General features: G+C 41.6%; 1 protein-coding gene across 3 annotated transcripts; it reads left to right on the top strand.

The window, feature by feature from the left end:
• The first annotated feature begins 28,605 nt into the window (after positions 1–28,605).
• On the top strand, positions 28,606–126,165 carry KLF7 (KLF transcription factor 7). Of its 3 annotated transcripts, XM_068968819.1 has the most exons (5): positions 28,606–28,691; positions 28,905–29,144; positions 70,343–70,973; positions 117,749–117,872; positions 125,907–126,165. In XM_068968819.1, exons 2-5 carry the CDS (start codon positions 29,043–29,045, stop codon positions 125,956–125,958), a joined length of 909 nt encoding a protein of 302 aa, XP_068824920.1. In that variant the 5' UTR covers positions 28,606–28,691; positions 28,905–29,042; the 3' UTR covers positions 125,959–126,165. The 3 variants fall into 3 exon arrangements, with proteins under 3 accessions (XP_068824920.1, XP_068824922.1, XP_068824921.1); XM_068968821.1 differs by lacking the exon at positions 117,749–117,872; XM_068968820.1 differs by lacking the exons at positions 28,606–28,691; positions 28,905–29,144 and adding an exon at positions 60,725–60,748.
• Positions 126,166–144,179: the final 18,014 nt, after the last annotated feature.

Genomic DNA, 144,179 nt, shown 5'->3' with positions numbered 1-144,179 from the left:
TTGTTGCTGGAGAAGACTCTTGAGAATCCCTTGGGCAGCAAGGAGATAAACCCAGTCAATCCTAAAGGAAATCAGCCCTGAATATTCTTTGGAAGGACTGATGCTGAAGCTGCAAAGAGCTGACTCATTGGAAAAGCCCTTGATGCTGGGGCAGACTGCAGTCAGGAGGAGAAGGGGGCAACAGAGGATGAGATGATTGGATGCCATCATCAACTCAACGGACATGAGTTTGAGCAAATTCTCGGATATAGTGAAGGACAGGGAAGCCTGGCATGCTGCAGTCCATGGGGTTGCAAAGTGTTGGACATGACTGAGCAACTGAGCAAATTGATAACCAGAGAACCAACCCCAAACTGTGATCCTGACAGATTTCTTACAAACTTTGATATCCCATGATGTCACAGACCAGAGATGTGGTCTGGAGATTTTAGAAACCTTAAAAATCACAGAGAACATAAGTAAATGATTGCTGCCTCGAGAGACAGGAGAATAGGAGCAGTTGATAACCAAGTCTGGTGTTTCAGATAATGATGAGTATTCTTTTAATATCCAGGAAAGAATTTGAGAAAATATATGGACAGAATGTAGAGAAAGAAAATATCAACCAACTCCACCAAAGATGAAACGAAATTATTCTTTGTTTTGTGCTGGCAAAGAAAATTAGACATTAAACAAAACTGTAAGGCATCGGCTTCCAAAAACCTTTGAAATATTTCCTTCCTTATCAGTCTCTTAGCAAAACCTGATATCATTACAACTGTCAATTGGGATCACAGAATTCTAGAGTTCAGTGGGAAGTTAGAAATTATACTTTCTTGAAAGTTCCTTGGCTTTGATGGAATTGGTCTGTCTCAGCTTTTCTTCCACCTTTTTAGTTGATTTTTTCTCAGTCTACGGTGCAGCCTCTTCATTCTCTGCCTGTCCGCAGGGATCAGTGTTTCTGTCCTTCCTGCTCTTCTCACTCACTCCAGGGGATCTTATTCACTCCCATGCCTTCTGCCGTCATCACCTTGCTGATTGATGACTCACCGTGCACATCCCTCTCCTGATTCACAGTCCAGAAGTCCAGCCCTCTACTGCTCATTCCCACTTCAATACTGCTTGATAAGTATTTCCTGTTCAAAACTGAACATTCCAGACTGAAGTTTTCAGTAGTAGTGCAGCCACAGGATGACACCCCCCATGACCCCACCTGTTTTTATATGCCCTCATACCCCTTCCCCATACTGGATAGGGCTGACCAATGTAACCAGAAGAACATGCAGAGATAGTGAAGAGTGCCTTCTGAGGCTTAGACATAAAAGACATTGCGGCTTCTTCCTTGCTCACCCTTGATCATGTGCCCTAGAGAGAGCTTGCTGCTATGTCAATGAGGACACTCAAGGTCACTATGGAGAGGCCTGTGCAGCATGGAAGATGCTCCCTACCCACAACGAATACTAATTTGCCAGACATGTGAGGGAGCCAACCTGGAAGCAGAGCCCGAGCCCTAGTCGAGCCTTCAGATGGCTGCAGCCCCAACCAACATTATGACTGTAACCTCTTACCCTGAATCAGAACCATCTGGCTAAGCCACTCTCAAGACTTGTGTCACAGAAACTGTGTGAAATAATACATGTTTATTGTTGTCTGGGGACACCAAGTTTGGGGCCATGCAGCAAATATATAATCAATATTTCAACAAAATTTAAAACTCTTCCTGTGTCCCCTTCCTCAGGCATGTACACCACAATGTACATGTCTAATTTCAACAATTCATGTAAGAAATAATGAAGACTCTGTTTAAAATAGTGGCAACAGATGTGCCAGATGAATGGACTAAATAGACATTAAGGAAGTATTTGATAGAGTTGGTGATGGGAGGAAGGAAGAGTTGAAGAGTGACAGGATGTAGAGTTAGAGACTTGAGCAGTTTGTGCTATACTGTACTCAGTTCCAAAAGGAGTAGAAGAAAAATCCAGCCAAATAACTTTTAATGAGCTAGATATTCATATATCAGTTTGCACAATTTCTTCACAGGAATCATGCTTTAAATATCAGGATTGAAGAAGGAAAATAGGAAGTGGGGGTTACTTTTTAGGGCAGATCAAGAATAATGTTTCATGCTTCCATAATTCTGCTTATACTCTTGAAATACCCCTTCTATGCATTACCTAATTTTTTACATCTTATAATGTTTACAACAGTATTGTGTATTAGTTCAATCAGTTTTTCAGCAAAATGATATTCTGACAGAAGACCCAGTTCAAACTGTCTAAAGCTAAAAAGGAATTTTATTACTAAGAGTGGAGGAATACATAGAGCTTTGGGTCAGCATGATTCAGTCCACAACAAATCTGCCATGAGGACCCATTTCTTGGCTCTGTGTCATAGATTCCTCTGGGCTAGCTCATTGTTAGCCACCATGTGATGTGGCTCAATGATTTTAGGTTCCTAGCATGACAACACCCAGCACACAGATTGATCAAGTTAGAGCAATCCTCTACAGGCAGCTTCTAGAGAATTCATGAGATTTATTCCACATAATCCAGGGAAATATGAAATTCTGATGGGCCAGGATTAATTTGCATGCTATAGCCCTGGATGTACAGCCTTTTGGCTACAGGTAAAGATGGAGAAGTTCTATATGGTCAGCAAAAGCAAGACCAGGAGCTGACTGTGGCTCAGATCATGAACTCCTGATGGCAAAATTCAGACTTAAATTGAAGAAAGTAGGGAAAACCGCTAGACCATTCAGGTGTGACCTAAATCAAATCCCTTACAATTATACAGTAGAAGTAACAAATAGATTGAAGGGTTAGATCTGACAGACAGAGTGCCTGAAGAACTATGGACGGAGGTTCGTGACATTGTACAAGAGGCAGTGATCAAGACCATCCCCAAGAAAAAGAAATGCAAAAAGGCAAAATGGTTGTCTGAGGAGGCCTTACAAACATCTATGAAAAGAAGAGACACGAAAGGCAAAGAAGAAAAGGAAAAATATACCCGTTTGAATGCAGAGTTCCAAAGAATAGCAAGGAGAGATAAGAAAGCCTTCTTCAGTGATCAGTGCAAAGAAACAGAGGAAAACAATAGAATGGGAAAGACTAGAGATCTCTTTAAGAAAATTAGAGACACCAAGGGAACATTTCATGCAAAGCTGGGCTCAATAAAGGACAGAGATGGTATGGACCTAACAGAAGCAGAAGATATTAAGAAGAGGTGGCAAGAATACACAGAAGAACTACACAAATAAGATCTTCATGACCCAGATAATCATGATGGTGTGATCACTCACCTAGAGCCAGACATCCTGGAATGTGAAGTCGAGTGGGCCGTAGGAAGCATCACTACGAACAAAGCTAGTGGAAGTGATGGAATTCCAGTTGAGCTATTTCAAATCCTAAAGGATGATGCTGTTAAAGTGCTGCACTCAATATGCCAACAAATTTGGAAAACTCAGCAGTGGCCACAGGACTGGAAAAGGTCAGTTTTCATTCCAATCCCAAAGAAAGGCAATGCCAAAGAATGCTCAAACTACCCCACAATTGCACTCATCTCACATGCTAGCAAAATGATGCTCAAAATTCTATAAGCCAGGCTTCAATAAATAGTATGTGAACTGTGAACTTCCAGATGTCCAAGTTGGATTTAGAAAAGGCAGAGGAACCAGAGATCAAATTGCCAATATCTGTTGGATCATTGAAAAAGCAACAGAATTCCAGAAAAACATCTACTTCTGCTTTATTGAATATGCCAAAGCCTTTGACTGCACGGATCATAACAAACTGTGGAAAATTCTGAAAGAGGTGGGAATACCAGGCCACCTGACTTGCCTCTTGAGAAATCTGTATGCAGGTCAGGAAGCAACAGTTAGAACTGGACATGGAACAACAGACTGGTTCCAAACAGTGAAAGGAATATGTCAAGGCTATATATTATTACCCTGCTTATTTAACTTATACCCAGAGTACATCATGAGAAACGCTGGGCTGGAAGAAGCATAAGCTGGAATCAAGATTGCTGGGAGAAATATCAATAACCTCAGATATGCAGGTGACACCACCCTTATGGCAGAAAGCAAAGAAAAACTAAAGAGCCTCTTGATGAAAGTGAAAGAGGAGAGTGAAAAAGTTGGCTTGAAGCTCAAGATACAGAAAACTAAGATCATGGCATCTGGTCCCATCACTTCATGGCAAATAGATGGGGAAACAGTGGAAACAGTGAGATACTTTTTTTTTTGGCTCCAAAATCACTGCAGATGGTGACTGCAGCCATGAAATTAAAAGACACTTGCCCCTTGGAAGAAAAATTATGACCAACCTAGATAGCATATTAAAAAGGAGAGACAATACTGTGCCAACAAAGATCCATCTAGTCAGAGCTCTGTTTTTTCCAGAAGTCATGTATGGATGTGAGAGTTGGAATATAAAGAAAGCTGAGCACCGAAGAATTGATGCTTTTGAACTGTGGTGTTGGAGAAGACTTTTGAGAGTCCCTTGTACAGCAAGGAGATCCAACCAGTCCATCCTAAAGGAAATCAGTCCTGAATATTCATTGAAAGGACTGATGTTGAAACTGAAACTCCAATACTTTGGCCACCATGTGAAGAACTGACTCATTGGAAAAGACCCTGATGCTGGGAAAGATTGAAGGTGGGAGAAGAAGGGGATGTCAGAAGATGAGATGGTTGGATGGCATCACCAACTCAATGGACATGAGTCTGAGTAAACTCCAGGAGTTGGTGATGGACGGGGAGGCCTGGCGTACTGCAGTCCATGGGGCCACAAAGAGTTGGACAGGACTGAGTCACTGAACTGAACAGACTGACAGCCCTGGAACTGAGAGTGAGAAATTTATCGTGAAGCTCATGGGCTGAGAGGGGAAAAGAGGTAATTCTCAGAGGAAAATCAGAGTAGGGTTATCAATGGGGATCATTCAAGATACTAGAGGACCAAAAATCAATAGCTATCCTCTAGAACTATTATATATAAAAGCATTGAACATATACTCAAGGCCCAGTTGTTTTCAAGAAAAGATGTTGTTAGGTCTAAATGTAAAAACGGCAGCAAAGGAAACACCTAAGCTAGAGTTAAAATGCAGAGAGCCTGCATGTTAGATTGATTCGTGCAGTTTCTACCCTGCCCTTGCTAAGGTGGGAGGTTAACAATCTCACCGGTTGCAGAGTGTGGATGGTTGCCCTCCCATCTCCACTCTCATCCACCTTCTTGTTTCATGGCTGGGCTGAATCATCCTGCGTGCTAAATGCTGACAGTGGAGGTCATGGCCATGCCCATATACTGTTGTCTGTCTGAGCCTCCTGTGACTGCAAAGATCCATGAGACTTGCAGAATAGAAATGAAGTTGAAGGTGGGGAGTTGGCTCCAATGAATCAGGGAGCAACCTGGAGAGAAGAGATACCCCTACCCAAACGAATGGCTAATCAACGGACATGTTGTGTATCCTTCATTAATGCTGAGATCACTTCTAGCTTCGAGTCTCATGGACAGGAAACTTCCCTCTAATCCCAGTGTCAAGCAGCAAGACTGCCCTGGAGTAAGGCAAAAACTCTAAAGTAGTGTGGGAGAGTATGTTTCCAAGGAGGGGCCAAAGTGATTCTTCATAAGCAGAGTTCTGGGAAAATATGAGTAAGAGGTGGATGAAGCAGGAAAGGCATGATCACTTAGTCATAGCATCACAAGAATTCTTACTCAGAGTCCTTTCAAGGTTGTCCAGGAAATGCCCTGGCTCAGGTGGGTCAGCTTCGGAACCATCCAAAATCCCCAGTTTTCTGTGCTATGTTTAAAGGAATTTGGAAAGGAAGATCCCCAACTTGAAAATGTGTTCTAAGGCTGAAGCACTCTTTCAATGGAAAATTCTTCCTTACATATTACTCTACTCCATTTTCTGTCTTTAAAAAGAGCTGATTAATTTGAATATAGGAAGTGTATTGAAGGACCAACTTTTCACGACAGTTTGACCTCACATTTCATTACCTAGATTCTCAGTAACTGACTTTTACACCTATGAATCAAAAATGATGTCACCTCCTTTACAGGGAAATAATAATGAAAAGACAATACTATAAAAATACATTAAGCCAGACAGAAAGGCAAAAAGTACTGTTTAAACAAATGTACTATTATAATCTGCCTTATTACCAATAATCACAGTGGTAGTAATATGCCTATAGGCCAGATGAAGAGAATAATTCCCAGTTTGGGTAAAAATGTACATACACACTAATTAAAAATAGATGAGCAGTAACTTAGCTGTCACTTGATTTTGCATTTGTTGTAAGGAAACACTTGAAAATTTCTGTCTTTTGGAATGTGTATTTGTATGTGTGTGTGTGTAAAACTGTACAAAGAATTTGAAAAAGGATACATGTATATGTATAACTGAATCACTTTGCTGTACACCTAAAACTATCACAACCTTCTTAACCAACTATTTGTTGTTGTTGTTATTTAGTCGCTAAATAGTACCCGGCTCTTTATGACCTCATGGACCATAGTCCACCAGGCTCCTCTGTCCATTGGATTTCTCAGGCAAGAATACTTGAGTGGGTTGCCATTCCCTACTCCAGGGGGTCTTCCTGACCCACGGATGGAACCCGGGTCTCCTGAACTGGAAGGCAAATACTTTACTGCTGAGCCAGCAGGGAAGACCTAACCAACTATACTTCAACATAGTATAAAAAGGTTTTTTGTTTTTTTTTTTTAAGTGAAAGTGAAATTCCCTCAGTCATGTCCAACTTTTGGGACCCCATTCCAGGCCAGAATACTGGAGTGGGTAGACATTCCCTTCCCTAAGGGATCTTCCCAACCTAGGGATCAAACCCAGGTCTCCCACATTGCAGGTGGATTCTTTATTTTCTTTAAAAGAGAATAAGCAATATATTGTATTCAAGTCAAAGCTGGAAATTGGGGTGATTTCAAGTTTTTTTCATTAATTTTTATACCTTTCTAACAATAGCCCCAGGTTAATAAAGATATGTTCAAACTAATCTTTTACTGTCTAGTTTGGGAGTATTTTCTGGTGAGGATGAACATAAATCTCTCAAAAAGAGTACTGCTCACTTCTTTTAAGAATTGTTGGTGATTCCTAGGTGGGACCAGATAGTCATGCATCACACCCATGAGCATTGGGTTTTTCTCAGCAAACATGCTCAATAGAAGTCTGGCAACTTTTGTAGTTACCAGAAATTTCATGGTTACGTCTAAAGCAGAAAGGGCATATCATCAAGTTGTCCCTTCAAATGCAACCTTGTCTTCCTGGGATTTGTAATATTTTTCTAATATGGATAGGGAATTTTTTTTGAGAGTGCACAGTCATGTTAAAGTAAATACCCTGGAGAAATGCTTCCAATTAAAATTCAGAAGGTTTAAAAATCCAGCCTAGAAAGGATTTCCCTGACCTACAAAGCCTAATAAGATTTTGCCTTTCCATTTCTCCTTCCTCATCCCCTCTATGTGTGTGGAGCCGTCCTGCTTTCTTACCTAGTGGCCCCATTTAGCTCTGCCCTCTAGACATTTAAGTCAAAAAAAATGGCTTAAAGAATATTTTGAGAAAACTTGACATACTGATCTACTCTGAAACTCAATGAAAAATTTTTTTAAAGCTGGAAAACAAGAAACCACAAAAGCAAAGCAATAGTAAAATCTTTTAGTCAAGAAAGAAAAACTGATCAGGAGACAAAGAGGTAGAATTTGTGGTGATTATGGGAATTAAAGCAAGAAAAGCTTAGAAAGCAGGGATTTCGAGGCCTGACGAGAGTGTAGGAAGTGAGCGCAGCATTGTGCTGTGTCGGAGTGGCCCCGTCTTCTGTGGGGCTGTGAAGGCCGGTCATTTATTCTCTCTGGGACTCATCTGTGGGCTTTCCAGGTGGCTCAGTTGTAAAGAATCTGCCTGCCACTGCAGGAGAAGGGAGACGAGGGTTCGATCCCTGGATCGGGAAGATCCCCTGGAGGAGGAAATGGCAACCCACTCCAGTATTCTTGCCTGGGGAATCCCATGGACAGAGAGAGCCTGGCGGGCTACAGTCCATGGGATTGCATAGAGTCGGACACGACTGAATGGCTAAGCACACATGCTAAGCACAGACTCATCTACCAAGTGGGATGCGGATGCCTAGACTGCAGAAACTCTCAGTGGCTGTTATATACAATATATGTAAAACACCTATACAGTTTGGTCACATAGGTACTCACTTATTTGGAGTTATCATTGTAAAAAATTAAATGCTTGGGTAGAAAGAAAATACCTTTTTCTGTGATTGTGTCCTTATCAGGATTATGTTGAAAAGTATAACTAGTCAACAGAAATTAATAAAAACATACAGGCTAGAAGCAAAAAGCAGATGTATAGCACCTGAAATGAATTCAAGGGGATAACAGTGTCCGTTAGAGATCATTCTTACTGATAGGCAGGGCTGGGAAGAGGGTAAGGCAGGAGAAACGCCCAGGGCAAACATTAAGAGGGGCTGACCCTATGCTGCCCTATGCTGCGCACGAGCGCCTCCTTAAATTTTTCTTTCAAGGTTCCCCTCCTGCCTCAGTCTAGCGCCTGTTCCCCTTCAGAGACATCCTTCCTGCCGATAACTGAACCTTGCTCTCTCCCCAGTGTTTTCTTTTACACTTAGGAGTATCTGGAAACACGACAGGCACTGCTATCAGACTTCTTTAACTTTCCCAAGAATTCCAAAAGAGATCATTACAGGATGCCCGCCTGTGAAAGAGGACAGAGGTGCATTTAAGACTCTAAATTTTAACTGCAGAGGTGATCTCATGTTCAGTCATCAAAGAAGTACAAGGAGGGACTTGCTGAAACTTCCACTGTTGAGGGTTACAAGTCATGACCTCGTTTTCTCACACTGCAGCCTTAGTATAAACGCAAGAATAGCAAGCAGGCTGCAGTCCATGGGGTTGCTAAGAGTCAGACACGACTGAGCGACTTCACTTTAACTTTTCATTTTCACGCATTGGAGAAGGAAATGGCAACCCACTCCAGTGTTCTTGTCTGGAGAATCCCAGGGATGGGGGAGCCTGGTGGGCTGCGGTCTCTGGGGTCGCACAGAGTCAGACACAACTGAAGCGACTTAGCAGCAGCAGCAGTAGCAGCAGCAAGCAGGATCTTTTTTATTGGCTTGTCAAGAACACTGCTGAGGGCTGGAAGACCCAGTCACCTTCAAGAACTAGCAACAAAAGTGGGTTGGCTGGCAGTTGGTAGACAGCCTCCAACATACATATTTTTCTTAGACATTGTTTTCTAGAATGTCTGCGGAGGTACAGTACTTTCATTATTCAATTCGGTCCATCTCATTTTCAATCTAAATCATTTGTACATATAGCTTGATAATAACTAGCACTTTTACTCTGGATTAATTGGTATTATTTGATAAAATCATGTAAAGCTAACTCTTTGAGAATGTGATATATTAGGATGTGTTTGGCTATAAATAACAGAAAACCTGCTACAAGGACTTTTAGCATAGGGGTTAACTTGTCTCATGTTAAAAGATGAAGAGTCAGGAAGTTTCTAACGTTGGTTCAATTCCTTAGTTCTCCTGGTTTTCCCCTATTTATCCCAATAAGACTGGGCAGCTCCAGATACTGAGACTGTATACAAGGCAGAAAGATGGCACACTGTGGCTGTTCTGTTTTATGAGGAAAGCAAAGTCTACCCAGAAGCCCATGGACTCCCATGTTAGGGTTGAATTGAACACCCCTAAAAAGGGTACGTTGGAGTTGTTGTTGCTCAGTCACTAAGTCATATCTGACTCTTTGCAACCCCATGGACTGCATCATGCCAGGTTTCTCTGTCTTCCACTATCTTCCGGACTTTGCTCAAATTCATGTCCATTGATTCAGCGATGCTATCTATACATCTCATCCTCTGCCACCATCTTCTCCTCTTGCCTTCAGTCTTTCCCAGAATCAGGGTCTTAACCAACACCCCAGAATGTTTCCTAAATATCTCAGAATGTGACCTGATTTGGAGAGGGTCTTTACAGAGGTAATAAAATTAAAATGGGGTCATTAGGGTGGGCCCTAACCCAATGTGACTGATGTCTTTATGAAAAGACCACATTGGGATACCAAGATGTACATACAAGGAGAACACCATGGGAATGGGAAGGCAGCCAACTCCAAACTGAGGGGGGAAACCTGGAACAGATCCTTCCCTCATAGCCCATGGAAGGCGCCAACATTGCCAACACCTTCATTTCAGACTTAAAGCCTCCAAAGCAGTGAGATAATACACTTGTGTTGTTTAAGCACCTAGTTGGTAGTGCTTTGTTATGGCAGCCCCAGCATACTAATCCATGCCTCATGACCTCTGTTTACATCGTCTTGGCCAGAAGTGTGTCCCTGGCCACCCCTAACTTAAAGGGAGGCCGAGCAAGTATGTATACAGCTGAACACAATCCATCCGTAGCATTAGGATTCCGGGGGCAAATTTTAAAAGGAAGTTGAGCATTGGGTAGATAAGCCAGAGCACTTTTCATAGGGGAGTGTTCTCTTGGTAGGTGATGCTGGGGTGGGGAGTTATCCCTCTGACACAGCTCAGAGATTTGAGTGAATACAAGTAGTGGCAAGAATAGAAGGGGTCCGCATACTAGCAGTGAAGTTGCCACTACTTACTGTATGGTTTCACACAAGTTGCTTTAGCATCTAAGCTTCAGCTTTTTTATCTGACAAATGGGAATAGTAATTTATGCCCTGAGCATTTTAACGCTAGCTACATCATAGAACAGTTGTGAGGTCCAAATAAAATAGCTGATATGAAAGTGCCTTTGAATTAACATATAGTACATTGTAAATTGTTTGTTCAATATAAAAGGGTAATTAAGGAGGAGATATTTCAGCTTCTGTGTCTTGGAAATAAAGGAAAGTTGGAACAAAAACAGACTTCTCTTAGAAGTTAGAGGAAGTGAAAGGGGAATGGCAGTTTCTCTAAATCTAATTCTTACCGAAAAGAAGGCACCATCTGATGAAGTGACACCACAGGAAACAACCCCATTATCTCAGGGTAAATAGAAGTCAGGCAGGTGGGTACAGCCAGATAGAACTAGCTGTAGGATTCAGGCAGCCATTTTTAACAAGTGCAGAAAAAGAGAAGTCATGAGTCGATGTATAGCAGTGCTTCTCAGACTTTACATGCATAGAAGTCATCCGGGGATTTGGTTAAACCAGATTGCAAGTTTAGTAGGTCCAGGGTGCGGGTTGCCATTCTGCAAGTCTCAGGTGTTGTCAGTGCTACTGGTCCAAGGATCACACTTTGAATAGCAGTATCTACATCACTGAAAGGAAGGCTGAACCCAAAAGGGAAAAGAATTTTTCAGAACCAAAATTCTGACAACATATTGATGAATGGGCTTCCCAGGTGGCACCAGGTTCCCAGTTGGTAAGAATCTGATTGCCAGTGTAGGAGACTCAAGGGACAAATGGGTTCAATCCCTGGGTCGGGAAGATCCCTTCAAGTAGGAAATGGCAACCCACTCCTTTATTCCTGCCTAGAAAATTGCATGGACAGAGGAGCCTGGCATGCCACAGTCCATGGGGTCGCATGACTCCACCAAAGAAAAAACTGTAAGGAATCTAAAGATATTGCTTGGACTGTCCTAGGGTAGCTTCAATAAGTTCAGCTTCTAAAATAATGTGTAAAAGTTAGAAGGAGAAACGTATAATCAAGGACAATTATAAGCAAATGGTATAGACTTGTCTAGATGGCATTAGGACAAAGTGAACTATTATTTAAAAGTTATTTTAATGTTATTTTAAAATTAGTTAAATTTTGCAAAGCAATGGTAGTGTACCCAGGAGGTAGACCCGTAGCCAAGAATCCTGTTTCCCTTAACACCATGTGTGTCCTGATAACAATGTATTTGGGGGTTTACCAACTCCCCTCCTGGATCAGACTGTATTTTAAATCTTGACACTGTTTCTAAGCAAAATTCTAGAATCATTAAACCAAAAATTTGTGTGTGGACCCAAAAAGAAAAGCCACAATGCCCAGAATCCAGCATCTATGCCCCAAGATGGAGTCAGGCCAAATAGTCCAATGTCCTCATTTAAGTGATGAGCTAGCCAGAGGCAGAGGGACTGCAGACATCTATGCAAAGCAGCCAATGAAATCGTTCATGGTATCCTCATGGACAAGATGAAAGGTGTGTGTGATAACCAGTCTACTGACATTATAGGTCCCTTAAGTGAACTTCCAGATGTTCAAGTTGGTTTTAGAAAAGGCAGAGGAACCAGAGATCAAATTGCCAACATCCACTGGATCATGGAAAAAACAAGAGAATTCCAGAAAAACATCTACTTCTTTTTATTGACTATGCCAAAGCCTTTGGCTGTGTGGATCACAATAAACTGTGGAAAATTCTGAAGAGATGGAAATACCAGACCACCTGACTTGCCCCTTGAGAAACATGTATGCAGGTCAGGAAGCAACAGTTAGAACTGGACATGGAACAACAGGCTGGTTCCAAATAGGAAAAGGAGTACGTCAAGGCTGTATATTGTCACCCTACTTATTTAACTTATATGCAGAGTACATATGAGAAATGCTGGGCTGGAGGAAGCACAAGCTGGAATCAAGATTGCCGTGAGAAATATCAATAACCTCAGATATGCAGATGACACCACCCTTATGGCAGAAACTGAAGAAGAACTAAAGAGCCTCCTGATGAAAGTGAAAGAGGAGAGTGAAAAAGTTGGCTGAAAGCTCAACATTCAGAAAACGAAGATCACGGCATCCGGTCCCATCACTTCATGGCAAATAGATGGGGAAATAGTGGAAACAGTGTCAGACTTTATTTTTGGGGGCTCCAAAATCACTGCAGATGGTGATTGCAGCCATGAAATTAAAAGATGCTTACTCCTTGGAAGGAAAGTTATGACCAACCTAGATAGCACATTAAAAACCAGAGACATTACTTTGTCAACAAAGGTCCGTCTAGTCAAGGCTATGATTTTTCCAGTGTTCAAGTATGGATGTGAGAGTTGGACTGTGAAGAAAGCTGAGTGCCGAAGAATTGATGCTTTTGAAGTGTGGTGTTGGAGAAGGTTCTTGAGAGTCCCTTGGACTGCAAGGAGATCCAACCAGTCTATCCTAAAGGAGATCAGCCCTGGGTATTCATTGGAAGGACTGATGTTGAAGCTGAAACTCCAATATTTTGGCCACCTGATGTGAAGAGCTGACTCAATTGAAAAGACCCTGATGCTGGGAAAGATTGAGGGTAGGAGGAGAAGGGGACAACTGAGGATGAGATGGTTGGAAGGTATCACCGGCTCAATGGACATGGGTTTGGGTGGACTCCAGGAGTTGGTGATAGACAGGGAGGCCTGGCATGCTGTTTCATGGGCTTGTAAAGAGTCAGACACAACTGAGCGACTGAATTGAACTGAACTGGGCTTAACTTAGAGGGCATTCTTTACATTGTTCAGCATTCTAATCTTTGCTTTAATCTGCCCTGAGATTTAAAGGGGCAAACCATAGGGTAATGACTAAGCATGCAGAATTTGGGTTCAGATTTGGCCTATCAATTAGGAGCTGTGTGGCCCAGGGTTGGCTACTATAATCTCTCCAAGCCTCAGGGTTTTTTTTTTTGTTGTTGTTGTTGTTTTGTTTTGTATAATGGGTATACAATTAGTACCTAATTCAGGGTATTATTATGAGCATGAAATAATACAAGTAAAGCACCCAGAACAGTGCTGAGCATAAGGGAAGCTACATATATGTTATTATTAGGCCTAACCAATTTGCAGGTGACATGGAATTGAGAGGGACAGCAAATGTGTTAGATTATGAAATCAAGAACATTTTAGATTTAGATTTTTGGACAGAAAGGAAACTTGAGCTGAATACAACAAAATTTTCCAGTGAGTATTCCATCAGTACCATTTTGCTACACTTGTTTTGTTACACATCTATCTAAATATCATCTTTAAGTAGCTCAAGGTACATTGAAAATGTATTGTGATATTGTCTTTAACCTATAGGATGTTTACTAGTTTATTTCTTAATTTCCAAACACATGGGGTCTTTACAGTTATCTTTAGCTATTGATTTCTGGCTTAATTCCAACTATGGTAAAACAATCTATTCTGTATAATTTCACTCTTTGGAGTTTGCTGAGATTTGTGTATGGCACAACATATGGCCTATTTTGGTAAATGTCCCACATATTTATGTTTTCTATAGGCATTAAGGGCCATACTCTATATTTGACAATTAGGAAGACATTTTGTTGATAAAATTCTTTCTCTCTTTACTTTTTTTTATTTGTTTGTTCTATCAGTTACCAAACAAAATTAAACTGAAAATTTTTTAAAAAATTAAAAAATTAAACTCAGTATGATTACAAATTTTTCTACTTTTAGTCTTCTATTTTATCATTTTGAGGCTAAATTAATAGTTTTAGAAGTGTTCTCTCTTTTTGGTGGACTCATAAGCTACCCTTTTTATGCCTAATTTATTAACATAGGGTCTAATTTGTCTAATAATCTTAGATCTGATTTGTTTTGGTTACATATGTGAGATTTCATTTTTCTTTCTTTCACGCTCAACCTTTTTTATTCCTTTAAGTATCTCTTTAAGCAGCATATATTTCTGGTTGAAAAATTTCAAATGGTCAATATTATACCACTTCTGATCTGCAAAAATAGAAATTTCATTGTACTTGAGTTTTGCTTTTTGTTTGACACTGCCTTTTAATTGGGCAGTTTAGTTGTTTTCAGTTACTGAAATAAACTGATATACTTGGGTCTAAAGCTACCATCTTACTATTTGCTTTCTATTTGTACCAACTATTCTATTTTTTTTCTCTCCTTTCCTAGATTAATAATTTTACTCCTCCTCCTTTGTTAGCTTGTTATCTGATATCCTTAAATTACTCTTTTGGTGGTTACCTTAGAAATCACAATATTTCTCTTTGATTTGTTAAAGTCTGATATACATTTGAACTTTTTACATGTCCTGGGGCCATGCAAAGATATGAGAATATTTTAACCTTACTTACTTCCCTACTTTTGTGCTATTTTAATTCCACATAATTTAAAATGTCATAGACCTTATTATTATTGTTTTATAGGGTCACTTACGTACAGCCAGACATCCTGGAATGTGAAGTTAAGTGAGCCTTAGGAAGCATTACTACGAACAAAACTAGTGGAGGTGATGCAATTCCAGCTGAGCTATTTCTAATCCTAAAAGATGACGCTGTTAAAGTTGTGCACTCATATGCCAGCAAATTTGGAAAACTCAGCAGTGGCCACAAGATTGGAAAAGGTCAGTTTTCATTCCAATCCCAAAGAAAGGCAATGCCAAAGAATATGCAAATTACCATACAATTGCACTCATTTCACATGTTAGCAAGATTACACTCAAAATCCTTCAAGCTAAGCTTCAGCAGTATGTGAACCGAGAACTTCCAGATGTTCCAGCTGGATTTAGAAAAGGCAGAGGAATCAGAGATCACATTTCCAACATGCACTGGATCATAGCAAAAGCAAGGAAATTCCAGAAAAACATCTACTTCTGCTTCATTGACTAGGCCAAAGCCTTTGACTGTGTGGATCACAACAAACTGTGGAAAATTCTGAAAGAGATGGGAATACCAGACCACCTTGTTTACCTCCTGAGAAACCTGTATGCAGGGCAAGAAGTAACAGTTAGAACCAGACATGGAACAATGGACTGGTTCCAAATTGGGAAAGGAGTATGCCAAGGCTATATATTGTCACCCTGCTTGTTTAACTTATATGCAGAGTATGTCATGTGAAATGCCAGGATGGATGAATCACAAGCTGGAATCAAGATTTCTGGGAGAAATAATAACCACCTCAGATATGCAGATGATATCACTTTAATGGCAGAAAGTGAAGGGGAACTAAAGAGCCTCTTCAAGAAGGTGAAAGAGGAGAGTGAAAAAGCTGACTTAAAACTCAACATTCAAAAAACAAAGATCATGGCATCTGGTCCCATTACTTCTTGGCAAATAGGTGGGGAAAAAGTGGAAACAGTGACAGATTTTATTTTCTTGGGCTCCAAAATCACTGTGGACAGTGACTGCAGCCATGAAATTAAAAAACGCTTGCTCCTTGGAAGAAAAGCTATGACAAACCTAGACAGCATATTCAAAAGCAGAGACATCACTTTGCCGACAAAGGTCCATATAGTCAAAGCTATGGTTTTTCCAATAGTCACATATGGATGTGAGAGCTGGAACATAAAGAAGGCTGACGGCTGAAGAATTGATGCTTTCAGCCTGTGGTGTTGGAGAAGGCTTGTGAGTCCCTTGGACAGCAAGGATATAAAACCAGTCAATTGCAAAGGATTGACTAATATTCGTTGGAAAGACTGATGGTGAAGCTAAAGTGCCAATACTTTGGCCACCAGATGTGAAGAGCTGACTCACTGGAAAAGACCCTGATGCTGGGGAAATATCGAGGGCCAGAGGAGAAGGGCACGACAGAGGATGAGATGGATGGATGGTATTGCTGGACATGAGTTTGAGAAAGCTCCACAAGATGGTTAAGGACAGGAAAGCTTGGCATGCTGCAGTTTATTGCAAAGAGTCAGACACAACTGAGCAACTGAACAACAACAACAATATATGTGTGTGTGTATATATCTTGTCATTTAGTTTCTTGATTATATTAATGATAGTTATTTTAAAGTGTCAAGGGAACTATGAACAATATGAAAAGACAACCCACAGAATGGGAGAAAATACTTGCAACAAAGTGACCAAAAAGGGATTCATCTCCAAAATCTACGAACAACTCATGCCACTCTTTGTCAAAAAATAAAAATAAAAAATGAAGCCAGGATATGGAAGCAACCTAGATGTCCATCAGCAGATGAATGGAAAACAAAGCTGTGGTACATATACACAATTACTCAGCCATTAAAGAAATTTGAATCAGTTCTAATGAGGTAGATGATACTGGAGCCTATTAGAGTGAAGTAAGCTACCAATACAGAATACTAATGCATATCTATGGAATTTAGAAAGATGGTAACGATAACCCTGTATGCGAGACAGCAAAAGAGACACAGATGTATTGAACAGTCTTTTGGACTCTGTGGGAGAGGGCAAGGGCGGGATGATATGGGAGAATGGCATTGAAACATGTATATTATCATATGTGAAATGAATCACCAGTCCAGGTTCAATGCATGATACAGGGTGCTTGGGGCTGGTGCACTGGGATGACCCAGAGGGATGGGATGGGGAGGGAGTTGGGATGGGGGTTCAGGATGGGGAACACATGTACACCCATGGCAGATTCAAGTCAATGTATGGCAAAACCAATACAATATTGTAAAGCAAAATAAATAAATAAATAAATTGAAAAAATAAAATAAAATAAAAAATGAGCAGAAGATCCAAATAGATATTTTCCCAAAGAAGACAGACAGATGGCCAAGAGGCACATGAAAAGATCCTCAGTATCACTAATTATCAAAGAAATGCAAATCAAAACTACAGTGAGGCATCACCTCATATCAGTCACAATGCCCATCATCAAAAAGTCTACAAATAATAAATGCTGGAGAGGGTGTGGAGAAAAGGGAACTCTCTTACACTGTTCGTGAGAATGTAAATTGGTCAACCACTATGGAGAACAGTGTGGAGTTTCCTTAAAAAACTTCAAATAGAACTACCATATGATCCAGCAATCCCACTCCTGGGCATGTATCTGGACAAAAATATAATTAAAAAAGATACATGCATCCCAGTGTTCATTGCAGCACTATTTACAATAGCTAAGACATGGAAGAAACTTAGATGTCCATTGAGAGAGGAACAGATAAAGATGATGTGGCACATATATACAATGGGATATTACTCAGCCATAAAAAGAAAGGAATAATGCCATCTACAGCAATATGGATGGACTTGGAGATGATCATATTAAATGAAACAAGTCAGACAGAGAAAGACAAATATATGCTATTACTCATATGTGGGATCTAATGTTTAAAATGAGACAAATGAAGTTATTTACAAAATAGAAACAGACTCATGGGTTTTGAAAATAAGCCTAAGGGGAAGTATGGGGTGAAAGGGATAAATTAGGAGCTTTGAATTAACATAAACATGCAACTATATATAAAATAGATAATCAACTAGGACCTACTGTATAGCACAGGGAATGCTGCTCAATATTCTGCAATAATCTATACGGGTAAAGAATCTGAAAAAGAATGTAGATATGTATATGTATAGCTGAATCACTTTACTATACCCCTAACACAATATTGTAACACAATATTGTAACACAATATTGTAACACAATATTGTAACACAACTATACTCCAATAAAATTTAAAAAAATAAAGTGTATGTCTCAAAACGACAATGTCTGGATCTCTTATGGGTCTCTTTCTACTCTCCAATTTTTAAAATTCTGGCTTCAGGGAAATTTTGCCTTTTTATAACTCTTTGTTTTTAAACGAGTGCATGCGTGCATTCTCAGTGGCTAAGTCATGTTCAACTCTTTTGTGATCCCGTGTACTATGGCCTGCCAGGCTCCTCTGTCTGGGATTCTCCAAGCAAGAATACTAGAGTGGATTGCCATTCCTCCTTCAGGGGATCTTCCCAACCCAGGGATCGAAACTGGATGTCCTATATCTCCTACATTGGCAGGTAGATTCTTTACCACTGACCCACCTGGGAAGCTGGATATTAAATTTTTTTTTTTTTAATGTAGATTAGTTCAAGGTTTTGGATTATCTTTTTGGCAGAGATGATTTCCTCTTTTCTTCTGAAGACAGCTTGACTAGCGGCAGACTACTTTACTCCAATCAAGTATTGTGATATATCAAAGCCAGACTTTAGCCCTGGTAAAGTATTGTCTTTTTCTGCCCTCTACACCTGCCCTCCCTTAACCTCTGAGTCAACTCTGAACTGTAATATTCATACTCCCAGCCTTTTGAATTTACTGAATCCTCTGTTCACCTTCCTTTTCAGTTGTGTTTTCTGCTCAGCTTCAGAGTCTCTCAGCTTTCTCTCTGGTAATTACTTCCACTGGGATAAAACCATGCTGATTTTTTGGTCTATGGCTTTTTGTTTCCTTTCTCCCCAGGATCTAGGCATAGTGAGTTATTGCTGCATTGTTACTTCATCATGTAATTTTTATCTTTTGTCTAGATTTTCTAGTTGTTCTCGGGATAGAGAAGGGCAGGGTTTGTCCAATACCAGCTAGTTGACCTTTGCTGGAAGCACACATGACAATTTTTAAGCTCTTGCTAATATACAGCCAGTGCTGAGACTATTGAGTTTAGAAGTGCTCACTGCCAGCAGCGATGTTGAATCCCACTTTTGGTTAGATTTTAGCTCAATAATCCCTTATTATCTTGTCAGCTCATCAAGACTTATATCCTAGTACTTTGGTTGTTTTTACGTAAAAAGAGTCTGGTCCAATAATCTGGCCTGTCATATTACTCATACTACTTTTTATTTAAATCTCTTTTCACTTAACATCCTAGTTCCAGAAGGACAAGAATTGTGTTTCACTTAACCTTTTAGTCCCTTTCCCCAGCCAGTGCTTGACAAAATAGGTGCTCAATAATTGTTGAGTAAATGAAATGATGAAGCTTTAAATGAGACCCTCTGGGCACATCTTAGTGGGTCCACCGGAAGTGAAACATATGAAGTTCAGTTTTGCCAGCTTAAAAACCAAATGACTATGTTCACAGAGACAAGATTCTGTGCGTTAGTTCAGACTAGGCAAATTTACAAGGAACTAGTTTATAAATAAATCTTGATCACCGCTTAATAGGAGCTACAGCTGGATTGATAATGAAGTGAAGTGAAGTGAAAGTCGCTCAGTTGTTTCTGCCTCTTTGCGACCGCATGGACTATACAGTCCATGGAATTATCCAGGCCAGAATACTGGAGTGGGTAGCCTTTCCCTTCTCCAGGGGATCCTCCCAACCCAGGGACTGAACCCAGGTCTCCCACATTGCGGGCAGATTCTTTACCTGCTGAGCCACGAGGGAAGCCCAAGAATAATGGAGTGGATAGCCTATCCCTTCTCCAGGGGATCTTCCCAACCCAGGAATTGAAACAGGGTCTCCTACATTGCAGGTGGATTCTTTACCAACTGAGCTATCTCCTTCTTCCCTGATACTCTGGTACTTAACTTCTGTCTTTTCTTTAATGCTAATAGTTTTCTGTATTATGTTTCCTGTGTTTTAATATCTTTATTCATACTTCCCCTCTGGAAGTGGAAGAAATAATAAAAAGTAGGTAAATAAATAACATTGATACCATATGTTTACAAAGGGCAATCTTATATAAGTTAGTCCATTCAGAAGACCAAATTACAGATCACAAGGCTGCCATGGTAAAGACAAGTCAGAAAGGGGAAACTCAAGGGTGACAAATCACTTACTTTCAAGCTGCTAAAGTAGATCTCTTTCTATTCTAAGTGATCTTTAAAGGTCATTTAGCATCAAGGCATCCTCTACCCCAGGTCAGTATACAAGAAACTCAAATTTAACAAATTCCTATTCTCCAGCTTTCTTTCTGCTAATGCTGTTACTAGTTCCCAGAAAAGTCTATTATTTCAGACATAGTTCACTTTGTGAAATGTTACAATAGTCAAGATTAGAGTCTCTCTTAAAATGTAACAAATGTAACTGGCTGTTTCCTGATAGACCAGGTAGAACCTTGTTTTAAAATATACTTTATCTCTGTATACCATATTTTTTTTTCTTTCTGAGTTACTTCACTCTGTATATTAACGTGTATACATGGAATCTAGAAAAATGGTATTGATGAACCTATTTGCAGAGAAATAATGGAGACGCAGAAGTAGAGAACGGACTTCTGGACACAGTTGAGGAGGGAGAGAGTGGGACAAATGGAGAAAGTAGCATCAACATATATATAATATCATGTGCAAAGTGGATAGCTTGTAGAAGTTACTGTGTAACACAGGGAGCTCAGCCTAGTGCTCTGTGATGACCAAGCAGGGTGGGGTGGGGCGGAAGGGAGGGAGGCTCAAGAGGGAGAGGATATACATATAATTACAGATGATTGGAGTTGTTGTACAGTAGAAACCAACACAAACTGTAAAAATTAAAAAAGAAAAAAGTTAAAGGAAACTAGATACCCCTCAAAAAATACATTATCTCTGAATCACCCTGTAAAGTGGGTTCTTTGACAATATATCTCATACACTTTATGCAGATTTTGGTATTTTAATTACAGAGAATTTTGCCAGGAGCCTGAGATCTTCCTTTCTCTTTCATCCACATTTGACGTCATTTGAGATAATGCCATTTTCTCCTGCTTAGGCCAACCTAACAGAAACCAGCACAAACAATACAATGCCCTAACAATATTGGGGAAAGAGTAATATTGTTTTTAAATTTTACTAAAAATATTTTGCATGATCTTTCAAAAGTTAGCTTTTTTTTTTTTTTAAAGCTTGTGTTTAACAGATATTAGATTCTCCTTAGGGAGATCAGACAAATGTTCCTTAGGAATTTATAATCTCAAAAACGCAATGATGCCCATGAACATGGGGAAAGGACAATAACCTTTGAGAGGGGTTTAACATGGACCTCCATCAAAGATCAAGAATGGATGCTGCAGAAAAGCAAAGGACACATTAATATATGGCACAAAGAAACCAGGTTGAATCTCACATTTTAGGTAAATTGGGTGGAGGGAGGGAGTCTCTCTCAATTATACTGAATTTTGGTTTTCATCAAATGGGATTTCCCTAGCTTCCCAGCAAAAAGGAAGAGCATGTCATATATGGGACCAGCTTGAGTGAAACCAAAATGTGGTGACCCTGATGACTGCTTAGAAAAATCTTCGAGCATTGCAAAGCAGCAGGGGGAGATGATGAGAGCTGGGAGAGGGTTTGTGAAGCATTCTGAAATGGACACTGAGGTGTTTCCTACACATACCTCCCCCCTTTCTGGGCTGCATAAATGGAAGGTTAGGGTATCTGCCTTCTTGTTGTTGTTGTTCAGTCAACAACAACAGTTGTTGTTGCTAAGTCGGGTCCGACTTTGCAACCCCATGAACTGCAGCATGCCAGGCTTCTCTGTCCATCACTATCTCCTTGAGTTTGCTCAAACTCATGTCCATTGAGTCAGTGGACATGACTTGCTTACTCCTGAGAAAAGCAGTAACCAGTATTAAAAACTGTGACTCAGCTGGTTCTCCTAACCATTCAAATAAGCATGCTTCTGGTAAAGAAAATTCAGTGAAATTCAAATGAGCAACCAGTCAGCAAAAAACTGCTGCTGACATTATTAATCTTCCAAACTACTCAGATCTATCATTCACATAAAAACTCATCATTGGGCACTTGTGGAATAGGTATCCCTCACTTAAAGGAATGGGCATTGTCAGCAAAGTTTGTGGTCCAGACTTTGTATCAAATCAATCTTATTCTCCCATTGATTTCCGTTACTAAATCTGAGATGCATTCTGCTGTTAAATCCCATTAAGTGTATACCAAACCCTTTGGAAATGGCATGTTTAAAAGAAAAATGATAATATCCTGAAAAACATTGACAGTGATATTTATATATTAATAGTAATGCTGGGCTGTATTCACCATGTCACAATAGAAATTGTTCAGGATGAAACGTGACACAGTCCTATAAATTGCCTCACATACTGCAAAGGGCAATAATCCCTAAAACATGAGCAACTTAATTTTTCACTAGCTTCACAACTGCCTTGGCATTTCTATCATTACACAGCCAAAGAAATCCTTCTTTTCATTATTTAAAATCTTTTCTCATTTTCTATTGGCCTCTTTTCCAAAATCATTGTCCAGAAACCCCTGAATAGCTTGTGACTCTATTCTCAGATGGGGAAAATTAGCCAGACTCAATCGTAGTAGTTTACTCCAGTGCCTGCTGGGATTTACCCATCATTGGAGCATCTCCTGGAAGGAATGTTATTGAGGAAAGTGGTAGCTCTGTGAAAGTAGGACTAGAGACTTCAAATGCTTTTTTCTCACATCTGAGATACAGTTCAACTATCTGACATTGGTAAAGTGTATGTGCTTACCATTCTACTTTCAACCTATGCACTTTGTATAATGTTAAATGACCAAATGTTTTACATAAGATATGCTGAACGACTGAATGTTTTGCATAATATATGTTGAATGACTGATTGAATTTAGATGATGATTTTGCTTTTCATTAGAAAATATTGACAGTTCTAAGTGCTGGTAGCTCAGGCTGGAAAAGTGGCTGTAGACATTAATCTTCACAGGCATTATGTACCAAAGGTCATAATGGCATTACATGTCCAACAGTCTAAGGTCTGGACAGGACATTCCTGACAGTGATTTCTTGTTGAATTCTTGAATTCCCTACCTACATCATTATGGTAAGTCAATTTTTATTAAGCAATAAATTGACTACTTAAATCAGAGCAACATGCCCATCACTGGTGATGTACCTCAGGTGTCCCCTTTAATTCCTTTAGTATAATCCACTCCAGTGCAGACTCAACATTCAGGGCTGACTTTAACATCTGATTAGAAAAAGGAAATATTTTTATCAAACTATGACATACCCACAGAATTCTGAAAAGTCAATGGCAAGAGGCTACATGTTAATTTACCAAGAATTTTTTTTGTTTCGGTTGTTTTTTTACTCATCATATCCAGAAACCTCAACATGTTAAGAGTCTCAAAACTGGACACACCCAGGGAATCAGACCCATACTAACTAAACTCACAAGGAACACATGTACAACTAAAAGGACTGTGTGTGGACAAAAACAACCAGAACTGTCACAATGACCACCAGACTCCTGTGGTTGTAACCAGCACATTCTTTCCCTGGAGGCAGAACAAGTAGGAAGCCAAATTATGAGCTGAGAGTAAGTAAAGAATGAAAACAAGAAGAGATGTGTATTCTCAAGGAATATTTTGTCCGGAACATGAGAGGCCTGATGAAGCTGCCACTTCTTTTTTCAGTCATGAAATAACTCTCTGGCTGTATGTATGTATGTCACTGTGTGTATGACCACATACATTTTCTTTTAGATTCAAATTGCCTCTCACAGAGTCTCTGTGGCATTTCTATTTCCATCTCCTTGGCACTCTTGTTTTCTCTGATACAAGAAAAGCCTGCTTCCTAAGTTCACATTTTCTTCTGTTATAGTAAGACTGTAAAGAGAAGCAAAAGTCAATACTATATGCAAGTATTATTAATGACATGGCCACTTATAAATTAGTGCCCCCTTCAAACATCTCTTTTAAATACCACACTCCTCGCCCCTCCCCCCACGATGGTAAACATTTATGTGTGTGTGTGTTAGTTGCTCAGTCGTGTCCGACTCTTTGCGACCCCATGGACTGTAGCCCACCAGGCTCCTTTGTCCGTGGGATTCTCCAGGCAAGAATACTGGAGTGGGTTGCCATTTCTAGTACAATGCAAATACACTCAATTCTATTACAAAGTGAAGGGGCAAATCTTGCAAAAGGTATAAGATCAATAAAAGTGAGATCGGTAAAGCTGGCAGATGAGGATTTACAGAGTTAAACAAACAAATGAAGGTAAAATCAACTGGGATGACTACATGGGTGCGTCAGAAGAGAATAGTTTGAATATCAAAGGATTAACTGAGACCCTTGGGAAAACTGAAGAAGCTCTCACACATTTTTACAAATGTTTTTGATGATCCTATTTTTGATTATTCTCTAAAAGTCAAACATGAAATAAAGCATGTTGTTAGGTGCTTCATATTGTCCAGGAAAAATTAAGCCAACAATAATCATCTTGATGTACTATTTATTCATTCCACAATTTGCACATAGTTGTACTTATAAATTTTGTCCAATATAGGATAGAATGTGTTTTTAAAATGTTGAGTTTTATTTTCAAAAAAAGTCTTGGCAAACCTTTTTTCACTAATGGCTCTGAAATTTGGTCCCTGTTTCAAGTCGACTTACTTTAAGGAAGCTTTCTTAGTGCTAATCACACTAGGAAAATAAGCACTTCCTGTACTTATGGCACAAAACTTTTCTGGTAGTAACAGTCTGATGTCTTGACTATTTCTATTTACATATAAAATTTTTACTATTTTGGTCATAAATATCCTCATAATAAAATAAACTTATTATTTAATCTTAGGTGTTTCCTATATGATGATTTTCAAACGCTGATATTTTAAAAAGTATCATCAGTGTCTCCTAAGGCAACACATGCGGGGGACATAGATTTTGGAGTGAACTTGGAGTCAGACCTATATTTCAATCCCCTTTTGCCACTGAGACATGTGACAATGGGCAAATTATGTGAACCCCCCGACTTTGGTATTTTCATCTGTGAAAATGGAGCAATAATAGCTCCTTCAAAAGACTGTGGTGAAGATCATACTTGAACACGTTTAAAGTGCCAGGTATAGAGAAAGCATTCAGTATGCAATAGTTATAGCAGTGCTACTTATTTTTGCTTTGTTATTTTTTTTGACTGCCAAAGTTCCCTTGTGATCTTAATTTGTTGATTATTTTGTACCTTCAGATCCTTTGCATGTGCTTTGCAATGTGAACCAAGTGTCTCTAGGCTATTAAAGTTAGCTAAACATGACTAATTTTGAAAACGTGCCTTTAGGAGAGCCTTGTTGGAAAAATCTCTTAGAATGAATTCTAGAAACTTTGAAAAAAGTCACAATGAGTGTTTTAGGATTTACACTAAAATTTTGGTTGACTTCTATTAGTATGGCAATTTACATGAGAAAAACCTCAATGGAAGCCTCCCTTTTCCACACTGAAGAAGTTTTTTATAAACAAATCTTGACTTAAAATCAAGAAACTCAGTCTTTTACCTTGCAGAAAGCCCCATTCAGAACACAATCTTGGAAGTCAGGTGCTCCTAGTTTTGAACCCCTGTTTGGCTGCTTCCTGGTTGTGTAACCTTGAGCAACTTAGTATTTCCAAGCTTGGGTATCTTTACCCATAAAGTTAGGAATAATAAAAACACTTACCTTGGGATTGTCATGAAGATGAAAGGTGAAATTGCATATAAAATGTTTATGTGCCCATGCAGCTTGGCACATTGTGCTTAATAAATATTATGTGCAAAATCTTTGGACTCCTCTAAGTTAACAGGTATGTCATATTTTGTTCAAAATGGTAATAGCATAATACAAAAACAAAAAAAATTTCACCTGAGTTTCCAACATCAAACTTAGGTTCTTTGGTCTTCCCTTGTCTTTTGCCTCCTGGGTTTCCTATATTTAGCTTCCTTTTCTTCCCCTATTACTTTTGAACATATCTTCTGCCTCAGTATTTCTGGGTGGTCTCCTCCCTATCCCCACCCAATGAGAATAGCATGTGGGGTGAGGGTGGGGGGTAAGGGGAGACAGTATTCCAAATAGGCAAGAGGTTTCTATCTTCCTCCTTCCCTAAGACTCTGGTAATATACCCCCATGAGCCTGATTAGTTCAGATTTATGTACTCAGCTAAAGCCAGGAGATAAAAACATCTAACATTTAGTATTCACCTACTAGCACCAGATACAGTATGTCAGGTGAGTTACAAACATTATTTTAGGACATCTTGACTGTTCATAAGGATCAGGCAAGTAGATCTCACTATTCCTGTTTCTGAGAAAGGTAGTCAGAGGGTCTGAGCCAGTAATTGGCTCAAAGACACACAGCTAGAAAGTGGCACTATCAATGGTCATAAGGATCCAGTTAATGCAGTAATTGGGGTGTGATGGCTCTAAGTGGTTTTCTGCTTACAGGAAAGGCCCACATAGCCTTTGCATACCTGCACTTATATGTGTGCTATCATAATATCACCTTATTCATGTAGGACTTTGAACCTTTTTATACCATTTACCTCCTAGTACCACGAATGTGTATACATAACACTAAGCGCACCAAGATCCTTGTGCATACACTTGCAGTAAGCGCACCAATTTTATACACTATACACTGGATGCTGTTGATCTGACCAACAGAATTCAGGACATCAAAAAGTAAATAAACTTTCCTCAATTCAATAACTCCTGTTTAATTTCCCCTGGCAAATATTGAATTTCAAATTGTGTTTGTCCTATAAAGTAGAATCTTTCGAATATTGTGATGTGGAGTTCCACACTGTCAGAAGGAGAGAGTTGAGAAGGGCGATTAACATGGATGTGTTTCTTCCATTATGAGCTGAATTAGGTTTCTCATTTCTGAATAAGCACCAAATTCTGCAATCATTCCAAAAGTGGAAGTTCAGCTCACAGTGCATTTTGGGGAAGCTTCAGCCACACTAACCATTTAAGGTCAAGCAAAGAACTGGTCAACCCCAGCAACTGGCATAGCGCAGGGCTTTCAGCTAAGAGATAATAGGGTCTAGATCTATACATCTCTATACGTTAGGTGTATCGAAAACACACTCCGGGTCCTCCTCTCACCACCGCAGCTTGGCTGACACTTTATCTCCAAGTCACAAGAGGGGCCTCACGTTTTAAGACCCCAAACAAGTTGCCTGCTTCTGCCAGCACCTCACGTCTACCCGGATTCCCTCTATTGTCTTTAACACACACTTCTTCTAATACGTCCCCTTCCAATTAACTCTAACTGGCACTCCGACCCTCGCCGGGTCCGAGGGCTGGGGAGGGGGTGGGGGGCGCGGCGGCGCGCTCGGTGGCGCCGGCGGGCTGGGGGCGGGGCCTGCGCGCGGGGCGGGCCCCGGGCGGCTGTCTGCGCCCCGCTCCCCTTTGTTCTGCTCCATTGTGTGGCACTTCCTCCTCGGGCGCTTCTTCTCTGCACTCTGGTAGCCGGTGGGGAATTCGTGAAGGGGTTTTGGTGACTTTTTCTTTCCCCCCGCCTCCGGTTTATTTTTTAGGAAGTGTGGAACTCTTCTGCGCTGCCCCTCCCTCGCGGTTCCCCGCCTCCGGGCCTGGGAGGGAGGCGGAGTGGGAAGTGGCTGGCCCTCTTCCCCATGCCGGCTTCCTCGTCCTCCCACCTTGCTCTTCCTCCAGGAGGCATCCTAACCCCGCATTCTGGACTTTCACCTCCTGACCGGCCGCATCCGAGCCCGAATGGTTATACGCGACCCTCTCCCTTCTGAGGGGCGCCGGCTTCGGCCGCCCGGGGCTCCATCTGGCACCAAAGCGAAGGTCGAAGGCCGGAGTGCGGCCCGAACCCAGCCGCCTCGGCGTCCCGGGAGCCGGCGAGAGTGTCGCCGCGACCCTCCCCGTCCCTCGCGCTCACGCTACCCGGCCGCGGTGCGGCCGCCTCAACCCCCTTATATAGCCCTCTAAAAATAGCTCGCCTCGCACCGCCTTGTAAGGCAGCGGGGAGATTCGCAGCTCGCCAATCGGCGCCCGCCGCCAGGGCCGAGCCCCGCCTCAGGTCCCGCTCCGCGCTCCCCATTGGTCCTGAGTGACTTCATGAGCCCCCTGTTTACCTTACATGGTCACACGCGGCCTAATGGACGCCCTCCTCCGAGATCCCACGGCTGCGCGGAGAGCGGGGCGGAGGGAGGGAGTTTGGGGAGGGGGAAGAGCAGGAGGAGGAGAAAAGGAGGAGGAGGGGGAGAGACTACAAACTAGCAAGGATGGGGTGGGGGGTGGGGAGGGAAGGAAAGGGGGGGAGAGAAGCGATCGCGAGAAAAAAAAAAAAATGCAACCTCCCAAAATAAAGAGCAAAGATTGCATTAGGAGCGAACAGCGCTGCAGAAATAGATGGCAGCTTCGTATCAGTGAGTTTGCATCCCCCTTCCTGATCCACGAGCTGGAGTGATTAGAGCCCTGGAAGGGAATTGTTACTCCCGTGGAGAAGTCCCCTTTTCCTGGCAGCCGTCTGCACTGTACACGCTGGATGCTTCTCTCCATCCACCCCACTCAGTCTCTCCTCTCTCACCTCCTCTCTCCCTCTCTCCTGCATTGATTTTTTTTTTTTTTTTCCTTTTTAGTTGACTGAAACAAAACAAAACAAAAGGGCCACTGGATGTCTGCCTTCTTGGGGGGTGAGCCAGACAGACTGACAAACAAACAGACCCAACTGTGTTCGGGGGAGGGTTTCTCCTCCCGTTTTGCCCGGCAGCAGCAACATGGACGTGTTGGCTAGTTATAGTATATTCCAGGAGCTACAACTTGTCCACGACACCGGCTACTTCTCAGCTTTGCCATCCCTGGAGGAGACCTGGCAGCAGGTGAATGATTTAAATTACTTGTGTAAATCGTGTGGTGGCGGCGGACTCGCAGGGGCTGCGTTGGTGTGGGCTTGGGGTTGAAATTTTTTGTTTGTTTGTTTAATTTTTTACCCCCTTTTTGGCTGTTTGTTGTTGAAAATGTTTTCGGAAACAGTCATATGCTTACCTCTCCACCCACCCCCTAACCCCGTATAGTGTGCAGAGCTGAGCAGCCGGTCCGAGCTGCCTGCGTTTCAGTCACCAACACACATCCTTGTGCACATTTTGTTGGGCTCACTGTCCCCCAGCAGAGACCTGCCCAACTTCTGGGGTTCGGAGGAGCCGGGTGGGAAGGTGGTTTGGGGTTTAACGAGCCATCGCAGACAGCTGCCGCGTCCCTACATGCACTAGCTGTACCTACTTGGTACCTTAAATCAGGTTCATCTCTTTCAACTGGTGCTGACGGCCGTCAGATGCGAGGGGGTGGGGGGTGGTAAGAGCAAAGCGGGGTGTTTTCCTAGTAATTAGAGAGTGTCAATAAAGAATAGGAACTTGATTTTAAGATTAGAAGGTGGGCAGGAGGACGAAGAACCCAGTTATAAAAGGTACTCAAGGATATCTTGGAAGAGGACGGGAAGATATATCTATCTAATGCTGACCATGCATTTTTAGGTTTCCCCAGTGCAATATCCACGGAAAGAGATCACTCTCTGCGTGTGTCCTTGCTTCCCTCTTTCGTTTGGTGTCCCTCTCCACTTAGCACAACCTCCGACAAAGGGTGGTGTGTGCTTCCATGCCTCTGACTTTGTCTTAGAGGACTAGTTAAGAAACTCTTAAGATGCTGAAGGGCACCAATGCCAAGTTGGCTAGATGTCCCAGGGAGGGGGAAGTGGGGCTGGTGACAAGTTCACTGGGCTTTGTGAAGTGGAATAAAGAAAGTGCTGGTCAGTGGAAAGTGCCAGATCTGCTGCAGAAACAGTGGTTTTTCTCAGTAAGGATTGGGAGCTGCTGAGGGGACATTCTTCAGGAAAGATGGTGGAAGGGGGGAAGGTGGAGGGACACGAGTATGCTTTAGTATTCTTTCAAAATTCTACAATGTGTATCATGGAAAGTCCAAGAAGACAATTCAGATTTGCATGGTGGAACTGTGAACGTTCACAATCCGTCTTGGAGAAACGTGCTTGCCCTTGGGGAGGGCTGCGAGAGGCTTGGTGTGTGGCTGCTCATGTAACTTCTCTGCTTCCTGACAGCAGCTTGTTAAGGCTAATGAACGGCTGGATTTCCTCTGCCAGGATCCAAAGCGGGATTTGCCGGCTTGAGTCTAAGGATGTAACAGTCGCTGCTTTAGCGAGTGAGGTTTGGTTTTCGGTGTAAGGAGGTGATCCTCTGGACCATCGTTACTAATTGCTGTTATTCCCCTGATTCTTCCAGGCTGGAGTTTCTCTGGATACTGGTCTCTGGTGTCTGTGGGTCCACACATGCATTCCTGCCTGAGGATGCTGGCAGATGTGTTTGACTTTGTCTTTCTCTAAAGGCACACACAGTGCACACTTTTTCAGCATAAGGCATTTCTCCAGTGCATCTTTTCTTCCATCCTTGATGAGACTGCCTCATGAAGGGTCTCACTGGAGCTTTTTCCTCCTTTTATTTCACATGCTAATTAAACCAAAAGGTTGCCAGAATTTCATTTTCAGAAATAGTCTTCATTTCACACTGTCAGCCCACTGGTGTTGAATTGGTTGCCTATTAACAACAGTCTAGACTGGTTAGGGAAGAGAATCTGTTGATTTAGGCAGCCCTTGTTTGTGACTAACTGTTAAGTAGGCTTGGAGGAAAGAAAGTTGGCTTTATTTGTTACAACGTTCCCCCCTGATGAATCACCCAACTTTGTTTTGGTTCAAGTTTTCACAGTAGTAAAGCCTGTTTTGGGGGGAAGGCCTCTCCAGAGGAAACCTGCCTTTCTAGATCTGGTTAGACCATCCATGAGAACATCTAGATCTATAAGGAAATGTCATTGGTTTGATAATTAGAGGATGTATTAGGTCTATTGTTTCCTCAGAAGACTTCTCTTCTTTTCTCTCCACCTCCCAACCCCCCTCCTCCTCACTTCATCTCACCCCCTTCAAGGGACCTCTAGTTTAGTTTCTATCTGTGGGCAAAGGAATTTCAGCCCACTGAACCTCCTTCCCTATTTCTTGCCTTAATCCTGTCCTACTGCCTGTTACCCTCACCTTCAGATCCTTTACCACGCTCTTTCAGAAGCATGCTCATAGTCCATACTGAAATGTACTTGTGAGGACACAGTCCTAAATGAGCTGTTACTCCAAGGAGCTTTCTTTTCTGGACTCCTTAATCACAAATGCTTTCTGTAAAGGTGGCTGTGACTCCCAAGTTCGTACTGGTGACATATCCCTAACTTCTATCTCTTCCTCTCTCTCCCTACACCCTCCCCTGTGCCGCTTCAGAGTATAAAGGAGGGGAATGTGGTTACATGCAACTGTTGGTTCCAAATCAACCATCAGATGGTGAAATTTTAAGTCTCCTTTGCTCAAATCAGCTCAGGAAGGTTGCTACAAAGAACCCCAGGCCGGAGGAAGTTTCCTGATGCTCTGGGGTAATCAGATTTTAGAGGTCAAATGAGGAGCAATTATTAGATGTACTCCTGAAAGTGAACAGTGTACCTTGAGATGAGCGAAATGCAGAGATTCCAGTAATCTGATTTGGTTCCTAAGAAAGACTAGCTTGGATGATAAACCCAAGAACATCTGTGCATTTGAAAATTAAGGATGGAGGTTTTATTTTAAACTCTTGCCTGAGATAATTGTCCTGCTTAACTGTCAGTGAGCTTGTCATGGATCTCCTGTCACAGGGGTCATCATTTTGACATTGGGTTTTGGGACAATCGTGTCTTCTCCACATCCAGCACCAACTCTGAAAATCATTGCCGGTATAATTTTTAAATCCAGATGGACATCCTACATTAACAGCTCCCCATTCCTGGGCTCTGACTGCATATTTAAGCACTTGGCTCAAGTAACATCATCCCTGCCTGTCATATAACTGTAAATTACGCTGTGCTTATGTGGTCTATTATTTTATGGAATTCAGCTGACGCACAACTCCTAAGGCCACCAGCCTTAAGCCCTTCGGAAACTTGCAGGAGATTTTCCAAGAGCTGTCTGAGCAAAAGTAGAAAAAAGTCAAAGGTAGGACAGAAGCTAGCGCAGTGTATAGGGTACCACTTGATGGATAATAGGGGACCCATTCATGAGTTTTGTCGCCATCAGAAATCATGGTTTTTCTGGATGCGGTGCTGATTTGGAAGATGAAGAAGGATTTAATACAATATTGATGGTTATTTTTCTTTGGGAAGCTACAAGCATTTTAAGAATTTTGATATATTCTTCACACCTAGACTGCTGTTTCATGAGTACAGGTCAAGTAATGATGTTCTAAGTCTTATTTACACTTAGCCTTGCTTTATGCCATTGAGGAGCATGGTGTGTTTACTGGAAAACTCTTATGGAATTATGTTTGTTGTTAATGCTGATTCATAATTGGCAGATGGGGTCAGTTTCAGGCCTCCCTTGTGCTCAGAGAAAATTTTCCACTGCTACTGGAAACAAATAAATAAATCATAGAACATTCCTCCCTCCTCCCCCACTCCCCTATTGTTTTAAACTAATGGCATACTTGGCTACTGTAAGAACTGCAGCGTCCCCATAACACTGCAATTTCATCTTGGTGACAGGCACCCTGAACCACTTTTTACAAGGGCCTTTGGTATGAAGCATCTCTAGGGGACAACCTACAAAAATGGTTGCCTTCCAAGAACAGCCTCATGGTGCGAGGGATAGGATTTGGTCTGTGAGCTACATTGCTTCTCCTACACAGGGATCGTGCCTTCACACTGCCTTCTACAGGCCCAAGCAGCCAGGTGCTGTCTCAGCCAGAAAGACAAAGCAAACTGTAGGGTCCCTGCACCCGCAGGTTCGCCTCTGTCCCCAGTTTGCAGAAAACCTTGTCGTGAATTAGAATTTCTTGGCAACAGCACCACCCAGGGAAATTTGTAGACACAAAGGAGCCTTGCTAACCACACTGAAAGGATAAAATAGCTGGCTTTTAATTAATTTATTTATTTATTGTGTGTGATTTGTGCGTTCTTTAGTTACCATAAGCCTATTTTTTTAAAAATTTGAAACAGTGACTTGGCAGATGAAAAAAAAAAAAATTGGAACTGCCTCTGTTACCCAGATTTCCTTTATAAGGATGCAGTCACTAAATAAATGTAGCTTTGCAAATGAAAGCACGTGTGAATGCCATCAATCACACACTTAGCCTTTCTTTAACAGATCATTTCCATGTTCTTCTGAATAGATACATCTCTCTGTAGATTTAGGGTCTCTCAAACATGATCATTAAGTCTACCTGTTTCAGTTTGGTATTTTAAAGTGAATGAATGTTACAATGCAGATTTTTTTTTTTTTTTTACTACATCTGTCTTTAGTTGCGGGAGAGGGGGTAAAGGAAGTGGTGACTTCTTTGTTCTCCATGTAACTCCCACCCCCACTCCCTACCCTGAGGAGAATGTGATGTTGGGGTCCAATCCATTTAAAGGGCAGAGCAGAAGATGCACTGTGACACCTCACCCTGAAATGATTTATGTATGGGTATGTCAGAGACCTTCAGTGTTCAAAATGCGCTCTTCCTCTCTCTCAGCCCATTCTAAATATAAATGCTAGTGGGGGCTATTTGCCTCTCCACTTAAATGGGAATAGTTTAGAGAGGGTCCTAATGGCGCTTTTAGTTGCCATTCTCTTATAAATCTTCAGATTCTTCTCCCATCAGAGAATTCCCGCATTTTAACTTTGTGCGTTCAAGAAGGCAATGCAGAGTTCTTTAATCAGCCTATGCTTACTGGGGAGGGAAGGCAGTTTCCTCCAGCCAGCCCCAAATGACTCATGTTGATAGGGTAGCTGGCCACATGGGGTGGCAGACACCCCCTATCTCTGCAGTTTGGCAGTAGCACACCAGGAGTTTTCAGTCACCTTTGCTGGCCTCCATGATTGGCAAATGCAGAGAATGCCTCGGTGATTCCGGTACACTCAGTCTATCAGTTAGCCTGTATGTTGGGACAGAGATTTGCTGAAAGTTTAGGACAGCTCCCCAACGTAACCTGAGCAGTGCCAGAAGGGTGAGGGGTGGAGATCTATCTCTCTACAAATAAACCCCTTTGTTTTCCTAGATGAGCTGAGTGCTTTCTTTGCATGAACAGGTAGAAATATTTTAACCCAGATGGCCAGATCTTACCAAGAACAGTGATTAGGAAGCTCTACAAGCACTAAAGGTGTTAAAGTCAGTGGAACAAGATACAGCGGCTAATCATTAATGTTATGTGCAACACCTGCAGGTTAAGAAATACTCCTCTGCCCAGACACATTGTGTGCTTATTTTACAACATCACACACCCACAGGAGAAACTCTCCTCATTCAATTTTAAGTGTTCCCCAAATCAGGTCCTGCATTACTAGGACAGGTTTTTACCTAAAATTGGTCATCATCCTGTTCCTCTCCCTTCTTGTTCTTTCACTTTTGTTTTCTGCTGCTAATTTGGAGAAGCATTTCTCCTGCCTTGGTACCTTTTTGTTTTCCTCACTTGGTATTTTGTTGTGACCCTGAGAACTTGGTCCTGCTGAGTGTATTGTGTCTGCTGCACTCTCCATTAGAGCAGCTTCCAGCTGTCCCCATCCACCACGTGCGTGACATACAGAGGGACAGCTGAGGGTCAGCAGCAGCTTCGAGATCCATCTAGGATCAGCCTGCTTGACATGGGAGTGACTTATGATTTCATAGTGATTCACACTGCTGACTGAGCTGGTCGAGGCACTCAGTCACACCTTGTGGGCTTTTCTCTATTTATAAGAAAATATGGAAAATATTTCACAGTCAGTACTTCATTCCTTTGGTTATGTGCAAAATACTGTTTGGGTGATGTGAATTTGAATTGGCTATAGGCTCTGCCCTGTATGAGCTTGACTCCAGTAGGGGAGAGTGAGCATGTTCAAAATGAAGTAATGCACTGTTAGAACACCATTGTCAAAAAGAGAGATTTTAAAAGTAAGTCCTGAATTTGAGTACTGACCCATTCCTCTCTATATAGCCTCAGCTTGTTAAAATCTTGTTTATAGAACATACTTGAGATTTACTAAGTTCTGTTGTGCTTTTGTTTTAGCTAATGGGGTAATGGGGCCGGTGGCCCTTTGGCAGATGAGTAGACAGTGTAAATACACATGTCCGTAATGGCCAGGAAACAGCATCCGTGTCTGTGTCATTCGGAAATGATTATAGGTAATTAAAATAATTAATGTAGAGCCGTATGCAATATCTATTTCTGAATATGGGTTTATTGACATTTCCTAAGGGTCATATTGAAAGTCAGGCCCCAGGCCTGTTACCAAAGCTAGATGCAGATAATCTTAGAATTTGAAATCCTGAAAGACTCTTGGTTTCTTTAAAACACTAGGCTAGGATCAAGTGATTGTTGAAGCCAGATGAAGCACTGAACCTTCCAAGGTCCCCCAGCTGTTGTTAACATGGATGGCGGTCCTAGGCCCCAGACTCTTTCAGATGTCCACATGATCCATTTGCTTGCTTTTCATCATGTTGTTCTGAATATATTTTGAGTGAGTTCTCATCTTTCCTCCTCTTTCTTTCCCTGTTTCCCCTTAAAAGGAGGCAAGAAAATCCCGTTTTTACTTTGAACAGCACTTGTACATGGAATTTGGGGATTGTCTGGGCCCTAAACCAAGCTATTGATATCTTGGAGAAAGCTTATGTGTGTCATTTTATCCCTTTCCCACTTTTAATAATGTGTGGTAACCTGGAAAGTGTACGCTGTACTAAAAAGACAAAACAAAAGCCCCAATTACAACTCCAGCCCTATGAAAAAAAGTGCTGTCACTTAAATGATAACAAATGGAGTGAGAGTAAGGAGGTGCATTGAGATGGATGTGGTAGGGAGCTGGATGGATGGTGGAACTGGGGTTTCATGTGGAAAGCGTCAAGTGTGAAATGGCGAAATGCTTTGTCTCTGACAACTTGCCAACTAAGAGACTGCGTGAAACTGTAGCAGTTATCATGTGCCAATTCAGGAAAAGCTTTTCTGAAGTGTTTTAAGATTTCTTGAGAGGGTTGGATGGGCAGTGAAGTTGTAATGGTTTACAAATTTAAACAAAAAAATATTGCACATTGTGATAAGCAGTTGGGAAGAGAGTCAACTTCTGTGTGTTTTTTTAAAAAGTCCTGTGGGGCTGGAAGGATTGTGCTGGCCTAATTTTGAGTGACTCTAGCGAGGAAAGGAAACTCGGAGTGCTCTTCACTCTACTTCCCAGCAACTTTTGGCCCTTCTCCACCCAATCTCTGGTACTGATGATGGTGAAAATTCTCTGTTGGAACTTGTCTCACAGACTGGCTTCACCTCTAAGATCTTAGAAACTGAAGTTTGCTTCCCAAATGGAGACTTCTTTATGTCGTCAAAGCCGTAATCTACATGTCCAGCTCCGATATCTTCCTGAGTTCAGGCTCACAGTTTGGAACTGGAAACATGGGGGCTGACGCTAAAGACTTTTGGGATTGTCCCGTTATGACCTCAGCTGAATATGCCCCGAAGTGTGAGCTCATCCAGTCTGTCCTCCTTTTCCTGGCTTCCCTGTTTCTTTTACTAATCGCCTTTCTTATGGGATCCAGGTTTGAAGGTTCTAGCATCTTTGGCTCCTCTCTTTCCCTTGACTGTAATCGGTTGAAAAACCCCCTTGACTTGGTTCTTACCGTACTGCACCTGGTCTCCTTTCTTCCTGTTCTGCCATTGCCCCAGGGCAGCCTGGCTACCTTGCCTGGATTGACTTACTACCTCAATCACCCTGTTTCTGATTGTAGGTGTTTCCCTCTTTTGCATATGATGAAGCCAAACTTCTAAGAGTCACAGTGTTCCTGGACTGAGTCTAGGTAGTAGTCACAAGTTTCCCCCCTTGTTACCATGTGCGCTGCCCTACAAATTGAATGATTGTACTTTTTCTGCTTCTGTCTTCATTTATGTCATTTCCTTCAGACTTCTCCCTTCTTTTTCCTTTTCCCTCGTGAGTCTCTTTGTCCAAATTCTACCCATCCTTTGACTTTCAGATGGTTGCCACATCGTCCAGGAAACTCCCTCACATTCCCTTTGCCAACAGTAATTGCTACTATTTCTACACTCTTGTGTAGAACTTTCTACTTCCTCGTGATGCTTTTCAGTTTTGTCCTGTAATATAGTTTTTCTTTTTTCCCCATTACCCTGTTTTTCCAGGTAGGTTGTATGATTTGGAGCAAAGTCCATGCCTTGGTTATAATTCTGAGAATAAACTTAATACATAACCCTTGAGGTTCTTAGAAAGCCATGTACATGGTAGACAATCAGTGGATATTTAGGACTTAAGATATGACTGTGACTTAAGATTTGACTATGTGTGCAGTAATGATTCACAACTGTGGTTGTACCCCAGACCAATTATATCAGTATTCCTTTGGGTGGAACCCAGACATCAGTGTTTTTTGTTTTTTGTGTATAATCTTCTGGGTGATCCCAATATGCAGCCAAGGCTTTGAGCTCTTAATCTATGGAAGGTTAATATCAGATATATCAGAGTAGTAGTTGGCTACTCTTTATATGGAAATATTTTATTTCTTGTATAACTTGGAAGCTAAGTGTAAAAGAGGTTTATAGTAAAGCAGGGTAGTGGTGGGTATACTTCATCCAGCTCCTTGGTTAATAGCAACTGTCCAAGTGTTGTTTGATCTTTCTTGTTTTGCTTTCCTTTACCCTAAAGTGTTGAGTACAGTCTCATTTAGCTTACATTTCCTCTGACCCACTAGAGGTTTGCTTAACCTGGTCAAATTCCATTTCTGGTACTTTTGTGGTGGTGGGCACTAAACTCCAGCCGTGCCGTGCTTCAAATAATTCATTCTCGGCAGGCTCTCGACCATGATTTTCCACTTACCTCAGCCCGCTCTGTGGTTTTAAAGGGATGGATGCATGCATGAACATCTGTTGGATGATGCCAGATAGGTATTAGGTAGCAGTTCAACAGATTTCTTCCTGACCTCACTGTTTGCAAGTAGACTCTGTTTATAAAGAATTTCAAAGGACCCATGTTTCTAGTAAGAGGAGCAAAAATAAACTGTAGAAAAATTGCCACTGAGGACATTCAGGCAAGGAGGCCGCCTCCTCGTCCATAGAAGGCTTTAGCTCTTGTGGTAATGACTGTGGGCATGTGGTGATTTTCACAAAGAAACCTTAGAAAGGCCTCGATTTCAAACTGTGATGTTTGCAAAAATGTATGTACTGTAGCTGCATCCTTTCATCTATAAACTGTCTTTGATGGGGGTATGGTTGGCAAGAGAGAACATCAGGAGAGGAGCTCAGAGCTCAGGGTTGAAGGATATCTTTTGGAAAGCTCAACCCAGCTGTGAAAACGGCAATTAGCTGTGGAGCAATCGCTCGGCAAGGGAGTGCCTGCCTGCTCCTGACCCTGCGTTCATGCTCACCTTCCAGAGCTCAGGTTGCGGGAATTCAATGGCCTGGTCACAGTGCTGGCTCTTATTTTTGGAGAGGCGGCAGATTTGCTTGGCATACAAAGGAGTGGAAATAGATGGCCCCATCCCTCCCTTTTGAGCTCTTAGTGTTTGTTCATAGGGCCACTGTAGACCCTGTTCATAGAGCACAGCTCCTGTCTAAGAGGTGAAGGATGTCATCTGCGAGGAGCCCCCTGTGCAGAGCTGATTCTCCTGTGAGCTCCCTGAGATGCTGCTCAGTGTCACACTGAGTCTTTGGCTTTGCCTTCTGCATCCAAAATGACCCCACCCTCCCCTGTGCATTTACCTCCCTGTATTAAGCTTCTCTCTTTCTTTAGTATGGACCAAGAGATGGTTTCCTCTGTGATGGGGATGTTCATGTTGCCTTGTAAGAGTCTAACAGACATCTGTATTGAACTTTTGTTCTCAAGGACTCAGGGTGTTTTGATCAGGATCTCTTGTCACTGGCACATTCTTTCTGTAACTAAGGAACACGCAGATATTACAGAATTTCCCATTCAGAGGTGAGAAAAATGGGGCAGAGGAAGATGAAGCAAGTTGTCTTCATGTGGCTGCAAAGCAGATGAGTTGCAAAACCCTTGGTGGAACATTCTTTCCTCTTCCTTCTTTCAAGTTGGCCATTCTGTCTATCACCATAACAAGCATCGTAATAATACCTGTGCTAAGTTGCTTCACTCGTGTCTGACTCTTTGTGACCCTGTGGACTGTAGCCCACCAGCCTCCTCTGTCCATGGGATTCTCCAGGCAAGAATACTGGAGTGGGTTGCCATGCCCTCCTCCAGGAATAATATCTAATAGATATCAGATACTTCCTAGAGATGATCTCATTTGAGCACGTTATATACATCATTTCATTTAACCCTCACATGAACCCTGTGAGATACATTTTCTGCTTAATCCTCCTTTTACAGATGGATACATTGAGGTGAGAGTTATTAAATGACTTGCCTAAAGTCACACAACTTGAAAGTCTGGTTGAGCCAGATTGGGCTCAGAATGAGCCCAGGCAGTATGCTCAGGAATCTGAATTTCTACATTTATACTGAATCCTAGTTAGGAAGGAGACACCAAGGCTGAAACCAAAAGTCATGGCTTGGGACTCAATGGGGCTGTATGGATTTGAAGGCTTTCTGGCCTATCTTCTTTCTGGGACTTGGTTTTCTCCATTCCAGTATTCTTGCTTGGAGAATCCCATTGACAGAGGAACCTGGTGGGCCACAGTCCATGGGGTCGCAAAGAGTTGGACATGACTGAGTGACTAACACTTGTGCTAGGGTTTCTTAAGGTCATAGCGTTTGTATTAGTCAAATTACATGAGGTGTTGAAATCAGGCAGAGCTGGAGCCTTGAGAAAGTCACCCAGCATCTCTGAGTCTATTCTGTCGTGGGTGGAATGGAGACAGTAATGCCTCAGTAAGGGCAGGCATGTTGGCTCTCTGGCCCAGTGTCTGGCACATAGGATCCACTCAACATATTCTTTTCCCATTTTCAACCATCCTTCCTTCCACTGAAAACAGTGCTCTTTTTCTAAATAGTATCACTGGTTTCTCTAAGGCCTTAGTCATCTCGAGTGTCTAAGAGAAGGTGAATGATGGAAAGGCATGGTATTTCCTTTATCCATCCCACCAGAGCAGCTTTCATGAAATCACTTGTGCTTAGTAGTGGGGAAACATTTGCAATATCCACTGCCCCCCAAAACTCAGCCTCCTTTGATACTGTTGGAATTTGCTTGGCTTGCTCACGCCCATGTCCAACTCATTCCCTCTCTTTCCAGTCTTACTTAGGACTTTTCCTGTTTCTCCAGCATGTGGATATTTTTCTTTGTGAGTCAGAATTAGGCACATATACTGTAATACAGTGCCGGTTACTATACCTGCCTTTTCTGCCTTACCTGATGACTGAGCTTACAGCAGCTTATGAGAGTGAATCAGGTTTTATGAGATCTATAAATATCTCCGATAGGATTTTTATTTCATTTTCCCCCTTCAAATAAGACATAATAGAAGCACTCACATACACAAGGAATATTCTTTCTGTGATAAAGTGGGTGTTTTTGAATTGGCCTCTGAAAAGCAATAATTTGATGTGGTTGTTCATGTTGGGAGTTTTATGCGGGAGGGGGAAGAATCATGCATATGCTGCTATAAAACTTGAAGATTATTTCCTCATATTGAAGGTTTAGCCCAGTACCTATGGAGAGATTTATGTCAGAGATGCCAGCTGTGTGTACAGACTACATCTCCTCCTCCTGAGGAGTGTGTGTTTGTGTGTTTCTTAGACACACAGAAACCAGGGAAGGAAAGTCCCATTGGCTGACAGAAGGGGGGGCTCCCAGAAAGAAAATTTCTAGTTCTTTGTCTCATTTGCTTCTAGCTGCCCCATGGGAGGATCTCGTCATCCTTCTCTGGACTTCATGAATTTCCTAGGGAGATTTCACACCACTTAATATATCTCAATGAAATTTTTTCCCTTGGAATTTCACTTTTTTTTTTTTAAAGAGTCTTAAGCTTACCCAATTTTTAAAAAATGTACATTCCCCAATACCAAGAATGGAAAGGATTTTTCTTACCTTGCTTTTTGAGGAGTATCTAGAAGGAACCTTGAGCATATAACTTTAAAGAATCCATTAAAAATAAAACTGTGAGGGGTCTATGTCCCTCGTTTTTACTGCCTGGAAAATAGAAGTCAGGAACTCCACTTGCCATCTTACTCAGGACTGTTGTGACAAAGATAATTATGGACTTAACACTGGTGTTTGAAAAACTGAATATCTGACTCTGACTACTTAGGATTTTTGTTTTGTTTCTTTGCACACCTCTCCTTGCATACATCTTCCCCCAATGCTCAGTAGCTTTATGTTTTAACTAGATGATAATATAATTTGGCCTCTGAAAAAATAAACTATGTGACTTAGTACACCTGACCTAAAGGCATGCAGGATTTTTGCCTTAATGTCATTTCATTTTTTTCCATTTAACATCATCTCGGTGTGTAATATAATCCTAGCATTTTGGCTCTACTACATGCAAACACTATTGCATGCTTATCATCAAATGATATGAGTTCTCTGGTCCTCAGTTTCCTCATGTGTAGACAGTAGGGTAGAGTTAGGAGCAGTCAGATGATCAGATACAAACAGGAAGCTCCTAGGCTAAACTGGCTTCAAGAGCTGTTTTATTTGGCCAGCATACCTATTTCAGTTTTCTTTTTAATTGGCATGCTTTCAGACACATCATACAATCTTCAATTAACCTTGTCTCCACTATTTCTACCTTGCTTTGTTTCTGATCTCTAGCCAGGTGAGCATGCATTTGAGTTTGTGACCCCCAGACTGTCAGCTCTCTAAGTCACTTTCCCCTCCAAAAATGCTGTGATTTGGGGGACAGCCTTTATTTCCTCATGAGTCTCAAGCTGGCTTGATTTCTGTTCTTACCCGGAATCCATTTTCATTCCTTTTTAGACTTCTCTGCCTTGTTGAATGTCTTTGTTTGGGATTCTGTTTTATAAAGCAGATTCCAAATTGCATCTCAATTTCTCCGAGTCATCCAGGTTCTGTTGTAGATCATCGAAATCTGGGTTGGAAAAGACCATCTGGTTTACCCCTCTCCCCGCCTGGGCTGAGCAGTTGCTGCCTAGCATGTTTATTCCTTATTGGTATTTGCAACATTTTCCAATTTGGAAACTGACTCTTAAGTTTCCTGAGCTTGCAGCCTCTTCTTGGTGGAAATAGGAGTGAAGTGAGACAATACCAAGAAAAAAAGTTCTTCTGGTCATACAACCCTCATTAACAAATGACTGCCATTGTCTGGGTTTCTTTTGTCACTCATGAGACACAACTGATCAGAGGTGGGGAAAAGTCCTTTTTGTGGAAGAAAAACGTGTTATCCATTGCTGAGGTTTCATAGTCTTGATATAGAAGCATGTTGTATAGAAGAACCCCATCATCTGCTTTAACTGCTAATTTTTTGTGGAAGTGGATTTTATGTGACTTGTTTCACTGAGGAAGTGATGCTTTTTGTGTGAAGAACTCTAGGGTATTATAATAAAGTACTTTCCTGAGAAGCAAGTAATTGGCTTTTTTTTTTTTTTTTTTTTTGCCCTTGGCACTCAAATACTGCCAGCAAGGCACTTGGCCTTCATTTTCTAATGCTTTCAGGATGCTATTCTACATTAGAGGCGTTTAAAAAAATTTATTCTTTTGTATTGGCTCCCTGATATTACTAAGGATATCATTTAGGTTGACCGGCTGGTGATTTTCAAGTCATTCTTTTCCTGTTAAAAAAGCCAGTCATTCCATTGAATTACTTGATGCTGGATATACCTCCTTTGCTACAATCTCCAATTACTTTTTCTTTTTAAAAAACTCTGAGTGTTAAGTAAAAGTCCAGCGTCATTATCTTGTTAGCATATGTATTTATTAATTTTTAAAAACTAAACAGTTGTTTATCTTACTATGTGAATTGACAGCTATTAAAATATTTCTGGAAAGTATCTTTAGAAAGGAAGAAAGAAAGGTAGAAAATAAAAGCAAGAAGAAAAAAGCAGGCAGACCTTATGTGGCCCTCAAATGTCCTTGCACAGTTCTTCTGTGAAAGAGAAGCAGAATGCAAATCGTTTGTCTTCCTCTCCAAGATGTGTCCTTCCCTCTTGTTTCTGCATTCATGAGCTCTTTTTTTATGCACCCTATTCAAAGAGTTTAAGATTTTACAAATATTAGAATCTGAGGACTATTAGACATCTCATCGCAATCTCTTTTCTTTCTCCTTGATTTGCAGATAACCTGCCTGAGCTCTGTTGTTTCAGTCGCAAAGTCGTGTCTGACTCTTTGCGACCCCGTGAACTGCAGCACACCAGGCTTCCCTGTCCTCCACTATCTCCCGGAGTTTGCTGTAGAGCCTGAGCTTTAGAGAGCATTATTTAAGTCCAAGCCAGTATTGGACCTTCAAGTAATTTGCTTTACTTGAAATACTTTATTTTAAAATTTTTATTGTAGTATAGTTGATTTACAATTTGGTATTAGTTTCACATGTATAGCAAAGTGGTTCAGATATATATACATGCATATATATTTTCAGACACTTTTCCATTATAGATTGTTATATGATACTGAGTATAGTTTCCTGTGCTATATAGTAGGTTCTTGTTGGTTATCTATTTTATATATAGTAGTTTGTATATATTAATCCCAAACTCCTAACTTATCCCATTTCAATATTTCAGATGTCTTCCCATGTTAACTTAATGCATGGGGAAGCATGGCTCAAGGCAGTGCTTCTCAAAGGATGAGCTACCCTCTGTGGGCTCAGGAGCACAGTGTTAAATAACAAAATCACCTTGGGAGGCCTTATTATTATTCCCCTTTCAGTTTTCTTTCAGTCCTTCTGACTAACTCCAGGAGAAAGTCTCAGCTTTGTGTCCTTAAGGCTTGATAATCTTTTCCTTCTCTTCCTCCTCCTTCTCTGTCCTGTCCTCCATCCTGCCCTCTCTTTATTCCATCCTTTTTTTTCATTTTTCTTCCTTTCTTTCGTTTTAATGAAGAGAAAACAGAAACCAAACCCAGAGTTTTTGACAGTCAAATGTCCAGCTATAAGTTAAAATTATCATTTTGGTTATATTGTTTTTAATTTTATGGTTATTTTTTATTGATGATCATTTATAGGAAAAGTATTTTAAAATATATTCAGCCTTAAATTTTTACTGTAGTATAGCTGGTTTACAATGTGGTGTTAGTTTCAGGTGTACAGCAAAGCGGTTCAGATACATATACACACATACACACGTATACTTTTTCAGACACTTTTCTGTTAATAGATTGTTACAAGATTCAGTGCCTTCATGAGGCAGTTTTAAATAATAGGGAAATGATTATACAGATGGAAAGCTGATTTGGTAAAAATGTATGAACGGGGGATGAAATGAAATATGAAGAGCACTGATGTGGTAGAGAATTCAAGGGACTTGGAGTCAGAAAACTGGAATTTAGTCCTGACTTTGTAAATATAAACCAGGGCAAGTCGCTAAACTGCATTTTCCCGTCTGCAGTGTGGGGTTTATAATAATAGGATTATTAAAATCAAATGATACATGGCTGTGAAAGTGCTTTGTAAACTATCATATGCTACATATGTTTTTGTTTTCTATTCTGTGGTAGCGGAGGCTTTAGTTTCAGACTTAAACTAACACTCTCTGTTGACTTTCTTCTTCCTTATGATTTCTATTCAGTGTTCTGAGCACGGATATAGTAGCTTCTTACTTGTTCAAGTGGGGCTCTTACTTGTCCCCAACTTGCAGCACTTTGAAAAATCTTCCTACTGGTTTCCTAGTGGGGACATAATTTCTAATTTCTTTGTGTGTGTGTTAGCTTTTAAATAAATTTTGAAAAAGTAAATTTAGTAAATAGTTTATAGTATGTCAAAGCTAGATTAAGATAATACATTTGGCTTAATTGATTCTTTTCAGATAAATTTTTAAAACTTAAAAAATATTTTATCACACTCATGAAAGAATTGTGTGTGTGTGTTGATGCCCAGAGATGAAGGAAGTTTGGGTTTTGTGTAGAAAGGAGAACCTTGGGCACAGTTTGCTCCTGAAAGTAGAAGTCTGTGTGGCTAAAATGACTCATTAACAATGTCTGTCACATGTGGTTCAATGATAAGATGGGAACTTGGCCTGGTTAGGAAGTCCTGGACTTGCCAGGACCTTTCAGCTGACTTCCAGAAAAGCCTAGCTTATGCTGCACAGTGCTTGGAGTGACAGGGCAGCATTCATTGTCTCAGGGACATGGACTTTCATCCCACCCTAGACAGCCCAGGTCAGAGATAACTGTAGATAAGAAGGGAGGTTGATCTGTCTGACATGAGGACCACACTGACTGCGTTGGTCAAGCTCCATGAACTCTTCAACTCAGGATGCTCAGATCTCCATGCTGCTTCAGATGGGTGCCATTTTGACAAGAATTTGGGAACTCAGACTGTGAGGTCCAAAGGCCCTCTCTCATACTGCCTTATCCTGAGCACTGGTGGAAATGAGGGAGTATCTGGATCCCTGTCTAAGAGAGGGCCACTAGGGTTTTAGCCCATCCCTGTTTTAGGGGATTGAGTAGCTCTGTCCTTATTCAAAGACATCCATTCAGAGCGAAGGTTTGCAGGAGCAGCCCATGTGGTGGCTTAGCACAGGCCTCTCTTACTCTCTCTCATCATGGTTGGATGGCAGACATGGCCCTCCTCTCAGCCTTGATAGAGTTACTGCTGCTGCTGCTGCTGCTAAGTTGCTTTAGTCGTGTCCGACTCTGTGCGACCCCATAGACGGCAGCCTACCAGGGCCTGCCGTCCCTGGGATTCTCCAGGCAAGAGCACTGGAGTGGGTTGCCATTTCCTTTTCCAATGCATGAAAGTGAAAAGTGGAAGTGAAGTCGCTCAGTTGTATCCCAACTCTTCGTGACCCCATGGACTGCAGCCTCCGTCCATGGGATTTTCCAGGCAAGAGTACTGGAGTGGGGTGCCATCGCCTTCTCCGTTAAGGGACTCCTTAAAACTCACAGCTTCCAGTTTGCCCTTCTTAGGACTTTTAAGCGGAAGTGGAAATGGAGAGGGGCAGAAATCTACTTCTGTAGGGATCTGTCAGAACATACCTTTGGCTCAACCTCCCACATGAGAAATTTGATTCTGGGGTCAGGAATGTGACAAAACACTTGAGTATGCAGCTGGATTTTTGCCATCAATATGATTTGCAGGGAAGTGTGGCCATAAAATGCTTGAGATCATGAATTGGATGGACTCCCCATCTGGAGAGCCATATCTTTCTCTGCAAACTTAAATATTTATGTACTTTTAAAGTTTAGTTTTGATTTTTTTTAAAAAGAGGATAGAAACTTAATCAGCTATTAAGAAAAAAACAAAACAAAACAAAAATTGCTTCAGATCTAGTGGTAACATTTTCAAGTTTGCAACAAACAGTTTTATTGGAAAATAATGTTTTGTTCTTTAAGGAAAATCAAACCTGTCCTAAGACATTGCAAGAACTGGCCGATGCTATAACCCTGGCCAGTGAACAGACACGGTGGAAAGAAGCAACAGAGGCTGGGGCTGAAGTTGGCACATTGTATTATCAGAGAAATTTGTCATCATCTGTTGCTTATTGTCCTCTTACTTTCAGGTTTTTCCACTGTGGTTTTCCCTGTTGAGTGCTAACTTATTTCATTTTAAAAATGCTTTTTATTTTGAAATAATTATAGACTCACAGTAAGTTGCAGAAATAATAGAGAGTCCTATGTTTCCCACAGTGAGGGCATCTTACTCCATAGCCATCAGATGACTTAGTTCTTTTTGAGGGACTTGCTCTGAGGGAGTGGGGTGGGTGTGGTAAGTGGGAATACCTTGGAATACAGGGATGATGTTATTATGGAGCAAAAGGGGCTGTAGGCAGAAGGCAGGGGTAATTGAGAAGGAATCCAGGTCATACCTCCCCAGCTTGTTTGTAGCTGGGGCCTCTTGGCTGTTAAAAAGCCAATTAGCTTTTGTGCAAATGAGAAAAAAGAAGAAATAAAATTGTCTCTCTATATATACATTCAAATAAAAGGATATACTTATTGACAGTTTGAGGGGGAAGGAGGAGAGGGTGCTGGGAATTAGAAAGGGAGATTTTATTTTTTAAAACTTTTCTGTTCTGTTTAAATGTTTTTGACCTTCACGTGTGTTCATTACCTTCAATTTTTTTAAGAGCAATCCTGTGATGAAGTGATGGGCCACTTGCATTTTCTTTGTGTTATTTTTTTTCTTTCAGTCTTATGTTCATTTAAAAGAATACCCAGCCTCTTGAGAGGATCAATAATTTGGACTGCTGACAATTGTCTATAATTATACCATGATTGCTCTTCTTTTAGTGGGGCCAATAAATTAACTCCACTTCTCCCTTCCCCAACCCATTTGAGAAAATAGATACGGGAACCAGACAGATTAGAGGTTAAATATCAGGTTTCAAGTGGGTAAAACTGGATTGAGACCCAGTTGGGAAGTGCCATCTCATCCTGGCGTCTCAGTAGCTACTGTGGAATCCTCTCCCCACCCTCACCCCATGGCTCGTAGGCTGCTCATCCCGGGGAAGGACATGTGCATCCAACTGAGCAGGTCGCCTGCACCTCACTGCCTACCTGGCCCCTCAGGGCTTCCCTCACAGCAGGGGGTTTCCAGGAAGGGGTTAGGATGAGAAGAGAGGAGCACGGGCTATAGTGTTTTTTTCTTTTTTCTTTTTCATCTTTTCTCTTACAATACCTTTCTTGGGCAGGAGTGAGGGAGGGTGATAAAAAGAAATTTGGAAGCTTTACTTGCAGGACATCCTGGGAGATACTTATTTGGAAGAGGGAGCCCCGTGCCTCTGAGGAATTCCAGGGGAGGAAGGGAGGAGTCTACTATAGCACGGGACAGGCTCCAGCATAGAAGGAAGACTGGAAGCAGCAATGATGGTTTTATCTTGGTCTGACTCAGGGGAAGGGGCTCAAGGGACCTTCGTCCTAGGCTCTGCTCCTTGAGGAACACTGGCCAGAAAGGGACTGGGAGCAGCTAGGGAAGGGGAGTGACCCAGGGTGTGTTCAGTGCTAGTCTGTCGTGAATTCCCCTAACCTCACCCTGCAAGTAAAAATGGAAAGAATTTGAGGACTGCAGGCAGGTAGCCTCAAGGAAGAGTGGTGGAGGTAGAGAGGGGAACAGAAGAATCCTGTGTCTCCAAAAATGCTGGTGTGGGGACTGCTTTGTCTCTTACCTGTCCACTGCTTTGCCTCTTCCTGGCCACTTCACATCAAAATAGAACTCACTCCTAGTCCCTGAAGTCAGCTGGCTCTTGCCGATCAGAGTCTGTCATCCACTAACAAGGGGTGAAGGAGTCGGAACAGTCATACTCCTCCGTAATTAACCATTGGGATGCTTGAGAAGGAAGTAGGGAATGCTCATTTTGTAGTTATGCTTCATTTTTCTTCTGTGACTTTTGTTTGGTTCTCTTTCTTTGTGATTTACTCAGTTTCTATCTGATTTCTCAGATAACAACTATTATCTCATGAATAGTTGATAGTTGCACTTCTTGTGAAGCCGGGAACCACCTATGTTGCTATCCTGGTGACATCACTCTCTTGGTTCCTTTTCTTTAATTGATTAATTTAATTCATCCCTCTCTCTTTCTCTTCCTCCCTCTCTTCTTTTCTTGAAGGCTTTTGATATGCCAAGCATTGTACTCGGTGCTGAGAATGTATTAATGACCCAAACATGAATACTGTCCTTGCTAGAGTCTAGAGGTGGACCCACAAGATAAATAGATATGGACGGATGCATTGTGATTGGCATATAAGGAAAAGAACAGGGTGTCAGGAGAGAATATTTCTTCCGTGACTTTCCCAGTCACATCTGAAATAGTTAAGGAATTTTCCTGCTCATCTCATAGCTTTGTTATATACTCCCCAAAATGTTCTTCTCAAAACTTTTTCCTGGAAGTATGTAGTTGACACTCGAAAAAGAAATCTAAAATGGAACAAATATTTTGGGTTTAGTATACTTATGACCTTTGTTTCATTTATTGCATATATTTCATTTATCATGAGTCTCCTCTTGAGTGTGTAAATTTCTTGCTAAATGAAAAGGCTGTCACACTCCATATACTATATGTATTGTCAGTGTTTGAGTAAGTGTATTATTGTTTGAAGGTTTTGTTTTTTTTTAACTTCATCTTCTTTTCCAATAGATTTATTTTATTCCTTTCATAGGAAAAAGTGAGGGAAGTAAAGAAAAGGAAAAGCTAATGGTCTTTTCATGTCACAGCAAATCATGGCAGGCAGGAGATTCTGACTAAGCATGTCAGTTAAAGCTTTAATGGTACGTTACTATGCAGCACTTCCTTATAAAATCTGTATACGTAAAAGCAGGAGGTAATTTATACTCATCAGTGGTGGCAGTTTTTAAAAATATAGATGTGATAAGCTTCTGTTCCTTAAGTTCTGCCTCAGGACTGATTGGTGAGTTGCCATTGTGTCCTGTTGAGTGATGTGAATAATACTGATTAAATATATCAGGTCGTATTTGTTTGATTCCAGCTAAAGGAAAAAAACCTTTCTGAAAAGAGTGATGCTTCTTTAATAGCAAATGGATTGAATTGATGTAAGTATGGTTTGCAACAAGGGATATTTAACCTTCTATCTAGAATCAAATGCCAGAATCAGAGGCGCTGAAGACAATGACTTGACAGAGAAGACTTTCGCTTAATCTGCATGATGGGAGGAAGGCTTTGGGGATAAAGATGCATCTGAAAACTTACTTTGCTTACCTTTGTGCTGTGTGCTTAGTCACTCAGTCGTGTCTGACTCTGCGACCCCAGGCTCCTCTGGACCGCCAGGCTCCTCTGTCCATGGGATTCTCCAGGCAAGAATACTGGAGTGGGTTGCCGTGCCCTCCTCCAGGGGATCTTCCCAGCCCAGGGATTGAACCCAGTTCTCCCACGCTGCCGGCAGATTCTTTACCGTCTACGCCACCTTTCAGCCTTGTAGTAACAGTTGCAGGCATTCCTGAGAGATGGTGGCAGGATACTGTAGAGACCAAGGTACAGCCTCACATGAAGGGAAGGATGAAATGAACCCTGTTCCTCAGGCGTGCATGAAATGTGTTGGTGATACTGACTTGGTGATAGAGGCAGTTGACTTGGGTCATGTGACCTCTTCGAGGGAAGCTGTGACCCAGCTGGTTGGGAGTCCTAAGCAAATCAGAAGGGACACAAGGATAGGGCTGGTGGTTTCATTTCCCTGCAGGTATAACAGAGGCTCTGTGTTCTCTTCTGCTGACATTTGAAAATGTTCATTTTGGTACTTGTCGGTGACCCAGGAAAACAAGGTGAAAAATTAGCAACAGTGGGATGCTATAAAGCTTGTGACTGAACATTTCTATGACGTTTTTGAAACTTTTGCCTTGGGTTAGCCCCCTGGCGTGACTTTTTGGAAGTCTAAACCAAACAATAACTCTTTGTCATTCAGACCTAACTTGTCTCCCTCTGTGACTTCTCCTTGACCAAGGGCACAATTTTTATGGGAGTGGAGGGGGTGCTGTATCAATACTGGGTTCATCTGTAGAGCTTAGATGAATTTGCCTCCTGAGAGTTCAGACTTTAATGAAGCATCCTTTCCCTTGGAGCCAGCCTGCCTTTCTGCTGTCTTCACTCTCCACTAAGGCAGAGAGCAGAGCCTTCTCTTATGATATTGCCGAGTTAATAATGCTGCTCTATTGATTTTGTGAGCCTCTCAGTCACAGGGGAATGTGGGGGCGGGGATGGGTCCAGTGCTCATAGTACGCTTCCTCCAACTCTCTTTCCAGCCTGGAGCTGTTGTTTTGAATCTGGAAGCTTCTAACCAGGGCTGGATTTCCAAAGGTCAAATGTGCCTGCACATTTTGTCCTTAATGAGTTAGCTCTGCCCTGGAGTCCTCCCTGAACTTGCCAGCGTTCAACCTGAGCAGTAGCAACAGCAAATTCATAACCAGGTCCAATTGCTTGACGCTCCACCCTTGAGAGGTGCCAAAAGGAGCCGCTTAGTGTTATTGGCCAGGAGAATGTGGTCATAAATGCATGTCTACAGGAATGGGTGAGGTTTCCTCTTTGCTTAGAAAGCCAGAAAAACATCAACAGAAAGGGGCTACAAAGGAGAAAAACACATCCAGGCACTGAACCTTTGGTCCCCTCACCAACAAAACATTTGATGGTTTTAGTGAGGAAATTCCATTTTTTTTTCCCTTAAAAAAATAGGGAGATATATTTTTTAATCATCTCCTTTTTTCCTCTTGTTCTTTTTGTTTTATTCCATATTTTGTCATCTTCCAGCTCTTGCTTTAAACCTGGCATACACAGATCAACTGATATCTGAGGAACTGATGTTTCTTTTTCTTGATGATAAGTTCTTAACTTATTGTTGATCATTTTGCCTTGACTGCCAGGAAACTCAGGGCTGAATTTCATTTTGTGCTTGATATACGAGCATTTTTTAAGCTTTCTTTTTAATAATATTTATCTCTTCTTTCATTCTCATTTGAAGGCTTATTATAGGTGTGTCTTAAACTAGGAGTATAAATCTGAAATGGAAAAAGCCTCAGATAACTTTGTAAAACATTTGGTTCAGAAGTATTACTTGGTAGCATTAATATGACCATTGGGCCTCACTAGTGTTTTTTGAGCTCTTCATCTTTCCCTGAATTATCCCAGATGTGCTAGAGAAATAGCCATTGCTGTTTAGTAAATTATACTGGTAAAATTGAGCCCAGAGTAAACAAACAGCATCATTTTCAGCCGGAAGCTGCATTTTCTAGGCCCTGGGGATGCTGTTGCTGCCCCTTTATAGCTACCCCTGTGTATCAGAATCACTAGTCTGCTCATCCTTTCCAGGCGCACAGTGGGGCTTTCATGTGTCCGTGTGCTCTTTCTAGGATGTCATTATCCCCTTTCTCCACTTAACAGAAGCCTGCTTATTTTTCAAGGTCCAGCTCAAATGTGACTTTTTCACGTGGCCTTTACCAACCTCTCCAGGAAAGTGAGTTGGTTCTTTTGCTGCGGTGCCATCATACGTGGTTAGTCCTAATTATCAGTCGTACACATACTCTCTTAGAGTTGAACATATTTCTGTCCCTCTGTCCCTGCTATACTGTGGGCATCTTGTAGGCAAATATTGAGCCCTAGGACTCCCCAAAATCTCTAGCAAAGTGTCTGATGTAAAGCAGAGACTGAGTAAATAATTGTTCAATTAGTTTAAAAGAAGGACAAGACACAGTACCTGCCCCTAAAAGGCCAACCAAGTTCAAATGGGTGTAACCTGCATATCCCAGCAAAGTTCTTTCTCCCTGGCTGTTATCCTGCTTGACAAAGCTACCAGTTTGATCTGGTCACTTCTGAGAAGAACACAGAATGATAAGTAATAGTGGCTCCTAATCAAGATTTCTTAAAAAAAAAAAAAATTCATTTAAGAAGAATTTACTGAGCAACTGCTGATGATACCAAGCCCTGTGCTTAGCCCGAGGGAGGTTTAAAACTTGGTGACTGGCCTCCAGGCTCCTGTAGATTTGTCCGCGCTTGCTTTGTCCTGCTTGACATTTCTTGGTGACATCTCTGCACATTTCCCTTTCTTGCGTCAAGATTCTTCTCCAGAGCAGGGATTCCAGCTGTGTGGTGCTGGGCAAGGGTAGCTGAGCAGAAGGTGAATGAAAGTGCTGCTCATTTGTGATTTCCTCCAGATGGGTCTCGCCTCAAGTAAGCAATTTCATAGGAAAACTTGGTGGAAGGTTTATTGCAGTTCCCACCTATCTCTGTTGTCACATTCTTTCCACTAAATCCTGGCCCCTGTAGGTGTTTGAGTGTGTAAATCCTGACCTAGATTTATCAGGAAGGGCATTGATACCTACTTGAAGTGTGTGTGTGTGTGTGTGTGTGCACGCACGTGCGCACATGCACGCTCACTTGTTCAGTCATTTCCGACTCTCTGTGATTGTATGGACTGTAGCCCATCAGGCTCCTTTGTCCATGGGATTCAGTTCAGTCGCTCAGTCATGTCCGACTCTTTGCAACCCCATGAATTGCAGCACTCCAGGCCTCTCTGTCCATCACCATCTCCCGGAGTTCACTCAGGCTCACATCCATCGAGTCCATGATGCCATCCAGCCATTTCAACATCCTCTGTCATCCCCTTCTCCTCCTGCCCCCAATCCCTCCCAGCATCAAAGTCTTTTCCAATGAGTCAACTCTTTGCATCAGGTGGCCAAAGTACTGGAGCTTCAGCTTTAGCATCATGCCTTCCAAAGAAATCCCAGGGCTGATCTCCTTCAGAATGGAGTGGTTGGATCTCCTTGCAGTCCAAGGGACTCTCAAGAGTCTTCTCCAACACCACAGTTCAAAAGCATCAATTCTTCGGTGCTCAGCCTTCTTCACAGTCCAACTCTCACATTCATACATGACCACAGGAAAAACCATAGCCTTGACTAGACGGACTTTAGTTGGCAAAGAAATGTCTCTGCTTTTGACTATACTATCTAGGTTGGTCAGAACTTTTCTTCCAAGGAGTAATCATCTTTTAATTTCATGGCTGCAGTCACCATCTGCAGTGATTTTGGAGCCCAAAAAAATAAAGTCTCTCACTGTTTCTACTGTTTCCCCACCTATTTCCCATGAAGCGATGGGACCAGATGCCATGATCTTTGTTTTCTGAATGTTGAGCTTTAAGCCAACTTTTTCACTCTCCTCTTTCACTTTCATCAAGAGGCTTTTTAGCTCTTCTTCACTTTCTGCCATAAGGGTGGTGTCATCTGCATATCTGAGGTGATTGATATTTCTCCCGGCAGTCTTGATTCTAGCTTGTGTTTCTTCCAGTCCAGCGTTTCTCATGATGTACTCTGCATAAAAGTTAAATAAGGAGGGTGACAATATACAGCCTTGATGTACTCCTTTTCCTATTTGGAACCAGTCTGTTGTTCCATGTCCAGTTCTAACTGTTGCTTCCTGACCTGCATACAGATTTCTCAAGAGGCAGGTCAGGTGGTCTGGTATTCCCATCTCTTTGAGAATTTTCCGCAGTTTATTGTGATCCACACAGTCAAAGACTTTGGCATAGTCAATAAAGCAAAAATAGATGTTTTCCTGGAATTCTCTTGCTTTTTCCATGATCCAGTGGATGTTGGCAATTTGATCTCTGGTTCCCCTGCCTTTTCTAAAACCAGCTTGAACACCAGGGAGTTCACGGTTCACGTATTGCTGAAGCCTGGCTTGGAGAATTTTGAGCATTACTTTACTAGCATGTGAGATGAGTGCAATTGTGCGGTAGTTTGAGCATTCTTTGGCATTGCCTTTCTTAGGGATTGGAATGAACACTGACCTTTTCGAGTCCTGTGGCCACTGTTGAGTTTTCCAAATGTGCTGGCATATTGGGTGCAGCACTTTCACAGCATCATCTTTCAGGATTTGAAACAGCTCCACTGGAATTTCATCACCTCCACTAGCTTTGTTCATAGTGATGCTTTCTAAGGCCCACTTTCACATTCCAAGATGTCTGGCTCTAGATTAGTGATCACATTATCATGATTATCTGGGTCGTTCCCAGGCAAAAATACTGAAGTAGGTAGCCATTTTCCTCCTCTAGGGAATCTTCCTGACCCAGGGATCAAACGTGGTTCTCCTACGGCTCCTGCATTGACAGGCAGATTCTTTACCACTGAGTCACCTGGGGATCCTTAAGAACAACACCTGTCTGCTCCAGTACCTCAAGGACAACTGTGTGGCCTTGTTTCCTGGGATCTCACCTGGGAGTTTGGGCAGAAACTGCAGTCTACAATCTGAAATGGAGATACCTGAAGACTCCTGTAAGCGGAGGGATCAGAATAGTAAAATTTCATCTTCCATATGCTTTGCTTCCTTTAGACAAGCAAGATTTGGTCATGAGAAAGCAAGGACCAAACAGGAGGTGACTTGAAGAAGGCCACACAGCTAATTACACGGGAGGAGCTGGTTAAAGTCCTCCTGATTTCGGTCTGTGTTCTCTCTGTGACCCCACATTACCTTTGATATCTGTAAAAAGTCCCAAAGTGGAAAGGTTTTGATATCCAAGATTGATTAGGTACCCCATCCCAATAAGATGCTTAATTCCTTGATTTTTTAATAAAGATGGTCTTCCACAGTCATACCTTTCTTCTTTTTTTAAATTTTTTAATTTTTTTTTAAATTTTAAAATCTTTAATTCTTACATGTGTTCCCGAACATGAACCCCCCTCCCCTCCCTCCCCATAACATCTCAGTGGGTCATCCCCATGCACCAGCCCCAAGCAAGCTGTATCCTGTGTCAGACATGGACTGGTGATTCAGTTCTTACATAATAGTATACATGATAGAATGCCATTCTTACCTTTCTGAATCACAATAATGTTCCAGCCATCTTTCTTCTTAGCTGACTACCAAATGATTATAGACAAAACCACTTTAAAATTAAGGTTTAGTTTCCATGCGGGGAGCAGGGCCAAGTGTCTGTTTTACCCTTGAGTTGATTTGCTTCCCAAAGTTTGATGGATCTCCTTGGTTAGAGGTGTGTCACCTGAGAAGAGGTATTGGCATCCAGGGTTTTTACACAGGAGTGAGATGCTTGCTGTTCATCTGTTTTGCATGCTGCTGTTTTTCCTCCTCCTCTTGCTGCTTCTGTTCCTTCAATGTCCTTTTTCAAGCTGCATTTTTTTATTTGAATATTAAACAAAAGAAATGAGTGATTGATAGTACTGGTGTTGAAAATAGCTTAAGATTGAGTGTTCTGAAGGGCACTGGTTGAGAGGGATGTTGAATCTGGTTTGGTCAAATATGCATTTTTATGTTTATTAAAACTATGAAAAAATTTTTTAAGATGTTGAATGGCAGGTTCAACTACCCTTTTAAAAAAATGTATCACTTATAGTTTCCATATATTTGTCATTAATCCAATAAAAAATAAAATTAGGTTCTTAGTAAACCATAATTATAAATTTTCTTAGTTCAGATCTTAATGATACTGATTCTATTTCTTTCTATTTCATTGATGACACTTGATGTTGACAGATTGGAATGACTAAAAATCTAATTACTTTTAACAGTCCAGCCAAGGTTTGGAACAGCCAGAGAAAACTCAAATTTCCTAATAAAGGGTGTCATCAAAACTAAGACCTCTTGTTTCCTTCTCAACAGGAGAAATTACACAGAAATTACACAAATAGTTGAAAAGCTTGTGAAATGAAATTTGGGTATTGTGCTTACAATTTGGGAAGATCCTGAGCCTTTGTCAGGAATCCTGTTCCTTCAAGCTTATTGCAGATGATTTGTTGAACTTTCTGTGTTTTGAGATCGTGATAGAGGGTTCAGAGTTGGACCAGAAAAACAGCCTAAGGGAAAAGCCCAAGAATCCTTTGGTTCTATTTCTGGTTTTGTTGGTAGTACGGCTGTAGAAGTATGGAAAACCCATTTTCTTTACCAGAAAGGCTTCCCCATTAATAGGAAGGGAATTTTAATCCTTGTTGTCTAGTTAGACTCATAGCAGGACTTTAAGTTTACATGAAAACATTGACAACCATTTTCAGAAGCTTTGCACAAAACAGTTCTCTATAGAAAAGTTATATGTCATTTCATATGGATTGGATTGGAAAAGTCCCAGTTTCACCTGGCTGCTATATTTATGATTTGTTCCTGATTCTGTTAGCCTGTTTTCTAGAGAAAATGGAGGGTTTCTATGGATCTCTGATTCAGTGAATCGTGGGTTCAGAGCTCAGAGTGTGTTTTCAAGAACAACATAGATAATATATCCCTGCCTCAGCAAACGTAATCCTTTCATTCATATAATTGTTTGCAAATCCTGATTGTGTGGATGTCATTTTTATTTTCTTTTTCCAAAAAGCACATTCAAGATCTCAATTTGTTGAAGAGCAAGCCAGATATGACCAAATCTTATGACAATTGCAAATATAGACACAACATCAGAATATCTCCTTAATTAAGGCTGTGGCTCTGCTGGGGCCCACATTCCAGGATTCTCAGTTGAGAAAACATGTTTTCTTTATAGGGGAGTTTTATTAGCAGCAATGTTCCGGTATGTGGTTCAGGTTAATTAATGATGTAGTCACACTGGTGTCTTGCCATGAGTTTTATCCCAGTAAGCAGGGCACTAGGAAATCTCATTGGCATATCCTGTCATGCCAAAATGGAATCCTTAATTTGAAGTATTAAAATACATCTCAGTGAGGTCTGTCAACAATGTAGTTTTAAGAATTTTTAATGTGGATACCACCTTACACTGAGATTTCATCCACCATAAACTATTAAAAAGTATGTGTATTGATGTCAGTGAATATATGCCATTTTGAAATATTTTGTTGGCTGATATGATTGAGATCTCAAAGACCGAGACCACCCACAAGCTCTGGTGGAGTTGACCTTCAATTGTGTAAGGAGATTTGTACCAAAACCCACCTTTTCCCCATGAGAGTTTTTATTAATTTTAAATCATGGTGGCGTTTTAAAACTTAATTTATGTTGTGCATATGTAGCAACCTTCCTTGGAGGTTGAAACAACAAAGCAACTGGATTGGAAATTAGATTTTCCCCCTTATGCTGCTAATGTAGTTCTTGTTCCATTGGGAGTTCCCCTTTGCATGGGCTGATGATTTCTTTGAAACTGTATGGAAATTGGTTCAGACAGGAACAAAGAGGAGAGGGGATGGCGGTGATGATTCAAATTAGTGTCTCTTCTTCAGTGAGAAGAATGGTGCGCCTGAAAGTGCGTGTCATGCCGTACCAGGCCAGCCACCTAGGGTTAAATGAGATGCCAGAGCTACTGGAAACCAAACTTCAGGGCCTCAACACTTGATTCCTGCCTGTCAAGTTGGGTTGAATTGTTAATTTGAAATCTGCAATTGGATTGTGGTTCAGAAATGGGCCATGCACAGTTTTCTTTTCTTTGCATGATGGAAAACCATCTCTTCCTTTCTCCCTCATCTGTTCCCAGCCATCATTGAAAGCTTCCTATTGCCTAATATAATAAACAAGAAAGGGAATGGCTCTGGGATTCTGGAAACAACAATGAGTTTAGGGAAAAACATCTGAAAGACATGAAAAAGAATCTACATTTCATTGTCGGTGACACGTGCACACACTCACATACACCTGGACCCTGTACAACTATATTCAATATTTTCACCCTTAGCTCTTGCCTAGTTCAAACACCATACCCTCTTAATTGGATTTTGGCTTACTTCCAGGTTCAGTATTTGAGAGCTCGGTATCTCTGAGATAATGATCCTGGAATAAATAGCATCTCTCAGTAGAGATATCTTTTTATGTAAAATTCTTAAAGGGAATGGAGAGGAACGAAATGTTTTGTGTTTAGGAATTTATGGGAAGGTCACCAGAAGGGGCCAAAACAGGAATTTCCCAGGACCTCACCTATGTAAGTGGAGTGTGAGGCTATTTAAGATGACAAAAAACAGGATCCTCGCTGCCTGTGAAATTGGAATGCACTCTTTCATGGAAAGACTAGAGAATATGGGGAGACCCACATTGGGGACCAAATGGATATGACCCTCAAGGGCTGCAGAGACCAGTGACCAGAGTTGCCTTTCCCAGGGAGGCCCTTTTGGCTGTAGAAATGGGAATAAATGATATAAGATGCTTGAGCCTCTGCCCTTAGTCTGTTCCCTTGGGGCACCAGTTAACAAGCTCCTTGTGCGGCAGCCAGGAGAGGGTGGGTTTGCTCATCTGAGTGACACTCTGAACACATGATGCAATACCAACTTCTGAGAAGAAATGCCCTCCTTGCCTCTGTTTGAAATGGGCAAGTGTGGGACCCAAGACTGATCCCTTTGTCTTGAGCAGAGACTCCATTCTGCTCAGTCCAATGAGAATGACTCATTAGCACATGCTTTCTCAGTGCTAACGTGAATGGAGGAGAAATGTTGATGGAGCCCTTTGACCTAGTAAGGTACACTTTTTAGAATAGATTTCTTGGCTAGAGAGACCAGCTATCATTCTCCGTAGAATTCGGCATTAACTAATGGCTTCATTGATTCCTTTACCCATTAAACTAGTATGTGTAGATGGCCTTTTCCAAGCCCTGTGCTGAGTGTGGAGATTCACTGGCACATAAGCTGGAGTTCCCTGCTCTGCTGGAACTTCCTTAATAGTAGGGAAGATAGACAGTAAACATGAAAACGAATAATTTGGATCTTTCCAGGTCTTGGCAAGTAACTGAAAAACAAATAAAACAAGGTAGTCTGATAGAGAATGAATAGGATGTTTGAGTTATTTAGGCAGATCAAAGGACTCTGAATAGGTGGCAATTAAACCAGAACATCATGGGTTAAAAGAAAGCAGGTAATAGCAGGCACTGCGGCTCTGAACTTGGTGTGTTTGTGTACATGGGAGAAGGGTAAGAGGTGAGGAAGGCAAGACAAGTTCACGTAGGATCTGATTGGCCATGGCAAATAAGTAAATGTGATGGCAGGCCACTGAAGGATTGTCAGCAAGTAATTTGAGCTGGGAGGAGTCTCTGCGAGGATGGTTCACACATTTTGCAGAGAAGGAAATGAACTCTCTGCTCAGGGTTAGTAGTTTAGTGGGAAGGGGAGAGGCAGCATCAGAAAGGGAGTCATTGAACCTGATTCCCAGACCAGGCCCTTTTACCAACAAAAAATGAGAATTGGACATAGCAGCTTGTCCACTTGTGTTTTTCTGGTGTCTCTTCCTGGTGGTTTCTGGAGGCCAGAGAAGAAATGATGAAGTGGCCAAAGGAAGAGGAACATTCTCTGAGATGAGGAAATGACTTTTACTTCCTACACAGGGCTGCCCTATGGCCTTTTAGGAATCTAAATATGCCTCTCATTTAGGAATGCTGGGTGTATCCCAGACAGTAAGCATTTTGAGAAGTGGATTCCAAGTACCTCAAATGAAGTCAATGTACAACCTTCTGTGTCAGGAAAGGCAGCTCAGGGCTTGGTTTTCACTATGGTTTTGGTTGTCACTTTTGCAGTCTGAGGAGCAGAACAAACATTCCTTAGTACCTCCACCTTTAACATTCCACAGTGGAAGTTCTTGAAAACTCCCTTGGTTTTGAAAATACCCTCTGTGATCACCAATCACTAAATTGCATCTACCACTGAGGGCCCTGATAAGAACTGAACCCGTTGTTCTTGGGAGATTCAAGCTTTGACTGGGTATGTGTATGTGTGTATACTGTACACATGGGCAACTGTGCTTCAGGGTAAAAAGAAGCAATCATATATGTATATGTAATTTTTATGGGAGGTAGAGAAAGGATATATTTAATATACCCGACTGAGGAGGATATAACGGTTGTCCAGAAGGGAGTCCATAAAATGAGTTTGCTTTAAAGAAAAAAAAAAAAATCCCAGTAGCCTGAGTCAGCCTGTGCAAGTGATTTGGGAGAGGAAGGGGAGATGATGTCATGGGTTCGGCATGTTCCCATCTTGGCCACTCGGTGCAGAGGGGCCCAGGGAGTTTGGGGAGGGTGTGTGCATGTGTGTGCAGAGTTCACGGGAGTGAGTGGGGGAGTGAGTAAGAGCGCCTTGTGAAACAGCATTAATAACCCCTTGTCAGACCTTTCTCTCTTACTGTGTTTTTCAGCAATTTTGGTTTGAATGAAGGCTCTCTAGCCAATTAATGTTTATTTGTTTCCTTTGGCAAGACCAGTTGGGGGAAGGGATGAGATTGGTGAGTTGAAACATTTTTGTTTTGTTTTTGCATTTTGGAAGAAGAGGCAAGTAATGTGAGTCTGGGTTTTCAATGAAGGCCCCTCAGCCCCAACCCACCCCTTTAAGAGGCAGGAGGCAAGACGTGGCCAGCTGGTGCCTTGAACTGACACAGGTGCAGAGGCTGTGGGGGGTGGGGAGCCAAGAATAATTACAGGTTTCTGAAGCTTCAGGCCCCTCCTGACACAAGCGCTCGTTGCAAAAACTGCTCTTTATGGAAAATTAATGGTGAAGCTGAGCAACTGTCAGGATCACTGTTGTTCCCAGGAAGCATCATTCCTTGGACGGCATGCCTTCTCCCAGGTCCGTGGGCCCTTGTGAGTCGCTGGGACAGGACTTAAAGCAAGAACTGTTGGCACTCCCCTACATGGGGATGGGCTTTTCCTTTAGGAGTATCTCTTCTGCAGTTTTGTCTTTCTTAATCCACACTCTCAGCCCAGAGCTAGGTCTTTGCTCTAATGGAGGATGATTTTTAATTGACTATTATTAAGGCATGAATTTTATTTTGTCCATGAAAATGTGATGACTGAAGCAGAGACATCTAATGAAACGTCTTTTCAAGCTATAAAGTAACAAATAGGATTTCCTCCAGTGTGTGTCCAGCTAAATTGAGGCTTCTTTGGGAAGTATGTTGATAGCAGACCCAGGCATCTTCAGTGATCTAGCTATGATGAGCAGTGGTGTCTCTCTACCACTCGTAAGTTGAATTTAGTTTTAGTTCAGTGGCCAAGTAATAGTGAGTGCCTCTCCTAAAGGGCTGATGGAGGGTAGTTGCAGTAATTGTGGATAGAAGCCAGAGTGATAGACTTCTAATTGGTGTGTTCTGAAAAGTAACATGGGAAAACAACCCTGAGCCAAGATAGGAAGACCTCGTATGCATGGACCTCCTTATCCCTGCTGCTGCTGCTCAGTCACTTCAGTTGTGTCCGACTCTATGTGGACCCCATAGACGGCCTCCCACCAGGCTCCCCCTTCCCTGGGATTCTCCAGGCAAGAATACTGGAATGGGTTGCCATTTCCTTCTCCAGTGCATGAAAGTGAAAAGTGAAAGTCAAGTCGCTCAGTCATGTCTGACTCTCAGCAACCCCACGGAGTGCAGCCTTCCAGGCTCCTCCGTCCACGGGATTTTCCAGGCAAGAGTACTGGAGTGGGTGGACACTTAATTTTAAGGATTACAAACACTGTGAAGGAAGAAAGTGCTATTCTAAGTTGTTGGAGGTGTGGGGAGCCTTCCTTCAAGGAGTATAAGACCTGGATCCCAACTCTGCCTAGGTTATGTGACTTTAAAACTCACCTTAACACTTAATTTGGATTTATGTCGAGTTTTTTTTTTTTTTTTTAATGTACCACAACTAAGACATCCTTGGGAGATGAAACGGATATTTGAGGCTGTCTGTTTTGAAATAAACAGACATCACCCTCTCCCCAAGCCTTTAATCTGGTCTCTTTTCTCCCCAGACTCCCCATTGAAAAATATACAATACTTTTTTTGTATGTTGAAAATAGTTTGGGGAGGAGAAACACTGAAGAGGTTTTGGTAGAAATTTCCCAACTTTGATGTTTGTTTAGAATTCAGTTAATTTTCATAGTACTGTCTCTCAGAATGTACAAATTACTAGAGGGAAATATTTAATTTGGTTTCAGCTCCAGCAACCAGTTGATGTGAGAAACAGTGGAAAGGAATGCGATGTTACAGTGATTTTAGTACTGTGGTTATTTTGTGGAGTTCAGCAGTTCTGGTAGTGATGTGTAATTCTGTTGTACCTCTGGGGTGTGCTATTGATGTGTTTTTTTTTTTTTTTAACCTAATAACTGAAAAATGCAGTAAGAGATTTTCACTTACACCACATACTTGCTTACCCACAATATCTAGATAGAATTTATTCTCTCCTAACCTTCCACCCTAATGTTTTCCCGCAATGGAAGTCAAGAAAAAGTGGATGTTGGTTTAAAATCATCAGAGAAATCACTTTCTAGATCCTACAAGGTTAATTCTTGTCACTGGTTCACGCATCCTGCCTGCCATGAGTTAGGTTCAGTGTTACCCTCTCCTCCTCAAACCTGCTTTGAAATGTTGAAACCCAGGAAGATGGGCAAAGAGTTGAGGTGCTTCTTATGTAAGATTCTCCCATATGCTTACTGAGCTTATCAATCATGGTGCTTCCTTTCCCTTCTCTAGTTCCTGAGAAAAATGGTACCAGAACTCCCTGGCCATGCTTTCCACTTCCTTTTCTAAACTCTGACCTAATTTTAAAAGACTAGAAATATGACAGAACCATTACATCATATCATCCTTTGAAGGGAAAAAAGAAATCACAAAGTTCCCATAAATATCAACTTTGCAATCCTATAGAGTTTTCAAGTTGGCTGTAGGAGTTAGAAGAATAAAGATTTTGCTAAAAAGTGTAAAGTGTGAGCACAGCTAATAATATGTTAGAAAGAATGAGTATTTTAAAAGATTGCTTTACAGAAGAAGGCCAAATTACCCTACTACAAGTAGGCTTGTTTTATGTCACTTTGAATTTCCATTCTGAGATGTGTGTGATGATTTCAAATCACAGAAAAGTAATTAAGCTTTGGGATACTCCCAGGAGAAAGGTAAGAGGTTCTTCTCCCTGTTTCTATACTTCAGACTCTTTGGGGACTGTGGCACCATGGTTAATAGCATGTGACCAAGCCACACATAATAAATGTCGCAGGGAGGGACTCCCACGGGCAGCCAAGCACAGTTCACTTGTGTGTGCAGTTACCTGGGTGAGCATTCTTTCTGGGAACCAAGGTTCACCCCTTTCTTCCTAGAAGCATCGTCATCATCATTACCATCAACATCAGAAGGTCAAGGTCTGATCTCAGAAGAAGCATGACTTTGCAAGTTTCCGCAAAGGAGAATGCTGTGTCTCCCCATATTTTTGCATCTGTATTCTTTCCCCAGATTGTTTTATCTGTTTGTATTTTTAAGTCTTACATTTTTTAGATCAGTGAAGTAAGTGGGATACTTGGAATGAAGGGCAGATGGCTAACGGGAACACAAATGACTGATGATTGAAAACATAGGTAGTAGTAGGTAGCATTTTATTTTGATGACTGTATGTTTCCAGAAAGAAATCATTAGCAAAATGCAATTTCTTTTATTTCTTTTTTACTCACTAACTCAAGTATATGTGGATACTTGAGTAAAAGTACAAAGACTACAAATAAATATTCCTAATGACACAGCTGTTGAGTGGTGCCAAGAATATTGGACCACTGACTTTGTCTTATGTTCTAATTAAAAGATACAGAAATATTTACAGTGGTGGTGATGGATGGGGGTTATGAGGTCAGGTTAATTTTTAGAAAGTTCTTAACAACTCTACACCACTTCAAATACTTAGATATATCTCCCATCTGAGATAACAAAGGTAGTGTTTAGCTCTAAAAGATTATTTTTATTGTTTGAGGCTTAATTGATTTAAACAATATGATTATTGCTTTTAAAGAGATCATAAATCTTAATAAACCAGACATGTCACCAATTTGTGGCCCCTTAGATTCATTTTGGAGATACTATTTAATTGTCCAGGATTGAAGAGGAATGTTTTTCAGCACTTGACAGCCAGCATATTTTCTTAACTATATTTCCTAGACCAGGCTCCTTAAAGAGACAGACTTTATGTTGAACTTTGAATGAAAGGGTAATTAGTTGGGGAGAAAATAAAAGATTGTGTCAAGTATATGGGCATGAGGGAAAGTTAACGAGAGGAAAAATAGGTGAGGGAAACCCTTTAGGAGAGATGGCAGAAGTGCCTGGAGATGTTTGTAGTCTTCCCTGGCAAGTTTCATGTAAATTATGGTGAGATAAGGACTGGTTAAAAAAGCTGTTTGGTAACCTTGGCATCATCTTGCCTGCATATGACGTTTCTTACATACTTCTTGATCCTATGAAAGTAACTACTGCAGGGAGATTTTGGTGAACTGAATTTGTGCTGCAAGACTTGGATTATCTTGTTTTCTATCAACTTATGCCTTTGGAGCCTATCATAGAAGTTGCAGATATGGCAGTAATAGATTTGAATTTTTTTTCTTTTTTAGAGACTAGGTCTTGGATTGGGGCTTCCTTGGTGGCTCAGATGGTAAAGAATCCACTTGCAAGGCAGGTGACCCAGGTTCGATCCAGTATTCTTGCCTAGAGAATTCCATGGACAAAGGAGCCTGGCCAGCTACAGTCTTTGGGGCACCAAGAGTCAAACATGACTGAGCAAATAACACTAATAACCCTGGGTCTTGGATGATGGTTTTTAATAAGTATGTTTCAACAAGAGGGCTATGAAGAGAATGGAGAGAGCATATTAAAATATTTCAGAGTGATCAGTTCAAAACCAAATTCAAGTGATATTTGTTAGAAAACTCAAAGAAGCCATGCATTTTGAAATCAGGATATTAGAGAGCCTTCACAAAACTCATCTGTGACTCATAAATAATAAGAAATTCACTTTGCACTTGGGCACCTTTCCTTCTCACTGCTAACGTTAGTAGATTTTTGAGATGGTGGAGGCTGATACAGTGTCTCAAGCCTTAAGCTGTACTGTAAGCTCAGGCTGAGCAAAGCCTCGTTTCTCCAAGGTGAGGTACCAGACAGCCATGATTTATGTCATTAAATTGACATCTGCTGACTCCAGTTTGGAGTTTACTGGCTAGAGTGTCTTTGGGACAGAGTAAATCTCTATTTCTGGTAGAAAAACAAATATTCAAACTATATCAAAATTGACAATCTGGAGACGTTCCTAGTTTGCTGATGGGTATTTCTTTTTTCTTTCTTTCTCATTTGAAATAATTTAGACTTAACAGAAGTTGAAAAAATTGTACATAGAATTCCTATATACATATTCCCAGTTTACTTTGAGATTACATAACTGTAGTACAAGTCCTCTGGAGGAGGGCATGGCATCCCCACTCCAGTATTCTTGCCTGGAGAGTCCCATGGACAGAGGACCCTGATGGACTATGGTCCACAGGGTTTCAAAGAGTTGAACACTACTGACGTGACAGCATGCACACATGCATGCATGCAAATCTCTGGTTCTGATAGAAAAACAGACATTCAAACTCTGTATCAAAATTTGCAGTCTGGAGACACTCCTGGTTTGCCAGTCGGTATTTCTTTTTTCTCTCTATTTGAAATTATTTACATTTACAGAAGTTGCAGAAATTGTACATAGAGTTCCTGTATACATATTCCTAGCTTACCTTCATATTACATAACCACAGTACAGATATCAGAATAAGAAATTAACACTGATAAAATACCATGAACTAAATCTATACACTTTATTTGAATTACATTGTTTTCCCACCCCTGTTCTTTTTCTCATCCAGGATCCAGACAGGGATCTGTTGCATTTAGTTATCTTATTGTCTTAGTGTCCTCCAGTATGTGACAGTTTCTCAGTCTTTGTTCCTCATGACCTTGGTACTTTTAAAGAATACTGGCCAGTTATTTTGTAGAATGGCCCTCAGTTTGTATTAGTCTGATGTTTTCTCATGATTAGATTGAGGTTATGGAACTTTTGGCAAAGAGTGGCATAGAGTAATGTTGTGCCCTTTTCAGCCTATTGTACCAGTGGAATATGATATCAATATGCTGCTAAATTTCATCATATGGTTAAGATGGTGCATGCCAGGTTTCTCTGCTATAAAATTATTATGTTTTGTCTTTATAATTAATGTCTTATTGGGGGGGATACTTTGAGACTAGACAAATATCTTGTTTCTCATTATACCTTCATCTATTAATTTTAACATCCATTGGTGATTCTTGCTGGAAGTCATTATTTCTTTGTTATTTGACTAGTAGTGATCTTCTATTTCCATCAATACTTCTATGTTTATTAATTGTCACTTAACTATAAGGAGCTGATCTGTCTCCTCCATTTTTTTATTCAACCATTTTTTTATGTCACTGAATTTCTTATATATTAATTTTATTCCATGGGTTAGAATCTGTTATTATCATTATTCATTTTTATTGCTCAAATTCCTAGATTTGGGCTTTGAGAACTCCTTCAGGTTGGCTCATGTGTCTTTTTGACATACACTCATCACTTTATGAGCACTTCTTTACCTGATAGTACAACAAGGTATTGCAGACTCATCTTTATTTTCTTTGCCTCAGGCCTTCCAATCAACTTTTTCCTCCCGGGTTCTCTTTATTGGAAAATGATATTTAGAAACCAAGATCTTGATGCCAAGTGTGCTAACTACTACTGGGGTGTCTTTGCTTGTGGATTCTTCTGATTGACAGAGCCAGGAAGTACATACCTGTATACACATACATGCAAACACACCTTTGTTACTATATATATCTCTGTGTGTATATGTATTGAAATCTCTAAATAAATACTGAAACCACAAATTCCAATTGAACATCATAGGTGTTTCTTAAGGGACTTCTTGTAATTATTTTTTTAAAGTATGGGAGATAAATTATCTCTTTTGCTTGGAAATAATCTAACAATGAAATAAATACTCCTCATCCTTAACATTTTATTCTCCAGCACTCCTGATGAGTTTCTAATTGACAAAATCTTCTTTTCTATCTAAGCTTCATCACCAGCAGATATTACAAGAAGTAGATTTCTCAAGACGACAATATTCCATAATGATTTCAGAGGGCTATCCAGCATGTTTTGATGGGTTCTCATGCTTCTGTAGCTCTCAGATGGAATAGAATGCCTTGTATTAGGACTGCAAGAGATAGCCTCTCTTAGTGATCCAGATTTTCCCATATTTAAGTGATGAGAAGTATCTCCATCCTTAGATGATTAGTATGATCCATGTGTTCTGGGATTCAAACGAGGGCATACTGGATAGGTTAATTTTTATCCTCCCTGAAGAGTGTGTAAATGCATTTAGAATATCTCAGTTCCTCAGAACTTTGAATATGAAGAGATCTGAGCCTCCTATTAGTAACAATCACAGTTTGTTAGTGACTTTTGAACCTTTGAGCTAAAAACCATACAAGAGGATAGGGCATCCAAAAGCCCTATCGATAGACACTGGTGACTGTGAAATAGTTCCTATGTGTGAGGACCTGTCCCAAGGACCTCTTCTAACCCATGATTCAGCTGACTTCCCCCTGGAACATATTTGTATCTCAAAGGTCTGGTTCTACTCTTTGAACAAAGCTAAAGGAGGATTATGTTCTAGAAGACATGTATTAGTGGTCATATCTAGCTTCAGCGTAGTCCAGAGTAAGGTCAGCAGGTAGCTTTTGTACAGTGGAGTGGAATAGAATGATTAATAGTATATAGTTGATTTATCTTTGATTGATAGACATTATGTACCTGATGGGTGCCAGACACGGTTCTTGGTAGGTGATGGTTTAAAAAGAGAAGGGGAGGCTAAAGGGAGGTTTTTTGGGGGTAATATAATTCAGAAGTGAATTGACTGGGGCTGAGACTGGGGGTTTTGATACTGGAAAGAAGTAAATGATAATTTTTAGCAATGAGATGGAAAAAGGAAAGGAAAAATCTTTGAAACATAGAATTCAGAAAAGGGACAAATAAGGATAAGAAAAATTTCTAGACCGGAGAAGGTGGAAGTATTGGTTTTAGATATAGAGTGGTGGGAAGCTACTCAGCAAGAGCTATTATTTAATCAATAAGCAAAATAGAATCAAGCTTAGTTTTCCAATAAGCTTTCCTTGATTAACACCTCCATAACATAAGAGTACAGAATTCATTGTCCACTCATCCCTTAAGAACTTGTCAACATACTTTATTGTTATATTATCTGGTATCACTTTGCTTGTAAATTCATGTAAATTTTAGCTTGTAACTGTTTATTCTGTATGTATGTCACATGGATCTGTTACTGTGTCATCCTCTAACACAGAAAGGCTTGTACCTTGCTGTGAACACAGTCGTTGAATGAACACTTGTGACATGAGTATTGAATGAAGATTGGAACCATTCATTAGTTTATACTATTAAAAATCAGCAGTGAGACCCAAAGGTGATTCATCGTTAAAAATCTGCTTTTCTTATTCAGTAATGCAGTTTTACCAGAAGGCTGATTAAAAACCAATCTTTTGAAATGTCACCAAAATAAAATCGTTGACAGATACAACACAACCAGGTATATCATTAAAATATATTCTTAACAGAATAAAAGCCTAGAATCAGAACACTGGTTGAAAACATAGAAGTGCTTGAGAGCCAGAGAATTAGGAGCTAGTCAGATTTTACATTTGCCAGCAGTGTTTCTTTGTTGAAGCCCCAGAAGTTACAACAAATTGAACTGATGGCATAAGTTAGGACTGGGCTTCCCAGGTGGCACTATTGGTAAAGAACCTGCCAGCCAATGCAGGAGACATAAGAGACACGGGTTCAATCCCTGGGTCAGGAAGATCCCCTAGAGGAGGGCATGACCGCCCACTGCAGTATTCTGGCCTGGAGAATCCCATGGACAGAGGAGCCTGGCAGGCTACAGTCCATAGAGTCACAAAGTGTCAGACACCACTGAAGTAACTTAGCACACATAAGTTAGGACTATGGTTTTCTACCAGATTCTGAAAGAGCAGGATTAAGTGAGGAGAGCTTTCAGATAATAAACTTAAATATCCATTTTTGCCATAAAAACACTTCTACCATCTTACAAAGACTTACGAGCACCATGGATGAAGATTTGTTGAAACTCTGAACTTTTCTGATTATATTTTTCTTGCCTCACTTCTTTACCAGGTGAAAACTTTATATTGAAATAGATTAGTGTCTTTTTCTTTAACAATTCAAATACCTGTGTTTGAACTTATTTTTATCACGTAGACAGAGATGTCAGACTAATGGGACTCATGCTTCTTGCCTTGCAATACGTAACGATTGTGCTTAGTGATTTGCCAAAGTCTGTTTGAAAAATGAAGTTGGACTGTGGGGAGTCTTACCTTGCTATGAAAACCTCATCTGATTTTGTTTGCTTCTTGCTTGCATAGTGGCTCCTAGGGAGGCTAAGAGCATCTCACCTACCGAATTGGATTGTGGGATGTGAGATCATTTTAACATTGAATGTTCTCAGGGAACTTGATGGTGTGAGATAGCCCTTCTGGGTTTCTAGTTCCCCATTAACTGTAGTAGTTGAGCTCATATGATGTGACCCTTTTGAACCCCTCAGAAGTGTCCAGGGAGAAAAATAACAAGGTCAGACCTTTCACCAAGAAAATTTCAGATATGAGCCAGGAAACCTCCTCTGTTCCTTCCTGTAGATTGCTCCTCTGCCTGTCAACATGTGGTCCCCTGGTGTTCTTTGCTTCTGATGGCTGTTTCTCTCGCTCCCCCCTTGCCCTCTGCAGACATGCCTTGAATTGGAACGCTACCTGCAGACGGAACCCAGGAGGATCTCAGAGACCTTCGGTGAGGACTTGGACTGTTTCCTCCGTGCTTCTCCTCCCCCGTGCATCGAGGAGAGCTTCCGGCGCTTAGACCCCCTGCTGCTCCCCGTGGAAGCGACCATCTGCGAGAAGAGCTCGGCCGTGGACATTCTGCTCTCTCGGGACAAGTTGCTATCTGAGACCTGCCTCAGCCTCCAGCCAACCAGCTCTTCTCTAGACAGCTACACAGCCGTCAACCAGGCCCAGCTCAACGCAGTGACCTCATTAACGCCCCCATCGTCCCCTGAGCTCAGCCGCCATCTGGTGAAAACCTCACAGACTCTCTCAGCCGTGGACGGCACAGTGACGTTGAAACTGGTGGCCAAGAAGGCTGCGCTCGGCTCAGTCAAGGTGGGAGGGGTGGCAACAGCGGCGGCAGCCGTGGCGGCAGCTGGGACAGTTAAGAGTGGACACAGCGACAGTGAGCAAGGAGGGGTAGGGGCTGAGGCGTGCCCCGAAAACAAGAAGAGGGTTCATCGCTGTCAGTTTAACGGGTGCCGGAAAGTTTATACAAAAAGCTCCCACTTAAAGGCCCACCAGAGGACTCACACAGGTAGTGGTACAAGTTGGCCGCACGTGGTTTCTTCGTTTTCGTCCTTTAGCCTTGTGGGGGGAAGGGCTTCTCTCTGCTCCGAGAAGTGGCATCCATGCCAATGAGGAGGTGTAGAGAGGCAGGCGGGCCTGGGAGGGAAGCCCAGCGACTCACCCGTTAACCTTAGGATCTCCAGGTGTCCCGGGCATCAGACGTGGGTTTGCCACTCGCTGGCTCGGAGATCCTTCCAGAGGGCAGGGCCAGCCTTGGTGTAGTATCAGACGCTGCTGAGGAGGCCTGAACAGGGGTTCTGGTGGTGTGACTCACAGCCGTACGTGATGTATGCACCTGTCACTTCCCTGACACTTTTCGTTGTTTTATCGGTGTGATTCCGCCGTTTTTGATGAACACTCGAATCTGAGAAGTTACCTTGGAGAGAATTGCAATTGAACAAGGTAGCCAGGGTGTCCCTATTTACTCTTTTCCCAGCATCCCTGATTTTTCATCAAAGTCACCAACAGCAGGAGGGTTTCAGAGTTCATTAGATGTGATCATTCTGTAATTAATTGGCATCTCCTCTTTTGCATTGTTCTGTGGCGCGTGCTTTATGGAGAGATGGCAGAATTGCTTTTTAACGAGCTTGTTACTGCGAAGTTGCTAAAGTGATTACATTGCTGTGTGTGTGGTAAGGGCGGTGGGGACCGGCAGGGACCGTACAGTTTACTCAGGACTTCTGTGGTGACTCCCAGGACTCATACTGATCTTGGGAGCAATGGGATAATTTAGAAGAGTGGGGTTTGTGAAGGAAAGAATGAGATTAGCATTTTCCTTGAATCTGGTCTTTGTCCTCTGCTTTGAGGCAGAAACTTAGGGCTGGTGTCTCTTCTTGGGCTTAGCATTGTAGGAGCAATTACTGTCATTAGTGGTTTTTAAATGAGTCCCTGAAAGTATATTGCCAGTATGGTTTTTTCAATCTGCGTGCACAATACCAACTGAACTGGGAAGAGCTCCGAAAGTGTAAGTAGCAGAATCAGAGTGTTGCTGGGAAGAAATGGGTGATTAGATCTAGGCTGGGAGATGTGTCTGGAGAGAGTTCTTCTTGGGCTTGCTGCTTGCCTTGTGGGTGCTCTGGGGTGACTTGCGGGATGGGTCACCAGAGAAGTGTGCAGTGCGAGGATCAGTGGTTGGAAAATGGGGAAACCTAGGCTGTAGTTCTAGTGCTGTCCCTCACTAGCTTTGTCTCCCTGAGCACATCCCCGTACCTCCCTGGTGGCCTCATTCTCTACATCTGCCAAACAGTTTGGCTTTGGAGGCCCCCCTCAGCTCTAATGTTCTTGGGGGAGGCGGTTTTGGGAAATGTCTTTGAGTAGAACAGAGGAGCTTCCCTGAAATAGGGGTGTATAATGTGTGTCTAGAAACCATCACCACCTTGAATTTCAAAGTCATTCCCATGGGAGGATGATAGCGGACAGTGTTTGCTCACAGCGTAAGACTTAGGCACATTCTCCTCTCATTTCAAACTGACTTTTGCTTGTGGTCCTTGCTTGCTTCATGGAAAGTTATCCAAAGGTTACTTTTGAACCCGTGGCTCAGGTTCAAGTCCCATTCGTGGTTCCTTTTGGAGTTTGAGTTCGAGTCCTCTAGTTCACGTACTTCAAGGCAAAAGCTTCCTGCTACTGTCAGCTTTTTCTTTTTTTCACCTGTCTGGTATTGTTCTGGAGGTTAGTTTTATTTATTTGTCTTTCTCAAATCAGTGAGTAAAGTAACTAGAAGACATTGCAGTGCTCCCAGACTTCAGCCATGACTCATCTCTTGTTCCCCCCAGGAAACCAGAGAAGGCAGGATGAGGCGAGAAGGTTGAGCTTTGTTGAGGGTATGGAATTCATGATGATGAGCACATTTTTTAAATTATTGACATGAAGACAGGCTATGTCCTGCCTAGTTTGGAGGCTGGGCATCTCTGGGAAAGCAGAGATTCTTTTTTTGGGGGGTGAGTCCAGAGCATTTGCTTCCTTTTCCTGACTCCTCTTTCTAATGGATGTGTTAGGAGGATAACTCTGAGAAGTGATGCATCTTCTGTGCCTTGTTTTGTGGGCATTGTCTACTCAGAGTGATTATCAAGGTGGAGCTCATTATGTTTCCCAGCACCTGCAACCACTTGCCCTATAGTGGTTTAAAGTGGAAAGAATCCTCCCTGTGGGGAATTTATCCAAGAAGGTATTTTGCATTATTGGAAAGGCAGTACTGCAGAGCGGTTAAGAGCAGGGCTTTGCAGTCAGGGAGACTCAGGTTTGAATTCTGGCTCTACAGCTTCCTAGGTTTATGACCTGGATACCTGATGCATCTTCCCTGAGTCTCAGTTTCCTCATCTGTAAAACAGGGATAATTTGCCCTCTAGATTGTTTTGAAAATTTAATGAGTAAATATATGTAAAGTGAAAGTTAGTCGCTCAGTTGTGTCTGACTCTGGGATCGCTCCTCTGTCCATGGAATTCTCTAGACAGGAGTATTGAAATGGGTTGCCATTTCTTCCTCCAGGGCATCTTCCCAACCCAGAGATTGAAACCAGGTCTCCTGCATTGCAGGCAGATTCTTTACCTTGAGCCACCAGGGAAACTCAAATATATGTAAATTGCTTGGCGGATGGTAAGAGCTCATTAAAGACAGTAATAGGGTTGGTTGTAGTCCTGACTATTGCCGATGATATTGATTAAAGATGATTTTGTGGAAAAAAAGAAAAACAGCTTTATGTAAACTAGAAATAAACCACTTAAAGTTAAATCCCACTGAAAAGCAAGAAGCTTTTCTTTCCTCACTTCCGTAATTTCAGTGTTGGGGTGGTGATGCACAGCCCCTCGTCATAGAGGATGAAGTTGGACATGCAGGCATTGGCCCATTGAAGTTGGCAGTAATGTAGAGCACAGCTTTCCTAAAACAACACCGGAAGCACTGACCTTGCACCCTCTAGAAGCATTTTGCCAGTAAAACCTTCTGCAGAGACAAACATGGAGGGAAAAGTAGGTGCTATAAGAAAGAGAAACAGACAGGAGGGGAGGCAGAAGTGGAGATGGGCAATGAGGAAAGGGAATCTGAATTAATTTGGATTAAATAGATGAGAATCAGAAGTATTTATTTGGAATTGGTGTGAAGGGGGCACAGGGGAACTGAAAACAAAAGTGATAATTTATGTGGTGTGGATGAACTAAGAATAATGAAAAAAGCATGAAGGATGGGATCAAATTAAGTGCAAACATATCAAGGAAGTGGACTAGCAAAAGCTTGGGGGCAAAGGTATATGGTGATGAGAATTCAGGTTGGAGATGAGGCCACTGATAGAAAGAAATGAATAAGGGAGGGCTGCTGACCAAGTGTTGAAATGAAGCTCTGGTTGGATTCAGGCAAGCTGTTTTAACACAGGGCTCACTTTAATTCAATGAAAATATTTTCTTATCTTTCAGCTGGGGAAGTGTTTTGGGACATAAAAAGAGAGAGAGAGGAAAAAAAAATCCAAGAGAAAGAGAGGAAATACTGGCATTTTGTTCTCTGGAGTTATATATATGCTCTATCTCTTCTATATGGTAATATGTTGAAAAAGAGACACACTTGCAAAAATGAAATAAACTGTGTGGGTCTCAGTCTATGCATAAAGAAAGACAATACATTGTTGGTAACATGGATTTCCTTGCAATGAATAATTTTTAAAAGTGTTATTCATTTCATCTTTATATAGATAGAATTTACTGAGCTGGAAAAGATATGCTGCTGCTGCTGCTTTTTTTGTCCTTCTGTGCCTGTTTTTTTGAGGATGCTGAATCCTTCAAACTTTTTGCCCTGGAGGATGTTAGGCAATGAGGTGATTTTTCTTTTTTTCAGGTAGCAGATGTTCAAATTGGTAGCTAGGGCACAAATACTGGTTGCCCAAGGAGCTGAAGTGAGGGATGGGGGAGCCAGGCTGGGGGTAGCTGAAGATGAGGCAGGGGCTGGGACAAAGGGAATATTGTGAAGTAGCAGAATCTAAGTGAAAGGAAGCATATAAAAATGGACATATGGTTTATTCATTGGGAAGAGCACTTAGTGCTGGCATGAGGGTAAAAATGTGCTTTAGCAGCCAAGCCATTACAGACCTTTCTCTTCCACTGTTTTCTGGTCTTTGTATGACATATTTTTCTTTCTCAATAAGTCAACCATTATGTTTACAGTTTTATTTGTCCTCTTGGAGACAGCTAATTAATCCTAAAATTTTGTTGCAAGGAAATCCCTCACTTTCAGGTTTTAAAATACTACTTCATTATGTTTATTTTCAGCAAAAATCAATTTGTTTAAATTCTGGTAGTTTCTATTCAAAAAAACAAAGAATAATTTTCCACATTTCTTCTTGATCATTTCTGAGAAGGAAAAAAAGCCTGTGATTGAAATGGAGTACTATGTTAAGTGAGCAGACTTCTCTAATATGAAAATTCATATAAAATCATGTTCACATTTACACTGTTAAGGTGAGTCATGTTGGTAAAGTCAGGACAAAGGCCAGCAGTGAAATCTTTCATTGTTGGTCATAGAGGAAGGAGCAAAGAGGCCACGTCCTGTCTTCTGCTACTTGGACAAGGGCTCTCCATAGACTGGAGTTGCTTTTGCCTAATCCATGGGTGGTGATAGAACATTCTAGGTTTCGCACTGAAAGATGTAACGGTATGCTTTTTAGGTGAAAAGATAAAATGACCATGCAGTTTACTTAGCATTTGATACCTACTTTGAGGCAGGTCATAATGAATCATAATGTGGCACAATCGCTAAGTTTAATTAGGATTTAGGGAAATAGTTTATTTTTAAATGGAAAGGTGGCTAAAAAGATTATGAACAAAAAGATGGGTATCAGTTCAGTTCAGTTGCTCAGTCATGTCCAATTCTTTGTGACCCCATGGACTGCAGCACACCAGGCCTCCCTGTCCATCGCCAACTCCTGGAGTTTACTCAAACTCATGTCCATTGACTCCGTGATTCCTTCCAACCATCTCATCATCTGTCATCCCCTTCTCCTCCCACCTTCAGTCTTTCCCAGCATCAGGGTCTTTTCAAATGAGTCAATTCTTCACATTAGGTAGCCAGAGTATTGGAGGTTCAGCTTTAGCATCAGTCCTTCCAATGAATGTTCAGGACTGATTTCCTTTAGGATGGACTGGTTGGATCTCCTTGCAGTCCAAGGGACTCTCAAGAGTCATCTTCAACACCACAGTTCAAAAGCATCAATTCTTCGGTGCTCAGCTTTCTTTATAGTCCAACTCTCACATCCATACATGACTACTAGGAAAACCATAGCTTTAACTAAACGGACCTTTGTTGGCAGAGTAATGTCTCTGCTTTTTAACTTGCTGTCTAGGTTGGTCATAACTTTCCTTCCAAGGAGTAAGAATCTTTTCATTTCATGGCTGCAGTCACCATCTGCAGTGATTTTAGAGCCCCCCAAAATAAAGTCTCTCACTGTTTCCATTGTCTCCCCATCTATTTCCCATGAAGTGATGGGACCACATGCCATGATCTTAGTTTTCTGAATTTTGAGCATTAAGCCAGCTTTTTCACTCTCCTCTTTCACTTTCATCAAGAGGCTCTTTAGTTCTTCATTATTTTCTGCTCTAAGAGTGGTATCATCTGCATATCTGAGGTGATTGCTATTTCTCCTGGCAATCTTGATTCCAGCTTGTGCTTCATCGAGCCCAGCATTTCCCATGATGTACTCTGCATATAAGTTAAATAACCAGGGTGACCATGTACAACCTTGACATACTGCTTCTCCTATTTGGAACCAGTCTGTTGTTCCATGTCCAGTTCTAACTGTTGCTTCCTGACCTGCATACAGATTTCTCAGGAGGCAGGTCAGGTGATCTGGTATTCCCATCTCTTGAAGAATTTTCCACAGTTTGTTCTGATCCACACAGTCAAAGGCTTTGGCATAGTCAATAAGGCAGAAATAGATGTTTTTCTGGAACTCTCTTGCTTTTGTGATGCTCCAGCGGATATTGGCAATTTGATCTCTGGTTCCTCTGCCTTTTCTAAATCCAACTTGAACATCTGAAAGTTTACGGTTCACATACTGTTGAAGCCTGCCTTGGAGAATTTTGAGCATTACTTTTCTAGCTTGTGAGATGAGTGCAATTGTGTGGTAGTTTGAGCATTCTTTGGGATTGGAATGAAAACTGACCTTTTTCCAGTCCTGTTGCCACTGCTGAGTTTTCCAAACTTACTGGCATATTGAGTGCAGCACTTTAACAGCATCATTTTTAGCATCATTTGAGCTATTGAAATAGCTCAACTGGAATTCCATCACTTCCACTAGCTTTGTTCATGGTGATGCTTCCTAAGGCCCACTTGACTTCTCATTCCAGGATATCTGGCTCTAGGTGAGTGATCACACCATCATGATTATCTGGGTCGTGAAGATCTAGTTTGTACAGTTGTTCTATGTATTCTCGCCACTTCTTCTTAATATCTTCTACTTCTGTTAGGTCCATACCATTTCTGTCCTTTATTAAGCCCATCTTTGCATGAAATGTTCCCTTGGTATCTCTAATTATCTTGAAGAGATCTCTAGTCTTTCTTCTTCTATTGTTTTGCTCTATTTCTTTGCACTGATCACTGAGGAAGGCTTTCTTCTCTCCTTGCTATTCTTTGGAACTCTGCATTGAAATGGGTATATTTTTCCTTTTCTTCTTTGCCTTTCGCTTCTCTTCTTTTCATAGCTGTTTGTAAGGCCTCCTCAGACAGCCATTTTGCCTTTTTGCATTTCTTTTTCTTGGGGATGGTCTTGATCCCTGCCTACTGTAGAGTGTCAGGATGGGTATAGTGTTTAAGAGATAAACAGAAGTGCTTTAATGAAAGCTTGAACTATATTTTATTTATTCAACAAACACTGATAAAAACTTGTTATATGTCAGATAATGTTCAGAGTATTAAGAAACAAAATTCAACTGAGTAAATTTTAAAGATCTCACTGGCTTTATTCAGTGATTCATGAATTGGGCAGCATCTCATCTAGCATTTATAGGAAAGAGCTGTGAAATGTTATAAGAGACTTCCCTGGTGGCTCAGATGGTAAAAACGTCTGCCTACAGTGCAGGAGACCTGGGTTCGATTCCTGGTTTGGGAAGATCCCTTGGAGAAAGAAATAGCAATCCACTCCAGTACTCTTGCCTGAAAAATCCCATGGATGGAGGAACTTGATAGGCTCCAGTCCATGGGGTCGCAAAGAGTCAGACACAACTGGACGACTTCATTTTCTTTCTGATATGCTATGCAAAGTGAAAGACTTTTATAGGCAGAAACCTGGACACGGAAGTTATACCAGGAAAGACCTGATGGTTTGTGGCAGGGTCAGCTTCCTTTAGGGAATGGTAGGGTTCTGTGAGTCAGATAACCTCACTAGTTCTGACCTGGCCATTCCAGATTGCCTGGTTTAAGATTCTATTCCTGGGAGAGGCTGAATCTATATTAAATTTACAAGTTTTAGCTTGGTGAAGTAGGGCTTGGCACAGTTCAGTTCAGTTCAGTTCAGTTGCTCAGTCATGTCCGACTCTTTGCAACCCCATGAATTGCAGCACGCCAGGCCTCCCTGTCCATCACCATCTCCTGGAGTTCACTCAAACTCATGTCCATCGAGTCGGTGATGCCATCCAGCCATCTCATCCTCTGTCGTCCCCTTCTCCTCCTGCCCCCAATCCCTCCCAGCATCAGAGTCTTTTCCAACGAGTCAACTCTTCGCATGAGGTGGCCAAAGTACTGGAGTTTCAACTTTAGCATCATTCCCTCCAAAGAACACCCAGGGCTGATCTCCTTTAGAATGGACTGGTTGGATCTCCTTGCAGTCCAAGGGACTCTCAAGAGTCTTCTCCAACACCATACTTCAAAAGCATCAATTCTTCGGTGCTCAGCTTTCTTTATAGTCCAACTCTCACATCCATATATGACTACTGGAAAAACTATAGCCTTGATTACACAGACCTTTGTTGGCAAAGTATTGTCTCTGCTTTTGAATATGCTATCTAGGTTGGTCATAACTTTCCTTCCAATTTCATGGGCTTAGCACAAGTGACTCCATTTGGGCCAGTTGTGTCTTTTTTAGTAATTCTCCTATTTTGATCAGACTTAGCCTCAGAGATGTGATAAAAATTTAAGGTATCAAATGCCACTCCCAGCCACTGCTCTGAAGATCTCCTAGTTTTTGCTGATTCCCTGTGTGCTATTCACAGATCATGACTTAAGGTTCACATGTTTTAAGTTGATCATTCTCTTCATCCGTTTTCTGACATTTCAGTCTTAGGGTATCGTTTGGTGGTTAGTGGCTACAAACATGCACTTAAACATGCATTTAAAGTGCACCAGAAAGACTATTATGATTATTATAAGCAAGACAATTCCCAGTGTCTGGAGTGCACTTCAGAGCCATGGTCCCCAAGACCCATGCCAGTCAAAACTAAATATGTCAAAGAAAGATCTTGTTAAAGCAGTCACTTTCTAAAGCCAACCAGCTTGTTCAGTGATTTTATGAAGCTGAGTTTCAGCTTCCCCAGAAAGGTTAATGCAGGTGCAGCAAGTGGTATTGGATGCAGCACAGACACCTTCTTGTTAAGCTTCAAGATAATCAACAGCTATCCCATCATTAAGAGCAACATTGGTCAGAAAGTCTAAGGAGTTTTCTTGGGCAGCTTTAGCAGTGGATTCTGTGTTAATGACGGTTTCTGATCATTTGTACTCACTCCTAACCTGGAAAGTAGTTTTCAATCTGTGAGTTGGTAAGATCCCCTGGAGGAGAGCATGGCAACCGATTCCAGCATTCTTGCCTAGAAAATTCCATGAACCTGGCAGGCTGTAGTCCATAGGGCTGCAAAGAGTCAGACATGACTGAAGCAACTGAGCATACACACACACACAGGCGTAGAGAGACAACCTAAGAGGCATTGCCTGGTTACACACCAGCCATCAAGGCATGTATAAGCCCAAGGAGAATGATAATCAACAGACAAAGATTAATCATGTTGGGGCACAAACCATTCCTACTGATGGATTCATTTGCAGGAATTTGTTACATTTGCCCATTCAAACCAGGAGTCAGTTAGGTTTTCAGTGTATTTGGAAAGTAAATCTAGCTCAAAATAAAATGTTGTTCTAAATTTCTGGCAAAGATGGGTGCTGCTGGTAAGATCTTTTCATGACTGGGGAAGAATCATAGTTAGATAATCATAAGAATACGGGAGTGCAGATATACTGTGATTTCTCTAGGCATTGTATCTAGTTGTGTCTAGTGCACCTATGATAAGAGAAAAGTAAAAACGAGGCACTAGTTGTTCTGGCCATAAAAATCAGACCCTCTAAATGATTTCTAAAGGAGTTTCAATTGTAGTTTACAGGACATTCGGAATAGATGAAAAAGTGGTCATAGGGAAGACCAGTGGTTCTCTAGTATTATGGATAGATTGGTATTTTTAATGGCAGATCCAGTAGTCTAAAAGGTTATCCCCCTTAGTAATGGCCTGGGAGATATGGATGATAGTGTTACCTTTTCAGGATAGTGCCAAAGTAAAAGAAAGAAAAGAAGAAAAGGTTTTTGTTGTTTAGTTAAAGTATGAAGTCTTGATCCAGCATCTTGGGTGGAGGCAGTCTACATTGATTTCAGGTACTTCTCTTCCTAGTCAGTTTTATTTGCATGCCTCCAGAGTTTGCCCAATTCTAGATGCCATGTGGAGCCTTCTTCAGCTGTAAGATATATACTCAAGGTTTATTACTTTCTAGTTTTGTAGCAGTGTCAGTGGTCAGGAGCACTTGGTAAAGTCCTTTCCATGAGTCTCATTTTTGCAAAAATATTAGAGAAAACAGTAGCTGTCTGTAAGTTACAAAAAACTTTAAAATGCCCATTGTTGAAGATCTGATGCCAACTCATTTGCTAAAGAAGTATATTTATTTCTGTGATATACAGCATTTTAAGATAGTAACTAAAATTGTGACTGATAATATTTTACCAGAACATATGAGAGTTCCAGGAATGTTATACAGTTTCTGGAACACTTGTAACATATACCTATACAAGTACAAAATAAAGAAGACTTAATATTACCTATTTGACAGTGCTTCTTCGTTAATTTAACACAGTAAATAAGCCTATTTAGTTTAATATCTCTTTTTTTTATAAAGAGAGAGAACAAATCTCTTGAGATGTTCCAGGGGCCCTCTAGAAAATTCCAAAAATATTTGAAGTCAAAAAACTTCATTTAGAATTTGGTTTGGGGGAAGTTTGTCAAAAATATCCATTTAATAAAATGACAGTAGATATTGTTAAAGGCAAAACAGAAAGTTACATAATTGTGAGCAAATCTTAGCTCTTTAATTTTGAGAAGATTGGGTTTTCTTAAGTAAAAGACCTGATAAAGACAGTGTGAAGCACAATAAGTTATTTTGGTATGACATAAAATCTTCACTGTTCAGGCAGATTACTTAAAAAATAAAGAAAATTTCACAGTCTGTTATCAAATGTAGACCAAAAGTTCAGCAACACCTTAGTAATGTTAACAGAGAGAATAAAATTCTAATTTTGCACCAGTGTACTTTTGATAGTAAAACTCATTTTTTAAACAATTAAGTAAATTTATTTTAATCTTAGCCATCCTGACTACATATAAAACCAAGATTCCTCTTACACAAACTGTCTACAATTTTGTTCCATTTTTTTTCTCTTTCTTATTCTAAAACAATGAGTCATTGCCTTACCTACTCTTCATACACAGTTATTTTCCTTCACCTTTATTTTTCTAAGTAGTTCTAACTACATACTTGATTAGAATGACTCTTAGAATGGTTAATTCATAGTGAAAACTGAGATGTAGGAAGTTGTGGACTATCTCTGGGCTATCTCTTACATGGGCATTCTGTGGATTGGAAAATTTAGAAATACATGTCATAATTTCTAGAAATACACATCATAATTTCTAGAAATACATTCTTCCTCATAATAAATTTTCCAGTGTGGCAAACAAACAAACAAAAAGTTTACTAATAAACCCAAATATCTTAAGTTTCTCAGTAATAGGAAGCCAAAAGTAGATAAACCTACATTCAGGACTAATGTTCCAATATTTATTTGGAAACAATCTAGGTATTCAATTAAATATTCATCATTTAAATTAATATAGAAAAACTCTAAGGTTTAAAGTTACCAAAAAACATTGGGGAATATATTTAAATAAACATACCATAAACTATAGTTATTACTGGAAAGTGGAAATACTTATCACACTTATATCTATTCAAATCACTTGCTCTTAATAGTTATGTTTAGATTACTCATGAAAATTTTAGTATACCAAATTTTTTTTCTTGGTGAAAAATTCTGTAATAGAGATAACCCAGGTAGAATAAAAATGGTATGCCTGCATTATTTTCAGTGTTGATAACTTTATAGACATGTCTATTTTAATTAAACCAACAAACTTAAACTACCCTTTATTTAGTGGAGATAGTACTAGGTCTTGTGAACTTGAAACATTTGGGATAGTTTTTTTTATTTCTGAGACTATACTTCATTTATGTAGCATTTGTTTGTTTTAAAAGCAATTGAATAAAGCCCTTTACAAATTAATTTTAGCCTTACTATCCAAAGGTAGATAATACCACACATGTATAACACATATACAGTTGACCTTTGAACAATGTGGGGTTAAAGAGAGCTGACTCTCTGCATAGTCTAAAATCTGTGTATAACTTATGGTCTGCCCCCTCTACATGGTTCCAGTATATCCGCAGATTCAACTAAGTGCAGGTCATGTAGTACTGTAATACCAGCTATTGGAAAAAACCTATGCATAAGTGGATCCACACAGTTCAAATCTGTGTTGTTCAGGTGTCAACTGTGTGTGTAGATACACATACAGACAGGTCGGTTCAGTTCAGTCGCTCAGTCGTGACTGACTCTTTGTGACCCCATGGACTGCTGCACACCAGGCCTCCCTGTCCATCGCCAACTCCTGGAGTTTACTCAAACTCATGTCCATTGAGTTGGTGATGCCATCCAGCCATCTCATCCTCTGTTGTCCCCTTTTCTTCCTGTCTTCAGTCTTTCCCATCATCAGGATCTAGCTTCCATTCTCAAATTTTAGCCACAAATCAAGTACAATAATATAAAACTCACTAGTTATATAAAATAAGTTGGATCCAAATTGTGTATTTGCCAGGTAAAATAAATTATGGCTCAAGTGGCTAAAGCTTTTTACTAATATTGGTGGAGAAGACAATTAAGGTTTTTCATTTGTCTTAAGTTCCAAATAACTCCATACCCCTCCCCCCCTTTTTTCCTTTAATAGGAATTACCTCCCTGGAGTTTTCATTTAAAAGAGATGGCCTAGATAAGATTTCCTAGAGATGACCAGGTAGAATATTTACATCTAAAAGCCCAGGGAAAGAATGCAAGTTCCTCCTAGAAGGACTCTTATTTCCAAAGGCCAGGATTGGGGAACCTGCAGTCTTTTGAGATGAATAAGAAAGGTTTGGGGATTGGACTTCATATTGTTTCTAGAGCTGCATTTCTGGTTTTGCAAAAATTTGTAAGATGTAGACAGTTGCTTTTAATTTCTATTTCTCTAAAGAAGTTATAGCCTAAATGATTTTATTAAGGGGTTGATTTGCTTATCCAACCACATTATGTTCAATTTACTTTTTTTATATTGGGGAGATTTCCAACTAAGATGGAAATGAAAATCTTTGGAACATTTTAGTAAATCTTTCCATAAAACCATCAGAATTTTTTTTTCCCTCCTTCTGGTTACATGGTTTCATTTTATCTTAGGGGAGAAGGTTTAAAATTTTTTTTCCATCAGGCTCTGAATATCAGCTTCTAGTTTGGCCAACCTCTGATCACAGAGCTGCTTAAAAAATGCTTTCAAATATCTTGTCAATTTTCAGCTGAAACAAACAATAAATATAAATAAATAAATACTGGCAGTATTGAATAATCCTATGGACTAAAGAAGTGTCCCCAAAGAGAGAGCAAAAGATATACCCTCCCAAGATCCAGAGCCAAAGATAGCCAAAGAAAAAAAAAAGGAGGAAAAAAAAATACAGTTCCCCTGAGGACTGGCCATATATTGGAGCTGCAAATGAAGTTCAACCATATTTCCGTCCAACCATATCTAACTGCAAATGGGGATATAACCTACATTTTCTGCCCAGTCATGTTTTGAGGCACCCAAATTCCGTGGTAGCTCAGTCGGTAAAAATCTGCTTGCAGTGCAGGAGATCCCAGTTCCATCTCTGAGTCAGGAAGATCCCTGGAAAAGGAAATGGCAACCCACTCCAGTATTCTTGCATAGAAAATCCTATGGACAGAGGAGCCTGACAGGCTACAGTCTGTGGGGTCGCAAGAGTCGGATACAACCTAGTAACTAAAATGAAAGTTGTTCAGTCGTGTCTGACTCTTTGTGACTCCGTGAACTGTATAGTCCATGGAATTCTCCAGGCCAGAATACTGGAGTGGGTAGCCTTTCGCTTCTCCAGGGGATCTTCTGGAGTGGGTAGCCTATCCCCTCTCCAGCAGATCTCCCAGACCCAGGAATCAAACTGGGGTCTCCTGCCTTGCAGGTGGATTCTTTACCAACTGAGCTATCTGGGAAGCCTAAACCACCACCAAATTGACAAACCAAGCTCTCAGGACGTAAAACAAGACAAGTAAGAAGGTAACAGCTGTCCTTGGGAGAGAAAGAATCAATAACCAATGTATCTGGATTTAGAAAGGAAAGGACCATGTGAAATTTTATTTTATTTATTTATTTTTTTTTTTCATGTGAAATTTTAGTTTCCTTTTTCATCTTGGCATAACAGGCATTCAGGAGAGCTGATCCTGTTAAGAATTCTCACCCTTTGCTGGTCTCCCAGTTTTCCCACAAACCCATCTGCAGGCTTCACTGGTGGCTCAGATAGTAAAGAATCTGTCTGCAATGCATAAGATGCTGATTTGATCCCTGGGTTGGGAAGATTCCTTGGAGAAGAGAATGGCTACCCACTACAGTATTCTTGCCTGGAGAATTCCATGGATAGAGGAGCCTGGCGGCCATTGTTGTAAGATATTCATAGCTTCTGGGACCACAGTTATTAGACATAAAATAAGCAGGTTTGCCAGAATGTAGTGTATTCAATTCTTTGAAACTTAAGGATCTCAGTTTTTTAAGTTAAGTCCTGGGTCTCTTGGAGCCAGAATTAATCCCTGAGAGGAATGTGGCTCTGGATTGGGGATTGTGTGGTATTTTACAGCCTACCTTGTTGTGTGGAAATTTCCTTGGGATTGGCAGGTGACCTGGTATCAGCCTAACCCATTTTGTGACCAGTTTGTCCTAACACAAGAGTCTTTTGAGGTAGGTGACAAGTGTTCTGACAGCTTTTAAGTTCTCAGCCATACCCATCAATTTTGTGACTTTGGTCTTCTGAGATTCCCATTAGCAGTAGTCTTTCAGTTCAGTTCAGTCACTCAGTCGTGTCTGACTCTTTGCGACCCCATGAACTGCAGCACGCCAGGCCTCCCTGTCCATCACCAACTCCCAGAGTCCGCCCAAATTCATGTCCATTGAGTCAGTGATGCCATCCAACCATTTCATCCTGTGTCATCTCCTTCTCCTGCCCTCAATCTTTCCCAGCATCAGGGTCTTTTCAGATGAGTCAGCTCTTCACATCAGGTGGCCAAAATATTGGAGTTTCAGCTTCAACATCAGCCCTTCAAATGAACACCCAGGGCTGATCTCCTTTAGGATGGACTGGTTGGATCTCCTTGCAGTCCAAGGGACTCTCAAGAGTCTTCTCCAACACCACAGTTCAAAAGCATCAATTCTTCTGCACTCAGCTTTCTTTGTAGTCCAACTCTCACATCCATACATGACTACTGGAAAAGCCATAGCCTTGACTAGACGGACCTTTGTTGACAAAGTAATGTCTCTGCTTCTTAATATGATGTCTAGGTTGGTCATAATTTTCCTTCCAAGGAGTAAGGCTGACTTCATTTTTTTGGGCTCCAAAATCACTGCAGATGGTGATTGCAGCCGTGAAATTAAAGGTGCTTACTCCTTGGAAGGAAAGTTATGACCAACCTAGACAGCAATAGTCTTTACATGCATATTTACATACCAGCAGTAACCAAACTGATGGTACAGTAAGCTGGCCAAGAGAAAGCTTTAGGTTCACACCTCCAGCTGTTCTCAATGAGGAACTACAGGCTAAACTAACAACCCTAACAAATGGGGACTGTGGACTAGCCAAGGGCTAGGGACTTGAGTGACCCACTGAGGCCTGGCCTGGGACCGTGGACTAACCAAGAGCTGAGGACTGACACACTGTTAGAGCCTCCTGTCAATCTCCAGGGGCTCTTCCCCACCCAGGCATCGAACCCAGGCTTCCTGCATTGCAGGCAGATTCTTAACCAGCTGGCTTCCCTGGTGGCTCAGCTGGTAAAGAATCTGCCTCATTATGGGAGACCTGGGTTCAACCCCTGGGTTGGGAAGATCCCCTGGAGAAGGGAATGGCTACCCACTCCAGTATTCTGGCCTGGAGAATTCCATGGACTGTATAGTCCCTGGGGTTGCAAAGAGTTGGACATGACTGAGTGACTTTCACTTCAGTTCTTTACCACCTGAGCCACCAGGGAAGCCCTCTGTCAGTCTAGACTGGCCCATTAACCCTAGTCTGGAAAGCTAATTAGATCAGGAGCTCAACGCAAAGAGAGTGGACCTCAGAGCCCAGAGGAACTTACCCACAGCACTTGGAAATGATAAGAAAGATAAAGAACTCAAAATTTACAGGTACCAGCCCCTGTGTTTCTTGTTCTCTGAAACTGGCTGAAGTTTCTGCTGGATCGCACCACTGCGCCCAAATTTGTTTTTTTAAAAAATTCAACTGAGTAAATTTACGATCTTATTGGCTTTATTCAGTGATTCATGAATTGAGTGGCATCCCATCTAGCAAATAGAAAGGAGCTCTGAAGAGCTGAGCAAAATGTGAGACTTCTATAGGCAGAAAATGGCAGGAAGTTATACCAGCAAAGAGCTGATTGTTTATGGCAAGGTCATCTTCCTTGCAGAAGATGGCTGGGGTCTATCAAGTGGATGACCTCAGTAGTGCTCACCAGGTAATTCCAGATTGACTGGTTTGAGATTTCATTCTCTAAGGAGGATAAAACTGTACTTTGCTGTTATTGTTATTCAGTCGCTCAGTTGTATCCAGCTCTTTGCAACCCCACTGACTGCAGCATGGCAGGCTTCCCTGTCCTTCGCTGTCTCCTGGAGTTTGCTCAAATTCATGTCCATTGAGTTGGTGATGGCATCCAGACATCTCATTCTCTGTCTCATTCATCTCATTCTCTTCTCCTCCTGCCCTCAATCTTTCCCAGCTTCATGGTCTTCACATCAGGAGACCAGAGTATTAGAGCTTTAGCATCAGTCCTTCCAATGAATATTCAGGGTTGACTTCCTTTAGGAGTCTGTACTTAAGTTAGGTATTAAGTCTTGGTTTGATGATATGGGGCTTAGCACAAATGACTCCATTTTGGCCTGCTGTCTTTTTTCTAAACAGAAGTTTTTTACGAATATAACCCTTTAGGCCATATTAATCTAATGACACTGGTACTATTCTCGTTTCACAGACGAGAGAAATGAGGCCAGGAGAGGTCAAGTAACCTGCCCAATATCACACAGCTCCTAGGTGGTTGGGCCAGGATTTGAATAAAATCCTGTTTGATTTTGTTTCTCCATTCTTAGCTTTTAACTTCTTTGCTAAGTCATAAGGGGAAATGCTGTCATTTAGATATTTTTCTTAATAACCCATTATTTAGAGGAAATGAGAAACGTATAGTTTAAATACAAATTGACAGTGCAACTACTTTAAGTATCTTCTAAACAGATAAGAACTGGGAGGATCCTTAAACATATTGCTTCATCAAGTGACTAAGAACCAGAACAAGGAAATTACGAAGGAATGATCTTCCGTTTCCAGTCCCTTTATTGTTACTGCAGTAGCTACTATTATTATGATCATTACTATGAAACCATTTTTTTTACTTTAGTATTAAAGAGACTCTTGTAACATTCTCAATTCACTCATTAAAATGATAAATGTTAGTACTCTATTCATATGAAATAATATAAACAAGCATTATCACCTGTAGGAAAAACCGAGGGCCAAAAATATGTAAATACCTTAACCCAGGCTATACAACCTGCCACTAAATTAAAATTTGTCCGATGTCCCTTCAGCTTGTATTCTATTTAGTATTAATATGGTTTAGTAGTATTCTTACTTTGTTCACTCAGCCATCTTACAATCAGGTATTAAGTGCCCGTAGATTTCAGGTGCTGTGCTATGGAATAACCAGCAGTTAAGATAGGAAGGGCTGTTCAGATAAGGAAGGCTAAAGAAACACAGGGCATTAAATGAGATTAGGGCTCCTGTTACTGGTCAGAGCAGCATGGATGATTCTGAGATACAAAGTCACTTTTCTCCTCTGGAAAGGGTGTTTTTTATTGACGCTGTTCATCTTTTAAAATTATGCCAATGTGATAATACACTAATTTATATAAATAGAAGCCCTAATTCAAGGTCAGGCATATCAGCAGGACAAAATTAAATACCTCAGTCTGGAACTGTAGGGGGCCCATCGACCACTTTCAACCTCCTCAGCGCTATAGATAAGAATTCTTTGAATTTATACAATAGCAACTGGAATAGGGCAATTTTAAGACATTAAAAGGCCTTTAATATGCTGAGACACATGGCTGCTAATGAAGTTTATCCATGTGTTGAGGCAGAAACTCATTAAACCCCTATTATGGGATGGAAACTAGCATAGGGGTTAACTGTTCAGTTCACAAGGTGGAGAGAGTTTAATAGGAGGGTTTGATAGTTTGGATTTAGCATATTCAGGGACTTAGGAGAGAGAGTTTGAAAGAAGGGGTGTGAGTGAGGTTGTGGAAAACAATTGATGGGAGAATCTTAGAGCTTCACCATATGATGATTTAGCAATATGCTAAATCTTCATACTATTTATGAAGATAAATTTAGGTAAACGTATATTGAGTCGAATGGCTTAAACTCAGCATATACACAACAAACACATTTATTTTATTATTATAATATGGTAATAAACATAGGCTTTGTAGGATGCCTATTCCAGATGTCCTTTTAATGGATAATTAGTAGTCACAAAGTGTTAAAATAAGAATTGAAGAGAAAGGAAAAACCGTGAAATAAATACTGCACCATAGACAGTATTTATGGAACACTCACTGTACTAGACACTATTCCTTCCCCATCTCGGAGAACCTCATTTTTTGACGCAAAAGCCTGAAATATGGTTTCATAAAGTCTAAATATAATATTTAGAACCTGATTTCAAAAGAGAGCATGGATTGAGGTTGGGAGGTAGGAAAAGGGAAAAGAGGAACCTCATTTTAGAAAAGGCTGTGGAAGTAATGGAATGTTATAAATTCTAAGATTTAAAAGTTAGGCCAGCTCTGTTTGCTCCAGAAGAGGAAAAGAGGGTCACGAGAAGTCTGTGCCAATGACAGATTGGCATTGGGAAGGCCAACTTAAAGTGTTGCCTTTAATAAATAAATAATGTATAGAAGTTGTTTCTAATATAATAAGAGTATTAATAACCATGATCATCAGGGTTACCCTGTGTATATTATAGTGAGAGGTTGGGCGAAAGTTAAATAGAGCCTTTGTAAAGACTGCAGGTGAAGAGAATATTGTTAAAAGCCATTGGTTGTAGGCAGTACTTCTGTCTCCTAAAGCTGAAACAGTACTGGAGTGATTCTGTTTGAATCAGGAAACCAAGGGGAGTTTAAGAAAGTCATGTGTAATAAAACCAAAACCCTTTTTTCCCTTAAACTTTGGAATAATCCTTTTGAAAAAAATTAGTTGAAATACAAGCACGGATGAAAAAATATTTGTTAAATGATGTGTCTTTCTTTGAAAAATATACATTTTCAATTCTGTAGAAATTATAGTTGAAGCCCCATAAATAGGAAACAAGCTTTTCATATAAAGAAGCTAATTTTGGGCAGCAAATGGAGCTCTGGGAGTCCAGGCTACTTTGGTTATATGTATTCAGTTCAGTTCAGTCACTCAGTCTTGTCCGACTCTTTGTGACCCCATGAATCGCAGCCCGCCAGGCCTCCCTGTCCATCACCAACTCCCGGAGTTTACTCAGACTCATGTCCATCAAGTCAGTGATGCCACCCAACCGTCTCATCCTCTGTCATCCCCTTCTCCTCCTGCCCCCAATCCCTCCCAGCATCAGAGTCTTTTCCAATGAGTCAACTCTTCACATGAAGTGGCCAAAGTATTGGAGTTTCAGCTTTAGCATCAGTCCTTCCAATGAACACCCAGGACTGATCTTTAGAATGGACTGGTTGGATCTCCTTGCAATCCAAGGGACTCTCAAGAGTCTTCTCCAACACCACAGTTCAAAAGCATCAATTCTTCGGTGCTCAGCTTTCTTCACAGTCCAACTCTCACATCCATACATGACCGCTGGAAAAACCATAGCCTTGACTAGACGGACCTTTGTTGGCAAAGTAATGTCTCTGCTTTTGAATATGCTATCTAGGTTGGTCATAACTTTCCTTCCAAGGAGTAAGCATCTTTTAATTTCATGGCTGCAATCACCATCTGCAGTGATTTTGGAGCCCCCCCACAATAAAGTCTGACCCTGTTTCCACTGTTTCCCCATCTATTTCCCATGAAGTGATGGGACCAGATGCCATGATCTTCGTTTTCTGAATGCTGAGCTTTAAGCCAACTTTTTCACTCTCCTCTTTCACTTTCAAGAGGCTCTTTAGTTCCTCTTCACTTTCTGCCATAAAGGTGGTGTCATCTGCATATCTGAGGTTATTGATATTTCTCCCGGCAATCTTGATGCCAACTTGTGTTTCTTCCAGTCCAGCGTTTCTCATGATGTACTCTGCATAGAAGTTAAATAAGCGGGGTGACAATATACAGCCTTGATGTACTCCTTTTCCTATTTGGAATCAGTCTGTTGTTCCATGTCCAGTTCTAACTGTTGCTCCTGACCTGCATACAGGTTTCTCAAGAAGCAGGTCAGGTGATCTGGTATTCCCATCTCTTTCAGAATTTTCCACAGTTTATTGTGATCCACACAGTCAAAGGCTTTGGCATAGTCAATAAAGCCAAAATAGATGTTTTTCTGGAACTCTCTTGCTTTTTCGATGATCCAGCGGATGTTGGCAATTTGATCTCTGGTTCCTCTGCCTTTTCTAAAACCAGCTTGAACATCTGGAAGTTCATGATTCACATATTGTTGAAGCCTGGCTTGAGGAAATTTGAGCATTACTTTACTAGCGTGTGAGATGAGTGCAATTGTGCGGTAGTTTGAGCATTCTTTGGTATTGCCTTTCTTTGGGATTGGAATGAAAACTGACCTTTTCCAGTCCTGTGGCCACCACTGAGTTTTCTAAATTTGCTGGCATATTGAGTGCAGCACTTTCACAGCATCATATGTATATGTATATTATATGTACAGCATATGTACAGCATTATATGTATAGTGGGACTCAAAGCCAGACTCCTCAGGTACCAAATGAAGAGGGTCTGGCCATTTCCAACAAGGCAGTTTCAGTTTTTCCCACACTAATGGGGGTGAATTCGCTGGCCTTGGGCAAACCTGTTTCCTAAAAATTTTGTCTCCTTCCTTCTTCATGGCCCACCTAAGAATCTTATACTTGATGCTTTCCTATACTGAGTCACTTCCTGCCTTTTTGGCCTTCCTTTGACCTCTTTGGGGCTTCCCAGGAGGCTCAGTGATAAAGAATCCTGCCAGCCAATGCAGGAGACTCAAGAGACTAGGTTCAATCCCTGGGTTGGGAAGATCCCCTGGAGGAGGAAATGACAACTCACTCCAGGATTCTTGCCTGGAAAATCCCATGGACAGAGGAGCCCAGTGGGCTACAGTCCACGAGGTCACAAGGAGTGGGACACGACTAAGTGCAGCAATACCCTCTTTTACATCAGAAAGGATTTGGTACACTACTCATTGATAGATTACATATCCATTAACCAGTATTTTATAAAATAAGAATAAGAAATATTTTACTATTTTTTTATTCTTCAATTCTAGAAGCCTCTTCATGGAATTTCAGGAATCTGCAGGCAAATAGGCAGACAAGATGGGGGAGCTTTTAGAAGCTGGAGCAGCATTCTCTACTTCCCACTCATTCCCTTTCCCCTGCTACCAGATTTTCTACATTTTCTAAGGGTAACCTATTTTCAGCCATTAAAAAAAATAACATATTGAATGTTAATGGAAACAAGACCATTCAAAATAATCAAAAGGTAGTGGCTTTTTAATGTGCTGGCTGTTTGGGCCGCCAGTGACAGAGTCACTCCCCATTTCTGCAGTGTCCCCATATTTGATTGCCAGTGTAAGGGCCTGCCTAGCTTATATAATGGAGGTCAGCCCATTTAAATTATTTAAGGGTGTCTGCAGAGAGAATACGCTTTCCTTGGTCTGTCCCATATTTCTCTTCACTTTGTCTCCTCCTTTACCATCTGTGCTTATTGAGGTAGGTGAGTTGGGCACAGATGCAGGATTGGACCCAATAAGGTTTTAGAGGTAGAAGACTAGGGCACCCCATTATTAGTTTGGGCCTTGGGTCTTTTCCTTTCTTCCCTTCAAAAGTTATCTGTATTCAGGTTAGATTCCTTTTATTTTATTTGCAAAATAAATAGAACTTATAATTTAAAATTCATTTTCTGTAAGTCACTCATCTGGTTTCAGCAGACATATACTTTAGGCTTCTTTTGTTGTTTCTGTCTTTAGAATGTATCTCCTCTCCGTTACTGTAATTGACATTTAACTTATGGAATTCAGTAAAATGAAAATTCCATGTTTTAGGAAACAGGTTTGACATTTAATTTATGAAGTTCAGCATTGTGCATTGGAGAAGGAAATGGCAACCCACTCCAGTGTTCTTGCCTGAGAATCCCGGGGACGGGGGAGCCTGGTGGGCTGCAGTCCATGGGGTCGCACAGAGTCTGACATGACTGAAGTGACTTAGCAGCAGCAGCAGCATTGTGCATACTGTTGTCAAACAAACAAGGTAACATTTTTTTTAAATCCCAAATTTATTGGGATAGAGTAGTTGGAACCATTTCACTAGTGAGCTAGAGCTGACAGAAGCTATCAGTCCTTTGGTGGTGGGCAGGAAGCCAAACACTGTCCTCAGTGGGGAAGGTTCTTTTCCTTCATGGGAGAGCATTGCCCACTTAAGTGTGTTACAGTGTCTAACATCTTCTTCTGGAGCCTTTACAGTGTTCAGAACAGGATAATTTTGTAAGAAGGATAATAGCTGGTTGTAAGAAGATACTGTTACGTGAGAGAGGTTCTAGGAGTCTAATGGATGCCTTAAATAAAATGTAGACTTACATAAACTGTGCCCTGATGACTAAAACCCAGGAAAATGGTTGATGCCACTACATGTCCTAGTTTATAAGAGGCGCAGTATGCAGTAGAAAATAGTTTAGAATAGCGGTGCAGTAGGCATGTTTAAACATTTTCTGTCTTCGTTTTGTATGTTCATGTGGTTTAACATGACCTCACTGGAATTCATTAGTGTGATTATGAACCTACACATGGTGTTTGAATCCCCCAACTGCAGAATACACACTCTTCATCTGTCCTCCGCCTCTGTTGTAGCAAGGAAAGAATGATTCCTCATGTCGAATTCTCAATTGGTCATGAGCTTATTGAATCCAGTATCGGTATTTTAAAAAGAGCAACAAAAGATACATCTCCCTTCTCTGATATAGGTAATAAGACATTTTATGTTCCTCATGCTCAGGAGAGAGTGTCAGAAAATCAATATGAATAAATTCAAGTACATAGAGGATTCAACCTATTCAAAAAGGTAGTGTGTAGCAGAATGACGGTATGCATTATTAAATGTTTTTTGTTTCACTCACCTGTAAATATTAGCATGAAGAAGAGGTAACATAGGTTACTTAAGAATTTAGGCAGAAGGCGATTTGCTGGCTTTTTTTTTTTTTTTCGTTCTTTGTTGTTGTTGTTTAGTGTCTCAAGGCTTACAGCTAATCTGAATTTGAAACTAAATACTGTCATTACAGAAGATTTTTTTCTGAGTTCTTCCAATTTCTCTGGGGACAAAATAATGGCTGCTTGAAGCAGTGGAGAAACAGTAATTAGGGCAAATAGTAATACTGTGCATGATTGAGGAAAATGTGAGGAAAGGAGGGAGAAAATGCAACAGACAGACTTGTACAGCCTGTTACTAGGAAACCACAGCAGCATTAAATACAGTGTGCTAATTGGCTATCCTTTTTCTGCCTGGGTACCAGCCTGGGCCTGCTACACAGCTGTTTCTGCTCCTTCTGGTTGCTAGGTAACTGCATCAATTTTTTTTCTCCCTCTTTGTATTCTGGAGGCTAATTGGCTACTTCTGCTCCTGGTGTTGCTGCTGGGTACCAGTCTGGGCCTGCTGCTCTGCTGTTTTCCAAAGGGATTTAACGGGGGGAAGGGAGGAAAAAGGGAAAGGAAGATATGCTGGCAATTAATGGAGCATAAGTGCAAATTCTACACTGTCTGGCACCTGCGTCCCCTCAGCCTGCTTTCTCAACTAAATCCTTTTGCTGTGAAAACACATTAGAATCTTGAAGTCTTTCTTCTGCTTACCTTTTGAATATTGTTTAAAAGAAACAAGACATTTGAAGACTTATTACTTCAATGATGGATTTGATCTTCTTAAGAAAGAACTGGCAAGTCATTACACATCTATAGTTGATATGGGCACTAATAGAATTTGTGCAATCATGAACTTTCCTAACTTAGTAACAAAGCAGCATCTTTAACATCTTAAGGAGAGTGCCACTTTATCTCTTAAATGGAGCAAATTTCTTATAGCCATTCTTGATATCACACAGAGTATAAAGTAAGAAATCAAATGGACTAAAAGCAACTATAGGATTTTCCCAACTGTTTTATTCATGAAGAAGGAGTAGAGAGAAGCTTCTAGACTCATGACTTTCCATTATGGACATCATTCGTCTGATGTGTGCAGCACATGTCCTAAGTGCTTTTTGCTGATACATTACATCTACATAGAAATAAATACGTTTGCATACCTTATTTGTCTTTCCTTATAGGAAACAAACAAATGTGCAAAGTAAACCCAGAGTCAGTTTTGTGATTTTTTTTTAAGTGTAATTACTTTCTATATCATTGCATTTCCTATCTAAGTAGAGGTTTCTATTTCATCATTATTGAAATTCTCCCTGGAAGTGTGAGAAGGAAGATTCTGCAGAAGTGAAGTGATGCTTCAAGGAGGTTTCAGTTTAAATGGTTGAGAAAGTGTATGTAAATTGAGGTCCCTTGAAGAGGCAACTTTGTCCCCCTGGGAAGGAGCTGTTTTATTGAGAAAACTCAGAGCATGTTGTGTGACTGTGCACAGAAATAGTTAGCAAAGGCAACTCTTACTCGGCGCTAATGGCTGGTACTGGCTTCCCATACTAATGAGATCTACCCTCCACTGTTGAAAGTGAAGCAGGAGAAGCTCTATTCTGAGCAGCAACCCTGTCACTAGTAGATCAGACCAGACTCTATAGAGTCATTTCTGCTCAAATTATCCTTAAAATAGGTAGAAGCCCTCACACAAGGATGATGGAGAGAAGAGTGCAGTGTTTATAGTTCTCAGGGCTGCCCCCATGGCTCAGCGGGTAAAGAATCCACCTCCAGTTCAGCAGATATAGGAGATGTGGGTTCGATCCGTAGGTCAGCAGCATCCCTGGAGGAGGGCATGGCAACCCACTCTAGTATTCTTGCTTGAAGAATCCTATAGACAGAGGAGCCTGGAGGGCTGCCGTCCATGGGGTCACACAGAGTTGGATATGACTAAAGCGAGGTAGCACACACACACACACACACACACCCCAACACACATAAGCATGCTTTGGGGGTTGAAGGAATGAGATAGTCCACAGCGATTTCAAACTTTGCATTCTCCTCAATCACAAAACACCCTGGCATTGCTAATTCTCATCTACATAACAATATTACTTCCTGTATGAGGTGCATCAGTTCACAGACCTGGAAAAGAGGAATCCGATGGCTGCTAACCACCCCACAGGGCTGCTGCTGTCCCAGATCTTGCTTTTGTGCGAATCAGAAAAAGGTGTCCTTCTGTGGAGCAGGTGCAACCTGTACTTGGGTAGCAGAGCTAGCGTCAGCCCCCCTCGCCCTTCAGCTGGACACCCGGTGCCCACTGCCTCACATGGCTGCCTCCTCACCACAGGAGCTGATCCACTTGGCCGGCCTTCCCTAACCCTCCATGAACTTGAGAAGCGAATGAGGTTCCGGCAGGAGCATGAAAGTCCCATGACTGTTCAAGGGTGGATACTGGGACCTTCTCTTCAGTGGTTTGCTTCCAAGGTGGTGCAGTGTGGTAAGGGATCTGCCCGCAATGAAGGAGACACAAGAGAGGCAGGTTCCATCCCTGGGTCGGGAAGATCCACTGAAATAGAAAATGGCAACCCACTCCAGTAGTCTTGGCCTGAGCCTGGTGGGCTACAGTCCAAGGGGTCTCAAAGAGTCAGATGCAACTGAGCACGTATGAAACTCAGTGGCTAAAGAGGCCAGCCGTTATGCGTGAGAGGAAACCTTTCAGCCCAGCCACTAGCCCCAAATATGAGATCATTAGTTGCCTAATGTTGTGATTCTCAACTTGGGCCCATTTCCCCCCCACCGGGGACATTGGACGATGTCTGGAGATATGTTGGATTTTCACGTCTTTGAGGAGGAGGTGGTTGCTACTGGCTTCTGGTAGGTGGAGGGCAGGGATGCTGGTCAGTCCACTACACGGTGCAATTCAGTGCACGGGACAGCTTCCACAGCAGACGCTCGCCGGGCCCCAAGTGTCCACAGGGCCGAGATTGAGAAACCCTGGCCTCACGCAACTTTAGCTGGCTTTTGCTTCTTCTTTTTGGGCTCCTCTGCACCTCTTGCAAAATATTTCTTCATCCTTTTAAGATTACTGACCACGTCTTGCCTTCCCTTTTGTGCTTTTTTTTTGATGTGGACCATTTTTTAAAGTCTTGATTGAATTTGTTAAAATATTGCTTCTGTTTTGTGTTTTGGTTTTTCGGCCGAGAGGCATGTGTGATCTTAGCTCCCCCCAACCAGGGATCGAGTTTGCACTCCCTGCATTGGAAGGCGAAGCCCCGACCACTGGTCTGTCAGGGAAGTCCCCCTTCTGTGCTCTTATAAAAATCGACTAAGTATGACTATTGTATAATTAGTTCTTTTGGGTCTTAGAAGATGTTCTGTCCCCCCTCCCCTGTTACGATATGAGGGAAGTCTCTCCACCTCTACCCAATGCTTAACTTCCTTGAATTAACATTCATTATTGTAGCTGCTCACAGGCAACATCCCCTCCCTTCTTGCTGAAGGCTTCTGACCTGTAACAATTTGAGATTTTGCTGAGGCAGGGGTTTAAATCACATGGGCTGCCAGGCTGGTAGGTGGAAGAGAGGCTTTTAGCCAGGAAATGGGTCTATCTGACCAGGCACTAACGATCGTTCTCTACCCTCCTCTCACGTACAGCAGTCTCGCCAAACTGTAACAGTTGCTTCCTTATTGTCAAAGAGAAGGTTGATTGTTAGGGCAGAAATAAGGCTGAGAATAAATATTTTTAGTCAGAAAGTCGACCAGAATTTTACTGGGAAAACTGTATTGCACTGGTGTGTGCTATCTCAGTGCGTTTCCTATCATTCACGGCTGGGTTCACACCAGTACCGTGAGGCAAGTACCTTCTCAGGGAGAAAGGTGCTACCTGAGGTAAGAGGATCTTAAGTGGCATTATCTAATGGACACACACCGCAGGCTTGCATTTTGTCAGGAGATGTGAATTATGCATTGGCCCTTTCAGCTGCATTCACATGCATAGAAAATAACATTGTCAGACGTGCCATCCCCAGATACAATGGACAATATGCTATTATAATTGGGTGGCATTGTCCTTGCTGTTTGGAGATAATACTGCTGACATTATTCCTCTCATACATGTGAATGTGGCTGTAGGGAGGACGTGACATCTGTGTCTTTCACACAGATTAGCTTATCCCTTGCCACTTGGAGAGACTGCGATTAGTGAGCTGGCCTCCTGGGGTCACGGTGAGTGCCATGTTTTGGATCACAGTTGTTATCGGACCTTAGTTTTAGGTTCAGTAGGGAATTAGTAAGATTTATCTTGATGACCTGAAGAAGCAGTGGTCATTTAGTTAGCTCCCCAGAGCAGATGTGCTAAGGAAAGGGTAGGCTGAGACCTTCCTACTCAGATTGGAAATGATGAAGGCAGGTGGGGACCAAGCCTGGGAATGGTTGCCTGCGCTTGATTGCTTTATCCAAGGAAGTGAGCAGCAAGATATCACTTACACTGATCGTCGTAGTTCACCAAGTGCTTTCACTTACCTCATTTTATTTAACCCTCATTCACCTATGAGGTGTTCTCATTCCCATTTTATAGATGAGGAAACTGTGGCTCTGAGAATGGTTTTTCAAAGATTTCTGTGATGAAGCCTAGTGTGTACCCCATTCTATTTGTCCTTTGGAAATCAGGTTTTTTTGTGGGGCTAGAGGGAAGGGACTAAATTCAGACAGAATATAAATGAGTTTAGTTGTTTAGCAAAGTAAATGACTTAATACTTACCATCCTTCTTGTCTCACACATATGCTTAGTAACTGATGAGTTGTTATCTTGGATCCAGTATGACAAAGTTAGAATAGATAAGAAAACTGAATGAATGATTGTCTCATCTAGTCCTATATTCGGTCTTGATTGAACTTAATGATCTTTGATCTTGGTTTTGGGGTGTTTTTTTTTTCTATTTTAAGAAATAAAGCTAGTTTTGAAGAACCCAACAAATGCAAAGCATTGATTCTCGAGATGATAGCTCAGTACTAATACACTTACATATTTAAGAAAATTTGAGGAGAGAAATAAATCATAAATAGGAACTTCTCTCCAATCCCTTAAAAGAATGCACTTTAGCAGTCCTCTTTCCTTACTAAACTGTAAAATCCAAGTGGAGGTACCTTAGATAAGAGATGGGAGAAGCTATGGATGGATAGATCTTGGTGTGTAGGTTGCACGTTGCTATCTTAGGCATACCAGGGCTTTGCTTGGGGAGTTTGAACAAATAATTTGTGCTCTCATTTTTATTCGTATGATCCTCTTGGAGTTAAAATTATTTCTGTTTATCTCCTTTTTTTTGCCACATTTTTTGGAGGATGTTTATGGATGTGTAAAATATCTTAAGGAGAAAAACACGTGGTCGATACAGAAATTAGAAATCCCCTAGTTAGCAGAGATCCCAACACAGGTGAAGATTCTGCTGCTGTGTGCAACAATCTTCCGTCTGTATTCAGGAGAGCATGTGGTGGAGAAGAATAGCTGCTTTCTAGCATTCTGCCTTAAGGATTTACAGGAACCTCCTAGTGACAGGCACTTGCATTGTCTTCCAGAGATCTGAAGAGTGAAATGGTTTCAACACTGAAAGACAAATTCCTGGAAGGTGGCGGGAACAACACACGTGACCCCAGAGGGCTCTGCTTTTAGCGGATTGTTTGCCTGTGGATTTTCCTTTGTCTGATCCTGGGTTCCTGTGCATCTTTATATTTTCAGATTTACTTCCCTCTTCTATTTATTCTACCTGCCAAAGAATTAACCTAATAAATCATTAGAACTGGCAGGGCCCTCATCCTCACTTAATATGCGTCTCTTGCTTGCTTAGAATTTGCTGCTAAGCATTAGAATGCTTTCTAACCCATGTGTGTTTTTCCACTTCCCCACAGTCAGATCTTGAATTTTTTGTGTGATTTTCCTTGGTGTCCATCTTTTCCACAAAGAATGTTAAATAAGCAGTGACAGGGACTGGAAATAATCCTTTCAACTAAGGAAAACCTTTCATGCATCCTTCCCACTGCTGTCATTGCACAAGTTAGAAGAACTATAGGCACCAAGTTTGCGGGATCAATTACAACGAGCTCACTGTTAAACATTTTTTTTTAATCTGTTGTGAGAAGAATAAAGCAATAATTAAAATTAACTGAACAGCTTTTGCTCTATTGAGGCGTTAAACCTTTGTGTAAACACAATCATATTGTGCAAACATGGGTCTTTTCACTTGGCTGATTTAGACAGTGAAACCACTGAAGTTTTGAGGTCTCTGGGTCAAGGGCCCTTTTTGACACGGTTTGAAAGGTCACCTGCTCATTTGTGTCTCCGCTGTGCTGCACACAGGGCCGGGAGTGGGTCTGATTCCTTTCCCCCCTGCGGCACAAAGCGGAGCCGGCTGGCATTTGGCAGATTGTGGGTCTGAAACCAGCACACAAAGCCGGAGCGCTTCCCACGGGGTGTGGGCGTGTGTGTGTGTGTGTGTGTGAGGGCAGACACTGGTGCCTCCCAGCCCCTGGGGCCCAAGCAGTGAACTGGTTTGAGCGTGGAGAAAACAGCAGTTATAAAATATAAATGTGTTTATTATTACACTGGGCCCCATGCTATATAATTTTACACATACTCATATCGGTGATTTGTGGCTGCAGCTCTGTATGGAGAAGCTTGCTAATTCACCCAAATTGATAGGGAGGACTCTGAAGATGATCAAACTGGAAGGAGCAGTAACTGAGAAAAAATGGTCTCCTAAAACAAAAGAAAAAAAATTGTGCCTGCTATGTCAGAGGCATCCTTTGTTCATTTATTTTGATAAGCAGAGCTTCGCCTTAATTATTCACGCTAATGCTTGCTCTGAGAGGAGTGTCCCCCACGTGTCCTGGCAGCCTGGCTCAGTGCTGGGTGCTCTGAGAGATTAATGCCAAAACACCCAGCCCAGCTTTTCTTGAGCTTTTCTTGAGATGGTGTTGTGAGAGGTGAAGACAGGTTTGGGGATGGCAGGTGTTGAATGGGTTGGAGAAGAGAAGAAAAGAGGGGATGTCCCAGCCCCAGTTTGGGGACTCCTGTGCAAATCAAATCACCCTGAACCTTCCCAGGGTGGGTGGTGATTTTCCCATCCAAGGGATGAGAAACAGAAGCCTGGGAAAGCCCAAGGGTACCCAACTAGAGAGGGGCTGAGCTGACTTCTGAGTCAGAGTCTGACTCCAGAGCCCATTCTCCTGCAACATTCTGCAGGGTTTTCTAGGAAAGAAGCCAGGAAGGGGCACAGGAGCAAACCACTACCCCCCCCACCTCCACTGCAGTCCATCCCATTTGCTCTGCATTCAGCCCATTTCCTGATCTTAGCAGCAATTATCATCATTTCCTACAGCTTTCCCAAGTGATTCTTGTCTTGGCAGAATCTTGAGTTACTTCTTCTGGGAGCTCTTCAGAAGGAAAGCACTTTGGAACAGCATGCGCTAGTTCCCAAGTACTCAGAGCATCCATGATTCATGCCTCCTGCAGAGGAAGCTTCATGCAGACACAGCGCTGAGGCCCTGGGATGACTGGATGGGCCGTTTTTTCTTGGATGTATAATTACTAGAGTGTGGTACCAAATGGCCCAGCCACTCTATTCATAGCAGAGCCTTGGGAAGCATCTCTGTACACAACCTTTTGTTTCCCCCTTATTCAGTCGTTTTCTATAGTTTCTAACTATGTTTTTTATTTGTTCAGCTCTCTGCCTCTCTGCTGCTAGGAGTAGTGCCATCCGTGTTCCAGCCACCATCTTCTTTCTCCCAGATGGTTGTAGAACATCCAAGAGGGTCTCTCTCATCATCTCATTTCCCTCTGCAGCCCATTCTCCATTTTGTAGTCAGGGTGATATTTTAAAGATTCATATCTGATTGTGCTATATGCCTCTGCTTAACAGCTCACAGTGGCTGCCATTTGTTTTTAGGATCCTGTCCAGATTCTTAAACGTGGTGTATGAGACCACTGTCCGAGAGAAATATGTAATGCAAACCACGTGTACTTTATTTAAAAAGTGATTAACTATACTAATTAATTTTAGTACTAGACTTTAATTTCCACATCATCAATATTAACATTTATTAATGAACACTTTACATTTCTTTCCATAGTAAGTCTTTGATACCCAGCATGTATATTACATTTAGAGTGATCTTTATTTATATTGCTCACATTTCAAATGTGAGCCAGATGGGATAAATGGCTTCCAAATTGGACCAAGCGGTCTGGCCACTGCCTGATCCTCTCTCCCCATTGTGTCTCTCCCCCAGCTGGACTCACGCTCCAGATACCTGTCTTTGGCTTTCTAGGCTAGATGTGGGAGATGTGCCAGAAGGTAAGAGTTGGAGGAACCAGCCCAATATGGAGCCTTCTTCAGGCTACCTTTGAACCTGCAGGGCCTTCAGAAAGTCAGAGGTATGGGTTAAGAGTGAAGTCCTCCTTTGTCATTGGCCTTGGGGGTTTCTGTTTTGGTTTATCTAGGGCTGAACTGATGCTTTTTTGGGAAAGTGAAGGGAATGAAGTGGAAAACCACTGGTGCAGTTGATATGTGGTATCGACTTTGACTGCCTACCCCATACAGAGGGCCTGCAGTGAGTAGTAGCATTATATGAGCTAGAGATGAGACCATGGAACCTTATAGGAGTGAACAAGGGGTGGTTCACACCTCTGGCTTCTAGTTTCAATACATAATATTCCTTCACTTATTCATTTTAAAATAGTTAGAACAGCTATTGTGTGGGTGCCTCTAAAGATTTGTGACATTCTTTCCAGTTGAAAGATTTATTTTATCAGAAAATATTTCCAAAAGGAATATGAACATTTATTTTTATTGTTGACATTTAAATAAGAGGCAGAGTGAGATAGAAGGTATCATGTGGACTCTGAAGGTAAGATTGCCAGGGTTTAAATCTGTGCCACTTTCAAGCTGGTGAACTTGGGCTGAATTTCTTGGACTCTCAGTTTCTCATCTATAAAATGGGGGAGGTTGATGGCCTGTATCTCATAGGGCTGTCGAGAGGATTAAAGTAGAGAATAGCCCTTAGTGGCTTGAAGTGACAACACATAATGAGTGCTCAGTACATATTAGCCAATAGCTTGTTTCCCCAGGATTTATAAACCATCATTATCAATTGAGGATTGATAGAATTGGGCCACAAGTCTTGGCTCAGGATGATCATTCAAGATGTTTTCTCAGGGAAGATACATTTATTGTCTGTATATACAAATGTTTTGTGTTTTTCTCTCTCACTTGGTTCCCTACTATGTGTGTGTGTGTGTGTGAGGAAGGGAAATAAGAGAGATCTCATCAGGTTTGATTTTGCCATCCATGTATCCAATAGAAAAAGTCAAACATATTTCAGTGGATGAGATGTCAGACATGGTGAAATACATACCATGTATTAGTGATATATGGACTATGAGCTATTTTTCTATTAAAAAGGTTTTGCTCTTTGGTCCAAACACTTTGTCTTTCTAATCAATGACACAGTACCAGTTGAGAAGTAGGGGCTTAGGGTGATATCTCTGATCACTAAATGAAAGACTAGCCCTAGGAGGTGGTCTGCTCATAATACTATAACACTGATCTCTAACCATCTTAGGTAGAAACAGGTGATTGCAGGCCTTTTACTTACCAGGATGGTATGTCTGGGCACTCAGCATTGGTATGAGCCACCTTGCATAAAGAAGGAAGTTTATTTGGGAATATTTTAATAATAACTTTGTTTGCATGGTGTTTTTTTAGTATACAAAGCACTTGCCCAGACATCATCTGTCTCAGACTTCATAGTAATCCTGTGAGGCCAACTCCAAAGAAATTAGCCCCATTTGGCAGAGGAAGAAAGTGAGAGTATGTAACTTTCTAAGATTAAATAGTAAGTAGAAAATCAGGTTAGAACCCAGGTCTCCTGATTGCAAGTCGTGTATGTGAGTCGACACATAAGTGTGTTGTGTGTGTGTTTTACGCTACTTGCAAGCATGATACTCCATTTTCAGAAGTTCTGGCAACCTTTCTGAATTTAAAAAAAAGTGAGATTGAAATGTAAAATAAGGTTTGTACTGTGGGTTTTCCATTTGGGCATGTATCATATTCATTCATTGGTTTTTGTTACCCTTTGAATTAATAAGAACATAAATGAAGCTATTTGTGACAGAAACCCAAGCTAACAGAGATTTAAAGAAGATGGAAGATTTTTTCTCTTTGAGTCCAGGCTCCCAGACAGGTGTTTTCTGAGAAGCAGGCAAAAGCCCAGACTCCTTCTGTCCTGTTGGTTCCCATCCCTGGGGTTTCTGCCCTTAAGAAATAGCCAGTATCCATGCAATTCAAGATGGCTGTTCCCAGGCCTGCTTTCCAGGCATCTAGTTTTCATGCAGCTATTTGGAAAGTGGGAATGGGAAAGGATGTCCCAACCTTTAAAGTACAACATGGAGTGGCACTTTTCACTTCCACTCGCATCTCACTGGCCAGAACTTAGTTATATGTTGACATGCAGCTGCAAAGAAGTTGGGAAATGGAATCCTCATTGTAGATGGCAAGGAGCCCAGCTAAAATCTGGGTAGTCTCTTATGATAAAAAAAGGGGAGAATGAATATAGAAGGACAACTGGCTGTTGCTTCCCTGTCCTTAGTCTTAAGAATAGTCTCTTTTAAAGACATTTAAGCATGAAGCACTTGGGTTCAGAAATTCTAAATGTATAATAGGGTAAGAAAAAAAAATCCGAGTGCATTTTAGTTTGTAGCATATTGCACAATCCAAATAACTGCAGGAAAACTAGGTTCCTGTGATATGCCAGAAGTTCTGAATGGAAATTTAATTTACATTTTGCATTTTATGAGAATATTGCATTGTTGGCATAATATGAAGTGACTGGGAAATGAATAACTTTGACATAGTAAGCCTGTAGGGTCAAATTAACCTCATCTTAATATTCTTGCACATTTTTTCCCTTCCAAAGTATAAAGTCACATTGCATTGACATTTTTGTCCCAGGATGAAAATTTAGTAGGAGAATGAAAAGTATTTTGTAGCTATGGGTTTAGCACAGACAAAATTAAGACTATTTGAGGTTAGAGGTATATAGGCTGACAGATTGTGTGGGGGTGTTTTTACATATGTGGGTGTCAATATGTTTGTGCTGAATTGTTTGCAGATTTGAGGGGAGGTGGGTGCGTGCGTGTGTGTGTGTGTGTGTTATTATAGACTCCATGGGTAGCTTCAATCATTGTGTTTTCTTCCTAATTCCTACTACAGAGCAACAGAAAGAGAGTGTAGGAGGATCTAGGTTACAGAGTTTTGAAGGAAGATTTGAATAAGGACTAGTCATAGGATGCATGTTTGTTCAATCAAATTCATCAAGAGTGTGTGGAATGTCTCCAGTATTCTAAGTCTTGGAAATACTAAGGTGAATAAACCCAGCCCCTGCCCTTGAAGAGACCAGTCTATGAAGCTACAGCATGTAAACAGATCACTCAAGTAGTAAGATAAGACTCTTCTAAAAGAAGTTTCAGGAGCAGAGAGGAAGGGGTGCCCACCTCTATCAGAACTGGCATAGAATCACTTCCCCGAGAAGGTGCTTTGTGAGGTCCTTGTGCCGCACATTAGATGAGGCTCTGAGGATCCGGCTATGTAAAGACATGGGCTTTGTCCCCAAGGCAGTCAGCCTCCTGTGAGGGGGTGGTAGTATGTCATCAAGGCCCCGAAGGGTGTGGTTCTTACCTCTGCTTCAGGCCATTCTTGCAATTCTTCATATCCTCATCCTTCACCTCAGCTATGACAACCCCCTGTTCCTCATCTCTGGCCCTTTGCATCTCATGTTCCTGCTTCCTGAAATGTCCACTGTCCTTGTCCCCGACATCCTTCAATTTTCAGTGAGACGTCTCTTTTCTGGGAAGCCCTTCCCCAGTGGTTCTGTGGAGTCTTGGGGATGACCTTTTCCATGCATCCACGCCCTGATCATACACATCGGGCCTTGTGTCATTTGTGTGCACTTGTAGGGCTTCCCCACCTGGGAACTCTTCTGATACAGAGACCCTTGCTGCTTTAATCTCTAGCATGTTCATTGCTCAGTGCATATTAAAATCAAGATTTAATATTGGTTAGATCCATGTTGTCACACTGAAGAGGCCAATGGTATTTTTCACCATCAGTGAGTTAGGCCGGAAGTCTTGCTATTTAACTTTGCCTGCTCACCTGCAAACAGAGATGAGGTGTGTCAGAAACAAAGCCTGTTAGGGCTTGTTCATCTGGAAGACAGTATGTTACTGTTGATTTCTGATTGATCACTGACCCATTCATTAACAGGTGCCATACTGAGTGCATATAATGTGCCTGAGCTGGTGCTGGACAGTGGGTGATGACGAAGAGGCAAGTGAGAAAGCATCCAGCCCTGTACCCAGACACACACTGGATACTCAGTTGAATTTATTGAGTTGGAGGTGTAGGATGTCCCTGCTTTAAAAGCAATTTCCATGTAATGTGGGTAGGGAAAAGTAGGGTAAATGATCAAGGCATGAAAGGATAAATATCTATAGGAAATAGCAAAAAGTGGCCAGAGAATGAAACCTCAGACAAAGCTATAGGTTTCTGAGGGGAAGAAATGCTTGGGCTGGGGTGACATGTAGAAGACACGTCCTGAGTAGATGACATCCCAGTAAGCAGGATGGGCTGGGGAGGGCTGCTTGGGGATGTTGGAGAGTGATGGGTTTGTGGAAAGAGTAGTGGATAGATGAGGGTAGAAAAAGAAGTGAGATGGTTTTGTGGACATTTCTTCTTAAGTCCAGGCAGTGGTATTTGAAGAGCATCTTGTTTAGGTTATCAGTTGTCAAAGTAAGAAACTACTATTTTCCTTCTGTGTTAGTCTTTTCTTAAACTTCATACCTGGATAAGGTACATATTTGGGATGCTTTATTTAGTGGGAAAATACAGTCTCTGGAAAAAAAAAAAACTGGGGTTAATCTTGGAAGAGAGTTAAGTTATATAGACAAATTGATGTTTTAAATCTTGACTCAAAATCTCTAGGGAATTAGATTCATATCTATTAAATTTGAATGGTAACTGGTCCAGGGGAGGGCCCATATCTCCATCACCTGTATGTAAATGATCAAATTTGGGCTTTTTGAGGATTGATAAAGTTACCTTTTTGTTTATTGATTTAAGGCAAATTACCTTATCAAATATTGATTTGCTTAGGCCACTTCTCTACCATCTCTACCGTCTACATTAGGGAATAACAATTAATGATTGCATTAGCTTAATCAGAACAAATTCAAGATGCTGACACTAGTCATTAGATAATTACCAAAGTCAGATCTCACATGGTTTTTGGATTATCTACTTATACGGGTTTTGTATACCACTGGTTCTTCTCTTTTCATGTATACCACCTGTGTAGCAGAAAATTAATTCTGTACTCTAATAGTAAGTGTTTTGAGCTTATTTTTTCATTAGGAAAAAAGGAAAATTACAGTTATTCTAAGACAGTAGACTGGGCATCATCAACTGATGTGCTGTGTGCCAATTGATGACTGCCATGTGTCTGGGATCTGGTCAGAAGTGTTTCAGCCTCCCCTCCCTACACCCTGGTACTGGACCTCCATATATCTGTTTTTGCCATGAATCCCAGATACACAATCCTCTCCCAGTATCCTCAGGCTCCCCCAAATCCTCCCCAATATCAGGTCTACTCTCCTTCAAAGCTCTGTGCTCCACAGTTACTCTTTGTCTTACTACTTCCCTCCATACAAGAAGAATAAATTCCTGCCGATTTTCACTTGAAGTTTTACACCTGCGTTCCCAGCCTCTGAAACATATTGGATCTTTGAGGGGAAGGGGTCCTGTTCTATGTTGGTTTGCTTCTGAAGGGCACACTCTTGTAGTAGAGATATTGTTACTCTTACAGTGGCTTGGTGATTCTTTTCATGTCAGTTAATGTTGTTTGTGGCTAAAGTTACACTGTTTTTCTTGTCATTCTTTAAATTTTTTAAAATGATTAAAAAATGAATACTTTAGTCATGGTTATAGTAATAGACTGTTCCTGCCTGTATCCTTTGCAATCATACTATCTTTATATTTGAATGTGAAAATTGAAGATTCGCCATGAGTTTGAAATTTATAGGTCTTAATCAAATTCCTACCTAAATATCACATTGAATTGTGGGAACCTGATTTACAGAGTAATATCTTTATTGCTAAATGGAAGAAATGTCCTATGAATTAATTTCAAATAATTCACATGGTGTAGTTATGGTGACATAGAAAGAGACGAATGTTTTAACAACTTTTCAAACCTAATTTCTATCTAGTTTTTAACTTTGTTGTAACTTTGGTAATCACTAAAATGTACTTCAGTTTCCAAATTAGTATTAAACTTTCTTTGAATTTATCCTTAAAAAGCTGATACAACTATTTTTAAAAATTAATATTGGGTGATAACAACCAAATTAAACCAGTGAGAGTCAAAGCAAAATAAGAAAAACATACAGAAAACATTAACCATGTTGCCAGAAAATAGTTTAGATCCCCACGAGTAAAATATGAGAAACTACTTGTTTTAAAACTTGAGCACATATAATTTAAGGTATGAGTGTTGAGGTCTAAATTTTTAAATGAGTATATAATAGTATGAGAATTATTCTCTTAAGAGTTGCAGGAGTTTGTTTTTGTTTTGTTGGGGGAATGGAATTAATTGTACCTCACTGAAAATATTAGAATACTATATACATTTTGATGAAATTTTTAAAAAAATCAGTTTGACTTTGAGAATATTATGATACCCCTAGCCTTAGGGGAAAGTGAAAGTGCCTCAGTCATGCCCGACTCTTTGTGACCCCATGGACTATAGTCCATGGAATTCTCCAGGCCAGAATACTGGAGTGGGTAGCCTTTCCCTTCTCCAGGGGATCTTCCAAGCCCAGGGACCGAACCCAGGTCTCCCGCATTGCAGGCGGATTCTTTACCAGCTGAGCCACAAGGGAAGCCCAAGAATACTGGAGTGGGTAGCCTATCCCTTCTCCAGCAGATCTTCCCGTCCCAGGAATTAAACTGGGGTCTCCTGCACTGCAGGCAGATTCTTTACCAACTGAGCTATGGGAGACATGCTGCAGTATCTAAAATACTTATATTGGAATCAAAGGTTATACACTTGCAAAAATTCTAACTGCTGAGAGCTGTACAAGCTGGAGCATCTGTGATGGTTGCTGACCAGTTACAGGACCAATCCACTCTTCCTTCAGCAAATTCACCAAGAATCTAACAGTTAAAGGAATGTTTTGGAAAAAGTATGTTAGTTGCTCATTTGTGTCTGATTCTTTGTGACCCCGTGGACTGTAGCCCACCAGGCTCCTCTGTCTATGGACTTCTTCAGGCAAGAATACTGGAGTGGGTCGCCATTCCCTTTTCCAGGGGATCTTCTCCACCCAGAAACCGAACACGAGTCTCTTATGTCTCCTGCATTGGCAGGTGATTCTTTACCACTAGCACCACCTGGGAAGAAGTCCCCAAAGATTTATTTCATCCTGTGTATTTCCTGGCTGTGTTTTGCAAAGCTTGGTGGGTCTGAGGAGTAATTTGGTGCGATGCTTAGGCTCCAGCTTAAGTCTCGTGGAGGAGCCCTTGTGCCCTTGCCTTGCACATAGAGGTGACAGTGGTCTCTGTTCCCATAGTCTTCCCTGGCCTCCTGCACATCTGTGAACTCCCTTTTGACATCACCATCATCGTCAAAACCTTTTATCCATCTGGGACTTTGTAATTGACCAATCACTTCTATGTATTGGATTCCACTGAATCTTCATAATGACAAGGGAAGCAGGACAGATCTCTTAAAATCTTTTCCACCCTGGTGGTTCAGATGGTAAAGTGTCTGCCTGTAATGCGGGAGACCCGGGTTTGATCCTTGGGTCAGGAAGATCCCCTGGAGAAGGAAATGGCAACCCACTCCAGTACTCTTTCCTGGAAAATTCCATGGGCAGAGGAGCCTTGTAAGCTACAGTCCGTGGGGTCGCAAAGAGTCAGACATGACTGAGCCACTTCACTTCACTTCAAGAACCGTAAGTTGGGATGAAGAAGTTAACTGACTGTATAGGCCATATTGCTGATATGTAGCAAAGCCAGAATTAGAAGCATCTGTTTTTGGATGTCTAGTCCATTTTTCTCCACCAAACCAGTGATTCAGGTTTCACTGAGACATCAAGGGATGCCTACCCTGATGGTCCTAGAGAGTCGTAGGGATGGTCTCCTCCACACATCCACACACAGGCGTTTATTGGGTTCGTATTATCTGTGTGTACACATGGGGTTTCCCAATCTGGGAACGCCTCTAATGCTGAGACTTTTTCACTTTAGTCTCCAACGCTGTCATTGCTCAGTGCACCTTATTAATAGAATCAATAATTTAGGTTGGTTGCATCCAGATGGTCACACTGAAGAGGTTGATGGTATTTTCACCATCAGTGAGTTAGATCAGAAGTTTTATTATTTGACTTGACCTGCTCACACGTGAACAGAGATGAGGTGTTGGTGATGATGCATGTTAGGGTTTGTGAATCTGGAAAGCAGGGTAGTAACGTAGCTTTTGGGCTGGACATTGGGAAGAGTTTAGAAAGGATGAGCCCTTACACTTGAATTAATGGTGGGAATTCCACATAGAAGATATATTTTAACCTGTACTGTCCAAAATAGAAATATATGTAAGCTATATATGTGACTTAAATTTTTCTAGTAACCACATTTTCAAGAAGTAAATAGAAATAGTGATAATAATTTTAACAATATACATTAACTAACCAAAAGTGTGAAATATTCTTTACATTGCTTCAATTTTTAAATTTTAATTAAAATTAAGTTAAAAGTTCAGCTCTTTAGTTGCCTTAGGCTCACTTTAAGTGCTCACAGCCATATATGATTCGTAACTACTGCACTGGACACCACAGGTGTCAACAGTTGTGGGATTAAGTAAAAATCCTTTCTCACCTCTCTCCATGTTCTAAAATAGGAGCTATAACTACTTAAGGACATAAAGTTTAAATTCTAAATTATAGATTTTTAAAGAACCATTTTAAGGTGGTAATCCAGGCAATGAAGGGGCTTCCCAGGTGGCCCTAGAGGTAAAGAACCCACCTGCCAATTCAGGAGACATGAGTTGCAGGTTCGATCCCTGGGTTAGGAAGATGCCCTGGAGGAGGGCATGGCAACCCACTCCAGTATTCTTGCCTGGAGAATCCCATGGGCGGAAGAGCCTGATGGGCTACAGTCCAAGGGGTCGCAGAAAGTCATACACAACAGAAGCAACTAAGGACACACGCACACCAAGCGATGAGGAGTTAACCTAACCTAGGGCAGTTTTTATTTTATTAGTTGTTTTAAAAATTAAAAAAATAGAGTAAATGTTTGCATGCTCTGTAAAGTGACTAGTGCTTTTTGTAAATTCAGTAACTCGGGTCGTAGCATCTATTTGGCCTTTGGATGAGCAAGTGATTAATGAATGAAAAGAATCAACATATAGCGTAAATAAAAGAGTATGTGTTTTATTTTATGTAGTCATTAAAATAAATGCTTTTGATATTATGGACAATAAAGTCCTTGTCTCATTTTTCCATCAGTCACTGAAAGAAAGTATTTAAGATTCATCTGGAATCTAAGAGGAACTCTGAGACAGTTTTCCAAAGCAGAGTTAAGAACTTGGAGTATTTTCTTGTTGTAGCAGGTACCCCCTGAGAAGGAATTGCCAAACTATGGAGTGATGTTTACTGGTTACTCTTTTTTCCAGTGTTAAGAAAGCATAATGACATTTTCTCTCTCAATGTCTTTATTCCCCAGGTAGCTTAAATTCTCTAGTGCTGCTGAGTGTGATGTGAAAGCAATTGATAGGTCTTTGCTGGTTCCCTCTAGATGTACTCAGTAGCAATATAAACTCATTACAGAGTATTCTTCCTCCTTTCCATTTTGCTTTTCTATTTCCTGATCCTCAGAATTACAAATTCCTAATCCAAGTCCTAAGGGGACTAGGACCCTAACATGCCTAGACAACAGAAATCTAGTAGCTACATTTTTTTAAAAAAGAAAAGTAAATAGATGAAATTAGTTTTAACTGAAACCTGGGTACATCAAGGTCCTAGTCTCCTTAGGAATTGGATTAGGAACTTGAAATTTTCAGATCAGGAAATGAATGCAAAAAATATGCATTAGCAATGTCTATTTTCAAGAGACGTTTAATGCAAGATTCTGATACCTGTTCATACTTCACGCTTCATACTTCATACTTCATGTCTTTGTCTTAAAGGCAAATGTATAGTGCAGTACATTTGACATATCACTTATATTCTCCCAGACTCATCTTCAGTGAGATCCTTTACAAATGAATTCCATAAAATGACGCACATGGTTTCCCAGAGGAGATGTTGCTCAGGAGACTGATCCCAGGCGTGATTTGAAGGTTACAGGAAGATTTTCAGGATACTCCTTTTTTAGGCTCAGGTGGATAGGGAAGAAGTGGGGAGTGATCTGTGATGGTGAAGGAATACTTAATCCATTGTAGAGTTTCACACTGTGGTCTCTGACACAGAGGTATGGCCGGGTTTAAACAAGCCAGCAATCATTTTCTAAGTCAGGTCAGAACATAGAGAGGGACTGAGATCACTTAGACCTCCTGCTCCTCTGTGTGGACTTGGGTCTTTGTTGCAAATCAGAAAGGATGCCTCATTCATGCAGTGTGTTCTACAGGGTTGAGCCAGGCCCCACTTTGGTACTATTGGTATCACAACAAACAAAAGAGATGCCTGCATGAAGCTTATACTCTCCTAGGGGAGCAGACAGTACTGCACGCAAACAATATGCAATCTCATTTCAAAGCAACTCAGTTCAGTACCGTCGCTCAGTCGTGTCCAACTCTTTGCGACCCCAAGGACTGCAGCACACCAGGCCTTCCTGTTCATCACCAACTCCCGGAGTTCACTCAAACTCACGTCCATTGAGTCGGTGATGCCATCCAACCATCTCATCCTCTGTCATCCCCTCCTCTTCCCACCTTCAGTCTTAACCAGCGTCAGGGTCTTTTCAGATGAGTCAGTTCTTTGCATCAGGTGGCCAAAGTATTGGAGCTTCAGCTTCAGCATCAGTCCTTCCAATGAATATTCAGGACTGATTTCCTTGAGGATTCACTGTTTGGATCTCCTTGCAGTTCAAGGGACTCTCAAGAGTTTTCTCCAACACCACAGTTCAAAAGCATCAATTCTCAGCATCAGTGAGAATGATCAGCTCATCAACTGAGCATCAGTGCTCAGTTTTCTTTATAGTCCAACTCTCACATCCATACATGACTACTGGAAAAAACATAGCTTTGACTAGACAGACCTTTGTTGGCAAAGTAATGTCTCTGCTTTTGAATATGCTGTCTAGTTTGGTCATAACTTTTCTTCCAAGGAGCAAGCGTCTTTTAATTTCATGGCTGCAGTCACCAACTGCAGTGATTTTATAGTCCAAAAAAATAAAGTCTGTTGCAACTAAGTGGTCCCAGAAGATGACAGAATATGCTGCTGCTCAACAGAGAATGCCGAGGGTAGATCTCTCTGAAGTGGAGACAGTTGAGCATTGACCTGGTGGCAGTGAGGGAACAGGAGCATTCCAGGCAGAGCAGGAGCAAATGCAAAAGCTCTGAGGTGGGAGCAGTCAGGTAGGGCACGAGTAATTGAGCTGGCCATGGCAGATCATGGGGATTCTATACAATAGGACCTTACAAGCTTTTGACTTCTATCCTTAAAGCAGTAGGAGACCATTGGAACATTTACGTTTTAATTTCTTCTTAACCTTTTTTGGGTCATGAACTTCTTTAGCAGTCTGGTGAAGCCTGTGGAACCCTCTGCAGAATAATGTTTTTCAATGCATAAAATAAAATCCCAGAGGGTGTTAAAGAAAATAATTATATGGAAATAGAAAGATTAAAGTCCCCTGTAAGAGACATACATGCTCTGATTTATATTTTCAAAGGGTTCTTCTGGCTGCTGCAGGCAGAATAGACTGTAGGGACCAAGGCTGGAAGCACAGACACTAGTGAACGTGGAACTAAGATCTTCTCATATACCCTGTAGGTTAGTGGTCTTGAAGTACAGCTGTGCAACACTGTCGTTTTGAATGCAGGAAGAAAATTTGATAACTTCTGTTTATATTTGTGTGTTGGGGGGGCGGTTAGTCGCTCAGTTTTGTCCAGCTCTTTGTGACCCCATGAACTGTAACCCACCATGTTCCTCCATCCATGGAATTCTCCAGGTGAGTTTCTGGAGTAGGTTGCCATTTCCTTCTCCAGGGAATCTTCCCAACCCAGGGATCGAACCTGCGTCTCCTTCATTACAGGCAGATTCGTTACTGCTATGCCGCCGGGGAAGACCCTGTTTATATTTAAATGACCCTAATTCTTTTAAATTTCCATATTGAGTGTATGTTTTATAACGTCCTAATGTATTAGGACATTAGTACATTTATATAATTCATGGATTAATCTACATGTATTGGAGGTGCATATTCAGAAGGCAATGGTGACGGTATTTTTTGATCAACCAAATGTGATGATCACGATGTAGGGAGAGTTACTCTGTAAGAAACTGAATAAAAGGCCATTCTGCTTTGGGCCACATTGCATTTCAGAGGTCATTTTGTAAGGAAGCCTGAATTCGTGCCCTGCAGTATTAGTGAGCTTTAAACATGAAATTTTCCACTTTTCTTGTCCCTCTGATTTCTGAACTTCCCCCTGTTTCAGGCACTACTCCTTCATTTGGTTGAGTTCTTTCTTGGTTATTTTAATTTTTTATGAGCATTTGCAGAAATGGCAACTTGTGGGTTAATTAATCAGATGTTGGAAAACTAGTTTGACGAATCACTGTAGCATGGCGTGGCTAAACTGGCAGGGCGGGGGGCTTGCCCTCAGTGGTGCTCTGTGCAGTGCCTGCTGAAGCAGGAGACAGTGTTAGGCAACGCGGTTCAGAGCCAAGTCCAGCTGCCTGCAGCTTCTGTCTTTGCAGCTGCAGCAGGGACACGGCCACTGGAAGCATGCTGTGAAATAGCTACTGGGCAGAGTGGCTTGGTTTGTGCTGGGAATTAACAGAGCATCCACATTATCTTCTGGGAAATAACTAAATCCTTGACATTATTTGTTAGCATAAAACAAAACTAATTTTAAAAAATTCAGCAAGGGAAAAAGCAAACACTTAGAAATTTAAAAAAAAAAAAACCCAAAGACATCCACTTTAATCTCCATTTTGTCTCTGTCCTTCCTGTGTCCTTCAGAGTGTGGTTGCCTATGATGGACGGGTCTGTTCGATTGTGGGATTGATTTTGGGGACCGGATGTCTCTGCTTGTTGCTGCAGAATGTCATGGCATTTCCAGATGCCTCGTTGTTGCTTTGGAGCTATGCTTGGTACCCAAGGTTCCAGGACCCTCCAATGTTACTTGTACATGAAGGCCTTTGGGCGTAAGGGGCATTTGGAATTTTGAAGTCTTTGGTGCCTCATTCTCCATTTCTTGTTATTGTGTTTGCCAGATTTCTTTGAAGTAACAGAGGCTCATGGGTGATCAGTAGCCTTAAGTAATTGATGCCAACAGTCCTTTCTGGTACTTCTCTCTCCAACTTGGGTCTCTTAGTTCCCCTTCAACATCCCACTCATTCAGAGCAGATATAAAGGACACGGTCTTTCTGGTCCATTCTCCATCAGTGTACTGAGGTAACACTTCAGACTTAAAAAGACTCTCCCATTTTTCAATATTTCGGTTGCCCAAGGTGACTCCAGGCTCAGCAGGCTGGAGCCTGAGTCCTGGAAGTTTGTATTGACCACCACTTAGACCTGTCTCCTCAGCCGCCTCTGAGAATGCAGGCTAATGGGGAGGGGTGGGGGTTCAGATTAACCATTTACCTTGCTCCAGGCTCCAGAAATGCCTGATACACAACACCTTACGTCAGCTTCGCAATAGACACAGGAATCTCACCCCCATTTGACAGACGGGGACCCTGAGGCCTTGTGTCTGTAACAGACAGAATAAGATCCCAGGTGTGCTAACTCTGAAGCTGACCTGACCCCATCACACTTCACCTTCTCTCTCTGCAGCAGGCACACTTTTCTAAAACTGTGGCTGTAAGGATCTAGAAGGTGAACTTTTAACACCGCTTAGTGATTCTTTTTTTTTTTTTTTTTTTTCTGGTTTCCAAAACTGAATGGGTTTCCTCCTGCGCCTCTGGCCCTCCTTCATGTCCTCTCGGTTCAGTTGAAAAGAGATGCCTGTATTTCTCATTCCTCTTCTCCATGGGCCTTACAGAGCAGCGGCTCACTAGGGCACCGATTTAATGAAATAAAATTTTCAATCCTGTTTGGTTCAATTCTAGGTGATACAAATAAAGAATTGTGAACACTTTGTAGTTAGGTTTAAAGAGAAGGAGAAAGGTGGAAAGAAGAAAGTGGGTCAAGTATAGTATCTGGGCAAGGTCTCCTAAACTGCTGCCTAGTGAAAGATTGAGCTATTAAAAATGGAGAAATAGTGGGGCAGCTGTACTACTTTGGCACTTGTGTATCTGGAAATTTTGGGTTTGGCAGTTTATACTGTTTACTAGTTATGTTAATCGTATCTATGCCAGGCATTGTTCTGATTAATATATAGTACATATGTATATTAATTTATCCTCTCCCTTTGAGGTACATACTACTGTTATTTGTAAAAGAAGGCAGAGGCGCAGAGAGGTTTATCATCTTGCCCAAGGATAGATAGTTAAGGGCAGAACCAAAAGTTGAGCCTAGGAAAGTTGGCTTCACAGGGCTGTTGACTTCTATGCTAACAGGTCTCTCAGTGACAGGGCTCGGTAACTCTCAAGATTTCAGAGATCACTTTCTTTTCTTCTTTTTAGAACCAGCCCACCATACAGTTGGAAGGGTAAATATTTGTCATGTTTGGTGACAGACGTTGATGGGTTAAAAAAAAAAGGTCTTAGGAAAAGTCATGTACTTTCTCTCCCATATTCCTCCATCTGTATTTACTGTGCAAAAAGGTCACTTGAGCACAGAGCTTGGATTTCATGCTTCTAAGCAGCTTCAGCGTGGCTGAAACCTTGCTCTACAAATTGACTTTAAAAATATTTTGTAATAATGTGTATCGTTCTCGCATATGAATGCGCTGGAGTCATTCAGTGATGATCTTCTTAAATGGGACTTTTGTGACTATATTTTACATAAATACCAGGAATCGTTAAGTGATTTTTTGTTCTACTCTTAAATTGTAGCCTTTCCTCATGAGTGTCCATCCACTCACATTTACTGGAAGGAACCGAGGTTCTGGGAGCCCTGAGCTCTTTGCCTTGTCAGTCAGCTGCCTGGCTACACTTTGTGGTAGGAGGGAAGAGAGGGGAGAAGACTAAAGAGGCTGAAATGGTAAATTACTCTCGGTTCTGGAGAAAAATAGAATTAGAAGCATTTGTGGTTCTGATGAAAATAGCACATTTCCTTTCTGCTTGGAATGTGGGGGGTCAGAGAGCTCCAGAGAATAAAAAATAAATAAAAATTGATCCCTCTCCAGTCGAAGGAAATGCTTTGACTCTGGGAACTGAAATGACAGCTCTAGATTTGAAGATCTTGTGAAACCACTTTTGAAGGTTAAAAAAAATAACAACAAAAGTACTAAGAGGCTTAAAAAAATGTGACACACTATGTTAGGAAATTTAGCCTTTCAGGAATGATTTTATAGCCCTTTTCCAAGACTGAAGAGTAGGCAACAGACCCAGATCATGTTGTTCCTGTCACTGACCATGGTCATTCCATCTCTCCTTGCAGGTGAGAAGCCTTATAAGTGCTCATGGGAAGGGTGTGAGTGGCGTTTTGCACGAAGCGATGAGCTCACAAGGCACTACAGGAAACACACAGGTGCAAAGCCCTTTAAATGCAACCACTGCGACAGGTAAAGAAACTTAGAAGCTGGCGGGAAGGGAAAGGGAGACGGTGAAGTGGGTGGGAGGTTGGGTTGGTCGTGCACTCCTAGCTTCATCACAAGCCTCTCTCGAAGAGACTCGGGCCTGGGGATGCCTCGTACTTCTCCATGGAGAAAACCAATGAGATTAAGGGTGCCTCCTTGCATACGTTCAAGAGATGATACGGATTCTTAGGTCAATTACATGAGTATCTCATGAACACCAGAACTGTGATGGTCTCTCGATATCAGTGAGACCTAACTCCTACCCTCGAGGGGATAATGTGACAGATAATTTTAGTATAATAAGAAAATTAATAGACTAGAGAGAATGGTCGCCGGTAGTTTCTGATCTTTTTATTAATATCAATACCGTTTTTCTCAATGTGAGAAGTAGAAAGCCTGCATGAAGGAGGGGGAATTAGTTATAAGACTCCTTTGAAGCATTGTTAGAAATGAATTTGCTGAAGAGAGTTCCCATTCTTTTGGGGGGCCTGGGCCATCCTTTCTTCTTTGAAAGTAGGTACAAAGGTCTAAAAGATGGTGAGGCTTTGAGAACTCATCCTATAATTCAATTTCAAACCTTCAGCATTTGATAGTGGAAGAAAGAGCACGTAGCAACAGACACTACACAAGTAATAGTATCTGACAGCCCTGGCATTATCAACCAATAAACCCCAAAATGGAGACTCTGCAGGCCAAGGTGAAGGCAGGATTAGGTTTAGACGTAATCAAATAATGGGCTTGCATCTGAGCGTGTTATCCTTCTAATCCTATTTCTGTGTTTAAAAGGAAGCTTAAGAAAATTAACCATCTTTTTAATGCAATATTAAAGGTCTCGGTTATGATGAGAAAAATGCTTCTAATACGATAAAAGCCCTGAAAGCCTCAGGGTTCCCCGGCTCTGCCCCTCGCTCGCAGGGTGGCAGGAGGGCTGTGCAGGATGTCCACAGAGGCCTGGCTCTCCAGTGGAGGAAATGCGATCGCTTCTGCATCCTGCCCCTCCCCCAGCCCCCTCACCAGACCTTCCTCTGGTGCAGAGCAGGACAGAAGTGGCCATGTTTCATGGGTGGCCAGTGCCTTGGTGCTCCTTTAAGATGCTTATAAAGAAGCATTCACGTTGTTCCTCCTTTTTTTTTTTTTTCCCCCTTTTTCCTGAAGAGCCTATTTTCCTCTTATCTTCATTCTCAAAGAACTAAATAAAGCCCCTATGCCTCCTGGAGCCCAGAGATAACCTCCCACCCCAAGGCTGAGGAAGTATACTCCATGAAGCTATTGTCTGTCCGTCCCTTAGAGCTCTCTTCTGCTACTCCAAAATACAACCTGTTTGTCATTTCTGCCCCATTCACCTCAAAGTCCCCCTGAATTTATAGAAATCAGCAGCTATTCTCCTATAGATTATATTTCAGTGATGTTGATGTTGCTCCACAGTCCTTTGAGGAAGGGCATTATATCAGTGGGGATGAAGATATATCCTTTGTGAGTTATCAGAGTGTGGTGGTAGTAGGTACACGTGAGTCATCCTTCCCTGAAAGGTGGTGAGGCTATTACTTGGAAATCATGCTTTATGGATAGCCATAAGCCTTGGAAACAGGCAAAGAATTGTTTGGGGGAAATTGCCAGACTTCGTATTCCTCTCAAGTCAACTGAGTTATTAAGCAGTATTAACTGTCTATACTGGAGAAGGGGATGACAGAGAATGAGATGGTTGGGTAGCATCATCAGGTCAATCGACATGAATTTGAGCAAGCTGCAGGAGATGGTGAAGGAGAGGGAAGCCTGGCATGCTGCAGTCCATGGGGATACAAAGAGTCAGACATGACTGAGCGACTGAACAACAGTGCATCTTTCCAGCACTTAACATACTAGGATTAAACCTGACTGATGTACATGGAGAAATAATTTCAAACTGACCGGATATTTCAGTGTAGGAGATGTCGGGGATGGGTAGTTCAGTTAGTCTTTTGCTTGATTTTCCTCATCAAAATATACTCTGATTTCTGGAGCTAGAAGTTTGCTGAGCAGATGGTACAAACTCTGTGACATGGTATTTGGGGCAGCTGGCGAGTAGCTCAAACTTCTGTGGCAGCAGAGTCAGTGCTTTTCATCAGTGTCAGAAACCAGGGGATGGAGCCTCGTTAGTGTCTCCTGACAGGCAGCACCTTGTACTTCAGCTGCAGGAACTGTGCTGAAAATGGAGCAGGTCTGGGAGGTGGCGCGGGGAGCTGGAGTGGTCCCAAAGTGATGGAAGGGAAGCCTGGAGTGACCGCGGACTTGGCATTCCTTAGAAGACTTTTACCTTCAAAGAAAGAGACATTTATAGCCTTTAGCAGAGCACTGGATCCAGTTGGTGCCACAATATGTATGAGCCTGGGAAATCTATCTCTTGCCTCATATAATTGAATAATCAGACTACCCTCTGGGCATACGTGCTAAGTCATTTCAGTCATGTCCGATCCTTTACGATCCCATGGACTGTATAGCCCACCAGGCTCCTCTGTCCATGGGATTTTCCAGGCAAGATTATTGAAGCAGATTGCCATTTCCTCCTCCAGGGGGTCTTCCTGAACCAGAGACCAAACCTGTATCTCTTAGGTCTCCTGCATTGAAAGGTGGGTTCTTTACCACTAGCGCCACCTGGGAAGCCCTCAGACTATCTACTTAGAGGCTGAACTAAGTAAGATTGGGGTTTCTTGACCTTAAAGCAGGTACCAAGTCTAACTTATACTTTTATTTTGCCTATAGAGTAAATTTAAAAATACATGAGTTCTTGTTTGTTTTGCTGACATTTCAAATTGCTAAATGTCACAAAAATCTCTGTTTCTGGCTTTGAAAAATTGGAAGATCTGGTAACAGTGGACTCACATTCCCAGGTGGCCATAATTTTCTGGAGCTGCCTTTGGTATGGTCCTCTGATTATTCATTTCACTCTGTTCCCCCTCCCTCACCACGGTCTCCCCAGTGTGAAGGCAGAGCATCAGTTACTGTGTAGCATGTCCAGTTATCTCCTCTTAATGAAGAGCAACATTTCTTTATATTCACAGAAGTAGAATCAAATGGTTTAAAAATGCTATGCGTTCCTTACTCTTGACCCATTGCACCCATTTACTTTATCTGCCTGGCATTAAAGACATTAAGTGTTGTGACCTCTGGCTTCAGGTTTGGGGAGAAAGCAATGAGGTGTTTCTGCTATCTTACCATCAAAGTACGCAGTACAGCCCACTCAGTGATCAGCTGCTTAAAGGGATGAGTGTTGTTTCTCAGCCCATAGAACAAGAGGCTGCTGATGGTAGTAAGCAGGGCTATTTCCCCAAGTAGCCATATGCAGCTATAACCCAAGGAGCCTGCTCCCGGGGTTATAGTCAGTCGCTCAGTCGTGTCCAACTCTTTGCAACCCCATGGACTGTAGCCTATCAGGCTCCTCTGTCCCTGGGATTTTCCAGGCAATAGTACTGGAGTGGATTGCCATTTCCTTCTCCAGCAGATCATCCCGACCCAGGGATTGAACCCGAGTCTCCCACATTGTAGACAGACACTTATACTGTCTGAGCCACCAGGGTAGTACCTCCAAAATCCTAGGAAGTTTAGAGGAGGCATTTTGATCTTTGATCTCTTGGTCAGCCCACTTATAGGTGGTGAGAAACATCAACCTATATCTAGCACTTTGGGGCCCTGGTGCGTTGCTGTTGGCTTAATGCCCATGTGACTTTAGGGGGCCTTTTTCATCAGCAAGAGAAATGACAATAGGAGTTTGACTAGTTCTCTGCAGTAAACAAATTTTAGTCATTAAGAACTTTCTTATTTAAGGTCACCTGACTGCTGTATAGTCCTAAATACCCTCTGGGGGTATATTACCCTTAGAATGACTAGATTCTGCATTTCTAGATGCAGAGTTTATCTATTACTTTTCACTTTACTATTCCTATGTGGATTTCAGTAAGTATAATTTAATAAATATAAATTAATCATGACTAAGTATCCTACTGGTATATTGGATTTAAATAAGACCTCAACGGTGAGGGACCCAGTCTCATTCTAAATCCATGAACTTCCTAGAATTTTAACAAATAATGATGCTAGTTTGATTCAGGAGGGGTGTGATCATATTTTATACCATGTTAAAGAATTGGTTGGTTTTTCGCTTTTTTTTTCTGAAAGAATTTAAAGAGTAAAGATAGATGCTTGTACAGATTGCTAGGTACTCAGCACAGGTTAAGCAGTTGGTTAAAGGAGAATGCAAGTATGGAACACATACAGTACTGAGTGGTTATTTCAAATGAAGTCCTAAATCAAGAATGCTGTTGTTCCATGCAACTTCCCTGGTGATCCAGTGGTTAAGAATCCACCTGCCAATGCAGGAGACGTGGGTTCGATCCCTGGTCTGGAAAGATTTCCACATGCCGTGAAGCAATTCCTGAGCCCCATGAGACCTAATGCTTGTGCTCTGCAAAAAGAGAAGCTACCGCAGTAAGAAACCTGCATACCTCAACTAGAGAGTAGCTCCCATTTGCTGCAACTAGAGAAAGCCCGCATGCAGCAACACAGACCCAGCACAGCCACAAATTAATTAATTAATTAATTTTAAAAAACCGTTGTCCTGTACGTTCTCAGGGTGTGGAAAAGAAAAGAGAAAGATTTTGTACTAGTAGCAAAGACTTCTGCTTTGCTCCTTACCATCTCAAATCCCCACTTGCCTCTTTTGGACGCACAGGGTTCTTGGTACGTGCACTGTGGCTTTCTTGCAGGGCCTTGCTGCTCAGGCTTGACCAGATTAACTTCTGGATTCATTTTCTAGTTGCTGACATTGCCAGTTGTCACGAGTTTAGTATCACCCTTATTTATCTTCACAGATTTATCATCTCACGATTCCTTGGGTTAGACGTCCAACACAGATCTCCCTGGGGGTAAAATCAAGATGTGGGTTGCTCTCCATTCCCTTCCTGAAGCTTAAGGGAAGAACCCATTTTCCTTGCCTTTTCCAGCTTTCAGCTTTGTCCATGTTCCTTGGCTCCTGACCCCATTTCTTCATCATCAAAGCTATTGAGTCCTTTTCATGCTTCCATTTCTCTGCCTTTCTCTCTTACTTCCCTTTTCCATTTTTAAAGACCCTTGCAGTGACATTGGATCTACCCAGATAATCCAGAGTAAATTTCCTATTTGAAAGTCAGCTGACCAGCAAATTAATTCATTCCACCCACAACCTTAATTCTCCTTTGCCTTTGAACCTAACATATTCACAAGTTCTGGGGATGAGGTGCAAGTGTTTGGGGAAGACCATCCATCAGTTCTGCCTACTACCAATTCTTTAAATGGACAGTTCAGCTTGACCTTCTGCTCAGCCTGAGAACTGGGTATGGCTGAAAGCATGGGGTCTGGAGTCAAGGCTACTTGGGTTCAGATTTTGGCTTTGCTTCTTTTTGATGAATATCTTGTCTGGTAATGGGGCTAAGAATCGTACCTTCTTTAAGGAGTTCTTATAAGAATGTTAACTTTAGAAAGGAAATACCTACAAAAAGAACTTCCCGACTTAAATCTTCTTTCTCTACGCTGTTGAGATGAAGGAAGGATAGAAGGAAGAAAGGAGGAGGGGAAGGAGAAAGGGAAAGAAAGAGAAGAGGCAGTGGATGGTACTAAGTGTGCCCTTGGCACAGGACAGTCAAATACTAAGTTCCCCGCAGGCTGTACTGCTTTTTCTTGTACCAGTGACATCAAGTACTTGCTTTTAAAGAAAATTTATCACTCTTCTATAGTAAATCAAATCCTCTTTAGATGCTATGCCAAGGAATTATGCGAGTATCTTGCTTATACCAAATCAGAGCCTGAAATAAGCAGTTATGGTTAGAATTACTGCTATTCAATATGTTACTGAATTAGATCACTTTCTACCCTTATTGTTCCTGTTATGGTAATTTTTTTTTTCATTTTACTTTGTTCTATTTTGCTTCATTTTCTTGAGGTTCTATCTGGCATGTGTATCTGAGAAATGAACACAAACAGTGCGTGGAGAGTGCTGGGGTCAGCAGATAGGGCCAGGGGTTTTCTCTTTCTTTGTTTTAGGAATGAACAAATACAGGGAAATTCTGCCCTGAACAGGAACTCTTGCTGACCTGAGCAGAACAGCTTGCTAACACACCAACTAGAGTTTTGAACTGGAAGGATGTCTCAGGCAGTATCTCAGGGGACCTGGGGACTTTCTCCCAGGTAGGATGGAGACCAGTTTCTAGAGCTGGATCTGAGGGAGACCTCACACCCAGAACTCAGAATGACTGCTGTCTGATGCACTGACTTCCCTGGGATTCCAGCCCAAGAACCTGAGACTGTATGTAGGCCTCAGAGATGCAGAAATGGCCACTCTATTAGTTATAAGTAGAGAACCCTGAGTCAGTCTTGAGTTAGCTTCCAGGGTTTTTTATTAGCTCCTATAACTAAGAAGAACAGAATTCGATTTGTCTTCACACTTGGCTGAGTCCAGGTGCTTAGATGTTGTCCTCAGGACTAGAAACTCTCTTCCTTCCTACCCCTTGGCCTGTTTTTCTCTGTTGAGTTCATTCTCAAATAGGCTATTTCCCCTGTGGTCGCATGGACATCCGCAGCTCCTATCTTAGTGTCTAAGCCCCAGTGGAAAGACAGCATCTCTCTTCCAATAGTTTCAGCAAATGTCCCAGAACTCGCTCTCGTTGACCTTTGTGGATCACATGACTGTCACTCAGCAGATCACTGTGGCCATCACTTCAGCCTTAGGAGGTGGGTTAGCCACATACAACTGAGAATGTGGAAGACTTACTACCCAGGGCATAATCAAGTGGGTGGTGTTAAAAGAAAGGGGAAGGAGTCAAAACAGCCACTGCTTTCACTCTGAGAAAGGGATTCAGTGGCCAGCCTTGGGTACTAGAAACAGTTCAAAGAATGGGTTTACACATCTGCCTGGCTTCTCACCCAACGACTGCCACTCACTGGCTGTGTGACCCCAGCCTCTGGTTCCCACCACATGCATGCCCATGAAAAGAGTGTAAAGATTTACCATGGAAGATTGCTGAGGATATTGTTGTTTCTGTTCAGTCGCTAAGCTGTGTTTGACTCTTTGTGACCCCATAGACTACAGCATGCCAGCTTCCCGGTCCTTCACTCTCTCCTGGAGTTTGCTTAAACTTATGTCCATTGAGTCTAGGGTAGTACTGGAGAAACACCAAGCACATGCCTGCATATGACAGCATTATTAATAAACATGAGCTTTTCCTCCCTTTGAATGTGGAGTGCCTGTATAGACCTTCAGATATCACAGGCAGCATTTCTGGGCTTCCATTGTAAAACTTAAGACTGAAATCTGGGTGTTGAAATGTTAGGAGTGTCATCATTTGATAGTACAGGCTAATCGTTCTTTGTAGTGTGTGAGCATGACACCTATTATTTCCAAGACACTTCTACCTTAGTTTCTTCTTTAATAATGACAATCACAATAATAATAGTTAATATTAATCAAGATTTTACCATATGCTGGGCAATTTTCTAAGTGCTTTACATAGATCATCTCACTTAATCCTCACAACCAATCTATGAAGTAACTGCTCTCATTTTCTGCATTTTATTGAGGAGGAATTAAGATACCAGGCTTCCTTGATGGCTCAGATGGTGATCTGCCTGCAGTGCAGGAGACCCGAGATGGATCCCTGCATCAGGAAGATCCCCTGGAGAAGGGAATGGCTACCTACTCCAGTATTCTTGCCTGGAGAATTCCATGGACAGAGGAGCCTGATGGGCTACAGTCTGTGGGGTCGCAAAGTGTCAGACAGAACTGAGCGACTAAGACTTGAGACACTGAGAGGTTAAGGTGCTCCGTCACACAGCTGCTGCAGGAGGTGGGCCCAGGCAGTTTGGCTGCTGAGCTCACCTGCCTGTATGCCTTGCTCCTCAGTACACATGCACTGGCTCTCTCTCTTTTAGGGCTGATCATTTTCTAAGGGGTGATGGAAGTTGAGTTCTTTATGCAGAGCTCTCTAATATTCTTGTTTTTCTTATCTTCCCTAGGTGTTTTTCCAGGTCTGACCATCTTGCCCTCCATATGAAGAGACATATCTAAAAAACCTGAAGGCCAGAGTTGCCATGGCGTCGGCCGGCCGTTGTCTGAAGGAAATGCCATGAGGCAGGGGGCTGGACTTCAGGCGGGGACCCATTGCCTCGCAGAAGAAAGTTCTCACTCATTAAACCTCTGTGTACACACACACACAGACACACACACAGACACACACGCACTCACACATAGACACACACACACAGTCATGCACTCAGCTATATTTAAAATATATACGTCTATCTTTATGCCTTGCCCTAGCCAGATGGTAGAAGAAGAAGAAGAAAGAAACCAGGTGAACTCAGCAAGGCAGTCTGGCTGCTTACTTCAGCGCTATTGGAATTATTTCCCGCTGTTGCCAATGGAAATCAAAGAAAATGGATGTGACGTCTCTACAGGTGGACGGCAGTAAGAGGGGCTTATTTAACTTGCTTCTCAGTGCAACTTGATAGGAGAATACAACGTCTTAAAGTTGCATATGTGTAGCACTAATGTTTCTTTTTCAATAGTTGGGGGAAAATGACCTAGCAAACCAAATTGCAGTTTGGTAGCCAAAATTAACTCTCGGTTTATTTGTCCTTTGTGTGTGAAAAGTCCTACTATTCCGTGCGTTCGACTTCCTCACAGAACTGTTGATCAGTTTTGGTTCTTAGTACTATTGAGATCTTTCCAGTCGATACCAACGGCCTTAGCGGCGGCAGACTCCGGAATAACACCTTACACCTTTCTGGCCTGCATTTCTCTAGACTTCACTCTCCAGGTCTCCAGGGAAGAGTGTTCTTTTCTTACTTTTTGACTCTTGCACACCATATGCACTAGGGATTCTGGAAACTTCTAGCATGACTGCAAAGTGGCCAAGAGAATAAAGTCCTTGATGATCAATCACAGTGTATCCCTTGAGCCTCACCTTATTGCCAGTGCTAGATTTTTTCTTTTTAATCTCTCTGTTTTTTGCTAACGAAAACTTGAAAAGCTTATTTGGAAGCTTAAATGTTTTATCTTTTCTCCATGGACTAAACCTCTCCAGGACTCTCTCTCTCGTCACCTGGATGTCCAGCTCTCGAAGCAGCCAATCAGATGGGACATCACACTTTTTTCATCCCCCATGAGGCATCCTGACCTCAGCTCATAGTGATCAACCCCGTGCTGTGTGTCACTGCTACGCTAACAACCAGTTTCAGCATAGATGTCGCTAGTCTCAAAGGGCAGCTGCATACTGAACGTAACTCTGGGTTATGACCTAACAAAAAAGCCAAAAATATCCCTTTTTCCAGGATGGGGAGAACGGAGGATGCCTCCCAAGTCTAGTGGCTTCAAAAACTATCACCCTCTCTTCCTGTCTCATACCCACTGAGTCATGTCACCCCACTTGTTAAAACACACAATTCAAATGCTGTTGTGGGAATAAAGGGTGCACATTTAAGGAAAGGGTAGAGATATTTCTCTCATGGTGTGTCTAAAAGGAGAGACAAATTTCTGATTTTTTAATTTTTTTTGGCTAGGCCCACCGTGACTTGTGCCCTAGAGCACCTGGGATCAACAGAGGCCTCACTTTTACTCTGCAAGCTGACTCCGAGGGGGTTCCATGCCTCACTTTCCATCCCCCACACACATCCAATATCGGTCTCCATCATCTACCCGCATTCTTAGCTAGCTGGCACTGGCCTCAACTCCAAAGACTGCCTTTAGGACCATTAAATGGCCTATGCAAGCAAGTGGGGTGGTTATTAGGGCAGATTGTATATTTTGTATATTCTGGGACCATCCCTTCAAGACACGTCTAAAAAAACAGAAATGGCATTTGGTCCGCCCATGGTTGCTGCTCCTTCATACCAGCTGGCTCCTCTCCTGCCCTCCTTTGACTGTTTGACTCATTGACTGTTAAAATGCCACCCCATACCTATTTGGGATGCAAAACTGAAGTCTTTGAAAGGAAATATAAGAAACACAGATTCATTTATGACAGCAAACTTCAAGATCCTTGGCATTTGGTTTCTCAGCTTTCTGCAAACTTTGATTTCACTGAAATGTTGAAACTACTCGTCTGAGGGCAGAGGAGCCTCCTTATCACAAATGCTGTAGCTGCCAATTGGACACTTGGGGCATTCTGAGGTCTGGCCCTTCAAGTTTTCTTTCTCTCTTTTCCTTTTTTCAATTTAGACCAAAAACAAAAAAGAAAAACCACCCTAAACACACACACAAAATCTGCCCATTTGCCAGAGGCAATTATGTATATGTTAGTCAGAGGGTATTTTAAAAAATCAGTTTTATTCCAAAGATTTAAAACTAGACATGACTTAGAAACATTTCTGGAGCACTGCTTGCTGACAATCTCGTAGTTCTCGACTGCATTCGAGTGCGTTTGTAGCCAGTCCATCAGGGCGGACCATGGGATTACATTTGAATGTGTGGTTCATCCTTTCTGGATGAAGGATGTGTGAGGGACCTTGAACCTCAGCTGTATTAAACTGTAGCGCCTCCAGTCAGTGCACTAGATGAAACTTTAGACACCCCAGATTTTGTTGGTTCGTTGATATCCCTTTCTCGAGCAGCCTCCAGCACGACTGCACGCACGGTCCCAATGATGGCATTAGCCGTGGCTGCCACGATTTACAAATGTTCTCTCCCCCGCTGGAGCTGGTCTTGCCTCTCGAAATGCTATTATTAAGGGTTTATAATACTTAATTTAATTTTTGAACTGACCAATGCAAGGCTCTATTAAAAAGAAAGTTTAAAAAAATGCAAAAGAGTAATCATTGCTTGTTCGCTCCCCGTTGTCATCTGTGGTCTTGTAAAGGTCTCATTTAAATGTGACAGAACAAAGGCCCTTGGGTCTTCATCAGTGTCTGAAATATTGGGCAATTCTTCTCTCTTTTATACCAGTGAGGTCCTTTGTAATCTGCTCCTGACCTTTCTCCAAGCAGGGTGCACTGAACCTTGATGGTGGGGCTTGCTGGCTCCAGGCATTTGTTGACCGAGAATTGGCCTGAGAATTTGGTGGGTGCTAAGCGTATGGCTTTGAAACTGTTCTTGTGTAGCCCGATTGACACCTCTGAACAATAACCAGTCCTGTCTGTTGCGGGGTGGGGAGAGCGGTAACCCCAGTCATTTGGGCATGTTATCAAGTATCCATCCTCTCTGAAATGGCAGAGATGGTTGGAAGAAGCCTCCTGGAGTAAACAGGCTTTCTGGGAAATAACCTGAAGCTAGTTTGCTTCCAAGAGGACAGGTTATTCAAAGTAGTGCTTTAGTGAACAGTTGAAACACATTAAACCATTTTCTCATTTAAATTGTTAACTCCCAGCATTCCAGGAGATCTCCAATTTGAAAGGAAAAACCTGTCGTGGTGTTTGTTATAGTGATCCTCCGAAGCACGCTTTATCCAGGGTTCAGAGTATAATGTATAGAAAAAGAGTGTTTCGAAGCCATTGACAGTTTTCTTTATTTCAATTTGTGCATCTTTCTCCTACCACATGACTGTAAGTCAAAGATGTGGAAACCTGAAATTATAATGCTGCTCCTACCTACTGGCCTCCTGCCCCACTGATGGTTCACTGGCCCAGCTTAATGCCTGGTGGTGATGAGTATTATGTCCAGAAAAAGAGATGTTTGGATTCCACGACAAAGCTGCGTTTTATAAATATATTGGAGACCCCCCAAAATGAACTTCATGCTGGCCATTTCCTTCTCCTCTCTGTGCTCTCCCTTGCAAAGCCCTTCAAGTATCCCTTGTCCCCCCCTCCTGCACCTCTTGTGCCCTTTTTACATCTTTGATTGCCTGACGATAACAGGGTAAAAAAGACAGCCAACCTCACGCATGATTAGTAGAACTGATTCCTATGTTTTAAAAAAAATCTTCTTTGAATCTAGAAGCCAGAGAAGATTTTTTTTTAAGGACATCAGTTTGGGATAAGCTTCCAGATTAGCCATGTCTGTTTGCATCAAAGGGGAAATAAATGCGACCTGCAGGGCGGCTCACCCAGTGCATTCAGGACGTCTGCCTGTAGCCCCAACTCCTGAATTCTGTGGCAAAGTCAAAAGACATGAACTCAAATGGCAAGAACAACAGAGCTTAGTGATTAATGTTACTGGTTCATCATGGTTTCCTGTATGGAAGTCACTTCGTAAAATATAAAATACAGTGCAAAGTGCAAAATGGCTTTCTTTTGCATGAGTTGGTTTTAGGAGAAGGAAGGTTGGAAAGTCGGAGATGCAACATATTAACTACAAAAACCAGGTTCATTGTTTTTTCTTTTTTTAAATCTTATGAGGTCCAGCATTTCTGGCCACAGTTTTGCACCCAGATCTTTGCCAAAGTGAAAATTCATTAAGTAGAACCTGGTTGACATCTACCTGGGGACACTTTCCCTGGCATCTTCCGGAAGTGGCCACTGCCAAGTGGGGGGTGGAGGCAGGAGGAGAGAATTTGCATTCCAGCTCTGGATTGGGTTTCGGTAAACATGGTGATATCTCAGTTTGAAAACTAGAGGGGCTGTTCTGAGTGTACATCAATGCCTCTTTGATGGTCTACTTTCCTCAGTGAGGATCTTTGGGAATACTTGAGATGGAACAACGAAAATGTGTCAGAGGAAGCAAAAACTCCTTGAAAATGTGAGATCCCATGACTAACTGCCTGAGGCTTCAGGGTTTTCTCTTGCTTTTAACACTCGCTTAAATCTCCTCTGTTGGTTCCTAATGGATCCCGGTAAAGGGAAAGATAAAGCTGCAATTTAACTTTCTTACGTGCACCCTTCCAAGATAGTACTGTATTCTTCAGGTGTTTTGCATTTACGCATAAGTGCTCGGGAAACAGGTATCAAAAATGGGGAGAGAAATCCCAGGCCGTCACTTCACAAATATCCCAAACGAGATACTCTTTTTCAAACAGGGCTCCCTCTCAGCAGTCACGAGGGGATGTTGATGCGTTCTTTGTTGGGGACTGTTTATACAATTTTTTTTCAACTGTGAGCTTTGGAATCGTAAACTGCTTTGACTCCAGCTTCTGTCTACTGCCATAAAAAAGGACCCCACATCAGAATAATGAGGGTGGTATGTGTGCATGCAGCTAGACACGTGTGCACATGTACCTAATGTACCTTCGCAGAAGGAAAACAGTTAGGCTACTGACGTTTACGAGGAGTAGCCACCAGTGCCTAATATCTTTTGGGGGGATGGATGCTTATAATTGCCAGTATATTGAAAACACACTGGGAGTTCCACATAGAGGGGAGGGGCTGAGGGTGGGGAGAGGGGACATTTTAACCCTAGGCCTTTGGACTCCAGGCAGAAAGATTTCTGCAGATCTCAGTCCTGAAAGGCTTTGGGGCTCATTGGCTGGTCCTCAAGCTTTTTAATTTTTTTTTTTCTCAGCATGCATTTTCGATCTGAACCCAGACTTAGTTGAATTTCTTTATCTTTCACTTCTGCTTCATTCCAGGGAGGAAAAATACACCTGTTATGGCCAAGATCTCCTTGAAAACACAGAGGCAAAAATAAATGTTTAATGTTTTTGAAGCCTCCCCCTTCCTTTCCATAAATCTCCCCAAACTCCTCTTCTCTTGTCTCCCCCTCCCTCCTCCCACCACATGGCTTCCTAGCCACCACAACTTTTCTTTCAAATCTCTCTTATCCTCTTAACAGTTGCTTGAAGAACTTTGTTTTTGCACTATACATTTTCTTTTTGCCAGATGTGTCTAACAAGTGTGTTTGGAGAGACCTACTCCCAGCCCCCACCCCTCCCCCACCTCCCTCGGTCACATGCTCTCAGGCCTTCTCTGGTATTTATAATATATCACAGAAGTACCCAGTCTTATAGCCCTCGGTTATGCCTTTTTTTGACATTTTATTTTTTTTAAGCTTTTTATATATATATATATAAATATATTACTTTGTCAAGTTTTTTTGCTGTACAAAAGTCTTAAGATTTAAAACTATTATTTGTATTATATGATGGTGGTATGTTAATGTTACAAAATTATTAATGAAGAAAAAATTTATTTTTGTTACTGGTCTGTTTCATAATTCTTTTTTAAATTGGTATATTGTAAGATATCTATGCAAAAAATGTTATGTGACGCATTTTTATTTAAGAATGTAATATGTGTAATAAACAGTAGAATGTGTTTGGCCTTGGAATGCCTTACTGTATTTCTCCTTAGCTTATTTCATTGGAGAGAAAAAAATATCCTCAAAGAGACTAAAATGGGCCCTTATATGCCTCATGAGAGTTTTCTTTCTCAGAGAGAGAAAAGGAAGGCGAAAGATTGTATTAGGTCATTTGTCTTCGTTTTGGGAGGCTGTTGGGGGTGTGTGTGTGTGTACGCGCATATGTGTGTGTGTATGTGTATTTTATGGTTTCAGTGAGGTAGCTCAGAGCCCAAATAAGAAGGAACACTGAAGGCAGTTTATTTCTTCAAGGAGAGGAAGACAGCAAATGGTTGGAAGTTATGAAAAGCAATATTTTAGAACGAAGTGGATTGTGGGATGTTATTTGTTTTGGGGGTTAGGAGCAACTTATTGAAAGCAGTTTATTTGGTGAGAGAAGGGGAAAGATTGTTATGGGATGGCATTAAATACAGCAGCTTTGGAAATGATAACTTGAAGCAGTTGGTGGAGGAGGGAAGAAGGACAGAGTTGAGTGAGAAGGAATAATTGAGGTAAGGGGTTGGTGAGTCAATATAAATTGAAAGGGAAGATCAGTGACAAAGTGGGGATGAGATGGCTCACCAGAGATAGAGCCATTATGTGGCTAGGCATAGTACAAGGTAGGTGCAAACATAAGCAGCCTCGAACACTGAAAAGGAGGAGCTGGAGAGCCTGGGAAAGAGCCTCAGAATAGAAAACAACACTTACTAAAATTTTTCTTCCATACACTTCCAGGAAAGAACATCCACGTTAGCAGGAAGGCAGAGAACCTAGTTGATGTTAGAATCCTGGGACCCCTCACAGAGCAAATCTCTGAAAAAAGTGCTATCGTTAACTGGGAGCAGCAACAAATTCCTCGCTTGTCACCTACCAAGGACACAGGGCTCTCAAGCTTTCTTTCCACACTTCGGGTTTATAGAAACAAATACAATGGCGAATCACTTCTATCCCTCCTCCGATGAATCTGATGAGAGAGTTTTCTATTTTCCCATTGAAGATCGTGACTATAGTGGCTGAACTTGCTGCGTGGGCCCAGGCATGTCTCTGAACAGGAACACGGGTGTGAAGAGTGTTGCAGTGAGCTTGGAAGGGAAACTGAGTGATGTGGCCTCACTCCAGTAAAACTGAAGGGGAAGAACAGTAGATGCTTCAGGGGTCAGGAAAATGGTGGTGACCGTTGTAAACATCTGTGCCCACATCTTTCAAGTAAGCAGGTGAGCTGGGCAACAAGGCAACCAGGCAACTCAAAGCCTTCTGACAAAAAACTACAGGCTATGATGGGGAAAATCACTGGCCCCAGAGTCCGTGGACCCACCTCCTGGTCTCTGGTCATTTAGTAGATCCGTGACTTGTGAAGTCATTCAACCATCTCATAACCAAAGTCATTGGCTTAGAAATCAGTCTGTTCAAGGAAGCATAGGATAACATTGCTGTATTACTTAGAACAAGGCTTATTTTTCTGTAAAAATGAGCCTGACATGTCAAAGCATATCAAATTGAACATTTCAAGTGGGCGACAGCATACACTGTGCTGAGATAATAAGAGGGGAAGCTGGTAAGTCTAATCTTTTTGCCATAAGGAAAGGAGATGGTTTGCATAATTGAATATTCTCAGTTCAGTTCAGTCACTCAGTCGTCTCTGACTCTGACCCCATGAACTGCAGCACACCAGGCCTCCCTGTCCAGGACCAACTCCCAGACTTTGCTCAAACTCATGTCCATTGAGTCTGTGATGCCATCCAACCATCTCATCCTCTGTTGTCCCCTTCTCCTCCCACCTTCAATCTTTTCTAGCATCAAGGTCTTTTCAAATGAGTCAGCTCTTCGCATTAGGTGGCCAAAGTATTGGAGTTTCAGCTTCAACATCAGTCCTTCCAATGAATGTTCAGGACTGATTTCCTTTAGGATGGACTGGTTGGATCTCCTTGCAAGGGACTCTCAAGAGTCTTCTCCAACACCACAGTTCAAAAGCATCAATTCTTCGGTGCTCAGCTTTCTTTAGAGTCCAGCTCTCATATCCATACATGACTACTGGAAAAACCATAGCTTTGACTAGACGGACCTTTGTTGGCAAAGTAATGTCTCTACTTTTTAATATGCTGTCTCAGTTGGTCATAACTTTTCTTTCAAGGAGCAAGCGTCTTTTAATTTCATGGCAACAGTCACCATCTGAAGTGATTTTGGAGGCCCCCCACCCCAATTAAAGTCTCTCACTCTTTCCATTGTTTCCCCATCTATGTGCCATGAAGTGATGGGACAGGATGTCATGATCTTAGTTTTCTGAATATTGAGGTTTAAGCCAACTTTTTCACTCTCCTCTTTCACTTTCATCAAGAGGGTCTTGAGTTCTTCGCTTGCTGCCGTAAGGGTGGTGTCATCTGCCTATCTGAGGTTACTGATATTTCTTCTGGCAATCTTGATTCCTGCTTGTGCTTCTCCCAGCCCAGCATTTCTCATGATGTACTCTGTGTATAAGTTAAATAAGCAGGGTGACAATATACATCCTTGATGTACTCCTTTTCCTATTTGGAACCAGTCTGTTGTTCCATGTCCAGTTCTAATTGTTGCTTCTTGACCTGCATACAGATTTCTCAAGAGGCAGGTCAGGTGATCTTGTATTCCCATCTCTTTCAGAATTTTCCACAGTTTATTGTGATCCACACAGTCAAAGGCTTTGGCATCTTCAAAAATGCAGAAGTAGATGTGTTTCTGGAACTCTTGCTTTTTCGATGATCTAACGGATGATCTAACGGATGGTGACAATTTGATCTCTGGTTCCTCTGCCTTTTCTAAATCCAGCTTGAACATCTGTAATTTCACAGTTCACATACTGTTGAAGCCCGCCTTGGAGAATTTTGAACATTGCTTTACTAGCGTGTGAGATGAGTGCAATTATGTGGTAGTTTGAACATTCCTTGGCATTGCCTTTCTTTGGGATTGGAATGAAAACTGACCTTTTCCAGTCCTGTGGCCACTGCTGAGTTTTCCAAATTTGCTGGCATATTGAGTGTAGCACTTTCAAGCTTCATCCTTTAGGATTTGAAATAGTTCAACTGGAATTCCATCACCTTCACTAGCTTTGTTCATAGTGATGCTTCCTAAGGCCCACTTGAGTTCGCATTCCAGGATGTCTGGCCCTAGGTGAGTGATCACACCATCGTGATTCTCTGGGTCATGAAGATCTTATTTGTATAGTTCTTCTGTGTATTCTTGCCACCTCTTCTTAATATCTTCTGCTTCTATTAGGTCCATACCATCTCTGTCCTTTATTGAGCCCAGCTCTACATGAAATGTTCCCTTGGTATCTCTAATTTTCTTGAAGCTATCTTTAATCTTCCCCATTCTATTGTTTTCCTCTATTTCTTTGCATTAATCACTGAGGAAGGCTTTCTTATTTCTCCTTGCTATTCTTTGGAACTCTGCATTCTGATGGGTATATTTTTCCTTTTCTTCTTTGCCTTTCACTTCTCTTCTTCTTATAGCTATTTGTAAGGCCTCCTCGGACAACCATTTTGCCTTTTTGCACTTCTTTTTCTCAGGGATGGTCTTGATCACTGCCTCCTGTACAATGTCACAAACCTCCGTCCATAGTTCTTCAGGCACTCTGTCAGATCTAACCCTTGAATCTGTCTGTCATTTCCACTGTATAATCATAAGGGATTTGATTTAGGTCATACCTGAATGGTCTAGTGGTTTTCCCTACTTGCTTCAATTTCAGTCTGAATTTTGCAATAAGGAGTTCATGATCTGAGCCACAGTCAGCTCCTGGTCTTATTTTTGATGACTGTATAGAGCGTCTCCATCTTTGGTTGCAAAGAATATAATCAATCTGATTTTGGTATTAACCATCTGTTGATGTCCATGTGAGGAGTCTTATACCTTGTGTTGTTGGGAGAGGGTGTTTGCTATGACCAGTGCGTTCTCTTGGCAAAACTCCATTAGCTTTTGCTCTGCTTCATTCTGTACTCCAAGGCCAAATTTCCCTGTTACTCCTGGTATTTCTTGACTTCCTACTTTGGCATTCCAGTCCCTTATAATGAAAAGGACATCTTTTGGGAGTGTTAGTTCTAGAAGGTCTTGTAAGTCTTCATAGCACCGTTCAGCTTCAGCTTCTTCAGCATTACTGCTCAGGACATAGACTTGGATTACTGTGATATTGAATGGTTTGCTTTGGAAATGAACAGCGATCATTCTGTCATTTTTGAGATTGCATCCAAGTACTGCATTTCGGACTCTTTTGTTGACTATGATGGCTATTCCATTTCTTCAAAGTGATTCCTGCCCACAGTAGTGAATATAGTGGTCATTTGAGTTAAATTCACCCATTCCAGCCCATTTTAATTCGCTGATTCCTAAAATGTTGATGTTCACTTCTGCCATTTCCTGTTTGACCACTTCCAATTTGCCTTGATTCATGGACCTAACATTCCAGGTTTCTATGCAATATTGCTCTTTACAGCTTTGGACTTTACTTCCATCACCAGTCACATCCAGAACTAGGTGTTATTTTTGCTTTCTCTCCATCTCTTCATTCTTTCTGGTATTATTTCTCCACTGATCTCCCATAGCATATTGGGTACCTACTGACCTGGGGAGTTCATTTTTCAGTGTCCTATCTTTTTGCCTTTTCATACTGTTCATGGGGTTCTCAAGGAAAGAATACTGAAGTGGTTTGCCATTCCCTTCTCCGGTGGACTACGTTTTGTCAGAACTCTCCACCATGACCTGTTTGTATTGGGTGGCCCTACACAGCATGGCTCATAGTTTCATTGAGTTAGACAAGTCTGTGGCCCATGTGATCCGATTGGTTAGTTTTCTGTGATTGTGGTTTTCAGACTGTCTTCCCTCTGATGGAGAAGGATAAGAGGCTTATGAAAGCTTCCTGATGGGAGAGACTGACTGAGGGGTAAAACTGGGTCTTGTTCTGATAGGCGGGGCCATGCTCAGTAAATCTTTAATCCAGTTTTCTGTTGATGGACTTCTGTTTAGGGCTTCCCTCATAGCTCAGTTGGTAAAGAATCTGCCTACAATGCAGGGGACCTGAGTTCAATCCCTGAGACAGGAAGATCCCCTGGAGAAAGAAATGGCAGCCCACTCTAGTATTCTTGCCTAGAGGATCCCGTGGACAGAGGAGCCGGGCAGACTACAATCCATGGGTCACAAGAGTTGGACATATCTTAGCGACTAAACCACCACCACCAGTATCATGAGTCTTTCTGAGTCTGAATATTCTAGATGACTGAATTTTCCATATTTAGAGATATAACTTTTGTTTAAAATATGTCTAAAAATACATTACCCACTTCACAACACTTCAAACATCTGTTTTTGTCATATAACATAAATTCAGGTATGAGTACTAACAGGTTGTCTGACCCAACACTAAATGACTCCAGTCTTAACAATGAGTGATTTGATTCTATTTCCTCTGTTACAGCCTCCCTATTTATAAATTACAAGTTCTTTGTGTTTCCCTCTAGCAATGTTTATCTCCTCCTCAACTCACAGATCAGGAAAGCAAGCTTGGTAACTTAGTAAGTGCAAAAAATAACTATAATTCTAGTTTCAAAGGCAGTAGTCACAAAGTGTACCCTAGGTAACCTGGGGAGTAAAGTGAATAGGTTTTGTGACAGCTCTAATCTGAGGTTACATATTTGATTGGAAATTCTGTGCTAATAGAAAGGAACCTTGTAAAAAGCAAAGCTCAGTGGAATGGATAAATAATTTAGTATAGCTAGCTCATCTTCTACTTAGGATTATAGGTTTAGAAGAAGACATTAAAACTTTTAATTGAAAGAGGATTTTGAGGTGATTGGTGAATGATGATGGGTTTGGGGGATACCCATTATGAACCAATTGGTGATTCCCTCTTCAGCATTAAACCTTTTATCCCTGCTGTTCAAAACTATCAATATTGACTCACTTGAATGTAACCTATTGTTTTCTTAAAAATTCTGCTTAACCATCATATGGTTAGATACCACCCCACTATATTTAAAAATACTGAAACAACAAAGAGCTACAAGAGGTGGTGGAGAATAAGATTTGTATTTGATTAGAACTTTCCCTTCACGTGCATTGCATATGAGCCATGCAACAAGACTGCATGATAATGGCATAGGTATCATTCACTACCGTGGCCCTTCGCCTTCACAGACAGAGACACTGGAACTCAGTAGGTAGAGGGCATGTGACTTTGATAGAGGGCCCACAGATGGCAGGTGACTTTGTGAAGGTCCAGGGGACAGCGATGGCACATAAGTCTTCTCACTCTGGATTTTCCTCTACCCCTTACTCTTCTTTGGTGACTCAGGAACCAAATTGCTGCTTCTGCATGTTTAGCCATGACATCCCCATTGACAACAATGACTTAATTTCCCAATTTCCTTCCTTTTAGCCACAGATGGTAACCTATAGTGTAGATAAATCATCACTTGCTAGAATTGGAACAGATCTTGGTGATCTCTTTTAATACCACCATTGTATTTGAGTATACTGGTGTCCCTAGAGGAGGAAATGGCGACCCACTCCAGTGTTCTTGCCTAGAGAATCCTATGAACAGAGAAGCCTGGCAGGCTGCAGTCCATGGGGTTGCAAAGAGCAACTTGGCAGGCACTCATGCACATATTGGTGCTCAGAGAGATTTTTTACCCTCCCAGTGTCATACAGCACACCCTTTGCAGAACAGGAGGCAACCCAGGGTTGTTGATATGCAGTAATGATCAACTAGCCTTGGCCACGCTTCTTAAACTTTAGTCGCTTGAATATGGCCTTCGAGATTCTTGTGATATCCTTGCACAAATACTTCCTTAATATTTTTCTTCAAGTCAACCCCACTTTAAAAATCTTAAACATCTATTTTAGCTTTGTCCTAGGCAAAAATTTCCTTTGTCCTAAGTAAAAACACTGATTTGACTGTTTCCCCTTTAAGTATAATTGACAATAAATGTATAACTCAAAAATAAAAAATTCACATAATTGTGTTACATTGTAAGACTCAATTACTACTGGCAGTATTGGAGAGGCATCATTCTGTGCCATTCTCTAAAATCTATTCTGTGCCATTTCTCTTTAGCTAATTATTTAGTCCATATGATGCTCCTTGGAGCACATTTCAAATTGAATCTAAGACTAAGTGCATGTGAAAATTTAATAAAGACTGATTTGATGACTGGGAAGTTACTTAAGGACCCAGAGGTCTCTTAGGAGGAAGAAGATAATGCAGCCGTGAGTGGAGTGAGAGTGTATTCTCTGCCTTGCTTTCCCATCCTTGGAACACCCATCTTCCCTCATGGAAAGGTGCTCTCCATGGACGGGCTTATGGCCAGGTCATGCCATTATTCTGGGAATGCAGCCCTGAACATCAGGCGTTGACCACATCAAGGAAATCACCCTTTCCTTGTGTCCCCCAGTCAACAATCAATGCCTAGAAACAAATGCCTGCCATGAAATATGGCACCAAAGATGCGTTTAACTTCACGGCATGTTTCCTGGGGTTCCCTGCCCACCACATGTATATGCACATATACACACGATTCAGCCCCCAAAATATTCTTCCAATTGGCTTTCAGGTGCCTGATATTCTACTATTAAAATCTTTTTATTTGCCTAAACACTTCACTATTTTAAAATTTCAGCCAGCCCAGAGGAGGTAACTCTATCCATGATCTGTACTTTAATGTGAATAAGTGCATTCTGTCATTTCACAAGAAAAGACTTCAACTGCAAAGAAGATGAGTGACATGGGGACCATGGATAGGAGAGTAGGTGGCTAACCTCAGGACTCAAGAGTGGGGAGGAGGAAGCAGTCAGTCAAGCAGTTCTCTATCTATCACTGCAGAGCTACAGGGTAGGCAAATTACTTCATAAAGAGAAGGAAGCAATTATTTTGTTGCCAGCAAAGTCTCCTATGTGATCAAAATGGAAGTTTTCAGGAAATTGGGTCTGCAGAACTAAACATAGGAAACAGCTACCAGCAAATCTGTGGCCTCTCGTTAGATAGCAATGAGAGATTACTGGTTGCTGGGCTTGATTCTGTTCCTTGAAGCAACTACTTCTGGAGGCCTGGTCTTGTAAGCAGAAAGTCAAGGTCCCTTCATGGAGATGGAAATGTACTTGAGTCTCTGTGAAAATAGTTTTTAAAAAATCATCATTAACAGACACTAAGAGACAAAGCAATAATAATATATTTTCTGCATTTCTACATCATACTATGTTCTTAAGGTTAAGCTTGCAGACTGTTCTGAGAAGTACATGGTGATGGGATTACCTTTCAAAGAGCCCAGGCTATAAGAAATAAGCATCTAATCGTACAAGCTCTGGTGAGCTCATGGAAACAAAGAAAGATTTGCCACTGGAAATCTTAAATGAGTTGACTCAGTGTCACATCCATACAAAGTCATTTTCTATTCCTGCTTAGAAATATCTAATCACACTCTATTTCTCATGTTAATATGACTATATCAATGAATGGCCAAAATTTGAATCTTATCTTTGGTTCATGGAACTTTTAATATCTTTCTGTTCCCAATCTTTATGTTTTTCTTTTCATTTTTGTTCCTATTTATTCTTTTTTCCTCTTTTCTTTCTCCCTCCTCTCTGCCTCCTAGTATCTGGTATTAGAAAGTAGCTCCCAAGCCCGTATTGGACTTCTGTCTGATTCTGTCCCAAAGACCTCACCCATCGTCCCATAAGCTCCTTTCCTCCTCCCCTCCTCCTACATACCTTTGTAGCATCACTATATCCCAGTTGGATGGTGTCCATTTTCAGCATTATTTAAGATGGCGCTACTAAGAGAATGGTTGTGGTTGTTTTCCTGGTTTCCTTGGTACAGTTAGAAATAGAAAACTATAGGATGACATGGAAGTTTCCAGAACATCTTCATTTTTTAAACACTATGATCTGCCAGGCAGTAGGTCAGTGACTGCTTTGTGTGTATTGTGTAAGATGTGTCAGCCATATACACACCCACTTGAATGTTTCTAAGACACATGTGCAATAATAAAATAATAATAAAATAACTACTTGATAATCTTAGACAGTCAGGATTGTAGAATACTGAATATACATTTTTCCCACTACAATATAGGTGGGTTTTGATTATGCAATATAATTATCCCTCCCCCACCCCCAATAGAAGTGTTAGTTGCTCAGTCATGACCCCATGGACTGTAGCCTGCCAGGCTCCTCTGTCCATGGGATTCTCCAGGCAAGAATACTGGCATGGATAGATATTCCCTTCTCCAGGGAAATCTTCCTGACCCAGGGCCCCACAATAGAAACTGACTCTCTTGCATCAGAATGACCAAGTGTGCTTCTTAAAAAGGCACTTTTCTGAATCTCCTCCCAAACCTGAATCACATTCTTTGGGGGTAGGTCTGGATATCTGCACTTTGAGAGGTTTTCTTAAGGTCATTTTCAGAGCATCTCAGAGTCTGAGAAACATACGAAACAAAGCCACATTTAAAAGTAGATGATTTGCTATTATGTTCTTAGTTTTGATTCTTAAAAATACGGATTTTCGTAGGTACCTATGACTCTGATTTGCTCAGAGTGTGGTATGTCTGTTCATCACACTGCATATGTTTGGGATCTGTCACAGTAAGGACAGCCTGTCTGTCACCAGTTACACTGTAGACTTCCAAGGAGGTAGCGGATCAGATTAAGTCCCAGGAACCCTCTCCCGAAAATGTGCTGAGATGGAGGTCTTCGGTAATTCTTTGGGATAGTGCATTTTGATTTTGGTGGTTTTGATTCAATCCTTTCAGTTGGCCTTGGCAGCTCATGCCCTCTGTTGAGACAGTCCCTGGCAGAGTTCCTAACTGGGGCATAGGAATACCAGCCTGTTATTAGGACCTAACAACTTACCCACTTTGGGCTTAAGGCCTCAGTCTGGGCCCTGTCCCTGGCTTCTGAGACACCAACGACACCCTCTCTGAGTCAAGCCTTATTTGTTTCTTAAACCTTTGCAGCCTTTACACCATTGAAGTTCATCCATAGAGTAGAAGTCCCCTGCAACTAAGGGCGTGGAGGAGCCTGTAGGAATTCGCTGTCTGTCAGCAAAGCTCCGTGAGCTAAGCCCAGTTTCCCATCCAGATTTTATCAACTAAACTAGTGGAAGGAATCTATGTCACAGTTGGAGAATACGGGCTTTTCTATATTCTGAGAAAGTTGTTCTAAAAATAGGCCTGTGGAAGACCTAGCAGGGAAAAATAGGAGCAAAGAAAGCATTTTAAAAAATGATTGTGAAATCTCTTCCTGAAAATGTACAGATACAGAATCCTGTTTATCTTCTTCCTGTGACCCGCAGCATCCCACCAATGGGGGTGGGGTGGGGTGGGGAGTAACTCAGAGAACAGGCAGGGGGAAGGGAATCACCATAAATCTGAGCTGATTTGGAAAGGGAAGGATAAAGCAGATTCTCCTCAATCGATAGAGCAACGACTTGTCTTGCGGTAAATGTTTACGGCTCTGTTGCTGGAATGAAATCCTGCCGCATCAGAACATGGACCATTAGAGGTGAAAGGAGTTCACCTAATGCCCTCGGTGTGTAATTGGTATGCATCCCTCCTCCACAAACAGCAGCCCAACGTCCCTGGTTTCCAGCTAGAGAGAAGGTTTTAGATGATTTTTGACATCTTATTTACCCTTTTATTACTTCAGGATTCCACAGAAAGAGAAAAATGACCAGTGTCTCTTTCCTTAGCCCTTGCTTGCAGGACAGGATGTACAAATGGCACTTAATGCTTCCTTCCACTCCTGAAAGTGAGGAAATACAAACAATGAGAACAGGAGGTGGTTTGTTCCTCCACTGCCTACACTCAAGGAGTGAGGCCTTGCTCAGCCTCGAGGGGAGAGGAAGCCATGCCTGTGTTTCCTTGTCATGCAAACCGAAGGGTGTGAAAAATGCTTTGACTGAAAGCGGAGTGCACTAATTGATTGTTAATGACTACGCAGCCCTAAATGTCTGGAATTTGGTTTAGATTCAATGTAATTTGACATTTGCCAACCATTATTAAATCCCTTTGATGCTTTCCCTGTGCAGCAGTGATGAGCAGCTGATTGGCTCTTGGGGTTGGAAAATGAGCCTGGCTGGGCACCGAGTCAATGGGGTATCTGGAAGGCGGCCACCGTCACCCAGCTCCCCTCAGCCTCGCCAGCCTTTCGCACGCTGGCATTCCCAGTGTCCTATCTTCTCTGCCCCTTTCCTGCCTCTGTAGGCTCTCTTCCCTTCCGTTTCCCCTCCTTCTCCAGGTCATATTCCCTTTCCAGCTCCAGTTCACCTGCCCCTTTAAAAGCAAACAATCTTCTAATCCTTTGCTTTCTCTAACTCGAAAGCCAGCCTCTCTCTGGAAACCACGAAAATAGTAGAATTGTATCAACATTAAAAGATGGATAAAATTTTGTAGGAGGTTTACATGAAAACCCACTGTGGGAAAAATAGTCCCCAAGAGAACAGGAGAGTCCTAGCCTCCTTCAGATTTCATCTCTGTTTTCCTTTGCCTGTTTGCTCTGTCCTTCCTTCCACAAACAAGCTTCTTTGCTTCCTCATCCATTGTATACTGTCCAGCGTCCCATTCACCTGAGCCACCCCTAAATGTTAATAGAATTCCTTAGTTCCAGCCTCAGCAGAACCTATCCCCTGATCCCCCATCACTGGGGGGACCAGTGTTTCCCAGTCTCAATCCTGCTCTTCATCCCCATGAAGCGGATCAATGTGCTCTCAGAAAACACAACCCTGGTGGAAATGTTTGCCATTTTCTTGGCTAAGTGTTGTTTTTTCCATACTAGAGGTCTGATTTCCTGCCATTCTTGGAGAGTACCGGGAGGAAGAAGGGTCAGGAAGCTGGGCCCAGAGGGGAGCAGTGATTAAGCGCCCACTCATTTCCATCCTTTTCCTTCACAACTGCGGGAAAGGACTCTGCGGTGTTTCTGCATCAGTTATTTTTGTCCAGAAAAGGACAGTGTCTTTGTGAAGAGACCCTAGATGAGATGCACAGCAGATTCAGCATTTTCCCTTTGGTTCTGTCACTCACCAGCAGTGTGGCTTTCCTGAGCGCCGTCTCCCTGGGCTAGTTTACTCAGCC

Source organism: Capricornis sumatraensis, chromosome 3, assembly GCF_032405125.1.
Source record: "Capricornis sumatraensis isolate serow.1 chromosome 3, serow.2, whole genome shotgun sequence".
NCBI classification, from domain to species: domain Eukaryota; kingdom Metazoa; phylum Chordata; class Mammalia; order Artiodactyla; family Bovidae; genus Capricornis; species Capricornis sumatraensis.
The sequence above is the reverse complement of the archived record's forward strand: the minus strand, read 5'-3'. Positions and strand labels throughout refer to the sequence as shown.

Coding starts and splice junctions, on each gene's coding strand:
- KLF7 (XM_068968819.1), top strand. CDS start 29,043: ATGGACGTGTTGGCTAGTTATAGTATATTCCAGGAGCTACAACTTGTC. Junction 29,145..70,342: donor TGGAGGAGACCTGGCAGCAG/GTGAATGATTTA, acceptor TGCCCTCTGCAG/ACATGCCTTGAATTGGAACG. Junction 70,974..117,748: donor CCACCAGAGGACTCACACAG/GTAGTGGTACAA, acceptor CTCTCCTTGCAG/GTGAGAAGCCTTATAAGTGC.